The sequence below is a fragment of the Cavia porcellus genome, unplaced genomic scaffold, assembly GCF_034190915.1.
Source record: "Cavia porcellus strain 051 isolate PalLab524CR breed Dunkin Hartley unplaced genomic scaffold, mCavPor4.1 scaffold_20, whole genome shotgun sequence".
In the NCBI taxonomy this organism is placed as follows: domain Eukaryota; kingdom Metazoa; phylum Chordata; class Mammalia; order Rodentia; family Caviidae; genus Cavia; species Cavia porcellus.
Window position 1 is genome coordinate 50,304,939 of NW_026947503.1, and position 144,179 is coordinate 50,449,117.

General features: G+C 37.4%; 2 protein-coding genes, 1 long non-coding RNA gene and 1 other non-coding gene across 7 annotated transcripts; 2 read left to right on the forward strand and 2 right to left on the reverse strand.

Moving 5' to 3' along the window:
- Positions 1-4,735: 4,735 nt before the first annotated feature.
- On the reverse strand, positions 4,736-41,942 carry Dsg4 (desmoglein 4). 2 transcript variants are annotated; one of them, XM_063231805.1, is made up of 16 exons: positions 41,672-41,942; positions 32,063-32,098; positions 30,211-30,342; positions 28,297-28,452; positions 27,822-27,966; positions 25,765-25,931; positions 25,078-25,212; positions 24,109-24,294; positions 17,735-18,006; positions 16,107-16,246; positions 13,714-13,932; positions 11,786-12,091; positions 9,969-10,108; positions 9,761-9,824; positions 8,657-8,874; positions 4,736-6,801 (listed from the first exon to the last, which is right to left on the reverse strand). In XM_063231805.1, the coding sequence occupies exons 1-16, from the start codon at positions 41,717-41,719 to the stop codon at positions 6,034-6,036; spliced, it is 3,132 nt and encodes a 1,043-aa protein (XP_063087875.1). In that variant the 5' UTR covers positions 41,720-41,942; the 3' UTR covers positions 4,736-6,033. The 2 variants fall into 2 exon arrangements, with proteins under 2 accessions (XP_063087875.1, XP_063087876.1); XM_063231806.1 differs by lacking the exon at positions 41,672-41,942 and adding an exon at positions 32,288-32,423.
- LOC134471800 (uncharacterized) lies at positions 32,612-38,578 on the forward strand. Of its 3 annotated transcripts, none has more exons than XR_010041460.1 (4): positions 32,612-32,851; positions 33,675-33,803; positions 33,927-34,135; positions 36,400-38,578. It is a non-coding gene; the product is annotated as an uncharacterized LOC134471800 (long non-coding RNA). The 3 variants fall into 3 exon arrangements; XR_010041461.1 differs by having other exon boundaries at positions 33,927-34,087; XR_010041459.1 differs by lacking the exon at positions 33,927-34,135.
- Positions 41,943-51,370: 9,428 nt separating the features above from the next.
- Positions 51,371-85,762, reverse strand: Dsg1 (desmoglein 1). Its single transcript, XM_003474101.4, has 15 exons — positions 85,302-85,762; positions 76,644-76,679; positions 76,271-76,402; positions 74,594-74,749; positions 72,917-73,061; positions 71,539-71,705; positions 69,956-70,090; positions 69,471-69,656; positions 67,123-67,382; positions 65,571-65,710; positions 63,997-64,308; positions 61,246-61,397; positions 60,921-60,981; positions 58,531-58,739; positions 51,371-56,105 (listed from the first exon to the last, which is right to left on the reverse strand). The coding sequence occupies exons 1-15, from the start codon at positions 85,344-85,346 to the stop codon at positions 55,092-55,094; spliced, it is 3,150 nt and encodes a 1,049-aa protein (XP_003474149.2). The 5' UTR covers positions 85,347-85,762; the 3' UTR covers positions 51,371-55,091.
- A 14,524-nt stretch (positions 85,763-100,286) lies between these two features.
- On the forward strand, positions 100,287-100,423 carry LOC111758105 (small nucleolar RNA SNORA2/SNORA34 family). The gene has a single exon (XR_002792338.1). It is a non-coding gene; the product is annotated as a small nucleolar RNA SNORA2/SNORA34 family (small nucleolar RNA).
- Positions 100,424-144,179: the final 43,756 nt, after the last annotated feature.

The window sequence follows — 144,179 nt, forward strand, 5'->3', positions numbered from 1 at the left end:
TTAACAATTGAGAAATATTTATGATTAAAAGCAAATAAAGTTTATTCTGGCCTTAATCCTGGCAACACTATTTTGCCCCCTGCTGTATGATATTTTTGTAATTGTTACAGAACTTATATGTAAGAAACACATTTAAAAAATACAAACTATACATATTAAATACAAATTTATGCTAAAAAATACAATACATATAAAAAATTGCAAAATAGTGCTATAGTGAAAGGCAATCTTTTTGTTCTTTTTTTGACCCAGGGTCTCACTATATAATTCAGGCTGGCCTTGAACTCACAGCGAACCTCTTTCCTCAGACTCTTGGATGCTGGAATTATAGGTGTGGACTGCCACGCCCAGTTCTGGCAAGTAATCTTAATATGAATGGGTTCTGTTATTGATTTTATAATTTAATTGTGACATTCTTCTAAAATATCCAATGTAGAATATCACAACATAAAAGCTAATGACACAGGTTAATGCTAGAGTTGTGAAGGTCTCAAACTTATTAATCTATAAATTCAGTCTAATTTGAATTCTAATAAAAACTCTTCATTTCTTAAAACTTGAGTCTAGCAGAAGTGTCAAATAATTTAAAAAACAGTAAAGGATGGTGACTTTCCCCAGCAGTTATCAAAACAAACTGAAAAACATATACTATGGCTTCCATAAAAGAATTATTGGCACCTATGACAGTAGATCAATGCAAGAGAAGAGAGACTAATATCTGTGTATATGTGGTAACATAATATTTATTTAGTGATTCTTTCTTTGGTTTAGTCAATTTACATTCACTAAGTATCTGATTCTGTTTAATTGGCAGGTAATATGAAGTAATCATAATTCCTACTAGAGTATTAACCATAAATTGATAATTAAAGCAAGTCTTAAGAACAGTGAATGGAAATTAAATGAATATTCTTGTTGGGAGGGAAATTTGGGAACACTCTACAAAAATTATTTTTCTATATCCTTTGATATGGCACTCCCTCTTAAGAGCCTAATAGAAATGTTTCAGCTTTCTGTGTATGTAATAGATATGCAAATATTCACATAGCATATTTATAATATCAAAAGATGGAATCGATCATTTTTTGTAATTAGGTGATGGTAAAAATGTGTGGTACAAATTTATGAATACTATGTAAATTTTTGAAAAAAAATGAGGTATGTCTATGTCCCGACAGAATGATATTCACAATATGAAAAAAAAAACCAAGAAGAGTATGATAGCAAAAATTCAGTAATCAAACTGGCGTCAATTTGACATTATTAGACTTCCTTTTCTGCCAACTCTAAGAGAAGCAAATCTGCTATCGTTGCTCTACAAACCGGCTTTTTTTTGATATCTGTGCTTGATCCTAATTATCAGTTTTGCCTCCTCTTCATTTAGTTTTAAGATCTTCAAAGGGCTACATTTCCTAGATTCACTCTATAACTTTGCAGTTTCTTTTATTCATCTATACCATAATTTCCCTCAGAAAGTGTGAGGAGTTCTGCACATAACTTTTTAAAAGTACTTTTTCATTTCTCTCATGAAGTAACTGTCACTGTGAATAATGTATGCACATGCATCATCTCCCATCATTCCCTAAGTGTGACATTTACACAGGGTTTGGAAGATGATCCCAAAGGCTGCTCTCTAGATGCAAACCCGCTGAGCTGAGGACTCTTGCTTTTAGCGGCTTGAGAGAACTAGGCTGTATTGTCCTGAATTGAACAGGTGCAGACATATACTAGATGTTCTACTAACACTGGAGATAAAAAAAAGGAGCCAAGCGCTGCCTTTGTTCTCAGGTTGCTGATGGACCAGCAAAGAGAGGAAAAGCAGCTGTCCATGACTGAAGGGAACAAGGAAAGAGAGTTAACCAAGCGAGCAGGTTGGGGCAGGAAGAAATGTCAAACCACACTCCTGAGAAAGGGCAAGACTTGAAGTGAGCGTTGAGAGGTGAGTAAGAGAAAGCTAAACAGATAAAGGGAATGGTTTCCAGATTAAGAACAAGGGTGGTGCAGAGTGACAGAAGTATAAGAAGCCACGCCTTGGTTTACAAACTACAAATAAGTCATAATATGGACCTCACTTGAAGTCATAGAAAAGGTCAAGGGCATTCAATGAGCAAGTAGTTTGGCTAATTTACACAATGCTTCATTGGTTTTAGGAAAACCAGCACTAACCTATCCAGCTTAGTGGGGATCTAAAGACCTCCTAGGCTTAGAATGCTGGTGAGTCAGATCCTGGCAATTACAGAAACAAATACAGGATTCTCTGCCTCGGTGGTACGTGATGAGGGTGTGTGTGTGTTTTGGTGTTCAGCAGCGCGTGAGGATGCTAGAAAACCATCTCATAACACAGGACCTGGACATTAATGGTACAAACATTTCACTGGTTCCATTGCCATTTTCCAACCAAGTGAAATCCAGCTTCCTAGTAAGATCCAAGATCTTTCACCTCTTTCACCTATTCTCACGTGTCTTCCAGAACTGAATCAATAGAATTGGGTGAGAATGAAGTCTTTGGAGTTGGGAAGTCCTTGGTTTGTTTTTAACTCTTCTATTCACTGATGCTGTAATGTGAAGGTTACAATTTCTCTTAGCTGTAGCATCTTTATTTGTGATATGAGTATAAACCATGCTTTACTGGTGTTTTGAGAATTGAGTAATTAGTACAATGCTGATAATTTAAAAATGACTATGAAATAATTTATTATTTCTAAAATTAATTTGACTACTTAATAGACTTGGGATAGAGCTTGTGTTTTGGCTTTTATATTTTTGTATTCCTTGTCAGACAAAACTCTAGTTGCCTAACCCAGATTTTACCATCAAATAGAGCTACCTCATTTCCTTAATTGAAATTAATTAGTCTTTCATTATTTCCACAGAAATTGGTTTGGCTGGCACAGAAATCATAGTTAATTTTGTTGAATTTATAATTTAGCTCTATAATTACAATGTCTAGAACAATTTCTGATGCTTATTCAATTGATTTGTTATTTTGTAATGAACATTCACAAGTAAAGCAATGATGCTATGGAGATACTTTATCATTACTAAACAAATTAGTTATTCTGAATTTCAATTTGCAAATTAATCTATGTCATGGTACTTACAGTGATAAAGACAATAATCATCTAGTAAAAATGAGAGTAATTTTCTGAATGTATATCTGGATTTGTGCAAAGCAGTACTCACACCAAATATAAAATGGAATATTTCTCTCGTCACCTACTTTTTAAATTATTATTTATTTATTGGCACTGGAGATCAAACTCATCACCTTGAGCGTTTCAGACAAGCGCTTGAGCCACTGAGCTAAATCCCTAGCCCTTATCACCTACTTAATTAATTGAAGAAATGTATAAAATATCACATTTAGTAATATATTACAATCTGAAATATTTAATCCAAAAGAGAAAGTTTTTCTGAAATGACTTCTTTTGAATAAGTTCATAAATACTCTTATAAATATTTTCTTTTCCCTTCACCTAGGACTTTTCCAAAAGAGTCATTTATTCATTTAATAATGTTATCTCCTCAAGTAATTATGCAGGTCAGGCACTATAAGTCAAGCTATATGCTATAATATTTATTCATTAAATATCATTTCCCAGATCATTTTCAAACTTCAACAAAAACGATCTATCACGATTAGTCCCTAGATAAATCACTAAGCTTTGTTGTATGCAGTGAATGAGGAACTTGTCTTATGCTTATTTGGCCTGAGATGATATCTTCAGAGAAGCTGATCTGTGAAGTCCGAGTTACATGCAAACAATCTTGACCACCCTGGCTCAATGGGAGAGTTCCTCCTCACCCTGAATTGAGAAAATAAAATGGATCTGATCTTATGCTCCAGACAGTGTGGAGAAAGGAACCCATGAGAAGTGGGTGTACTGTTTTGTGTATTGATAAAGAGATAGAAGAAAAAAAGTTCAAAGAACCATTTTTAAAATCCTTCTTGTTAGTAATTTTCTCTCTTTAAAAAGATTTTAATCTATTGGTTAATGCTTAGTTCTCTTTTATTCTTTGCTTCTTAAGTGTCAGTGCATTCAAATGTAATATCAGTAGCACTTTATACTTAATTATTCACTAATTATTTAATACATTTTAGAATTATTGGTCTAATAGAATGCATATTTCTTTTCTTTTTTTCTTTTGGAACTGTGACCAAACTCACAACCTCATGCTTGCCAGGCAGATGCTTGTGTCACTGAACAATATCCTGGTCCTAGCACACAAACTTAAAGAGAGAAATGTCCATATCAGAATATGCTACAGAACTGAGTACATACAAAATGTTATGCGGCCAGGTGTTGATTGATTGTTAAATGGTCATGGAGCCAGTAGTGCTTGGTTACTTCATGGATTTGATCAAACTATAGATGAGTGGAATGTAGCAGAGTCTTTGATGTAACTAAAGTAAAGAATGATGATAGGACTTGGCAGTGAGTGCAATTTGGAAATTATAACAAAATATGTAAATAATTCTAGGTTTAAAATGTTTGTGCCATTCTATGCTTATAATTTGTCATTTTTAAAAGTGATATATTCTACTCTAATTAGGGATAGTGAAGACTATGCAATAGACAAAATTAAATTTTTTCCATTCTGATGAAGTTACAATATTGAAACACTGGCCAGGGTACCTGAGTAATAAGTCCAAAGCACAGCTAAGTGATTGTGGTCATTTAACCCCTTTATTTCCAGATTTTTTGTCAATAAAATGAGACAGTCAAGCAAGAGATTATGTGAGATGGCTCAAATTCCATCATGGTTTTATTCATAAAGGAACAAAAAACCCAAGAAGTACTATAATTATTTCTTTCCAAAAGGAAGGAGCCCTCAAAATAAATCTATCTCGTTTACATTGTCTTTCTAGTCACATTTTCGTTAATATTATGTAGTTTACACATTTTACAGAATCCAGTAAATGCATTTCCCAAATTTCTTTTTCTTGAGCCAGCTTCCTGCCTTCTAAAAATAAGCGACCTGTGCATGTGTTTCCATTTCATTCACTGGACATAAAAATAGTTTTATTAGAAAGAGAAATGCAACTTGGGAATGAGCTTACATAGTTTTGTAAGAATTTCAAGGCTACATCTCAGTTTTAAGACTAGAAATGAATGAAAAGCTCTACAAAACACTAATCATGTCCCTCTTCTTTACCTCTAATTCACAGAACCAAGACCAACATTCAGTAGCATTCTAAGTAAATAACTGTTGAATATATAAATAATTATAGATGTGCTTTTATCTTGTTGCCAAGTGTCAGCTCTATGACCCAGGTCAATAAAACATTAAACTCTGTTTCTTTTTTTATATAATCAGAAAATGTAGGGAAAATGCTAATATTTTTTCTCAGATCTGGTTTATTGTAGACTTGTCTTAAGTTTTCACAATTCTAATTTAATTTACAGCTACTTATATTAATCAAGAAGGTGCAAAAAAATCCATGTGTATTTTCTTGTCATGAGTCAATTCCAATTGGCAAACTGTTTTTTTATACCAAGCATGATCTATTGCTTAATATTGCCTATCTTGAGAAATGATGTGGAAAAAATAAATGATTTTAGATACATGCTTCATATTTCTTCTCAAGTTCCTTTCAGAAATGTACATCACATTCACTTCCTAAATCAAGACATTTTAGTAGAAATATTTCTTTAAAGAAAAACAGGGCCAGTGGATGCTGGTACGACCCCTTGCAACTCTCAAGAATATGGGCATCTTACTTTACAAGACTGTTCCTACAGAGGACTTAGGAACCATGAACTTGCAAAATGAACCATGGTTATTTGACAGTATCAAAGGATAGAAAATTTTCTTCAGTTATTTTTGCATATTATTTAAAATAAAAGGTTTAGCTAAAGTGCTTAGCCCCATTTACCCCTCCAATGAATCAAAGAGTCACATAAAACAGAATGTTTGAATGGTTTTTAACTGTTAAAATGTTAATGTAGTACATTATATGTCTTTGATGGACATGGTGGTGGTGACTATTAGGGTATAAGGTCTCCATCTAGAATACTGACCATAGAGCACTTACTGTGGGGAGTAATGTATGTTACTATATCGTGTTACTCTGTGACGAGGTGTCATTGGCGATGTAGAACCAATGGTCTGGCTTATGTGAATGTCTGGACTCACCATTCGTGTCACTTGAATTTCTGGCCCTACCAAAATACCACCACTCATCACAGGTCCCATACAAGCATCAGCCATGCCGACACTGTTCATGTCAGGCATCCCTGGGCTAGCCAATACTCTCTCAGCATAGTATACGTTGTGTGTGTTGGCTATCTCAGCAGGAACACAAATATTCCCTTGAACATCGTAGACAGGTGCCATGACTGTTTCAGTTACTACCACATTGGGTGGCAGCTGTGGGTCAAAAACAATGGTAGTGGGTTGGACACATGGCTCAGCAGTAGTGTAGGTCTCTGTCACTATGATGTCCCCATGAACAACTGGTTCCGTCTTTGCCATTTCTGCTTGGAATTCAGCCTCTGAGAGAGTCGTTCCTGAAGATTCGTTCACAAAGTAGTTAGGGCCCAGCAAAGGGAGGTCAGTACTGATAGGAATACAGGACTGATGCGAAGGAAACGGCTCGATTTCTGTGTCTAAGCAGATTTCTGCAAGGGTCCTAAATTTTGGATCTAAGGGTTCCATGTGACTTTCATCTAAGTCATCCACGATCCAACTGCAGCAACCAATGGAGCCCACAGGAGACCCTACTCCTTCGTGGTCGTAAACGAGTAAGCAGTCATTGGCTGGTCGGCCTTCATCTTCATCTGCATATGCATATGCCTTCTAAAATTAGGAGAAAAATAGGACATTACAAAAATTCACTTTCCATCAAAACAAAGATAAATGACAGCAATGCTTCAGAGACCTTGGCTCTAAAAAGATTTTATGGGCTACACAGAAAAAAATAGTACTTTGATGTATTATGAAATAACTGGAATTTTTTGGAGATTAATGTGCATTCATGGAGGAAAGAAAATGAAAACTAATGTGAATTTCTCTTATTTGAAAATGAATAAATGACCTTGTCTATATTTTATAAAGATTTTGAATCAGAGATAATGTTTATCTTTTGGTCTGAAAGTCCTCTGTTTCTGTGTGACCTAGAAATAATAAAATGTAATTAGTTATGTTCAAAATATTGACTTCAGGAGGGATGTTTGATCATTTTGGGAAAAAAACATGTTCACAGATGTAAATTTCTCTAAACTCAGAGGCTTATGCCAGAGTGTTTATGAAGTTTGATGCAACTTGAGTCAAGTCAGTTGGGATGATGCCAAGAAGGAAAACACCAGGATTACCTACCACGACTTTAAAATTATTTTTAAAGAAGCCCCTTTAACTAAAATCTCAGGTGGGAGCCAAATCTGGAGAGTAGAACGGGGGTGAGTGGAACCTCTGGGCTTGAAGGTGGACACAGACTTGCAGCAGGGCACAGACTTTCTCTTTCCCTCACCTTCCATGGTCCTTGAAAGGTTCTATGGACACTTACCGAGCAGAGGACCCTAAAGTCCCTGATCCAGTCTTGTATCATGATGAGATAATGAACATGATGAGATAAAGAATGGCCTGGAGAGAGCTGAATTGTATGCCTAGATCCCAAACCATTGCAGATGAAAACCTCACATCCAGTTGTCCCCTTTATACTCTATCATGCTGCTTTCCTCTGGTCTGCACCAGGTTCTAAATTCTACCTTGAGAAATCAGTGATTTTATATTTTGAAGGGAGTTATTTACGAATTTGGCGCTGACCGAATCCTCTGTTGTTTAGTACTTCAGGTGACAACAATAAGAGGATAATTGTGAATCACTGGCAAGCAGGTGCTGCTGCATAAGGTGGGGAAGAAGCCGGGGCACAATTGTGTAGGGATTTAACCCAGGACTCAGAGCTGTCCAGTCTCCCCAAATCACCCTGAATTCCAGAACTGATTTCAAGTGCAGCGCTAAAACCGTTTGAAAAAGCTCTCAGTTCCCATAGAGAAAGAAGAATGCATTTTTATTTTGTCTCACAATGCGCTGCTTATAATTGAAGGAACAAATGTCAAGGGTAATTTTGAAGTTAAGGCTAGAGTTCTTTTGGTACAGGTGTGATTTCTATAGGGGATTTCAAAAATGATTTTTATGTATTGTGCCCATTTGTTGAACAGACTGATGAGTTGGTATCAATTAGTCATTTAAATAATTGATAGTATTCATTATGTTCTGCAATAGAACTTTCAACTACTAATGTTAAGGTGTAGTTTACAATGGCAACGTCTTCATGTGGAATGGGGAGGATTTTACAAAGAGAGGATCGAGCACACATTGTCTGTCTTGGTCAGCATTCTTTGGCTTTGCTGCTGCTATGAGAGACACTGAGAAACCAGAAGGGAACCGAAGAGAGAAGAATGGAGAGAGGCAACAGAATCACGAGGGCTGCCAGCCTGCTTTTCTGTAGCATTAAAATGTAGTATGACAACAGAATCTGCTAGACTGCTGCTGCTTGCAATTTGCATTTTAAGAAGTGAAGCATTTTTTTTTTTATGTATATTGGGACAGGGTAAAGAATGAATGGAGTGTATATCTTGAAAAGCTATTGCCACCATTAATACTGTCACTGTCAGCCCCAGGTCTGGCTTGGGTGTGCAGGTGCATGCGTCACCTCAGAGAAGTAGCTGTCCAGGAAGGCCACGTTCAGTCCGGGGTCCGCAAACTCCCTCAGGGTGCCCATGGTGGAGCTCCTCTTCCTTGAGGCCCCCGCTGCCGCTCCCCCGGTTGCCAGGCCCTCTGCTGTCACCATGGCAGTGGCAGTGTTGAGCTCCACTCCAGACACACCTCCTTCAACAGTCCCTCCACCCGCATAGGTGTTGGTATAGATTTCTGCAAAGAGAGGAGAGCCCTGTAATCTTGCACATGCACAGTAGGCTCTGAAAAGCCTGGCAAAATGATACATGAATTACCCCAGAATCTCCAGGCTTGAAGACAGAATTGAAGTAATAGATGCACCAGGAGCTGGCAAGGGGGCGCAGGCTCTCCCCTCAGGCATGGACTCCTGCTGGCGAGCGGCCCAATCCACCACCAGTGACTACCAGCGTCTCCCTGTGAAAGCCTTAATCCTCCATGCTGTGGTTTTGCATGGACAGCACTTGGTCTGTGCCAGGCACTATTTTTTTTTTTTTTTTTTTGTCTTTTTATCGGTACCGGGGATCAAACTCAGGACTGCCTGCTTGCAAGGCAGGCGCTTATGCCGCTGAGCTAAATCCCCAGCCCCACCAGGCACTATTTTAATGCATGTTTTATAGCATAGTATACATGCATGCAGTGTGTGCGTGTGCATACACATGAATAATGCATGATGTATACTAATACTTATAGATGGCAATACGATAGGTACAGCTGTGTATATTTGTTTTTTCCTCACAGCAATGCTTTGAAGTAGGCACTAAACCTGATTTCAAAGAGAAGAAATAGGCTCAGAGAGTCTAGGCCTCACCCAGAGACTTCCTATGAAAGTAGCAGAGGGGGAGTTAACCCATGCAGTTTGGTTTCAGAGGCTTCTCTGTAAACGCTGAATTGTACTTCATAGATTGAACTTTAAGATTAAAAAATAAAGTGCCTGTGTCACATATGCCACTTTGTCTCTTACTATATTATCCTTTACTAAGTTTGACAGGTATTCTTTTTCTAAATAAGGTACTTGTACAAGAGATTGGTCTGATTAAATGATTTTGCATACTTTAAAAACACAGATTTGGTGTTTACTGACCAGATGAATCAATACGATCCTGGGTATTAGAGGCTGTCGTGGGTCCGCATATGTGCGACACATCCTGAAAAGAAAACAGATTTTTTCATGGTAAATGTTTCACATTCAACACTTTTACGCTGTTCAGTTTAGTGTGTTGTGTCATTGGCAAGAGACACTCTGTTTCCATGGAAAACTTCTGCTTTCCTGGAAGTGAAAGATTGCTCACCCTGTCCTCCGGACGGGCCCCTTCTATTCTCCAGGGCTGCATCACCCCTTCGCCTCCCTCGGGTACTGGAGCAAACCTGGTCCCCAGGCCTTCTGGCTGTCGTCGTTTGCAGCAACACAAGAGCAGCAAGAGTGGCGACACTGCCCAAGAGAGTGGTGAAGAAGAGTCAGCATCCGTCCCTCAAGTTAGAAAGTCAACGAATGCCTCATTGCCCGTGACCTCCATGCAGCCGCTCTACCTCCTCTGGTTCTGTCACAATGAGGACAGGTCATGCACCATGGTGGCACAGCTCTAACAAAGGCACCACTTAACAAATGGAATCCTTTTAGAACACGGCAAATATAACTACCGTATGCATTAAGTTTGCTTCAAGCTGCCGTTGAAAGTCATAATTTGAATCCCTTTGGGTTCAAACTAAGGTTTGGACTTAGTTCTCTCACTGTCCATATCACACTGCTCTCCTCCCGTAGGACAGACAAGTGACACTGTTCACGGGACGGTTTCCCTAGTATTTGTAATGAGTCTCACAGTGCTCTTGCTTTTGTTGCCTGAGTCGGGAAGGATGATGACACTCTTAGTATTAGCTTGCTGAAAACAGAGCTAATCCTGGATTTTTAACTCTTGGTCCCAGAAGGCTTAAGCCTGCCCTGGCTTGTGATGCTCTTCAAGTTACTACTCAGGCATGGATACTTTTAAAGACCTCAAGGTGACTCTGAGAACCACTGATGGAAAGGTTAGTTGCCACCTCCACTCGGTTGCTCTAGAATCATATTCTGGGAAAATGTCTCTAATATAATTCTGAGAATCATTCACTTTTTTTGTACATTCTTGCAAACTCGTGATTGTTTTAAGAAAGAAAACCTGCCTGATGTCAGTTTTTTAGTACTTTGAGATTGTAGCATTTTAATTTGTGCCATCTGTAAACACAGGTTAAGCACACAGTTTGATGAGTTTAAACTTTTCACATTTTAGAAGACTGTATTTGATTCCCATGAAATCTAACTATTGTAGGGGCACCTTAAAACACATGAAATATCTTTCTTCTGAGGGCCTATATGTTTTTCAAAAGACACATGGAGAGGAAAATCTCTCTGAAAGTTTTCCTTGGGGATCTTGGCATTCCTGTAACTATGCTCTTAATTCAGACAGAGTTGATGAGTAAATTTCTTTTGCTAAACTCACCCTTATCCTATGACATACAGCAAGCAGGCCACCTGAGTTCCAGGTCCTCACTGCTTTGTCCTTGCCTGTGGCCCACAATGTCTACTGTGTCATGAATATTATGCACCTGAATGCTGGTCCCATCCTAACTTAGTCTCTCTGCTTCCTGAGTGCGGAGCCTTTCTGTCCAGCTCGCTTGCTTGGTTTGGTTTTGGTTTTGGTGCTGGGGTATGCATTCTGCTACTGGTATGCTCTCTACCTCCTTAGCACCTTTCCTGTTTGCTTCGGAGTTTCTTTTTTCCTGATGGTCTTTCAAATTTTGCCATGTACATCATTCTTCTAAGAAAAGTCTCAGCTCTCACACTCAGCTCAAAATCCACTCCCTGATGACACTCCCATTGCAGGATTAATTTTCTGTTTTTCTACATTACACTTAGTGATTCTCACGTTTCTCAACCCACAGTAATATTCGATGTTAGGTATTATTATTGAATAAGTACTTTTCCAAAAGGTCCTATTTACTTCCAAAGGCACCCAAAAATTGCTATATACACTAAAATAAAGAGCCACATCAACCTGATCTAAGCATCCTAGAGATCCTAGAAAGCCCTACTTTGAAAGCTGGCTGAAAAAGGATGACTTAATTCAGTACTTACAAAGCAGTAGTAAGAGGCCCATAACGATCATGCCGATCCCCGTCGATCCGAGCCCAGAATTTGAATCCGTAACTCCGGGATCAGTGACAAACCCATTCATGTCATCAGTAACCGAGCTGACGCCCCCGTTATAGACGCCCGTGGTACTCCACTGCCAGCACATGTGGTTGCTGTCACAGTCGCAGGCATTTAACTGCACAATCTGTGGCAGTTCGCATTGTCTGTTATAGCTGTCCTTCACGAGGATGGGGACTTGGTAAAGCTGCTCTGACAAAGTCTGCTCGGTCATCAGGATGGCAGCAGTGCCTGAAAGGGAAGAGAGGAAATAGATGGTAACACTGCTTAATAGACAAGACTGAGACCCTGGGGCTTTTATGCCCTTGACCATAGAGCACCATGTCTCTTAATTTTCATTTAGCATTTATTGTTCAAGCCAGGTGTGGTGGTATATGCCTATAACCCTAGTACTTGGGAGGCTGAGGCAGGAGGGTCACCATGAGTTTGAGGCCAGTCTGGGCTACATAGTGAGTTCGAGGCCAATCTGAACTACGTAGTGAGAACTTGTCTCAAAAAAACCCCAAAACAGACAGATAAACAAACAAACAAAAAAAACCCAACAACATCAACAACAAAAGCCCCCCAAAATAGAATTTACTGTTGAATACTGCTGCCTGCTAGGCTGTTACTTCTACATCCAGGAGGGACTTTTGTTTATTTCCAGACCAACAGTACTCAATGTATCATATGCACTGAATAAATTTTTGTCTAACAATGAATACTATTGAACTAAAAGAAAATACTTAGGTTTATCAACAAAAGTAGATTTTAGTGGAATTGCTTTAATGTGATCAGGTTTTTAAAATATAAAACTGGTTTTATTAAAAAAAACTAGTCAGTTTTTAAAAAGCAAGTCACCTAATTTCCTCCTTAGATCAACTCTTTATTAATGGCATTTTCCCTGATATCATTTAGGGCCTTACATTCTTTGAATTCTGTAAATGAAGCCTGGTGGCCTCAGAGAGGTGGGAAATATTTCCTTTCTTCTGAGGCTCTGCAGTCTGACCCCCACCTCAGTACCCCACAAAAAGTCCTATTGACACAGTGAATGTGGGATGAGACACTATCTCAGGTCTCCTCATGGCCTCCTTTTCTTCTATGCATTTAATATTTTAGGAGAAAGAATTCAAGGTAGATTAAATGTTGGGTTGCTGGAAATTTACTTTCATTTTTTAAAAAAATCATTGTCAGGCATTGATTTTTGCATAGCTGTCAGCACACACACACATACTGTTTTGAAACCTGCTTTTCCCTTTTCATTTTTGGTTTATGCATTTGTATTTAAATATTTTGCACACTTGTCATTTTAATGGTTGTGTGGTAGCCTGTCCTAATGATGCATATCACAGTTTGAACAATCATTCTAATATTGGACAATTCAGATTTAAAATTTTACCCTTACAAATAAGTCTGATTCAGTAGCTCTATAGAAGCAATGTCATTGATCTTGTATGCCCCCAAATAAGTAGAATGTGTGTAAATGTTTCCACGGGATACCTGAGTTTCACAGATCTGTGTGTGACTTGCCCGAAACTATTCAGAATAGAGAACTGTGATGTGATAAGTTAGAGTTTTGTCTGTTTCAAATGATCAGGTATTGATTTACTGCCTATATATACTAACATAACAACTAAACTGACATAAATGATTCATGACTGCAGTAGGAATGAATATTTTGATTCTGTTTCAGTCTAAAAAATCCCCCCAATATCCTAATCTCTTCAGGAAGTCCTTTCTTGTCCCGGTTAATGTGAACATGGCAGAACTTACGGGAAATGAGGCAGGAAGTGTTATCCAGTGACTTGGCTGATCAGTTGGACATGGTTTTGCTTTTGGATATAAAGCATGGGGGGCAGGAACATTCCACTCACCATTTATGGATCTGATATCCCACACGGGAGTTGTTTCTGGTGACTGGTCAAGCACACAGAAGGTGAAGGGAGACCCGTAGGAAGAGTCGCTGACATAGATGAGGACTGATGGAGAGTTAGTGCAGACGATATTTCTTTCTGAGTAAATGACTGGACAGTAATCCTTGGCATCAACAACCTCAATACATATGGTTCCTGTAGCGGTCTTCTCAGAGCCGTCTGAAAGTAAAGCAGCACAGCTACATAGAGGGGAAAGGTGCCGGGAGAAAGTCCTCCCTCTACAGTCCATGACAGTGCACAGTGTGCAGCACCAGAGTGACTGACTCGTGGGCATGCAGGACTCTGCCTCCCTCGGCCAGCTGTGGCCTTTGTGTGCTTCATTCCAGGCACACTGGCTTCTCCTGAGCCTTTTTGAAACGTGTTTTTCCTTAAGTCAAAACTCTTGGGCATTCTGTTCACCGGGTCTCAGTAAATTAACTCCTGAGCAGCAGACAGGATGAGCCTCCATTCAGGATGCTATCCGGCCTATGTCTGCCGAAAAGCTACAACTGAATCAAGTAATTACTTGGGAACTTTTTCCTTTCTGTTTTTGTTGATTTTATTCCATATTACTTATTTCTAAAATAGTATTTCTGAAAACAAATATAAATCTATTAGATTTTCCTTCTCTAACCTATTGGAGACCAATTTTTGGTAGTAGAATTTATTAGAAAAAGTAGAGGCTAAGTATTAGGATTCTGGGATTATGTTTTGTGATTGTGATAGTGAATATATATATATATATATATATATATTTAAAATCTTGAAGTGAAGTGGCATTTTCTCATTCGTAACTAGAGCATTGGCATCTCTATGGCATTTTACGAGATCATTTTCTGAAAAGTTAATAATGTTCTTTTAAAGCTTTTTGTGTGTGTGCCTCAGTAGCAGTTGCCACCAAGTTAATCAAACAATAATAAACCAACAGATCTGCCCATAAATCTGCTACATGTCATTGTACAGCCTGTTCTTATGACTATTCAGGACTGGACTTGCTGGGCTAGTGTGTCTATGCACTGAATCTCTCACTAGAGAGACATCAGACTATTCTAGAGGCTTTTCATTCATCTTTCTCTGATTCTTAAATGGCTTCATGATGTAACAACCAAAGTACAGCGTTTGCTTTCAAATATAGTTTGGTGTCCGTATTGCTCTGCCTTTCCCCTTGATAGTGACACAATTTGTTTCAAACAGAGCCCTTCAAACAATGTTTTTAGTTTTCTCCTGATATATTTTGGTTCACTTTCTCTCTTTTAATTCATTTTTTGTAGCAGTTTTTCAAGATTTTCACATATTGCCAATATGCAAATGTAATATGTAATCAGCATGGCTAGAATCCATTTTAGAAACAGGTCTTTTATTGGTAGTATATTTTTATGTAACTGACTAAGATAGGAAAAGTACCCTCAGGATAAAAAGATGTGACTCCATGGACTAATGGCTTAGGTTCATCATGATTTCTCTTTGAATCTGACTCTGCTCATTTATCTTTGTCTTTGTATGGCTACAGTAAAGGTCAGATACAAACTCAATGTAACTTATTTTATCTTGGACATGTATTGGGGACATCTCTCTTTTCCTTTCTTTCTGGTTGCTACCCTTTCTCTGTTTTGTTCTACAGCAGCTAGTTTCCTAGGCACTGTGCTGGAGAATCATTAACTATTGATAAATAAATAAGTTCACCAAGAAGAATGTGCAATAGATTTTCCCATATAAGAAATGACTCAAGTCCAATTCATTCAGTCAGAAGTGAGCTTCTGACTTTTATTTTGGATCTTGTGTTTGGAATAGCCTTACATCTTCCTGATCCATAAGATCTTATTATGAATGATATGTCTAACCAAGCAACACTCACACAGGTCTGTCATTGCAGCTCAGTTTTGGTGACACTAAAATCAGTCCACTGCTGTGGACACTGTCTCACTGCCAGGGGGTTCCACAGTGAACTCTGCACATCCTGTAACCCTCACCACTCTCCCGCAGGCAAACATTCCTAACATACTCTAAAGGTGAGATTAGCTTTACTCGACAGACGAGGTTATAAACAGAAACTAAAGTTTACCTTCAACTCTTCTGCCTTTTGGGGCAAGCCAGATACAATTCTTTCTTGGAAGTAAGTGAAATTTAAATTATAGTTTAGGTATAAATTATAAGTGTAACTAAATTTAGTTCTTGATCTAAGGTGCTTAGAATTTTCCTTAAGAAATGTTTACACAACTAAACTAATTTAGTTACACAACTAAATGTTACACAACTTAGCTACTCCAAATATGAAAACTAGAGTAAAACTATGTATAATGCTTAAAATGTAATAGCACAAAATTTATTAACATATTGAAAGGATATTTTCTTACCATCTATAGCCAGGATCTGTGCTTTGTATATCCCATTGGTAAAGTATTTTGACTTCTTATCAAATTCCCTAGAAAATTGTATCTCACCAGTCCTTGAATCAACTTTTAACCAGTTGCCTGCATCGTGCCCTATGATATACCTGTTTTTAAATAAATAAGTTCACAGTTACACTTGTAAGAAAATTACTACTTTGAAACCACACAAGAGCTGCAATGTGATCAACTTTAGATGTTGGGTTTATGTGCTCTACAGTGTCAGTTCTTTTGGCTTAAAGGGGTAGTGGGGGAGGTGGTTCTATATGCATTCATGAATCTGCCAAAATAAAATCCCATTAGTCTATATAATTAGTCTATATAATTGATACACACTAACAAAACATGAAAAAATAAATAAAATTCCTGTTAATTCTTTCTCCTACACTGTCAGTGAAAATTCCATATTAAATATATTAATGCACATGTTTAGAACAGTTTTGAAAGTTATCACTTATACTCTTATAGTTCTTAGTATTTACTAATAAAATGTATGAGTTTATTTCAGATCTACCCATTGCATCACAGTAATATCAGATATATTTTACTATCAAAACCAAAGATTATTTACACATTTGTGTATGTGGTGTATTTGGTGAGTCTGCTGTAGAGTTAGGGCACGTTTCAATTGCTGGCCTATTCAAAGGCTTGAGATTCCTCTGCTGGTTTCTCTATTTGGGACCAGTTTCAATAATGGGTTAAAGTGCTTGACTTAACTAGAAGATTTGGTTCTCTGTATCAGGCACAATTTCCAATCTTTAATTCATTTATTTGATACTTATTTCCTTTTCTTTTTTTTCTTTACCAAAAATCAAACTCAGAACCTTGTGCTTGCCAGGCAGGTTCTGAGCTAAATCCCTGGACCCTTCTTTTTCCCCATGCCTAACAATTTCACGATTTTTCTAGAATCTCTCAACTTGTTAACTGATTAAATAGTTAACATCAGTAGACTTTCTTTGTTCAAAAAAATATTGGGAGGAGGAAAGGAGACAGAGATAGTAAGGATGTAGAGAAGGCTTACTTCCTGTAAATTATTTCCAGAATGTTCTAATAGTCTTAATTCATGTAAGGTCTATATATCTAGTATTCTTTATATCTGCCTTTCTGTTTCTCCTGTTCTGACTCTCTTTATCTTATGAAAATTCTGAAACACTTATGTTTTAGTTTCTTCCATTGTTTTCCCCTCTTACATTAGGCAGAGCGTTGAAATTAATCTCTAAGTCATAAATACCCACAAGTTTTTAAGGAAACAAGCAGTGACTCATTTTTATGGTGTGCTATCTTATACATCATGGCCTAATCAGCTCTATCCCAGGGTAGTAAATCCACCCCCAAAGACCCAAGACACTCTCAGAATAACTTAGGTAGTTCTTTGATCTTACAATGTCCTCTGGACACTACAACTCATATAATTAGCCAGAGCTTTTATACCCTCTAAAACACTCAAAATTCTAAAAAATTTTTATATTTTATGATAATCTTATGAAAAAATCAAGAAGAACAAAATAAAATTCTGACTTATGCTAGCACAAACAACATGTGTTAACACTGGCCTGAACTGTGCCATGCTTACACGAACACATTATGTCCAGTACCTGACATTCGTTGCAGGACTTCCTGTATCCAAATCTATGGCGGTGTACGTGCCGAGCACACGACTCGATGAGGACTGTCCTGTCAGTCCCTCTCGTACACTGAAAGTCTTGGAACTTGGATGAAACATGGGTCCTTCTCTGACATTAATAACCTGAATTCTCACAGGAGTTGGGTGCATCCGGAATTGAGAAGCAACTGAGTGGTGAAATTCAGCTTGGTTTTTTACTCCAATACTAAGGAGAACATTGGGCATTTTTTCATAATCCAACATCTGAAATGATGGAAAGTGAAAGACTGAATCAGCAAAGGATTATTTGATAGAATCAAGAGGTGGTAACCAAGCCACATATTAGAATAAAGTACAGGAGTTATGCAAGGTAGATTTTGAATTAAAAAAAATTTAGTTATCACTTCATTAGATATTTTAGATATTTACCGTCACTGTCATGGCATAATCAGGTACATAGATCATTTAAGCCCACAACTTTAAATTGTAATCACATTTTGAAGTTTTAAATTTATTTTACTTTATTTTTTTGTCTTTCTGAGACAGGGTCTCTCTATGCAGCTCAGGCTGGCCTTGAGCTCACTTTGTAGCCTAGGCTGGTGTCGAACTCGCAATGGTCCTCCTGCCTCAGCCTCCCGAGTGCTGGGATTATAGGCATGAACCACCACGCCTGGTTAAGTTTTAAATTTCTTATATAAGAAATTCTAAACAGAACGATGTTTCCTTTCAAACTATTTATGAAAAATTTAAAAAAAATTAGAATTGATAAAAAAGTTAACAATTCAGTGAATAACTAAATAGGACCCTGATTCCTTTTCAGAATTCAAATCTGAGAATCTCTCAAAAGTATTAGCAGCAGAATAAAAGAGCCAATATACAAGATGTTATTAAACATGTAATTATCTTTTTAAATGATGCAAACAAATCATGATTATTATAGCCAGCCGTACACTATAATTGCATTGGGTCTGAAGGACAAGAATCCTTTACAGTGGTCATTCACACAAGTCACTACCACACCCTAAGCCAAGTCACCTTTGAACTGGGCTTCCTGGAGAAAAGATGAATGGAATCTTTTGACTCACAGTGAGTAATGTCGCAACATGAAAAGTCACAAGTGAAAATATCATTGTATCAAAGGGAGTGCTGGCTAATTGTGTCTGGACGTATCTCTTGCAACACATCTGCCAATGTCAGAGGTCAAAATATCAGAGCCCTCAGGGAAATTTAATAACATCATTAGTAGTTTGTTAGATTTTTAGAGTTAAATTTTTCAGAAAAGTTTTAAAAAGTTAGAAATACTTACAGCAATTCATTAGGTTTTTGTTTGGGATGACTCGGTATGCCTCACTTGAATTTTACCTAAAATCTGAAGGTTTGGGATACTGATTGTTTTTAATACATGTTTTCACAAATGACCCCATGATATCTAGTCCACTGGTCTACACCATGAACCAGGTCCCATGATACTTAGCACAGAGGTGAATATAAATTTACATGAATCTTCATCCCAAAAAAACCTCAATTTTTACTTTCTTGGATATCGTGTTAGCTTTAAACAAATGAAATATTTGCAAAATCTATCTCAAAGGAGAAATCTCTTGGGGGATTTTCTTATGGATAAACACAAACACACTTATTTATCATGTGATCAAGTTCATTACTATGTGTCTAAAAGTATACACACAGTTACAGAAGTTCACAGACTTTTGGGACAGTAAATTGGCAGAGGGATAATACTACTTCCAGTAGATTGATAACAAAAAACAAAGTAGGGGAAAGACAGAAAGTTACATTAGTTGTTTGCCAGTAAAAGCTTCTTATCCAGGATTTTCTGTGTCCACAGGTCTGCTATTTGCAAGAAGTTAATATAAACAGTGTTTTACTCACAGTCTCTTCATGGACCAAATGGAGGGGCTGGAAAAACTTGTTCTCTGGCAGTTAAGACACAGCTGAACAACAACTTAATGAGGACATGGAGGCATATGTTAGAGTGGTGATCCAGGGCAGGGCTCTGGGAGATAACCCTTCCAGAAACGGATTAGGCTTCTGGCAGTGTTCCTGCTACAGTAAAATTTAACTTGAAAGCTCAGCTGTTAGATTTTCATACCTAGCTTTTGATTGCTTGACTTTATTTTTTGTCCAGTGTGACAGGGGGATCCTGATATATTCAGGAGGGCCTGATAAATTTTAGACCTATGTATGGAAGAGGACGGAAATTGGAAATCTCTAACCAAAACCTGTACGTAGCAGTTTTATCGTGGCAGGGGACTGAGGGAATGGCTGTGTATCTGGTGGAATGCACATGACCTGCTTTCCAGGAAGGGAGACTAGACGAGGCCTTTGGGCACACACAGGTGGGGAAGGTTTTAGAGGTACACGGGCTCCAGCAGAAAATCTCAGGGCACCAGCTTTTTCCTGTGACCTATTTATTGACTCAGACATGGTAGTTATACAGGACTTTGGGATCAGAGCGGCCTGGTGGGATCTTGTCTTTGTAATTTCTCTCTAGATGAATGAAGACAAGTTAGCTTTCCTCTTTGGTTTTGTTTCACTTTGTGTAGAAAGCATGTCACTGTATTTTCTTTCCAGAGTTGACAATTAAGTGAGGCAAAACAGAAAATATGCCACTTTAGCCAGTGGCTAGTAATGTAATTGATTAATAATGTTTAGTTAAAATTATTAGAGTACAGACAACCTATATTTTTTAGAATTCCATTTGGGCAGTGTTTTGCTTTTCTTTTCAGTGTTGAAGTCAAAGCGTGCACACACATACATACACATGTATATACTGGGTCGGCTGCTGGAGATTGAAAAATATTAGTTTGAGTTGATTATGTACAAAGTTCTTACTACTATTTCAGTAGTTTGAGAAACATACCAAGAGCAAAAAACAGTTATGTATTATTAGATATTATGCTTACAAAGTCAACACTCAAAACTCAATAGCATTCTTGTACACAAATTATAAACTCACTGAGAGATAAATTAAAGAATAGCATCTTTTAAAATAGCACCCTCAAAAAAGAGATACTTCTTTGAAGGAAGTAAAAAACCTTTACACAGAAAACTACAATAATCTGGAAAAGGAGGTCAAAGAGGATACCAGAAAATGGAAAGATGTTCCTTCTTCTTGAGTAGGAAGAACCAATATAGTGAAAACAGGCACACTTCAAAAATTCCTATACAGATATAATGCATCTCAATCAAAATACTAATAGCATATTTTACAGAATTAGAGAAAACATTCCTAAAATTCATCTGGAACCAAAAGAAACCTAGAATAGCAAGAGCAATTCTGGGCAACAAAGGCAAAACAGGGACATCACAATCCCTGATTTAAAATTATACTACAAAGCCACTAGGGCCGGGGACATAGCTCCACTGCAAGGTCCTGAGTTAGATTTCTGGTACCAAAACCCCCAAAAATAAAAAACAAAAACAACACTCCTCCCCCCACATACAAAGCTACTGTGGTAAAAACACCATGATACTGGCAAAAATGGATCAATGGAACAGATTAGAAGATGCAGAAACAACTGCAGACACACTCAGCAATATTATCTTTGACAAAGGAGCCAAACAGCCTCACTAGAAGGAAGATAGCCTCTTTTTGCTGGAAAAACTGGCTTTCTACATGCTGAAGATTAGAACTAGATCCATATCTTTCATGTACTAAACTAAAATTGAAATAGATCAAAGATCTAAATATTACAACACAGACACTAAATCTGCTGGAAGATAGTAATCGGTAGAACTCTTAAAGACATTTAATGTAGGAAAAGACTTTATGAACAAACCCTGGCCATACAGGAATTGTCACAAAGAATCAACAACTGGGATCTCATCTTATTAAAAAGCTTTTGTACACCAAATGAAATCACCAATGGCGAAGAGACAACCCACAGGGTGGGAAAAATTTTTGCCAGCTGTTCCTCAGATGAGGGACTCATGTCTAAAATACATAAAGAACTCAAGAAAATCATATCCCCAAATTTAAAGGCCCATTCCAAAAATGGACACCTAAAATGAATAGATACTTCTCAGATTAAGAAGAAAAAATGACAGATAAATATACGAAAAAACGTTCAGCATTCTGGTCATTCAAGAGATGCAAATTAAAACAACACTGAGATTACATTTCACTCTAGAAAGAATGATTATTTTCAAGAAATCAACTAATAAGACATGCTGGAGTGGTTGTGGGGAAAAAGGAACCCTTCTCCATTGTTGGTGGTATTGCAGACTGATGCGACCATTCTGGAATTCAGCAGGAAGATTCCTCAAACTAGGCGTAGAGGTCCCATATGACCCAGCTATTTTCCTTCTGTGTATCTTTCCAAAAGAATTAAAAGCATCATACCACAGTGATACCTGTGTTTATAGTTTGTAGTAGCTAACTCCTGGAAATAGCCCAAATGCCCATCAACTGATGAATGGATAAAGATGTGTTTTTCTCTTCTCTCTTTCTTTCTCCTTCTTCTTCTTCTTCTTCTTCTTCTTCTTCTTCTTCTTCTTCTTCTTCTTCTTCTTCTTCTTCTTCTTCTTCTTCTTCTTCTTCTTTTCAGGATCTCACTATGTAGTGCAGACTGGCCTTGAACTTGCTCAAATATCCCAGACTGGCCTTAAACTCATGGTGATCCTCCTGCCTCAGTCTCTTGAGTGCTGGGATTACAGACATGTGCCACCATGCCCAGCTAACATCGATTTTTTTAATACAATGAAGTACTGCTTTGTTATAAAGAAGAATAAAACTGACTCATTTCTAGCTGAATGAATATACCCTGAGACCATACTCTTAAATGAAATAAATTGGACAAACATGTTTAAGTATTGCATTGTTTCTCTGCTGTGAGAAACTGAAAGTATAAATAAAGACAAAAGATATATAGATACTGGAAAATGGGAAGAAAATGTTCAGATGATAAAGGGAACAAGGGAGCGGGGAGGAAGGAGGGAAAGAAGGCACAAGGGGGAAAAAAGAATAGAAGAGAAAAATGGAAGCAAAGGTTTTGTAAACAAGGAGGGGAAGAGGGGTTGAAGGGAAGATGGGGAATGGGGAAAAAGAACTCTCTAAGATGAATGTTATCTTTATGTACATCTAAAATGTACCAATGAAAAAGATTAAAAAAATAGATACCATGCAAAGTCAGTGATTAAGATGATAAGAGACATTAAGAATTGCTTACCCTGATTTATATTTTTAATCACAATGCCAGGTTTAACAAAATTCTGATTTTTGGAACTATTCAAAAACTGATGTGGTAAATGACCTCTTGTTCTTTTATTCCTATCTATTTTTATTTGGCAGGGGTTTCATATTGGTTCAGTTGCTTCCTTTATTATTGCTATTGTCTCTGATTAGATTCTTAGTACCTTGGGATTTGATTAGTATAATAATTATTTTCATAATTTTAATCTTCCAGAGTTGAGTGCAAAATGTTATTTCTGTTTAAGACAATATCCCAAAGCATTTCTTGGTATATAATTCAGTGTTGGAAAACTTTTTTGGTGTTTTGAGGCTGGGTCTCACTATGTAGTTCAGGCCGCCCTTGAACTGACTGTGGAAGCCAGGCTGGCCTTGAAGTCTTGGTGATCCTCCTGTCTCAGCCTCCCCAGTGCTGATGCAGATTGCAGATCTGCATCATGACATTTGGCTTTCCTCATTATATGAGTACTAATTTGAATCTTACTGGATTGTGATTTTAAATGTGTAAGTTCTTAGATTTTATTGTCTGTGAAGTAAAATAATAGAGTGGTTTAAGCAAAATTAATGTACAGTGCAAAGTCAAATCCTACAGTTTAGCATTCAGAGTTCTCAGAATAACAGCTCTAACTGGACATCTCATTTTGTCCTGTGTGAATACCCACCAGGCCCTGAATGTGCTTGTGTTTTCTCTATATTAGCAACCTCAGATATAAAACACTCCCTAAGCCACATTCCTGCAGAAGAACTTTTCAGGTGAATAGAAAGATCTCGCCTTGTTTGATCTCATTCATTATTTTATATTTTACCCATTTAGAAATCACAGTCTGTTAATAAAGCACCTGATCACTATTTATGATGTTGTTCACTCTCTTGCATTATGTAATTTGAGGTGCTTGCTTTATCTTCTCAACTAGATATTGGGCACCAGGAGAACAAAATAGCCTTTTATTTTTTGTTTTGTTTTGTTTTATAGTAAATATTATATTCCTGGGCCGAAAGGCTCAGATTGACACAGCAGCCTACTTAGAACTACTTGTTAATAAGCAGTGAGGCAGAATATATTTCTATGTGTCATTTAAAGCTTCTTTGGAAAAAATTATTACAAAATGTACAGTAGTTACCATGAAATACAAAGAAAGTGTTCAAAAGTATTGTACCTTTATGACCTTCAAAATGCCTTCATTCGTTTGTGAGTCTGTTTCAATATCAAACCAGTTTCCATCATTTCCAGAGAGGATTGTGTATTTTGCCAACCAATTATCAGTACCCTCTTCATCAAGATCAATTGCTTGTAATCGTAACAGTTCTGAACTCAAACAGTTCTCTTTGATACTTGCTGAGTACTGCAATAAAATAGGTCAGTTTCATAATCTGAATTTTCAAAAGAATAAAGGCATCAACACATAGTTATCAAATGGGAACAAGCTAAATGATTTTTTATCCCATTATTAATGGCATACTTCTAATCAGAAATACAAGAATTAAATGACTTTAAAACTAATTTTCATATATAGCATGAAAAATGTAGCTTAAACTGCCATTTTTGTTTCACTTTTTCCTGATTATTTTTAATTTGTCTCACTCTTTTCGGTAAGGAATCACACTTTTTTCAGTAAAGGGCCGGCTAGTTAATACATTAGGCTTCATGGGTAAGAACATCAGTGTTACGGCTTCTTGTCTCTGCTTTTGCACTAAACAGCAGCCATAGACAGCATGAAAAGGAATGATCAACAAGATATATGGTTATCAAAATAAGTGGCAGTCCAGACTTGGCCCTTTTATGTTGGACTTTATATTTCTTTATGCACAAAGACAAAAATGAAACTTGATACTATTTGGAATTCTGGTAGAATTAATTTAGTCAGTCATGAAGCAAATACAAATATATTTCTATTGTCATATTATTCCTAGAGTTATGCTAACAAATTCCCACATTTCTGTGAGTAAATTTTATGGCGTCGATAGCTCTTGCTTTCATAGAGAACTTTCCTTGGAATGGTGACATATATTTATTTCCCAGGTTTATACAACAAAGCTAAGCCATTCACCCTCCAGGCTCACAAACTATCAGGAAGCAACCCAAGTAGCTACACTTACAAAAGAGAATCACAAGGGTAACAACTTACTGAAGTTTTTTCTAAGACAGGGAAATTATCGTTGACATCTAAGACCTTGATTCTGCAGTCGCACTCGGAGGACAGCCCGTCGGCAGCTCCGTCGCGGTCTGAACCCCTCACGAGCAGGTTGTACATACTGTGTTGCTTCATTGGAATGGAAAAGAGTTGTAGGACTTAGGTTTTGTCTTAAACAGAACCCCGCTACTAAGGCCACTACTTGTCTTTACTTTTATATGCATGTCAAATAAAATCTACATAATTGATCTTTAATTTTCATTAAAAATGAGTGGAACAGTTTTTCTTTTCTCCTTCACATTGGAATAAAGCACACATGGCTCACTGCTTCTTTGTTTTCAACACTGATTTTTTTATTGGTACTATTTAGATATACATAATTATCACATTCATCATAGGGAACTTGTACCTGTATGTAATATATCTTAGTTTCTCTTTTTCTTCCCCATTCTCCTCCCCTTCCTTCACCCCCTCTTCCATCTTTATTTACAAAGATTTGTTTCCATTTTATCATTTTTTTCTCTCATTTCTTTCTTTTCCCATCCTTCCCATCATCTCCCTTTCCTTTTGAACAGTTGCTTCCTATTTCACAGTATTGTATGTTTTGGTTCTTATTTACACTTTCAGTTTCTCACACCAGAGAAGCAATGAGATATTTCATTCATTCACAGAAAGCTTTACCTCTCTGTCAAGGAAGTTGGACATCGTGCGGACTTCTCCGGTGTACCTGTTCACCATGAACATTGGCACACCTGCAGGCTCCTGAGAGAGGATCTTGTAGGCAATTTTAGAATTCAGATGATTGTCTTCATCTGCATCAGTGGCACTGAGCTTTACCACCAGGGCATCTAGAGATGAAGACAGGGTGGGGAATGATTGGCATGGTTAGGATTAATGCATCAAATCTCTAGGCATAAAAAGAAAGAGTAGTTGACTTTTTCTTGAATCATTTCGTTCATATTTTCTATGCAAGTATGCTAGTGCAATTCTCACATATACCAGTGATTATCAAAACAAAGTGAGTTGCTTCTATGAATCTCTTTGTATTTATAAAATATTTGCACTCATTAAATGATTAAATGGAAAACTAGTAGCAAAATATAGTGGTCTTTAATATATAATAAAAGTCCAGTAGCCTACTTAAAGGAAAAAAAGTGATGGTATCAGCTTTCTTTTTGTCATGGTTTTGTGAAGTTACTTTAAAATGCTTAATTAAGCAAGATTGTAGTTCAGTTAAAGACAACGTTGCAACTATTTATCGAGCTCCTATACTTTTAGCTGTCATCTAGAAAGAGATAATTATTATGGTTGCACTATAAGGTAGTAGCACTTTGTTAAGCATTCAAAATGTGTAATTATTGAAGAGAAGATTTGATCATAGGAATCTAAGCAGTTCTTAATTACTTATAGCGACACAACCAGGTATCCCGGCCAATCCAGAAGCCATCAGTCTACCCGACAGAGTTTTCCGGAGTCAGTGGGTTCTAGATGTTCTTTTCTTTCCTGGCCTCAAAATGAAAAACTCAGAGCTTCCTTGAATAGAAAGATCCAGGATTGAAGGCTTCACAGTCTCTGCTGAGGTGCTCTGCAGCCCTTTCTTCAGAAACTGTTCTCCTTTGAGAAAGCATTCAGATTCACCAATCAGAGGATCTGAACTTGATGGGTGGCATCTTCTCTTCCTTCATCACGATTGTGCTGAGTGAGGCACAGCAGCAGCAGCAGTGTGACAAAGGAGGCTGCAGTCTCCTCTCCGTGCGCCCTCATGTTACATGGCCGTCCCTTGGCCTTCCTTCTAAAGTTTACTGTTCCTATATTTCTCTTGACGATGTACGTAGAGGTATGTTGGCAGGCATAGATTTGAAAGGAGAGGGAATATTAGAAGACTGGAGGGAAAAGAGGCAGATGGCATGGAGAAAAGAAAGGGAAGAGTGACATCAGAAAAACAGAAAAGTAAGAGGGAAAGAGTTCAGCTAGGTGTGGTAGTGATCATTTGCAATCCCAGCACTTGGGAGGTTGAGGCAGGAGGATCCTTGTGAGGCCAACCTGGGCTGCACAATGAGACCCTGTGTCAAAAAGAAAGAAAGATAGAGAAAGAAAAAAGAGAGAGAGAGACAGAGAGAGAGAGAGAGACAGAGAGACACACAGAGAGAGACAGAGAGACAGAGAGACACACAGAAAGAGAGAGAGAGAGAGAGAAAGAAAGAAGAAAGAAAAAGGAATTGCAAGAGAACTATTATAAAGGGAAAAAGCAGGAGGAATTAGACTTGGAAATGAAATGAATCAGGATGAAAAGAAACAAATACACCAGAGCTCGGGGCTCAGGGTGTTACTTTCTGCATAGACTGTAGCTTGTTGGTCGCTGTGGTGTGTGATGCATCTGTACCCAGCGGGGTTCAGCCACAGATTTTGAGGAATACACAAGAACAGAACCTTTTCAAACATTCATGGTTTCTTCTGCTGCTTACTCGTTTGTATTAAATTAATGACTAATCCTGTGATCTCTGATGCCAAGCACCTGCCAAATTGCAAGCATAAAAATCTACAAATCAGAGGACATTTAGCATCTTAGACATATTCCTATCCTATCTGAGTAAATAGTTAAAATTTGTGAGACTCTTTCAAAGTGCTACTTTGCTTTTCCCCCCTGATCTTTAAATGACCAGTATTACATTCTTCTAAAACCTTTGCCCAGAGGAAGTGGAGGTAGTGGACGCAGAGAAGGGTGTCTTCCTACTTACTGGCTTCGCTGTTCTCCTCGATGGCGGCAGTGTAGACACTCTGGGTGAAGACAGGGGGATTATCATTTATGTCCATGACTTTGACCCTGAGCTCTAGAGGACTCTCTAGATCTTCCCCCCGTGAGTTCAGCGCACGGCAGTAGATCTGTGGAAAGTCAGAAAAAGTCTTGCCTTTCTCCAACAAAGGAAATTAGGTTTGAAAGTACAGGAAGAACAAAGTGAAAAAGTGATTTTCTCTTGAATTTGCACTGGATTATCATGCAGTAATTTAACGTGATCAAGGCATTTGGTCACCTGAAGCTGTAACACACAGGAGAATCCCAAACAGTAAACATATTTTTACCCTTTTCTCCTCCTTTCTATTTGTTCCAGTTTTCTGGGTTTTATCAAAAGGAAGCCACAGTCCTGAAATCTTTTTTTTTTTAAAGAGAAGAAAAACAGGATGAATAAATCCAAACACACTGCTGTGACCTACCAGAAAGAGCGGAGTTGTCTCTCTGTCCACCACCGAGGTGATGTTGATTTCCCCAGTCCGTGAATTAATGGTGAACACGCCGTAGGGTGGCCGATCGATCCCCGGCCCGGAGATGCGGTAGGTGATTTTCTGGCTCGCTTCGCAGTCTGAGCGAATCTGCAAGAAAAATGGTTAGGATCTGATCTTGCATAGAGCTGATCATGAACTGGAATAAAAAGGCAATTGGAATCACAAAAAAGAGAAATCACAGAAAGAAAGGAAATCACAGATAGAGAGGCTTTGGTTTGAAATATAGCACCCTGGCTTAGTCCTGTGACACCCTGCAACAGTGACCTGCTCCAGGTTTGTGGCAGGACAGCACTGTCACATGTACACAGCCTTTACATGGGCAGCATGAGGTCACCTAATATGGTCCTCGTCCAAGGCGTATGTGCAAACTCGCACACATATGGTGGCCCCAGATTGGCTGTTATTAACAGTACATGGCTCAGTTCTCTTTGTTTGCATATAGTCTGACAAAAGAAATCAGAGCCTTTAATCCTTTTTTAAAATTTGTGTTATGGTAATAAATACCCTGCTTAAACTTGAGTTTGAGACTCAGTCGAACTGATAACTATATTAAGAAAATTAGAAGGGAAATAGTGTTTAGAGATGGAAAAAATTTCTAATGCATCACTATTCTGCCAAATACATGATATATAATACATAATATCACTATGTGTTAGTTATAATATGTGGAATATTGCAGCACTACGAGTTAAAAACCAAGGTCTTCACACTGAGCTACCTTCTCAGCCTATTTATTTGCTCATATTTTGATTTAAAGGCCTTGTAAAGTTGTTAAATTGCTCAGGTAGACCCTGAATTTGCAGTCCTCCTGCCTCTACCCTTAGAGTGCTGGCCTAGGCATGGGTCACCATGCTTAGTTTCTGTCTGATAGATTTCATAACCAATATGCTGCCACATGGGTTTCGTTTTGATGACTTTGTATCTATTGCTCATTCACATATTAAAGATGAATGCACCTGGTAAAAATATTAGGACTTGTCACCCCAGCATCTACCAAGAATTAAAGTCAGCTGAAAATACAATTTCAGTTAGCTCAGGTCTTGTCTAAAGAGTCTTTTTTACGTATAGAAGAAAATTCTCCAGAGTGCAAATAAAAAAAGGGATATGCCCATAAAAGTCTAACTATACACTAAGTGAAAATCATACTTTAAAAGCATCTTTCCACTTTGAGAAGTTCTGAGAAAACACAAGGTTCTTTGCTCGAGGTGAGGTTCTATCTGTACCCTCCCTGCTGAGGCTTACTCTGCTTTTGCTGTCAGTGTGTAAGGAGGGGATCAGGGCAGATCTTCCTGTTGTTGGTTTTTACAGTGGTCCAGGCCAAGATGCTCAGAAACAGAAAGTTAAACTGCTACGTGGATCGCAAATTTCACAGATCAATTCATCACACAGTCTCATCATAACTTTCCTTCCTCATTGGCATCCAGGAGTTGTGAAGGTCTTTCCATACCCTCCTAACTGTGAATTTAGAGACTAGTGCCAACTTTCAACACCACCCCTACTTTCTTGAGTTAATCAAGTACGGTGGTAAACCCATGACTATTTGAAGAGTTAGTCTTCTGATTGCCATCAGTTTCCTATGGCATATACATGCAGTGATGAGCAGACTGCAAACAAATAGCCAAAGCCCACTGGCACACTCAAGTCAAGTTGCTTCCTAGGATTACTTGCTAAGGATGCTGTTAGCAAGCATCATTGCTCTGTGTCAGCTACCAGCAAGTGACTACTTTCCAAAACCCATATGGGACAGCGGGGACTTCCCATCCTTGCAGTATGTCAGTTTTCCTGCTGGCCACGCATTTGTTATCAGTGCAGGACCCTCTGTGCTGTTTGGGCTTTGCCCCTTACCCTGGCGATTGGATTTCTCTTTGAGTTGTCCTCTCCTTCCCGACAGGCCGCGGCAAACTTGATCCATTCCCTCTTCTGTCTTCTGACGGTTTGCCATGTTGTAGTGCCGTTTTCAATGTCTAATTCTTTCACCTTAAGCAAGGATACTGCACATTCTTACAGTGTTAGAAAACTTGCACTTACTACAGATACTGATTTAACATTGCGAGGTGCACCCAGAAGAAACAATGGTGCTGAATTTGAGGAACAGAGGAACTTTTTATTAATTCTCAATCCTGAGTAAACACAGCTTGCCCAGTGCTGATTGCTACTGTACTGGAATCACCTCTAAAGCTCTAATCAGATGGATTCCACTAGCTCTGTGCGGTGTGTGCAATGTGTAATAATTCATGGTACATGGTAGCTATTCTTTACTCCATGCAGAAGCCTGGTTCACCTCACCTTTCCTGTGCTTGGACAGGATTTACTGTCGATGGAGCTAAAGGTTGCTACTCCTCTGTGTGAGAATGTCTCACCCTAAATCTAAGTTGTGCTTAGGGAAGGAAGTTTTCTCTTCTGATGATAAGGGCACCACTGTGGGTAGGAAACCAAACGTATTATTGCAAAATTAGAAGACTATTGTGATGTGGCACTGCTCGTATGTCCTATGGACATTTCTATGGCTTCTTCTTCTATTTTTGTTTTTTGAGACAGGATTCCACTGTGCAGTTCAGGCTGGCCTTGAACTTACTTTGTAACCCAGGCTGACCTCAAAATTCCTCCTGCCTCAGCCTCTCAAGCGCTGAAATTACAGGCATATACCACTCTGGCTTCTTGATGCGGCATATTTATGTCTCTCGTTGCTAAGTATATCCCTTTGTGGCCTTCTGTTGTTGGTTGTGGATACTAAACAATTTTATATTACTAAAGATTTTCAAAATGCTACTACGTACATAAACATATGTGTATATACGTGCAAACATTATATATTTATTTTTGAAAGTACTAATATCTTTGTAGAGATACACATGATTATATGTTTACTCAAGGTAAGGTTTTATTTAATTGCTACTTTCGGGTAGGGAAGTTCCATGTGCGTGAAGCTTACTTCACGAAGCAATGCCTTTATGCCTTTCATTTTAATACAACTTCCCAGAATGTATTATATGTTTCCTATTTTGCCATAAGAAATTAGAAATGTAATTTTGTTTTCTCCAATGACTTGAGTTGATCAAAATAAAAATTTCACTGCCATTATAAAATTAAGCACCATAAAGGACATCAGTCTTATTTCCTGTGTCCTTCTCTAAAAGCCAGCAGATTTCCTGTTGGTTTATTTAATTGAAATTATGTGTTTTTAAGTTTTGTATCTTTCCTTTACTCATAGACTAGTTTCTTATAGATATGTCTAAAAAAATTCCTTCCTTAAAGTGTTTCTTTTCTACTTTTATTTTGATAGAAGTTGGAAAACTCTTTTTTATGTTTTGAGACAGGGTCTTTCATGTAGTTCAGGTAACCTGAGCTCACCATGTGCCCCAGACTGGCCTCAGATCCACTGTGATTCTCCTGTCTCAGCCTCTCAAGTATTGTGATGACAGATGTACACCACCAGACTGCATAGACTGGGAAACATTTAAATAAGCTACTATCCTAGTTTTATGAGTGAGAGTTACAGAGATACTGACTTGCCCAAGCCCTGATCTTAAAGTATAAAAATTTGAGAAGGAGGGGTTTTACTATTGCTATTTCAGCTTGATTTATATCCTTCCCCTTAACTTTTACCTGGATGATTATGTTTTCAAATATTCTAATGTTTAATGCATGCTGTTCTCTTTTAATTTTAAGTAGCGAAAATAGTTTTATTATACATTACCTCAACGATAAATTCACTGTTTACTTCCAGCACCACCTGTTAGAAAAGGCACAGTGTTAGCATACATTCACATAATCTACAAAACCAGCATCACAGCAGCATTGGCAATATTCTTTTATGAACTTAAATATGCATTTAGTTAAAAATGTAAAATTGACATGAATAATAGAAAATGAATAGGTAGGCTTTCGACCCTCAAAAAACTTTTACATTTTTAATACTTACTTTAATTTTTATTTGTATTAGTATATGTGTGCAGTACATCATCATTACACTCTTTGTGGAGGCTTTTAAAGCTTCAGAGAAGACAAACGTGACTTTCTGCAGCAAGGCAGTTAGGACACCTGCTTCAACAGAGACACACGTGGGCGGGGGGCGGGGAAGCGCAGGGAACTCTGCTTGTCAGGGTGGAGCTCAGCCAGGCCTCTGAGGAGAGCTGGGACTTCAAAAGGTTCTGTGGGTGCAGCTGATTTAATAAGAGGAGTTGATGGAGACTTTTCAGCTGGCGTGAAACAAGAACACAGGTGTAAGGGCACAAAATTTCGGAGGGTGCTGCAGATCTGGTGCAATTAGCGGCCCGGGGGAGAGGCACCGTGAGAGACGAGGTCAGACAGTCAGTGTAGGGCTAGACTGGAAGCGCTTTCCACCCCAGGCTAGGCTGTTTGGACTTCTTTGGATAGAAAACGAAGTGACGAAATCATGGTCTGTAAAACATGTCATTTATATGAAGGGAGGATGACAAGAGAAAGCACTTGAAGTGGAGACATCAAAGAATTAGCACTTGCTTAGGTAAGATATAGCCAGCACATGAACCTGGGTGTAGGAGGGGCCGTGGAGCAGGGCAGAGAAGTCACCAGAGGGGTGCTGAGAGGGTTCCTGGACTGAGGGGTTTGGGGAAGGAGAGCCGATGATTGCAGGGATCTAGCTCATCATTCGGGGTACAGGGAGTACTGTTAACAGAAAGGAAATGCAGCTGGAGACCATGATGGAGGGACATTGATGGCTTACATCTGTTCTATTTACCTTCAGCATCTGTCTAATATCTAGGATAGAAAATCGGAAAAAGTGCGTTTTTCCAAAACAGTATTATTTGAAGTTGAAGAAACTGAGGGCACTCAGTGAAACAGGACCGAGCAGATAAGGGAAGCCAGCACAGAACAGAATCTCGTGGGAGTACTTACTTTTGTGAAAGGAACAGAAGGGAGAAGTCTACATACAGAGAGGGTGGCCAGGCTAAGATCGTGCTCATAGGATGCAGTGTGGGTGAGAGCAGATTCTTAGTGCAGGGGTGAGGAGGAGGGCTGGTAAAGAAACAGAATTTGGGAATGGAAAGAGATTAGCTAGGAAAGTAGCAAGAAGTATTCAGAAAGGAGGCAGAATAAGTGAGTGTTGAGTTAGGTGAAGGAGGAATAGCGAGTGCTTGGTGTATTATGGGAAGGTCAGAAAAATGGGAGCTGAGAAGGTCAGTGCTAACTTGTGCAAATCACACAGTTCAAACTGCAGAAATCAGGAAATGAGTTATTAAGAGAGAAATACAAGCGATTTTGTGCTTTGTTTTTTTGCTCTCAGTGATTACTGTGGTAAAGAGTTCCATGTCAATTAATTCCTACAGACATATGCGTTGGTAGCCGCCTTGTACCTCGCTTGGGGCTGGTGTTTCATGCTGCTCAGTGGGACACAGAGTGACTGAGCACCAGTATGCTGGTAGCATGTCCTACAGCGGCCCCCGAAGCTGACCTTGGTGAGTGCCAACCTGGTGAGCTTTATTAATATGAATCTCCCTGCCCTCGCCCTCGCGTTCACACTTGTCTCTCTTTTCCTCCTCTGCTCCTTCTTCCTCTCTCCTCTTTGATGTTCTCTCCAGTTTTTCCTTTCCCCCTTGTGGACCTTGTCTCAGGCCTGAAGGGCACAGTAGTGTCATTACGTTGTCCCTCCCTCCACGTTGGTGAGCACAAGCAGAGCCGGGTGACCTCAGAGATGTAATCCACCCATGAGTGTCATTTGAACTTGAAACAAGAAGTGATGGTGAGTCCTAGCAGGCTTCTGATCATAACTGCGTTGGAGATGGGGCAGGTAATTTTTACTCTGTAGAGGAACACATTCCCTCCCCGGTTTCTGCCTGCTCACAGCAAGCCTGCGAAGTTATATCGGGAGCCACTGATGGAGTATTAAAATAGCAGCAGAGAAGGGGCCCAAGTCACTACTCTACTGATAATTCTTAGCCAAACTTTTCTGTATTTGTTTGAATTTTAGCCGCCTATAATTATGCTCTGTGCTCTGAGAAGATACTGATGTTTCTATTAATACTCCTAATGTTAAAAATGAAATGTTAAAAAAATCTGAAAAAAAAAGGCATGCTTCCTCAAATCTTTCTGCATTGACAGCTAAAATTTGTCATGAGATCGAAAGTTTGCAAAGGATGACATTTAAAACTAATGCAAGTGTTGGCTGATATATTAAAATACAATTGTCTAATCACTTTTAAATGTAGCAGATACAATCTAAATGCCATTGTCATTTGTTGCCTAGTGTCATTTATCAGAAAAAAAGTACAAAATGAAGTTCTTTACAAGTTGGAATTTATTTCACTTTCATTCTCCTTGCATTCCTGTATTCGAGTTCCATCAATGAACCAATGGATTGGGTTAGCTTTACAATTACACAAAGCAGCAAATAATGTTCATAGTGAACACTACAGAAATTATGGAAATTTTGATGCATTGTATTTAAATATAGAAAGTAGAAATGGATTGAAAATGTAAAGAGATGGAATTTTAAAACAATAATTTGTGAATAAATACCACTCAGAATTTAAAGTCTCAGCACCAATTCTGTTTTTGTTTGGCTTATTTCCATGAGGACTATAGTCCTTAAAGGATGTTTATATTTATAGATGATATTGGAAGATTTTTAAAATTGGTGTCCTTAAGTTTTTCTTATTCTGAATTAAGTGACCCAAATCTGCAAAGTAATTTAGCCTTTAAATGAATTTTAAAGGGCTTATCAGTGATTAGTATGTCTTCTTTTAATTTCGTGGAAAACAAATAATTGAAAACAAATATAAGTGGCAAAAAGATTTCAGAGTTTAAGAGTCAGTTCTCTTTCTTTTAATACTGATAGTGTATTTTGAATTATCTTTTATTTTGGTGAGCCAGATAGTTTTACAATCAGTTGCAGTGCTATTTAGCAATATTGCCATGGGTGTGAGTAGGATTTTTTTAAAAGAAGGATTTAGGAGAGGAGAGTCTGTTTGGTTTAACTGGATGCTCAGGTAGGTTGATTTAAAGAAGAATGCCTATCATTCTGTCTGTCTGTCTATCTATCCATCTATCAAATATCATCTATTTCTCATCTACCACTAAGCTGAGGATCTGAAAATTGGTGGCTTTAAAACTCTGTGCATTGACACTCTTTGAATGCTCCAGCATTTCACTGAAATATGTTCCTCAGTTCAAGACAATCATTGGAATAGTAGTTAAGCAGATGCAAGTTTCTTAAATTGATGTGCATTTAAACACAAATTCTTAGGCTTAAAGTACCACTTGGCTCCATTAAAAGCAATATCCTTGTAAAGCAATATGGTTAAGAGACAACTTGCTTAGACGTGAAGGCAGACGAGACAAGTGTGGGTCTGGGTTCTGTCCTTTACCAGCAGTGTGACTTGGGACACATCCCCCAGCCCGATTCTTCAAGCTCTGATCCAAATAGAACTACAGTGTGGAAGGGAGGGCTTGATTCTCCAATGGTTGGTGCATCTGCGATAGGAAGCGCAGTGGAGTTTTCTCCTGCTTTAGAGTGTGCATTTGTAGTATTCCCTGTCATATAAAACCACTAATCGATCATTTTTAAAGACTTGAAATTAGCCACACAAACCATACTTGTCTTTACTTCAAAGAGATGAAAAAGTATTTTAAATTCTTTTGACCTGGCTCTTGTCCTGACTACAGAGCCAATTCAGCCGACATATAAGAACTAGACAAAGTAGCTCTAAGAATCCTTGACTGTAACAACCTCCTTCTATCCTTTCACTGGCTCCGATGTTTCCTTTCTAGGCCAGGGAAGGTGCAGTACTGGACCCAGGGAAGGGTTGTCACTTAACGGGACTTGTGCTATGCCTGGTGGAGGCCTCTGCGGTACACTTCCTGCTCCCTGTTTCCTGCTTAGCTGGCTTTCCTGGTGAGGGCAACGTAGCCAAGCCCCCCAAGTCCTGTTATTGTAAATGCAGGTCTCCTTGAAGGAACCAGCTGGTTTTACACTGGAGGCTTGGAAAGAGGTCCTGAGCACTGTCTGTGGGCTCCTCACTTTCCAGGAATCATCTGTGAATTGATCTTTTGCAGGAAACATGAAATGACATTGCGCTCCCAAAATATATGAAGTAGCACAATTTCAAAAATCCCGAACTATAAAGCTACCTGGACAACTCCTGGAGACACCATTTGCCTGTGAATGTCACCTGTTTAGAGCACAAATGGGTCTGACCTTGCACTCCGATATCGATTGTCCTGAGAGCCTGCCTGGAAGGCACCCATGCAGAGTGGAGTTGGCTGAATAGTCATCGCCAGTGCAGAAACCAGAAAGGGATTTGGAGGTACCTGCTGTCGATGAAGAAAATGATCTGGGCAGATATGCATTAACCTAAAGGCAGTGTAATTCTGAGAACCTCCTCGATGAGAGGGTATTTTGTCATTTCTTTTTCTGTGGGAGTCCTTAGAATAAACTGCATAGAATAAATCTGAACAGAACCTTTGCAGGCTATGTGAGAAAGACAATGTGAAAAGAAAATAAGAAAATAAACATGCACATTTGCTTACTTCATGTCTAGGTAGAGCTATGTGTTAGAAGATGGAGAAGCAGATAAAGGACAAAAAATATACCAGAATGTATGAGACAGTGTAAAAGAAATTGTGGGCCCAAAGTGGGAAGGGAGTTGATTCTGGTACTTTTGAAAGGTTTCAGATCTGGACTGTCTCAATGATGGATTGTCTGACCCATGTCTCTCCTGAACATTTGAAAAAAAAATGTTAAATGAAAATACTTCTGTATATCTTGCAGGGATTTTGTTGACACTGTTTTCTTAGTTTACGGTAGTAGATGGATAATATGACAGACTTTACTCCAGAGAACCAACTCCTGTTTTTCTCAGTTCAAAGTACTCATGTTCATTTTGAAGAGCATTAACCACATTAATGTTATGCATAACCATGGGTGGAAAATACGGTGAATGACTTGGTAAGAAATGTAAGTTAGAAACTAAACTCCTTTATTAATAGAAAAATTTGATAGGTTAAAAAAATGGGACAAACCAAGTTTTCTGTATGTAAGACAAGTCCTGAGTTATTATGATAGTTATATTTCAAAAGGAATAATAGAATATGCATATGCAACTCAGCAAATTGAAGAAAATTTTCTAGCTTTGTTTTCTTTTCTAATGCTGCTAGAGAGAATAGAATGGCTTCATATACAATAGGTGGAACCTCAGTTGTTACCTGAGCTCAATGCAGTATTAGCAGACACATGGATACTTTACAACCTGACTGTATTTGGTAGCTACTGAGCATGAATTCCTTATATACTGAGTGTATATGGAAGCTTTATCTCTGTGACTTATCTTTTTGAAGTCAGTTTTGAACTCATTTGCATACCTAGGACCAACTTATTAATAAGCAGTTACCTCTTGAATAATGCTCATAAAAATTATTGAGTAAAATAGTTGGCATCTTCCTAGGGATCCAATAGGGATGCCAAGTTCAAGCCTAATTATAACACTTTTGTTTGTAATTGAAGGTGTATCAAGTAATGGCATTTTAGTTTGCAAGCCATGTAATTTTCTGTGTAGAAAGGAAGGGCAAATGTTTCCCATGCAGGTAATATGGGAGGCCTTCTCCGGTCTCTCTCCTCACACACCCTGTCATCAAAGCTGCTCTGGTGACTGAGTGGGGAATTCCACTGTGGACCCACTTGGGAAACAGGAAGTGGCGCTGTGCCTCGGTCAACATGGCTCCCCTGCCCAGTGAGAAGCCCCCCTGGTCCGGAGGTGCCAGCAAGGGTACGCCAAGCCAGGCTTCGAGGGATCAGAATTCTTCTAAAACAGAGGAGCATCTTTAAAAAGCTGTCCCAAGGCCGTGAGCTATTTCTAGGGTAGGATTTTATCTTGCAGTGCTGCGGGTTCATATAATGGAACAAACTACAAAGTTATAATTTGTAGTATAGTCAGAATGTTAGCCACCTCTTGGGATATAAATCTTGTTACATGAAATTTCTGCCATGGGCTTTATAGCATTTTGAAGCCAAAAATATGTATTTGTCTATTTCACTTAAAATATGTATACTTTTATATCTGTACTTCATACTTATATAATATATATCATAAAATGTATTAAACATATTTACACAAAAATTCCAAATATAAATATAGCTTTGTCTATTTGCCTTAATACATGACATACATTTATATATTAATACATATTGCATATTTTATACTTATTCAATATATTAAATATATATGTAAATTGCTTGGCTGCATATGTGTATGTAAAAGTAACAGAGGTAACGTTAGTTTCCATGTCATTAGCGTCCACCTGTGATTACATAGTTTCTGTAATAAGTGCTACTACACCAATCATTATCACTTTATCTAATATATAACATCTATTATATTTACTAGAAATAAAAATCAAATCAGATAATGTGCCTTGTATCGTTATATTTCTAGAAATCTGCCTGTTGAAATAAACAAAGCCAAATATCTTTGCTATTTTTCAGAATTATATTGTTTTGTGTGAGAACTAAATTGAAAACAGGCTAGGTTACTTCTGAATACGTTTTTAAATTGCAGTGACTGTTTCCAGTTTACAGTGATAATATCTATATGCTTAATCCTTGACTTTTTTTTTTTGAGACAGGGTTTTCCTGCACAGTCCAGGCTGGCCTTGAACTCATTATGTAGCCCAGGCTGGCCTTGAACTCCCAGCAGTCCTCCTGCCTCAGCCTTCTGAGTGCTGGAATTACAGGTGTGTGCTATCACGCCCAGCCTCCCTTATCTTATTATTTTTTTAAACTAAGAATCAAAATAATTAACTGAAGGGTTTATATTTCTTATGTAGCATGAATAAGTCACCTTGGTGGGCAAAACTTTTTATCTGATCAGTGGCTTTTTAAGGATCTTATTAACTCAATGAAATATAGGTCTCATTAAGCTAATAACTGTTCTGTCTCCAGTAATTCTTCCCCAGTAAAATGTAAACAACCCATAGCATTATCTAAATTTCTAGATTCTCCAGCCAAATTTATGCAAATGATACCCAGGAGCCAGACAGGAGCTTCCTTTACATGAGTATTAAGTAGTGATAATTAGAAAAATCACAGTTTCTACAGTGGAAGAGACTGAGTGATGTGTCTCATCACAAATTCTCCAGGGGGTACAATAAAACCCCTAGGGCCACTTCCAAGGGGAGCGGTGACTCAAGCCCGAGACAGCTGAGTCTTGGCTGAGTGTCCATGGGACTTCCTTTCCTCCTGCGGCTTACAGCAGAAGTATGTAATGAGCACATGGAGGAAGGAGAACTTGCCAGCGGACTTCTGATACAATGAAACACCCTATTGAAACCTGGAGTCTGGGCTACCTTTTATTGGTTAACACCGTCAAAACTTTGTTTAAAGTACGCTGTGGTTGAGTGGTGTCTGACACAACGTCCTGGTGAGTCTCCGAGAGGTGGTCACACCCTCATCAGTGCACGCTGCCATGATGCCCCGAGAAGCTTTGATTTCCTTGATGAAAAGGGGACAGAGTTCAAATGCAGGCGATTAAAGACCAGGAGGCGGACCTATTTGTCTACAGTATCCGCATCAGCAGCACTTTCAACTTTTCTGGCATTTGTCTCAATCTTGAAATATGCTGGAAGTGATGACTCTTTACTTCCTGGATGTTACTAATTATTGCCCTAGCTCCCGGTCTTATTAATTGTCCTCTTAAAGGGTCTATTAGAAATGCCTGAGAACCTGTGTCTAGCAAAATTACCATGAAATATCAAAAATAAATTCTTCAGTGTCAGTGGGAAGTGGGGAAAAGCTAAGTAATCAAAACCCCTAAGATTAATACTACCAGAAGGAGGGCCTGAGAACCTTCTGAAGTGCTCTTTTAAGATCAAGGAGAAGACAGATTAACTCTTTAATTAAATAATATTATCATAAAACATGCCTATGCAGAAAGCAATAGGAGGTAAAATTCACTGTTTATAAGTTGTTTCTAAATAGTTACCCATGCAGTTTTCTTTGCAGGGAAAAAAAAAAGTTTATTGAGAAAAACACAGACATCCTACTGGAGAAGTATAACAAGAAGCATATACTGGTATCTTACCAGTTCTATTAGAGATCAAGTCTTTAATTATATTTCCTGCCTCTTTCTTTAGGAGCTTTTTAATTTGGTAAATAAAAGAGCATTATTATAACAGGACATCACACTTCTTTTTGGTATTTTTTTGGTTTATATAAAAAATTTGGTCCTGTTGAATAACCTAGCTCTTAAAGTTGGAAAAGGCTTTGGCAGTGTGGAGCTCCCGCACGGCTCTTGAATTTATAGCTACTTAAACTCTAGAAGAATAACTCTCACTGCCCCAGCCCTGCTGTTCTCCTTTAGAACTCCTGTTCCGATGGGTTGGTGCCATGCTACTTGCTTGAGGGCAGCATGGACATCATTTTCCAATGTTAGGTCATAGCACTCCTGGGAATACTCTGGGGAGAATTACATGTGTGTTGTCTTGATTTGCTTGGAAAAAATGTGTATACTCTCCTAACAATCTTTTTTATCTTTAAAAAAATTTTAAGTGTATTTTCACTGATTTCTTCTGTCATCTTATCATCAGTGCACTTAGTCTAAGCTAATCCAAACTAGCCATGATTAATTCTTGAAATAAGCTCTTCTAATTGAATTTGCAATAGTTTGAATTGATCAACCAGATCTTAATCCCTCCAAGGATGTAGAAATAGAAGCTACTGCCTTGCTTTTTTCAAGGGTCATAATTTGAACTTGTGTACTGCAAGGTTGAAAGAAAATAATATAAACCCCAAATTCTGTGCTTGCTTTATGGGATGTATCACTTCTTTCTTGCACTATGGAGTGTTTTAATAATATGATTTAAGTATTTCATCATTAGAGCAAGGTAATTTTGATATAGTTGACATCTGTCTGCCTTCAAAGAAACCCACAGGGAAAACTGTTTAAAAAATGGGCTTGACAACTTGCCTCCAAATTTCAGGCCCATTTGCACTGGGAATTTTTACAACAATCTGCTTGATTTAGGTATAAAATGATGGAACCAGAATTTTATTTCCAATATGAACTTCAGAATTAACCTTGCATTTTATCTGAATTAAGTGTGTCTCTGAGACTGTGTCTAATTCAATTACATTTGTACTTGGTTGATCTATGTTATTTGGTTCCTGCAAGCACCAGGATGTTTTGAAATCAGTGGTGGCTGAACTCCTAGACAACTTTTTGCAGAATGAGGATTAAAAATGGAACAAGTCCCGTACAGAAAACCTGATAGTGAACAAAAGGTACAAGACCTCAAAGCCGGCATTTCCTCCCCCAAGCCTTTAAATTCTACTTACCATTAGAACGACCAGGAGGCAAATGTTTCTGAAAAGGAGCCAATCCATTGCTTTGAGTATCCCTTGCACACGACACTGCGGAGATTCAACTTTAGTCCTGGTCTTCTCGGCCTTGAATTAGGCTGTGCAGGAAGGTTTCTTGTGGATGCCGTGTTAGGAAGGCATCAGTGGTGACTCTGCTGCTCTCTGGGCCGAGGGCTGAAGATATTCTCTAATGACTCTGTTTCCCCACCCCAAACTCCTGGGCTCATCTGGAAGGCTGGCATTGTTTGGGCTCTGGGTAAGAGCATAGACACACCTTCATTCTTATTGCAATGAAACCCTTTGTTGGACACCAAAGAAAAATCTTACAGAGTGAGGGCAAGATTTACAGGGAAGATACCCAATGAATAATAAATTACTCACAACATGAAAAATAATTAAAATGCTAGGGCCTATCATCAGGCTGAATAAAATTAGAAGGCTGCTTCTTACTGCCAACATTGTAAAAGCAAAATTACATATACTGACAACACATACACACACACGTCCACTACAGAATGAACCTCGGGGAACGACACTTTCAGCAGAGGGCATCGTGAAAGGGTGGCAGACCGAATGGGTTGCATAGAGGGAAGGAAACAATAACGAATTCTCTTATTTAGCCAACTCCTGGTTCCCTTTCAAACAAGTTCTATAGTTGAACTATGATCTCAATTTTAAAGATGTTCTGGAATAGCATGGTTAAATTGAAGAAAACTCCAATGTAACCAGTTCCAGTGTATTTGTTGCCAAATTTGACACCTTTCACCTGAACATATAATTGAACCTCTGTGATACTGTATTTGTGGAATTGTTTTAAAATAACAACAGAGTTTCTTCATACCTCATGGCATTTTCAGTGATTAACAAAATCTGTAACATGACTGAGAGACACATTTTAAACCACCACAAATGTTTACTAAGGAGAAGCTACACTTGGAAACTTGAAAATTGAAGAAAAACAGAAAGCCAGTACGGCATCTGGATATTTTTGATATACTTTTCCTTTTTAAGTTTCTCTTTTCCTCGTTGTTTGTATGGGTTTTGGATCGGGTGCAAAGTATCCTCATGAGAAATTGCAGGTTGGCTGAAGCATCAACAAACATTAAAAGAAAATGCAGTTAAATGTTCTCTAATTGCTAACCCAGGTCTGTTGGAGAATTTCAAAGGAAGGCTGCTGCTTTCCTGCCCAGCACTGTAATTCAGAGACAAGGCGGACTCTAGAGACGGAATGCATGCTAAGTGGCACTTGGTCTCTTGAGAAACTTAGCTGGACATTTTTGGAAGCAAAGGAAAGATTCTAGACAATTAGAGGGCTGGCATTGTTTCCTAAAATGAAGAAAAATGGATTATAAGTTGGGGATATTTATGAGAAAGAGGAAAGGAAATTTTATTTAGGCACTGGAGAAGAATGGTTGGTACATTAAGGCAATGTGTGAACAGAGCTGTATGAGATGCCAAACTCTTAAATTTGGAAATATCTGCTAAATTAACATACATACCGCACACATTTGCTATTTGAGATACTTCTTCAGGTAGTCCCCAAGGTTATTCAAAGTAGTATGGCTTAGCAGGAGAGAATTTTGGTTTTGGGGGGTACCTGGCATCAAACTCAGGACCTTATGCTTGCCAGGCAGGTCCTGTGCCACCTGAGCTAAATTCCTGGTCTCTCAAGAGAGAATTTTAAAGAAAGATTTCTAATCAGAGTCCTAACTGCAGTGTCTCAACAAATATCTCTGGAAAGACATAAAAAGTTGATTTGAAATTGGCAGTAGTTTGTATTGGTTTCAGTGATTTCAACAGTAGAACTAGTACTTGGGCTGACACTGATTTGGTGACAGAGAATCTAGAATGCTAATGTAGCTTACATTCACTGAGTGAATTGTTAACTTACTGTTCATTGTGTGCTAGCTCGTCCTTTAAACAATTAGGAAAAGTTATGCTCAAGGAAATAATTATTTAAACAAATTATTTTGTAACATTTTTATATCCGACTAAACGTTCATCATTTTTTGTTTTCATGATTTTTCCAGCAGGCGTTGGAGGGGGAAGTTTGAGATGCAACGGTTGTATTTATCATAGAAAATTTGTCTTTTACGTGTGTGTCAAACCAGCATGCAGTTTTTCCTGCTCATGAGTTGTACCTTCTGTAATAGTGCTGGTGTTCTGTGGGGCTGAGGGATATGGAGAGAAGTTCTCCTTGTTTCTCAGTGGATAGAAAGCTTATATCTGAGACCATTTTCTGAAGGTGACAGCCACTGTTAAATGCCCTGTTATCTTGTTTTAAAGCCTCGTGTCATTTTTATTGCTTGGTTTGGTTTGGTTTTATTCTGTTTTGTCTGGTTTGATTTTGTTATCATCTGCAGACAGGATTCAGCAGACACCCTGCTCTTTCTATGACAATTCTCTCCCTTGGAAGCTAGTGAAGGTTGCCCAAGAAGCACATTAACGCCTTCCAAGGATGGGACCTCCAGTGACCTCACGTCTCCCCCTCTTACAAGTATTGGCTCCTCTGTGCCACTGCACTGGGATCTCACTTGCAGCACATCAGCCTCTGGATGGCACACTCAAGTCATATCCACTCTGTGGCAAGCAATGTAAAAAATTCTGTAACAACCAAGAAATGACCACCTGCTAGCCCGTCATCTAATTTGTACTTATTCTTTAGGAAAGTTGTGGGCATGATCTTGACATACAATCCTAGCAACAAAGCTTGGTCAGGATTCTGAGCTCAAGTAGGTATTGAACAGCTACTTCTGTTTCTCTTGAGTACCTCCAGTCATTCTGGAAATAGCAGGGAATATTAATACCTAAAGATACCATATGGAGATTGTATAACCCAATCTCATCTCCCTTCTCTTTAATCCTTGTTATAGCTGTACCCCAGGGAGGCCAAAAGGAAGGTAGGAATGTCACCTCCTGCTTCACAGTCCATTTATACAAATACCAAGCTGCTTTCCAGTATTATCTACAATGCAAAGGCAAAATAGTTGATGACTAAATGTTATTAGTTAAATTTTTTCCCATATTTTAAACATTGCTGGACAATTGCGACAGGTAGTTATTGTTTATATAAAAATTCTCATAAGAGAATATTGCTGAACAACTGAGTTAAATAGTTGTTTATATAAGAATTCTCATGGAAGAGAATTTTTAAAGTAGGTTCTTCTTACTATTAATCTTTGATAGCCAAGCAGGAACATTTCATTTGCTCAGGTAAAACTATACCTTGAACTTCAGGGATGCTCTAAATATTTAATTACTGTTTTTCTCCTGTAATATGGTCCCAAATAGCAGAATATTTTCATTCCACACATCACAGCCATCTAGAACACAGTGATAACTTTGACTTTTGTATTTTTCAAAGTTACACCATAGCTAATTTAATATGTGCCAGTACACATTCTCTTTGAAAAAAAGAAATGTAATCTACATAGGCAAAGGTACGGACATTTTAGGGCAAAGTTTTCCATCAAATTTTCATAGTATAGGCCTACTGTCAGGTATTACGGAAGTAGTAAAGCATATTTCTTAAAGGCAGGTGTTAGAGGAGAGGAAATGCAAAAATATTTACGGTCCTAAACTATGTTTGTCAAATGTAGTGCAGTAGTTTCTAGAGGTGACACAAACAGAAAGGTTTTCATTAGTCTGGGCCTGGGGGAACGGACTAAAGGTAAACAGGCTTGTCTTAGTTTTGACCTAGCATATTTGCTGTGTATACATGTCTGATGGTTCGTCGACAGCCCTGAAGATAAACATCCTGTCCCTCATTAAAACCAATTTATGTGTGGCAACAAGGGACCAGCCAACCAGGCTATTTAGTGGGCATTCAAAGTCACAGCGATTAAACATCGGTTTCCAAAAGAGTTATGTTAATACCATGGCTTACACCCTAAAATCATATTCCACACTAACAGAGGCTCCTTGTTGATTCTGTCTGTGACGTCACATCGTTGGTGTGCAATGCCTTCCAAATACACGGACACCCAGTCACAGGACCTGCATTAAATTGTGCTACTACTTACATACTGATTACACACTGGATACACACTTACTTGGAAACTGTCATCCTAGTCTCTCTCCTGGCACCTGACTATGACAGTGGTGTCCCACCTCAGTGTGAAGATCGCTCAAGTGTCACTCTGGTTACTTTGAGGATACTGGCAAAGCCCTCCTGGGCAGAGTGGTACAATGGGGCAACTCAGATTCAGGAACTGGGCATCTCAGGTTGTTTGGGGAAGAAATCTTATTATAAGTTTAAAAGACAGACAGTGATTTTTGAAATGTATTTATTGGGTCAGTAGGTAGAAAACAGAGATTTCTTGGCTTTAGATTTACTGAACTGGAGTTTCTGAGGATGAGACCAAGAATTATTCATTCTCAGTGTGTTTTCCAGGTAATCCTGGGTTTCAGGAGGAAGGTCAGAGCTATCGGGATGGGTGATTTCCTGGCCTTGTGAAATGGGCATTTATAACGCAAGAAATAGAAACTTCTTACTCTGGTAAAGAAGGACATTTTCTTTTTGTGAAATCATTGTCTGTGAATGTGCGGAGGCCGCTGGGAGGTGTTGGTCCTTTCCATTTCTTCCTATGTGACCTGTTTATGTTGGTTTTCCATTTTTCTCTTGTGTTACTGATATTATTAATTTATAAGCTCACACGACTTAATTAGAGAAAATGAAGGTGACATCTTGGGGAGTTTGTCCTTCAACTTTCTCTTCCCTCCTGATCAGTGACATGAAGTTGTGTTCTATATGACTGTCTTCTGATTATTTTGTAGTTTTCTTACGTCTGTAAATTCTGAAGGATTGGGTTACTTTTAGAGACACCTCTACTCTTGCCTTATGGCATCTGGGCTCCTGAAACAGAATACCAGAAGTCGAATCGCTAATGAAAAATCAAAATTTATTTCTCTATTTCTGCAGCTGAGAAGTCCCAGGTGAACATTCCAGCAGGTTCAACACCTAGGAAGGGGCTGCCCTGAGTACGCAAAAGGCACCTTCTTGCTGTGTGCCTGTGAGGTGGAAGGGGTGATGAACTCTGGTAAGCCTAGTTTATCAAAGTAATTATCCTGTTCATGAGTGTTCTGCCCTATGACCTAATCAGCTCCTAAAATCCTCATCTTTTCATATCATCGCTTTGGGGAGAGCACAAGTATTCATACAATAGCAACTCAGATAGATCTGGAGAGATTATTCACTAGCTCTAGACCTTTCTAGTTTGGGCACAACTTCTTCAGTTGTAGCAGATGGGTGTTTGTATTAAGTGTGTGTTTGGGTGGAGGATTTGGTTATTGCTTTAAAATTCTTTTGAAGATGACTTTATTTTCTATTCTGAATATACTTACTATTTTTACTTGGTTTTATGGAGCCTAGTAGAGTAAAACTATCATGGCTTTGCTATCATTTATTGAAAATCTTCAATACCTTCATTTTTACTATTTTCAATTTTTATTGTTGTAAAAGCTACAATCTTTTTTTCAGCTTACCCCTAATTATAGATTCTAGCTTGTCAATAGTCAGACAATCATATTCTTACCAGAATGAAGAGTTAAAGTCTAAGAGCTGACTCAGTTTGTTTCTATGAGTAGGTTAATTTAGTTTGGGCATTACAATGGCTTCATCTATTTCCCTTCCTGGATTTTGGCAGATTAAAATTAGATATATTTTATAAGGAAATTACTTTATACTTGTCTCTTTGAATGATATTCTTTCAAAATTTCTCGAGCATTTATATCTTTAATTCATTTGCTGTTTACTAAAGATCATGAGACTAGATACAGATCTAAGGGTTTTTCCTATTTATTAATATATCATTTTTAATGATACTCATTAAATACGATTTTTCTTTCTTGTTTGTTACTGAGGTTTATCACACCTAATTCTTGACAACTTTCTACCGGTATTTGAAATTTTATTCTGTTTCCTTGTATAGTGGCCTTTGGCTCTGATGACTTTTAAAAGACATTATACAACTTGTAATAATGTAGTTCATCTTCCTTTCTTCACAAACAATAATATCACAGAAGGAAGGCTTCTAAGCCGTTAATGATAAGACTGTTGCAAAAGGAAGTCCAGCCAGAGTACTCGCAGGCTTTTTCCAAGGAGGACTGAGCTCCACTGGTATTGAGACCTGGTGTTTACCGCAGCAGACGGGGAGTCTCTCATTGCCAGGTCTCTGTTCCAGATTTCCTAGGGATCACATTAATCTTTGCTCTTAAATTGAAAGTACATTAGTTTTCTTGGTGATGATTTCTCAATGATCAAGCAAGATATGAATGTCTTCACTTACAGAGCATAATAACTCTCTGCATGGTGATGAGTGTAAAATTCATGTTCTCTCTGCAGGAGATGCCTTCTACTTGGCCAATCAAGGTAACTGTCCAAGTATTATTTATCGGTTATAAATGGAGAGCAAAGATGGTTAAATATTTAAAAATACTTTTCATTTAAGGCACAGGAGTATTTGTCAAAAGTCTTGCCTCATGGCATGAACTGTTTAATCTCCCCGTGAACAACATGTGAAAAGTTTCAGGATTTTTGCATATATTTGATTTCATTGGTAATCTTTTACGTATTGTTTTTTTATTTCTCAATCTCACAAAGTATTGGGAGCACATTTCTCCCAAAACTACTGTGGCTACCATGGCCTTGTGTGAATAAAATCACTATAATTTTGTTTCGTGTATCTTTTAAAATAAGCATGTCTTTTAAAATAAGGTGCGTGAACTCCTTTCAGAGACAAGGTGGATTTGTATGATGTCACTGGCAAATGTTGGGTTTACAAAAATGACAACCTTAGTGAACTGATAGCATTTATTTCTGACAGTAAAGAGATATCAGAACAATTACCTTTTCAGGTCACTACTGAAGTTGTATCAGTAAAGTCAAGTCATGCGTTATGGGAGACAGATTATACGTTTCAATACTCAATGGGAGGCAAGCATCTAATTAATACAAGCGATATAAAACCAAGAAGGTACAAATCAATGTCAAGGGAGGACCTGAAGGCATTCCTATTTTACATTCTTGTGCTTTGTTTATCCAGTCTATGACTGTATTGGTGGAATGACTCAGAACGCATTCTGATTTATTGGGGAAGTTCAAGAAAGTGGTGTCAACCGTGCAACTTCTGCAGTTTCTTGTAAGCGCTTTCGCCAGGGTGCTCAGAGACACTGAGAACTATCAGACCTTGAAGGAGTCCCTGCTGTATTTTGCTCCCACCGTTTCAGTCGCCTTCACCCACCCAAACAGTTAGTTCCCGCATTTCTACTTTCCAGGGTGCTAAAACTGCTTCACCCACATGTTCTGCTGGTGCACGGAATGACTGTCCTCAGAGGTGGCCCAGAGTCCTAGCTGGTGGCAGCTGGTGCATGTAGTACACTGCCGCCCTTGTGGCCGGGATGAGTATTAGAGTTCTAAAAAGCTTGGAAAACAGTTCTGCACATGGATTCCTCGCGGTGTATTCCCCAGTCAGACTGGGCTTCAGATGCCTGTGGCTTCAGCTTGGCAGTGTCGCCTTTCCTTGTTTCTCTCTCTCTCTTTTACCAGTGTTTGTTTATTTATTTATTTAGTCTTTGTGAGACAGGGTCTCGCTATGTGGTTCAGGCTGCCTTGGGCTCACTTTGTAGTGAACTTGCAATGATCTGCCTGCCTCAGCCTCCCAAGTGCTATTTATTTATTTTTTAACTTCCTTCAACATTGCCTTCAAATCTCATCTCTGGGTCTGCTTCTCAGTGAACCAGTATAACACAATAACCGAAATGAACGGAGAATGCCAGATCTGCAATTTATGAAGCAGGAATGTATATATTTTGAACTGCTATCTATTGAATTGAACAGAAAATGCTCTCTAGCTCTCTCTTCCTCTTTCTCATTCCCTTCTCTTTTCTTTTCTCTTCCTTCCTTCTTCCCCTCCCTCCAATGCCTCCTTCCCTCTCCCTTTTTCTCTTTTTTCCTTTTCTTTTTCTCTCTCTTTTTCTTCTCTTTTTCTGTCCTCTTTCTTTCTTTCTTCCTTTCTTTCCTTCCTTCCTTCCTTCCTTCCTTCCTTCCTTCCTTCCTTCCTTCCTTCCAGAGACTCCACAATTGAACTCGGGTCCTTTGCACTGAGCTATATCCCCAGTCCCTGTTTTTTATCTTGTATTTTGAGACAAACCTCGGTTCCAACTTGTGATCTTCTTGCCTCAGACTCCCAGAATGCTGGGATTATAGATGTGTGCTACCATCACCCGCTGAAAGTATTTTCATTTGAGCAAAATGCAGCAACTTGCATCCTGGGTCACATTAAGGTGAATTTTGGTAAGAGCAAGAGCTTGATATTCTGACCACTTTTGGCAAGTTGTGGAGGCAGAATCTCCTCTTCCTAAGATTTATATTAGAGGTTAAGGAAGAAGAGATATGACTGGAAAGTAGTCACAGATTGTGACACACCAAATCTACCAGCTTTTTTTGTCCAAATAGGAAAAGTGAGTATCTCATAGTCTGCAGGAATTTTCCTAGTTCAACTCAGTCACTAAGTACATGACTGGAAAATGGCATCATTTTCAAATTTTTTGATTCATTTAATAGCCTCCATTTGGACTTACTCTGCTTGATTTTTAAAAGAAGTTTATGATAAGATTAAAACTTAATGTGTGGCTCATGGACCTGTGTCCAGTTTCTTTCTCTGTGCTGCTCTGCTGATCTGCCTAGAAATTTTGTGTTGTTATTATCACCAAGCTGTTACGGCCCTACCCCTCACTTGGAGTCTTGCTATAGCCTTCTAACCAGTCTCCTTGATCCTGTGATTTCTTTCCATGAGTGTCAACACTTCAGGCAGAGAGCTATTTAAAAAATACAAACATGAAGCTGGGCATGGTGGCACATGCCTGTAATCCCAGCACTCAGGAGGCTGAGGTAGGAGAATCGTTGTGAGTTCTAGACCAACCTGGGCTACAAAGTGAGATCAAGCCCAGCCTGAATGGCATAGGGAGACCCTGTCTCAAAAAGACAAAATATACAAAAATACAAATACAAATGTGGCAGAGGACTGTTCACCCCACACTTCCCAGTGGATCTGCATGATGAGCAGAATTTTAGAGACTTACTATGACCTGCAACGCTAAATTCAGCCTCACACCCGGTTTCCTCTCAGACTCCTCTGTCCTGCTTCCCTTCCCTCTGCTTCCTCTCTCCCGACCCAGAAACCTCCCTGTTCTTTCTTGAATACACCTCTGCTGCAGGGGTCTCGTGTCCAGATAGCCACATGGCTTGCTTACAGATGGCATGATTTATAGAAAAGTAGAAAAGTCATTATAAAAGAAAAAGAATGGCTAGTATAGATAAATATTAAAAAGCTAAGAGTATGAAAGAAAAACAGCACCGGCACAATGTAAAGGTAAAGAACTAAAAACATGAAAGTTCAGTCTTTAAAAAGAAATCGCCTATCCATTTGCGCCAGGCTGACTAGCTGGTCAAGGGGGAAGCCCTGGCATGGCTACAGGACTCCACGCGGATGCCCTCAGGGAGTGAGAGGACAGGCGGAAGTGAGGAACAGGAGAATGAACACATATTAACATTGTGAAAAGAAAATAATGATCTCCTTCAATACGGAATGAAAATAATAAGGCGAGGTGAACGTCTAATTATTTCTTATAGTCTATAAACTCCCCCCACCTTGTAATTCAAAAAAAGATAATGGAGGCATCTCAAGCATTTTATTGCTGTAAACACAACTGTTTGGAAATACAAACCATCTTAAAATAGGCAACAAACGATCAAGCTAGAAACTGGCACCCAAAGAGTCCAAAACCTTCCATACTGACGCTCGAAGGAAAGCATCTTGTTTAAACATCACCAAAGATGAATAGTAGAGTTTAAAATGCTTGGAAAATAGGCAGCAAAAGAAAAATAAGTCAGACTAAGCACAGTTTAATCATAAAGTGTTTAGTAATTTAAATATAACTAAATGGAAGCTGGTGAATTAAAAAATAAATTATTCATTACAGGCTTTGTCTTAACACACTGAATGATCTAGATTTTGTGGAAACTATTACATGTTCTGGGGCAATACAGAGGAGGCCTTAAAAATGCCAGAAATATCCCCAAAGAGGTAAAATTGATTAAATATGTCTAGTTCTTTAAAAAAGTTTGGTTTGATTTTAAATGTATTTCCAAAATAGCCATGGTTATTTCTGCCACTGGTTATATCTTTAATCTCCTACAAAAGACAAAGAGTGTCACAAAGTGTTGTACCGTGGTGTGACTGGTGGACAATCAGATTTGCAGGACAATCAGATTTGTACAGGTAAAAGCGTCTACTTAATGTAAAAATGTAATTTGTGAAGACACAATTAAAATTTTGTAAGAACATTATATGGTGTGAAAACTACAGTACATGCTAAAATCTTTATGCATAAAGGTAGAACTGATATCCAGATGAAAGTATATAAATAACCCTAAAAAAGGTAGTTTTCTGTAAAATTTCAGTGCAAATACAGTTACATCAGTCCTTATGCATGGAATACGTATTAAGTAGCAGATGTATTTGAAATTCAATGTCAAAATAATTCAAAGTGGTGTTTTCATTGCATTAAATGGAACAATATTTGTGATACATTCCTTTTTGCCCCTGAGAATTATTTCTTTAGAAATTTGCCTGTATAAATATTGTCACTTACTTGCAAATCACATATGCATAGCATTAAATTGTTGTCTATTTCTTCTTCCTTTTGTTAAGAGGAAGTTGACCTAAGATTTAACTTGTAGTATGGAACTAAATTATAGCTATTTATTTATAAAACGATTTCCATGACTCTTCTAGGTCTATGGAATACTGCACATGGGTCAGAGTAAAGCATCTGAAGATAACAGCAGAGGCTACTCATTGAAAATATACCTTTAAATAAGTTTTAGAGTGTTTGGTGTCTTTTAAAAGTAATTTTAAAATTTAGGGCTAAACTAAACCTCACTGTCCAATCCTACAAAAAAAATTTTATTTGAAAGTGTCTTCCTAGAAATATGAATGATTAATTCTACCATTTAAAATTTGGATTTCCCATAGTTTTGTGAACTAAAGGTAGTGACTATGTTATTTGTTAGCCCTCAAAAGTATATCTAGAACTTTTCTGGTGTTTAAGAAAGGATTTACTCTGATACATCAGGATAAAACATATGTTTCTTGTGGTCAAATATCATTTCCTTTAAGTAATATTAAAAAATAATTAATAATTATTTGTATTCCTTTAGATTCCTGGACATAGTTATGCACAAGTATATTTCAATAAATTGCCTTTTGTTTATATTTCTGGAAAAATATTTCCCATTCTTAACACAATCCCTTAAATGGCAGAAAAAATAAAAGAAAGACTCCCTTTGAATGACTTTATTTACACCTCCGCATTTTAGCATATTACAGATTATTAAAATTTTACATATTCTACAGAGCTAAGGTAAGATGTATATTGGGATGTTTACCATATGAACCTTATCTACTGATATATGGAGAAAATTGGCTCTAGGTAAAGTAATTCATTTCCAGCCCTCTGTGACAAGCTTTGGAAGTTGAATATTGATTATTTAATCTCGTAACACCCTGGAAAATTTGAGTAGTTGTCTAGGAGAAATATCTTTTATAGTATGCAATTCACAACTCCAGGAGGAAGAACTGTTTTTTAATTTTATTTTGCTGTAGCCAGTCTTACTTTAGTAAACTTATATTAACAATGAATTTTAAGGCATAGGAAAAAAAACCCCAAACAACTCCTCTACCACACAATGGTAAATTTACCTATTTCTTAGAATGTGTTGTTTGTTTTAGAGATTTGTAACCAGTAAACATGATATAGCAAATACACAGAAATAACACATCATAAATAGTACATTACTACATTTTGAAGCTAGAAAAATGTATCATACCATATTATTTGGGAATTATCTATAAATCAGAACATTTATAAACCAAGAATTTATTGACAAATCAAATAAGGATTTTAAAATTTATGCTAGTGAAAAATTTAGTTAGGGGGTGAAAGAAATGGGTTTGTCTAGTATTATTTTATTCTTTCCAACACAGTATCATCAACTCTGTAAAAGGTTCGTGGCTGATCACTTCAAAATGGCAACAGAGGGTTGTTTAAAAAAAAGTACTGGGACCAGAGATACAGCTCAGTAGCACAGCACCCCTTGGTAAGCACAAGGTCCAGAGTTCGATTCCAGGTACAAAAAAAAAATAAAAGAAAATACTAAACTCACAGCTAATAATTAGTTCAATTACTGCTTTACTGAACAATTATTTTCTAACTTTCCCATTTAAAACAGTTTGCATGTTCTTTTTAGGATCCCCTTAAAAATCCCCCCTTATCTTAACCATGCTGCAAGCTTTCCCCCCCACAGCTCAGCTTGTATCATTTTAACTTGGGAGCTATGTAACAAATGAATAACACTTGCTTAAAACCTAGTCTGACAATGCAGTGTCTCTGCATCTGCTTAGCTGGGAGGTTGTTACCACTGGTGATGACAATCCTGTCACCTATGGCTTGACTCAGTCTGAGGAGTTTTCCTTTATTATAAATTTGCAACCACAGTGGTAAAGAGAAAAATGAGTGTGTTGTTTCAAAACCTCCCTGCGAAGCAATATTCTTCAAGATCACAGCTTCCATTAATCCTAAACTGGGGTCAGGAGAAACCTTGACTCTTAACGGAAGGCTCTCCTTGAGGTTCAAGATCTCACACTGCCAGTTTACCCTGAGCACATCTCATTCTGTTGGCTCGTTTCTAATGGGATTTTCTTTCTAGGGAGCCGTTCCTAACCTGACCTTTATTTCCTCTTATGCAGTTAAGGGCAGTCAAGGCAACAGGGCTTGGTGGCTGTAGACTTGATTAGGTAATCAGATTCTTCAGTGGTCAACCCTGTTCTGAATGTGTGGTTGGCATTCTATTTAATTATCCGTGAAATTGGTGGGCAGAATTTCATATTACATACAGCAATGTATTGCATGTTTGGTTATTTTTGAATATTGCCTGAGTTACGTGGCAAGTTACGGGAAAATGACGCCAATTGCCATGCTAAGGCAGTACTTTTATATGATCACATTTTATTTACTCCACATGCTGGCTATAAAACTACAGGCCACATAGACACAAAGAAGACCCAACAGACCACAAGGCACACAGAAACCATGCCTCAAGTTTTAGTCCCTTGTCATGAGGTCATTTATATTGCTCTAAGGAAACACTTTACAAATGTACAGAGAACTCTTCCCCCATGGCAATGTTCCCGTTTATTTTTCCCATTGTAGTTTCTCACAGCAGAGTGGAGCTCCTAGCACCTGGCTGTACATCATAAACTGTGTTATTAGATTTTGGGTGGTGGGAATTGGAATTCAAGCCATAATTACCACAAGCAAGAGCTCTGGATGCCAACTACTTGGTATACTGTACCGTACTGTACTTTGTGATTCGACTTCGAGTCGTGCCAGGGGAGGCAGACCCCATGGTGTGGGTAAAGTGATGGTCAGAGGAATTCCTCGTGTGGCTGATGGTGGCTGTGCCCCCCATGTTGCTGCTCAGGCCCCCACCTCCACCCAGTCCACCCAGCCCGATGCCACCACCACTTACACCAGCCCCACCCAGACCACTGCCCATGCCACCACTTATCCCAGCTGCTCCACTAATGCCACTAATCCCAGCACCAGAAACAACTCTCTCTGTCACAATCACATTGTGGGCATTGGATAAATCTGGGTGCATATTTAGACTGCCTATCATGCCAGAAGTTGGCTGGATGACTCTTTCTGTAACTACCACATTCGAAGACTCAATAGGAGTTGGGATAGTCAGAGTGGTGGGTAGACTCGAACCTGGCGCTATGACCCTCTCCGTCACTATAACATTTGAGCCGTCCCTCAGGTCAGGCATATCTAACATTCCATGCAAATCAGCGCCGGAGATCGGGCCCACCACCCTCTCCGTCACCACCACATTGGGTGCATGCAGGTTATCGTGAAGGTGGACAGAGGGCTTCAGCGTTCCAGAAGTGGTGTAGGACTCGGTTACAGTGACATTACCATAGCCCAGAGGGTCGGGAATAGGCAAAGGATGGTGCACACTGGGTCCCGAGGGGTAGGTACTCTCTGAAACGACCATGGTGGTGCCGACCTGCTGGGAGACTTGCGGAGGGTAGGTTGGTTCAGTGGTCTGAGGAGGCCAGGAGGGATCAGGGTCTGGATAACTTTCAGGTTCTTTGCCCAGGCTGATATCTGCCAACTTCTTAAATTTAGGCCCCAGGGTATCCAAGAAACCATCATCCAAGTCTTCACCAATGAAGCTACAGCACCCCACAGAGCCAGCGGGGGAGCCTGCACCTTCAATGTCATACACCAGCAAACAGTCATTGGACGGGCGCCCTTCTTCCTCATCGGCATAAGCAAATGCTTTCTGCATTTATAGAGGAAAGAGAAAATGGAATTACGAACACATGTTTAGTGGCAACACAACAGCTTTCATTTCTTTTAAGAGAATAACCAAAGAAGAATATATAAAATAAGATTCTAATACCTGTAAGACATGCTTTGAAACCATTTTATAATTACTCATAAGAATTTGATTAGAAGTCATTTTAATCGTAACCCTAATAATGCGTTTTGAGTTTTAAAATGCACTTTGTCTGGGAGTAGTGGCACATGCGTGTAATCCCAGCACTTGGGAGGCTGAGGCAGGAGGACTACCTCGGGTTCAAGGCCCGCCTAGGGTGCAAATGAGTTCAAGGGCAGCCTGTGTCACAAAGTGAGTTCAAGGCTAGTCTGAATTGCAGGGTGAGATCTTGTCTCAAAAAGACAAAAAAAAAAATTACTTTAGATGAACTTTTAAAAAAAATAGTGTACTTTGAACATAAAATCACATAGAAAAATAACCAAGTTGGAAGGAGGTATAAAAATATATGCACGAAAAAAAGTTAGGAAGCACATAAAAATGTTTTTAAAAGTTACAAGGAAGTATACAAAAATGTGTATTATTTTCAGTCTAAAAGTGTAGTTCATGAAATTCACTCAGCACTGTATTTTCTTTTCTTTGGATGGGAATGAATGTGATAGTTCCACGAAGGTTTATTTTAGTGTAGCTTTTCAACATCAATGCAGCAGGAAAAACTAACTTTGAATCTATGCCATTTTTGGATTCAGATCTGAAGGTGATTATAGACAATTTTAAAAAAATAGAATCTCTATCAATTCTATCCTGAAAAGCCACAGATGTGCACTTTCATGTTGCCTTTACAGGTCTCAGTGCTGGACTGCAAACTTTCAGGTTATCAGAAGCATCTAATAGCAAGTCAACGCACTATGCCATTAATTAAAAACATACATTCAGTCCTCGGTACTGGGCAGATACTCTGTTAGGAATGAGGCTATGCAGAAATAAGTAAAAGCAGATAAAATCATTCCCTCCTAGGACTACGTTTTAGTTGGACAAGACAGAGAATTCAGAAATATTTACATCAGAGAATGGTTGATACTGGAAAGGAAGAGAGGAGTGTGTGAAATTTGGTCTTTCAGGTAAGGAGGTGAAGGAAAGCGTTTTTGGAAAAATGATGTTGGATTGGCGATTGCAATGAGGTCACTGTGAGAGCGGTGTTCTGGAGAGTCTGGAGCAAGCACCGAAGCCTCCAGGCAGAATTCTTCTTCTCATGACACTGTATTCAGGGGCAGGGGCATGAACAGAAAGTGTTCACGTGTATTTCAGCACAAGTCTCACTGTTTTGTATTACTATTTGAAAGACTTTGACCAATATTTTATTTTAAAATATCAGCCACCCCCTAAAATGTCCAATGTGTGACTCACATTTCTTTGCTCTCTTTTGTTGGAATGAAGAGGAATTGCCTTAGGTTACATATGAATATATAAGTAACATAGATAAATAAAGCCTTCCTTTTTAAAAATAACTTTTCTTACGACATTAAAAAAAAAAGGCAAAAATGAGGGGCTGTGTATTGGACACATCTGGCAGGGAAATAAGTGAAGTATTTTGAGCCAGAATGCAGACGGGGAAGTGTATTTCCAGGCAGCATCAGAAACTGGAACTTGCTGGAGGTTGAGGACCATGTGATTGATAATCAGGAGTGATCGTGTCTCTAGCTGAGATGGTGAAGTTAATTCTTCTGCTATTTCTCTAGGCTTCACACCCTGTAACACCTGCAGGTTGTTTTAGAGTGTTCTGGAAGAGTCTTTTGAATGTTTTCTGTGTGCCTGGTACTGAGCTGAGTCCTGACTATGTAACATAGAGAATAAATGGACAAGACACTAAAAATGGTGGTAAACCTACAAGCCCACAGATTCTAGCGGTGATGAGTCTTATCCAATCAATACACAAGGGGTTACAAGAATATAGATAGGGACCTGGATGAGAGAGTTGATTGTAAAAACTGCAGAGAAGCAGAGACATTTGCACAGGGTCCTGACAGATGGGTAGGAATTTATGAGAGAGAGGATGGGACGCAGACCATTTGAGGAGGCACTCAGCATATGCAAAGACACGGAGGCGAACAGTGTGCTGTGAATAAGGCAAAATAGTTCAGCAAGCAGAATGGATGGGGAGGATTAAGTGGAGGTGAGGGGAGACATTTGTGAATAAATTTAGTTGTCATGTTGAGGATTTGGACTTCATGTTGTGGACAGAATAGAGCTGTGAGCCACTGACCATTTTTTTTTTAAAGGCAGAGTAAGGTAAAGGTTAGATCAGAGCTTTAGAAATATAATTCCCCAGCAATGTAGACTGTTGGGTGCAAAGGTTAGAGGTTGGGAATCAGAGGGTCCTGCCGAAGTCCCGGATGCGAGTTGTTAAAAGCCAGATAGATAGAAGCCTTACCTGACAGAAGTAGCTCTCCATGAAATTCATATTCAGACCTCCATCTCTGCATTCCCTCATAGAGTTTCTTCTTAACGTTCCGGAATATTCTTGGCACATCTCCGGTGCGGCTGATGTTTTTACTCCCTCCATTAGTTCAAAGCCTGTCGTTCTTTCTCCTCCTCCCAGGTCTTGCATTTCTCCGGCACAGTAGTCGTTTGTATAAACACCTGAAAGTGTTTGATCACATTAAATTTATTTTCTCTAGTGTTTTGTGAGCTAAAAACTAGCAACTTATTTATAGAGTTTCCTCATTCAGGTATGCATTTCTGAGCAAAGAAATAGAATGAAGATGACCCATAAAGAAGAAAGAGAAAACCTGACTGATATTGAGTTAAAAATAATTATTAATCAATTTGTTTCCTTGGTCATTATCTGCCGAGAAGCTTCTATGTGGTGCCCTGGAAGAGGGTGTTATCCAGCAGTCACAAAAATTTATGTTCTAAAGAGTTTGATTTCAAACTGAGGGAAGTTGAGGGGTAAAATACTCATTCAAAAGGTGAACGAGTGGCCTAAATAAGCCCAAATGTGTTATTGGACCTAGAGGGAGTCCAGAAGGTATGGGAACCAGAGGCTTTCAGAGAGGGAGCCTCCCTGAGCGGAAGTCTTTGGTTTGCTCTTGCCTGAGGGTGAGTGGAGGGTAAGCGGGTCAGGTGGCAGCTGGGAGCGTGGACATGACCCAGAACGGAGAGCATTCAACTTTGGGACAGCTGTCCCATGGCTTTGATGTTCTAAAGGTCTTGAGTTTGGGAACAGTGTATCTTTTTATATTTTAATGACTCTGGTGCCTTCTCTGAGGCTTTGCTGAAGGTTTAAGACTTAGTGCAGAATAACTGCGCAAGGATGCACTGATGGACTTGATGATTTGACATCTAGAGAACCGACTGGGCACCAACGAAAAGAGAGGATCTTCCAGTGGGTTCTGCGTTTGGGGTGAGGAGATTTTTTGTAAATGATTTACAAAAACGGATGGGTCAGGAGGAGAAACAGGTTGTAAGGGTAACGTTTCCAGTTCCTTGAATCACATTTTAGTTCTGTAAGTTATAAACATTTCTATGCCTGCTACAGTGATCAAAGTAGAAAAGTAATAACTATTAGTTTGCAAGTGACTAAGAATAAGGACGCGGTCCAGTGGAACAAGGGTAGGTAGGGGACGAAGAGGAAGGGAAGGGGAAATACGTGGGATGAAGACATGCCATGCACAGGGTCCTAATAACCTCAGTGAGTGTAAAGATTATCTGCCATAACATGAGCTGAGATTAATATCAAGAAGAATGAAAATCAGGATAGGAGAACTGGGGCCAGGGAGGAAGGCTGGAAGGAAGGCGAACGAGACTAAAAAATGAGGAGCCAGCCGTAGTATGTGCATGTGCTGTTCCCCAAGATGATTATAAACTGCATGTACTGCACATGTGTACTAGGAAAACAAAGTTTTAAAAAAGAAAAAGACTAGGAGAAAAAAGAGAATCAGTAACATTCGCCTTGCAACAGGTAATAGGGTATGACTATTTTCATGGACTTGAGAATTTAATTGTTCTTTTTATTATGGTGATAGCTATCCGCTTACTATGAGATTCTAATTGTTCTCTAGCTTTTGTCTATGAGCTGGTCTTGACTCTGATTTTGAGGCAAGTTGTATTTAGAGTCTTCCTGCTGTGTAAGCAGAATATCCACTATGTAGATTTTGATAATATTTCATGTATTGACCAAATTTTTTTAGGTCAACATTGATGCTGATTCTGAGAATTGATTCCTGGCATATGCCTGTAGTTCCAGCACTTGAGAGGCTGAGGCAGGAGAACTTCTGAGAGGTCAAGGCCAGCTTGGGTTATCTAGAGTGAGATCAAAGTTAATCTGAACTACATAAACAGTATCTGTTCCAAAAAAGAAAAAAATTGATGCATTTTTTTTGTCATAATAAGCAGCTAAAGTTTGATCCATTTTGAATTATTAAATAGTAGAAGGAGATTGTAGCCTCAATAACAGCACAGATCTATTTTAATTGATGGCACTTAAATTTTAATCAATCATATATGTAAGTATTTGAGTAAATGAAATTTTCTGTTAGATTAAAAAAAACCGTGACAAAATTGACCCACAGTTACAATTCAGTACTTTTATTTATAGAGGTCTTAAATATGTTATCTACTTACTGTCTGGTGATTGAAGATTTAAAAAGCATAGCACATAACAGTAGTACAGTAGGTTTTCTTTAATATAGAAATTAGTCACCGAAAAGGGAATTATATAAAAACTTTCAAAGTCATTTAAAAACAAACAAACAAACAAAAAAGGAAAAGCCTCCAAGAGTTGCTTCGTCATGATTTGAGCTGTTACAAAGCTTTTCTCACCTGAGCTGTCAATCATTGCACCACCGCCCGGTATTGATGGTATGCAGACCGAGTTTACATCCTAAAAGACAGGAAGCCACATTTTCCCACTTGTCATGAGTCTTTTCTCCTTACATCATACCTTTGCAGAATTACTGCAGATTTCCTAAATGCTTACGACGTTGGAAACCTCTGGAGTCTGTTTGAAACTTGACCCCCACTCAGCGAGCCTCCCCTGGGCTCCCCTCTAATTCTGAGGTCCTCCGGACTCCGCCCACCACCACCCTTAGCCAATCAGGAGCAGAGTAGGGGGACCGAGTCAGGCGGCCGCAGGCTCAGCACTTACGTGGCCGAAGCGGGGGTCTCCGGGGTCGGGCTGCGGTCCTTCCACGGCCCACGGGTGGATGGCTCCGTCCGAGCACTCGGGCACCGGCTCGAAGCCGGCGCCGCCCCCGGGGGCGCCCGAGCAGTCACAGCACAGCAGCAGGAAGGGGACCACTGCGGAGACAGGAGCCAGAGTCAGAGGGCCTGCCACCACAGTCTGCGGTGTCTTATTAGTTAGGTGCATGCATGTCATTTATGGTTTTCATTTCACATATTTTAAAACAGTTTCGAAATTACAATTTGAAATAAAAACTGCAAAGAAGACTGAAGAATAAGTTTTGAGTCATGCCAAGTCAGACCCATCGGTCCAGCTATCAATCTTTTTAAAAGTTATATTTTATGTGTTCTGAAATTTGAGCGGGGCTTCCCTCACACTTTTCACAGCGTGCAGTCCTAGCTCAAAAACGAATCCGGTCCGTAAGCTATGATCCATCTTGGTTTGTTAAGTGTCACACAAACCGGACTCGGGTGCTCGCTTTTTTCCTATCCTGAGATTCAGGGTGCATTTGGTGGCCTCGCTGCCGTCGAATAATTTTGAATTCTTAATAGAACTGCATTTGAGTTTAAAATTATTATGAAAATTCCAGAAAACAAACTATAATTGTCAGACACCAAAAGAGATGTGATATTGATAGTCAGTTTAATATTATATTAATGATCTATATAATATTGTAGTCAATTATTATATTGTCAATTTAATTTTTATGGTATTAAAATTATAGTATTAGTGTTGTATAGAGAATTATAAACAGATAAAACTTTCCCCTGTCATTTACTCAGGAAAGCAGTAAAGGTGAGAAAAAGAAAGCTGACATCAGCAAAATGTTTGATTCTTCTGTTTTCTCCTTCACGTCTTTTCTCATTTCTAGGCGCTCACACATGCTCGCCTTTATTTTAATGGTAAAATCTTATTCATGCATTGAGCAATTATTCTTGTTGAGGCTGATACTGTCCCCTACACAGATTCCTTTTCCTTGAGTTATTCTCACACAAATAGAAAATATCACACAATTTATCATGACTTTTTCTGTTAGTTTTCGCATTCATCTGTTTAAATACTCATTTTATTTATCCTTTTAATATCTTATTTAAACCATTCTTTTTGTAGAATATAATCTTGATAAATGTTTTTGAATTTATGTTTAAATGTCTTAAATTTAGTGGGGTTGACTTTAAAATCCACATGTAATTTTAAAATGTTTTACTAAGTGTACTACTCAAAGTTAGTCACCGACATGAAAACAAATTCAAAATTAAAATTAGATATTATTTATAGTTACAATGATCAGTACCTGATATTTAAATTACTTTCATAAAGTAATAAATTTTAGTTTTGTCATGTTGGTTGATAATCAGCACAGCTAACCAATAGGAAAATTATATATTGTCATATATATTTTATGTTACATTCTGTCCATTTCCTGGAATTTTTACATTTCTCTTGCCTTTGTTGATTTTGATGAAAATATTTTTGTTTTAAACTTGTTCTTCCTTTCATAGAACTTTTTCTGGTAATTATTTCAATTTTTCTGAGTCAATAAGCACTCCTATTAATATAGAAATTTCATGTTTGAAGTATATTTTAAAGGGAAAGAAACTCAGCTGTTATCAGCGTATCAGAATCTGTGGTTTAGGTTGATTGATACTGATTAAAATGTTCAGCAAGATGAGTTATTTAGTCAGAGAAAATATACTTGTCAAATTTAGCAACATGTCTATTTATAGCTGTTTATTAAAAGGAATGAAAAATTTAAAATGTGCTCTCAATTCATATTTTACTTGTTTTAATTAGATCTGTGAGGCATCTTCTGACACTAAGATTGTATGAAATTGTCATGGGGTCTTTGCATCAGTGGACTGCATCCGTGTTTCTGCCTGCTGGTTTCACAGCCCCCCTTCTCATTCCTCAGACCCTAGCGTTCCACTCATCTCCACTTCCGCATCATCCAAGCCAATGCGAGACACCGCGTGGAGGATCCACTGGATCCTTCCCCTGGGACCTACCTCTACTGCTTCATGTGTGGTACTTTTGTTCCCATCATCATAACAATTTTATGGGATACAAATAGAATTGTTTAATGGATGACAAAAGCAAGGCTCAAAAAGGCTTTCAGGTAATGAAGATTTTAAAAATGGGTTGCAGGCTGTGGTCTATTCTGATGCCTCCTTCTATTAAACTGCACAGTTTTAGGCAAACATCAGATCCCAGCCATATCCAGCCTCTGCTGATCATGCTGGTCTCAGATGTCGCCGCACAGTCAAGCAGGTCATTTCTTCTCTTCTCCTGGGAGGCTTTTACTACAGTACCTTGCTTTCTCATTTTAGACTTTTTTCTGTTCATCATGTGTTCCCTCTCTCTTGTCTATCAGGCTCTTTCTCATGTATTAAAACTCAATGTGGAGTTTGCTTTCTTTAAGCAGCCTTTTCTGATTGCTTCAGTAAGTTATCGCTGATTGTCTTCTTTCACAAAGAATTTGACTGTGCTTGTCATGGTGCTTCTCTCCCACTGTGAGATAGACTATGAACAAGGCTCTGCCCTGGCTGTCTGTCCGAGAAGGGAGCCTGCAGCTCCATTTTTTCATGTTGTAAACCCAGTACCAAGTGTAGAACTTTCTTCATAATTGCTCAAAATAACAATTTGCAAAATATATTTCATCAATGGATCAGAAAACTTATTTCTTCCACATATAAACAGAATTGTTAAAATACTTACACCCTAGGACTAGGAATCCCATGATGAGCAGTCCAATCCCAGCAGGACCAAAGTGCACATTATCTGAAAAAGTTCTTCCGTTCACATATGGTTCCCTGCCACCTCCTGTTGTTCTTCCTCCACTTAAGTCATTTGGAGTGCTGGTTTGTGCATATATGTCGGGAGTAGTAACATCTTCAGTGGTCTTCGTGCCATCGGAATGAGTACCCGTATTAGTATTGGTACTACCGTCTGTACTGCTCTGGGTTCCTGGCCCGCCAAAACCTTCAATATCAATGATAATTGTTCCGGTGCAAGTTCTATGAAGAGAATCTGTAACAAGGTACAAAGTGGAAGAAATATTTTATCCAATCGATGTAATAATTGCTGAATAATACAGAACTATTTTCATATTACCCCAGTACTTATTTGAATGTCTTTATTCCTGTCGATTCAGTAACTTCTTATAATCCCCCTTGTCTGTGACTCAGCTCTTTAAGTCCATCAATTATGTCAGTATAACTAACATTATTATTGTTAGGAGCATTATTTACTGGGTTATTTCTTTACATTTTAAGTAGTTGGACAGTACATATAATTTGAAAATTATAAGATGAAGCAAACTAAAACCTCAAAATAAACCTATTATAGCCAAGGACAACCAAGGATGACACCTTGTTGACTTGGAGGGCATAATATTTTATCCTTAATTAAAATTTCTAAGGATAATTTATTTATACTACATTGATAAAACCACATGACTCGTTCTATATATATTTTTACTTTGAAAATCATTCCTTCATGTTTTAATATGCTTTTCATTATCATAATTTCTGATAGCCACGTAACTTTATATCAGGAGAACCTTAACCATGGGGTATCTTCTCAATTACTTACTGGAATTTCTGGCAACATTTACTTATTGGAGGTAGTGCTGTACTTAGCATCTTAGTGCATTAAGCCTTTTATACTTAAGATGCTTCCTAGGATTATTCAAAGTGCAATTACTGAGTAAGAATATAGGGCTAGCTTGTTTAAGGTTATTGTGTTGGTGCTGCTGCATAGATGTGAGTTCAGCTGCCTGACTTTTCATTAATGTAACACTAGAACTCGGTGCATTGACTAATTTTTACTAAGAGTCTGCTTTTCTGAATTAAAAAAGAAACACTCTAAAGCATGTAACGACAGTGGCTTTAGACCCAATGGATATGGTATAAAATCCCGATGACCTTTCAGCTTTACTATAGTTATTTTTTTTAATTTTTATTATTATCATCACTTCCTTCTAAATTTATATTGTTCTGTTTAACAGATGACTGAAGTATTGACTAGTTCAATAACTTCTCTAAGGTTCTATAATAGTAAATGACGGCAAGATACCAATCCAGTCTCATTTCAGAGCTAATGGGTTTAGCCACTAAATTGTAATGTGTAATAGTATTAAAGATTTGAATTTATAATGCCAATATGATTACTTTTATAGGAAAAATTTTATTTAAAATGCAATAATAAAATGAAATAATGAAAATTTAAATTATGAATACATTTTTGTATAGCTTTGTCCAGAAGGAAAAGAAGTTAAATTGATATCTTACCATCTATAGATAAAATTGTTCCTTGGTATCTTCCTTTAAGCATTTGATACTGTTCCATGGTAACTCTGTTTCTCAAAGTGAGTACGCCTGTTCTTGAATCAACAGCCAGCAGGTCGGTTGGATTATCTCCCATAACATACCTGTATTTAAAAGAAAACTACAAATTAATGTCAACTATCTAAAAAAGACTTCTGAAATATAAAATATATCCCTCTAGTCAGTAGACATAAAACCTAGACATACTTTTTAATTAAATTAGAGAATTTCATTTTGAAGGTAGTACCAATTATATGCATCCACTCAGAAGCAGATAAAAGATTTAATTTAAGAGAAAAGAATGACCAAGCAACCATTTCTGATGGAATATTAGAAACGCGCATTTGGGTGGCAGAGTACTCTTTTTGTTTTCACTTGTATTTCCATTTGGTGACAGCAAAACTATCCTGGAGGGTCTAGACCCTGGGATTTTCTGGTCTGGACCAAGGATAAACCATTCTTTTATAGCAACAATAGCCACCACTAGGACAACAGAGAATTCTATGCCTTCATGACCTTGACCTGCATTCTCTTCCTGTATCTGCTCCTCCTTTCTATATGCGCAGTGACTTCCCAAGACTCTTTAAATTCCAGACTATGTGCTTGCCTGTGCCTTTATTCTATTTTCCTTTTCTCCTCATCTTTGACCTTGCTGTTTCTCTTCTCTTGTGCATACTTCTGAAGCAAACATGGTTAGGTAACTGTCTCAGGCTTTGTGCTAAGCCCAGGGAGCAGAAATTCTAGAAGAGCTGGGGTGTAAGTGAGGCTTCCCTGAGAGAACTCATTAACTGTGGGGTACAAAAAGGTCTGTTAACTGGTGATCCAGTGTGACAGCAGTGAGGACAAAAACACTCGCACTGGGTGAAGAGGCTGTGGAGAAAGAACTCCCATCGTTCTCACCGTTGATGATATCTTTGTCCCGTTGTTCGTGATTACAGTCACACGTGCAAATAAACACACACATGCCGATGCACACAGTGTTAAATCAAGGACAGATATGAGAATTTTTGAAATGGCATAGCCTCATTTTTCATTAATATAACTAGTTTTTCAACATAAAATTACTGACCAATATTTGGTGTTGATTAAAACAGAGAAAATAGCCAAGGTGAGCTAAATCTAGTCAATTTCAAGCTAAGCAATTTTGCAAAGATAAAATTGGTCCCATAAAATCTTCTCTGGCAGGGAGGTAGATCAGGGTCAGGGGTACAACATGGGGAAGACCCAGCACAAGGTCACCAGCTAACTGACCAATAAGACCAATAAGTTGTGCCAAAACTTTCTAGATACAATTTTCTAGTATTACATCATTACAGTTTCACATCTTACATCTTGCACAAAATTTTATGTTTAAAAAAAAGCACTGTAACAATTCAGCGGTCAATCCTTTTATGCAAATTGAATGATGGTTACAAAAATAATGGAAAATGTTTTAATTCAGATATGCAAACTTCCTGAAAACAACATTTGTGTTTAGGTTCAGTATGTGGTAAAAGTTGGAATCGATCACTCTTACCTAACTGTTGTTGAAGCTAAACCTGTATCCAGGTCAGTAGCTATAAACTCTCCCACTTTCTGATTCGCTTGCGTGTTACTTGTTACCACGTAAGTCTTTGAACCCGGGCGAAATACTGAGCCTTCAATTACATTTTTCACAGTCACAGAGACTACAGTAGCTGTGATTTTATATTGGGATATAATTGATTGATGAAATTCAGCTCTATTTCTAACACCAAAACTGAGTTGCAAATTCTTCACAGCTTCATAATCTAGGGGCTAGAAAAGAGCACAATAGTTTTAGTATTGAAAAACTCCAGAAGGATGAGTCTTTTCAGAATAGTAAAAAATAATTTCTTATACTTTTATAATGAATGATAAATACATAAAAACATTCAATTTATTACTTTTAAAATCTTCAATTCAATGTAATGCATGCAAACACAATATAAGAAGAAAAATATCCAGTGGCACTATATCTATTGTGGAAAAGTTTGAAGAAAATGTGGCTCATGAACTCTAATTGCCCAAGTTAAAAATTTAAAATAACCCAGATGGTCAAACTCATGAATTTTGTAGTACAAAGATAATTTATGTTAGCATTTATATTACATGTTTCAAAAAATGTGGCTCTACTTGTAACAAAGTATGGGTCAACTATTTTTGAGGTCTGATGATTTGACTAGTTTTATCCATAAAGAATTATTTGGAAGGAATTTTGCTTTTGTAATTGTGACTTTTCAAGTAAGTTGGATAATAGAATGTTATTATATATATAATTGAAGAAACCCTCATTTTCTTCAATATATTCTAGTAAAAAACCTCATTTTACATTATAAAATAATCAAGTGATGATTTTCATTATGAAAAGTGATATAAAAATCATAATTAAGAAAATTTACAAAACTATTCCCTCATGCACCAAATATAATTTTCTAAATATTCACTTGAAAGTAATTTAGATATGAATAGAGATTTACACATTGATCTCTCTCTCTTTTTTTATCTCTCTTATTTAGCTAAAATTTTGAATATTTATTCTAGTTTTTGGTTTTATTTATAATTTAAAGAATAGCTATGTTAGCATATATATATATGTGTATATATATATATATATATATATATATATATATACATTTCCAAAATATCTCTTTATATTTCTAACAAAGATTTGAATATATGACATTACGTCTGGGAGAACAATTACCATCCTATTGTACAGAGATACTGAGAGCTACTAGGTAAAATAAGTTTTAAAATAACACCATTATGTGGGATGAAATGGAGCAAGACCTAATTGCCCTAGTGATGAAAGAATGTGAATTTCATAGCTAGGAAGCCTAGATTCGAATGGTGGTTGTTCACTTATACACTATGATAATTTAAGCAATATACCACTCTCCTTGAGCCTGGATCTCTTTATTGCAATATAGGCATTACATAGCCTTATTTTTAGGGCTTCTGAGAGAGAGAAACTAAAATACCCGTGCACTGTTTGAGGTAAATGGAAGCTATCAGCCTGGTGACATGTCATGAAAATGAATGTGGCAAAAGACCACACATTTCTATGGGGACAGAATTCTTTAAAAGTCAGTTTCCCACAGCTATTATGAGAAAAAGAAAAAGAACTCAATGATGGATTACATTTTACTGTGAAGAACATATCTTATAAGCATTCTGTGTAACCCATAGACAGCTACTGTATATTTAAAGTATTAAGTCTGTGAGTCTACAGATTAGGGGGAAAGCTTTCTTGTCTGTTAGGAGTTAGCTATTTTTTCTCTGCACATCTCAGACATAATTCTTCTGTGGGTCAATGTGGTGAACCATTAGAACTCAATCTCTAATATATTCCTCTACTAAGCCGTGGTCAGTACCACAGTGAAAAGTGAATATGGTAATTCAACAAATATAATAATTTAACTTTAATTATAGAAAAACATACTGGAGGAATAAACAACTTTCAAATATTCTTAGTGCATGAAATTGACATATAATGCTGACACACATTTTTAAAATTTGCTTTAAAATACTCCTAAAACATTAATCTCAGTGATTAATCCTACTTTATTCTAAGCATAAAATAAGATTCATGTTCAAAATGTTTTCAATTTATATTATCTTTTGGAAATACTGTCCTGGTAAAAAGATTGAAATTAAAGTTCAATACCTGTTTTCCTGAAATTATATAAGCAGAAAGATTTCACTTAAAAAAAGTTTTATGGCATATGTAATTTTAAAATGTAGTAATATTTATTCTCTCACTCAATTGAGTTCTTAAAATGTTAATATAATTTTACTTTAAACTTAACATTTTGAAAAAAGATCAAAAACAAAGCTATAGTATTTGAGATAATTATAGCATACCTTAACAACTTTAAGAATTCCTACATTTGTTCTTTCATTCATTTCTATTTCAAACCAGTTGCCCTCATTTCCAGAGATGAAGAAAATTACTCCTATCCAGTTGGCTGTGAATTCTTCATCCAGATCAATTACTCTAAGTTGGAGCAAGTTTGAATTCAGAGTGTTTTCTTCAATAAATACGCGTTGCTGAAACCAGAAATTAAAAAGATAGAAAGAAAACAGTGGGACAGAAGAACCATATTAGGCTTTTACTGAAATGCGGAGTTATTTGCTATTTAGCAATGAAACCTGTGTTTATAATCTCACTTTTTATTGCTTAAATCCTTTTTTCTTTTTGCATAAACTAAAACCAAAAAATGTTTCTACATTTCCCTTGTACATTAGCAAATATAAAAAGTACATCAGCAGACGGAATTGTCTGTATAAATTTTAAAGTGTGATGAACTCAAAATTACTAACTTACACTTTCAAGAACAAATCCTTACCAGAGACGGCTCCAGGTAGGGGATGTTATCGTTGACGTCCAGGATTTTAATGTTGCATTCGCACTCTGCTGACATGCCATCTGCTCCGCCGTCTCGGTCTGAGCCTTTTACAGCAAGCGAATACTGGCCATATTGCTACAGAAACACATCATATACAGTGTCACGCCTGACACAGGCAACTTTACTCCATCCTATGCAAAATTCTCTTAAAACATGGGCTCAATATTTATACAAATCTATGACAGAGATAGGGTGACACATAGGGCTAGAAAAGTTTATAAAGTATGAAATGGATTTGAGTGACCAAAGAGACACTGTTTCACCGGAGGTTTATGGCACAAAAATTCCACACTTGATATAAGCTGGCCCCCAAGTGTACAAGAAAAATAGAGATGATAATTGGTTTGTATTTTGGGGAAGTGGAGAGTTGTGGCAATTGAGATATCGATGTTGTGTCTGTATTTTATTCTGTACAGTGGTGCTTACCTTTTTAAAAACGGGCAAAAGCTTTGGAGCCTTTTCTAGACTCATGCATAAGTGCATGCTTATTCAAAATTATAAGTGTAAATTTTGGGCATTCATACTTAGAGTCATCTTGAGATTGGTTTGTGCCCCCAGGGTTACCAATCATAGCAGAGTTCCTTTACTTCTGATAGCCTTCCTTTCTTGAAACTTTGGATATTAAAAGAATCCTACTGGTCTGCTTAAGAAAGTTTGAAAAAGCTAAATAATCATTTCTAATGGGAGCTCTCAGACAAGTGAAAAAGGATGTTAGCTAATTTAGAAGATGATCACATTTGGACCATTAAAAATATACAAATAATATGATTTGTCTAAACCTATGAGACATTAATAGAGGGCTTTCCATTTTTGAATGACTATACTAATTAAAATGAAATTTCAGTGAATATCAGTCAGAAAATAATTCATACTCTTAATGTGCACATAGGTTTTCTACCTTATATTTTAATGATTTTTTTTAAAAGAAGAAAACTAGGAATTTTTAAATCAAGAAATGAGGCTCCATAGTTTGATAGAAGTCATATAATACTAATTCTAATCTTTTAACAATCAGTTATCACATGTAAGTGAAAATTTGGTCTGGAAGTTGTTTATTTTTACTATCCAGTTTTCTGATTTTGTGATTCTTTTCTAAAAGTATGAGTAATTGGGTTGTCAGAATAATTTAAAAGGGAAGCAAAAAAAAAAACCTGCTGTCAAAAGAACTGTAAATAATCTTGGAGCATCTACCATGCTTATGTGTAATGTGATTCATTAAGATGGGGAAATAATACCAAGTATTTCTATGTTTATTTCCTCAAAAAACATATCTTTTTAAAAATGGAGTTTGGCTGTACCTTCTGCAGATTTTAACCTGTGTTTTCACAGTATAGTTTTCTTAATTTAAAACAACTCCTATTCAACTGATTGAATGAAAGATGTAAGAATAAAATGTAACACTCTCATTTTCTCATTTAAAATACTTAATAATGTTTCGTGAAATGTCATATAATTAAAATTTTAAAACCTTGCTTTCAGAAGCAGTCACTCAAGTAAAGAACCTATTTAAAGAAGAAATTAACCTCTCTGTCTAGAAAATTATTCATTGTTCGGATTTCTCCCGTATTTCGGTTAATGATGAACATTGGTGCGTCAGAAGGTTCCTGTCTTATGATCTTGAAGGCGATTTTTGAATTCAAGTTGTTTGGTTCATCTGCATCAGTAGCATTAAGTTTCATCACCAGTGTATCTAGGAATCAAAGAAATTTATTGCATATGAATAATTTACATTTCTGTGAAATGTACAACATAACATACTACTTTTCCAACAGTGTGTTAAAGTGAGTTATATAGAGGTTGAGTACATATTATTGTTTTGTTTCAGGTGGTTCTTATTTAATTGTTGAGTACCTAGTAAATTTAAAGAAATATTTGTTTTGACCATGCACACTGGTGGTTTGGATGAAAGACACTGGAAAGCAAAAAAGTTGTCAGTATTCATTCATAAACTAGAATTCTTTTATACCCTCCAAAATGTTTTAAGTTTTTAACAAATGCACCAGGGCATATTATCTCCTCATCTTTCTCTTCTTCCTTCTTCTTTTCCCCTCTCTCCTTGTTTCTTTATTAAATCATATTTAAAAAGGGGAAAATGATGAATATTTTACATTTATTTGCTGCTAACAAAAGCACCTGACCGCAAAATAGACTGCATGGGGCTGATTTCTCTGAGTGACTGAATCCCTCCACCTCTTCCTGCTCCCTTCCCAGTCTTTAGTGACCATTGTCCTCTTCTGTTCTCTCTGCTTTCTACAGATGACTGAGGCCAGGTGGTCTGTGTCTCTCTGTGGCTGGTTTCCCTTAACATAATGACCTCTGAGAAGTTCAGTAAGGGGCACCAAAAATTCAGAGTGAGTGAGTTAGATCTGGTTCTATTTTAGCATAGTAGGATTATTGATTAAAACAATCTATGATATATTTCAAAATAAGAACAGATGAGCATGATTAGTATGATTAATGGTTCATGAAGTGAACACATTCATTCTGATTTATCACACATCATATACACACATTGAATTGCCGTGGGTACTTCATAAGGACATATGAATATTATCTGTCAACTAGGTTAATTGAAATTCACATGATCAGATGTGGGTGGAACTGGTCTTTAACACAGCTAGGCTGGAAGACTAAATTCTCCATTTATGTGGATGTCACTGCTGTGCAAAGCTGAGAAGTGTCTGAGCCATGTGAGTCACTCATCACCCTTGTTTTTGTGCGTGGCAGATTGCAGCTACTTCCGTAGTTGAAGGGTCAGCCTTTCTGAGTGTAGTGCTTTCCCACGGATTGCCTTTAACATGCAGTGTTTACTGTGACAGAGTTTCGTCTATATTTGCCTGTCTGTTAAGATTGATCTTGAGGCCAATATATTCTTGTCTAACTAGTAAAATAGCTACTTACTTGCATTGGAATTTTCTTCTATTTGTCCTACAAATGTAGACATGGAAAACACTGGGGGGTTATCATTGATATCCAAAACCCGGACTCTGAGCTCAAGAGGCCTCTCTAAATCTTGTCCAAGTGAATTCAGAGCCCGGCAAACGATCTAAAAGAGAAAAGAATGATTATTTGGTGAAATATGTATTTATTAAGTTTTACTTTTGGTAAGTTTTTTGTTAGGAGAGAAATAATACATATTATTATTTTCTATTAGAATATATGTACAAATAATAGTTACAATCAGTAAGAAGGAACCATGAACACAGAACGATTTTTTAAATGGGCAACATGATAATCTGTTAATAGGAAGGACTCTAATTTTGTAGAATATAATGATTGAAGTAAACCTTGGAAGAGAATTTCAACAGATGGCAAAGGGATTCTTATCAGGAAAGAAGTCAAATGGTGTAAATGCTGTATTTGAAAACAGAAATAAGTGTTAGGCAGGAGTGGTGAGAGTATGGAAGAAAGGGTCCTGTGGAAATTGAAAGAAATGCAGGATTCTTAAACTAGGTGGTGCCTATGTGGGTGTTTATTATCATTAATTTGAAGTGTGTATAAGTATCAGGTGTACTGTTTAACATGTATTATTGATTTTGCATAAAAATGCTATGCTTTAAGAAAAGCTGATAGATTGACTTGCTGATTTGGAGAGATTGTAGGGAACATCGAGGAATACAAGATAGAACTGTAGATAAAAGGAATTAAAAGCCAAGGAATTAAGGTAGTCCCAGGAATGAGACGTCTGAGCAAAAGCAGCAAATGCATCTTACTATTTGAAGGTGTTTTGGGATAGGGATGGTTTGGGTTTTAATAGACGAGATTACAAGATCAAAGAAGGGATTTTTATTCCTTTTGTTTTTCTTTTAAACATTAAGAAGTGTTGGCCACCATGATGGATGGAAATGGAAGCAGTCAATAGGATAAGCAGAAGAGAGATGATAAAACAAAGCTGATGGAATAAGATTCTTAAAGAAACGAGTAATTAAGGAACAGTGGGAATGCCTTGAGATAAGCTGTGTAAAAAACTGAATATGCTTCTGGACCGAATAATAACACTTCCGGGGGAGGGAGTGTTATGGGAATTTGTGATAGGTGGCCTCAGTCTTTTTAGTGAAGTACTGAGTCAGCTGCTTGAAGGTAAATGTAGTCGAGGATTGGAAGGAAAAGTGTGTTTAAGCTGTGTGACAGTTCCTATAAAGAACAGACTGAGATGCAGTGAAGGACGGATGCATTTCTCAGGTTCATTTAGAGCTCAGGTGAACTCAAGCAATGCAGAGTTATAATAATGTGTGTTCGCTCAGAAAAGAATTCTTTTGTAGTTTCAGAATCATTGCTAGGTATCAGAGATCAAAGAAACCAACATTTTCAACTGAAAAAAAATTAAAAACTAAGAACTGGCTACTTGTTTTTCAAACAAGTATGCTGGTTTCCTATGAGGACTAACTAGAAACTGGCATTCTTGCTTACACCTCTGAAAAAATATTCTTTTCTTTCTTAATTTTCTTTACACCTATCAGGACGCTCCTACACTGACACAACCAAAAACATCTAATATTATGACTCATGAAATCAATAAAGTGAGATATGAGTTTAAGATTTTCCAACACCATATGTGGTATCCTGTAACCTACTTACAATGAAATAAGGAGTGACTTCTCGATCAACTATAGATGTTATATTAATTTCACCAGTTTTTTGATTAATAACAAAGATTCCATAAGGCGGCTGATCAATTCCTACTCCAGAGATGCGATATGTGACTTGTTGGTTTGCAGCACAATCTGAATGAATCTGCAGAAAGAACATAGTGGAAATATTACAGAGCAGAAACAAAGAACCCTACATTTTATAGATAACAAGTATGATTCTCGAAAATTGTTCAATATGCTGACCTTTGGGAAACATTGAAAATAAAGCATTATTTTGTTACATGTATATAATAATTATACCATTTTCAATAGCAACTGTACAAAAAGTACAGTATTACTGGTACCTGGCAATATAATAAAATAAATTCAATTTCTATTTATCACAAACAATAAAAATGTAAGCAATCACCATAACAAATCTAAGTCTGTGCAGTCATAATTCATTCAACATTTATAATTTGATTTTTTGTTCAGCCACCTCTCATTTTAATATTTCACGACTGTTCAGAGTTAAGATGCTTGAACTTATAGCCCGTCTTTTTTTTTTCATACAGGTTTGTACATCTCTTTTATAGAATCTCAGTGTCATTTTTGTATAGTACACTTTACACAGTACTATAATTTTTGCTGATTGTACTGTATAGGACTTATTTTATGTTCTGTAATACATTACAGTATTGCATGTAAGAATTATGCAAATGAAAGAAAAATCATCAAATTGGAGTTTTTTTTTTTTTTTTTTTTGTCTTTTTCCTTTTTATCGGTACCAGGGATTGAACTCACGACTGCCTGTTTGCAAGGCAGGCACTTATACCACTGAGCTAAATCCCCAGCCCTGACTATCTCTTTTTGTTCTGAGTTTTGTAATGTGCATACTATATATGATTACTTATTTAGCCAACCAATTCATTTGATGACTGGGTTGAAGGAATGGAACTTGCTTGATCTTGAGATTCAAATTCTTGAAAAGTATGAAGTGTTACAACAAAGTTGTAAGTGAATTTATGTACATAACCAGTTATTTGGCTTTATGTAGACATTTTTAATTCTGAAAATAGGGATGATGTATTAGCAGAAAAGGAAAGAGTTCAGGTCACCTTTCTTGAAAGAAAATATTATATGACTAAGCAAATCTTAATGGGGAATCTCTATATATCCACGTGAATCTTTGTGTTTGTGTTCATAATTATTATATATGTATCTGTGTGTGTATGTGTGTGTTTGTAGAGGAATATAGGAAAAATAAAAAAGACAGCATGAAAGAGGCATACTGTGAATATTCCTAAGTAAGCACAAAGTAAGTTCAATCTTAATACATTATAAAGCAGAAGTGGCACACCTTGAAATTCCTCTATGTACTCTGAGTGCTAAATTCATTCTTTAATTCACTGCTTTTTTATTTATTTATTAATTCTTTCATTTAGACCTCAGGGTGACATATGCTCATGCATATTAGTCTTGCCAGTGAGGTGAGTTGATGCTGAACTGTTTATCTGAATATAAAATTTATCTGTTTAGGCTCTTTTTTTTCATAACTTAACTCAGTATAGCTCTATATCATCACTTCCCAATGAGATCTGCTCACAAATGATTGCAAAGACTGGTTCTTTCAAACGTCAACTCATCCAGTTTGTCACACTCACGCTTTGGGGCTGTCACTTACTTTGGCAATTGGGTTTCTCTTTGAGTTGTCTTCACCTTCACGACAGGCTGCAGCGAACTTGATCCATTCCCGTTTTTGTCTTCTGGGTGAGTGCCACTTAATGGTGCCATTTTTAGTATTGTAATCTCTTACCTTGATAAGTAGGGTAAAGGAATATCATGTATTAATTTTATTTATAATTCATATTACAATGGGTGTTTTGGAGATATCAGAAAAAGAGGTTCTTTAACTGGGGAAATGGACAATTTCGATAGCCTTTTAACTTCAGCATTACATTAACTTTACTTACAAGAATCAGTTTTCTTTGTAAAACATGTTACTGCCGAATCATTATTTTTCTATGTCTGGAATAAATGGATTTGTTGTATATTACCTGGATTCGAAATTCGCTGTTAACTTCAGCCACGACCTATAAGAATAAGATGATCACAATAATTAATTTTTAATTGATTGCTTTGAAACTGATATTAAATCATTTAAAAATCAAACAACATTCTTGTGAGTTGTTAGAATTGTCAGTCTGAAGAACACGTAGATCTGGTTTACGTCTTAGACCTGATGAGAATGCTAAATTAAAAATTCTTTTTGTTTTTAAATTTTAATTTTTAATTCTTTTTCTTTTTCATTTGTAGCTTGTGCTGACATCCATAATCCTATGAGTAGTATATCTGAAGCTAGAACTCCAGGGTAATTAAGATAAGAAACTCAAATTCTCTTAACAAATTCTGCATCTGGAAAACTGGTACTCAAATGCTATTCGGTGGTTTCCATAATTTGGAAGCAGAATGCTGTAGCATTAGACTGTAGAGGTTCAGGACCTGAACAAGGACATGTGGAAGCAGAAAAAAATATTGGGAGCGAAGAAGGAATATAAAGCAGAAACTTTAATAAAGCTTCAAGATTGTTGTTCCTTCACATGCCAAAGTTAGATGGAAGATTTTCTAATACACACTAGCACAAGTGTGCTGGTCAAGCAGAGCTTTGCCTACCTTAAGTTGGCCTTCATCTTCATAAATGACTTGTAGTGAAGCATAAGGATAATTTAAATTATTTTTCTTTGAAAACCATGGGCATTTTTAAAAACACAGACATTAATAGGAAGCCCAATGTCTCCATATAAAATGTGTATTTTAAAAACTAAGAGTGGATTAGAAGGCTAATTTGAACTTATTAATATTTTAAATTTCAGAATCTATTTACAAAGTATATATATTTAGATTTACTTTTTCCCAATTAAGATATATTCAATTGCTACTCAACTATTTTTCACAATCAAACTTTATTTGCATCCCTAATACAAGGAAATTATGTGCATTAAAAATACCAATAACATAGGGGCTGGGGATTTAGCCCAGTGGCATAAGCGCCTGCCTTGTAAGCAGGCAGTCATGAGTTCGATCCCCGGTACCGATAAAAAGGAAAAAGACAAAAAAAAAAAAAAAAAAAAAAACCCAATAACAGTAGTTTTTAAATACAGTAAATCACTTTTTATAGTGGGTTTCCATTTTACCCTTAAAGAAAATATGACATTTTAGTCTTTACATATTTTTTTTAAATTTTCATGACTGCTCATTGAAAGAACCATGCATTTATGGCTAATGTTGCTGTATAGAGAAAATTATTTAGTCATGATATAACATTAATCATTATAAGTATCACTTATAATTCACTGATAATAACAATATTTTTAGAAAAATATGTACATTTAATTTTGATAACACACTACTAGCATCTCCATTTTATTTTGTAAAATTATATGTGTATATATATATATATATATATATATATATATGGGGTTTTATTATTTTTTTGTCTTTTTTGTTTTTATCGGTACCAAGGATTGAACTTACGACCGCACACTTGCAAGGAAGGCGCTTATGCCGGTGAGCTAAATCCCCAGCCCCTATAGATGTATTTTTGCAATGTATTATTATTTCTCTTTTACAAATGAAGAAATTGAAATTTGGATATTAATTTATGGCTACATATAGTCTCCCAATTTCAACTTATGTTTGTGTTCTGGCTTATTCTCAAGGAAATTACTAAGTAAAATATACTATGGAGAAAGCATATTATGCCTGTCAGAACTAAAAGAAATTCTGGTTTTAAGTTAATTTCACATTAGCATTGTGCTTACGATGGTTACAGCAGTAATACCAGGGGAGAAGGGCGTTAACTGGCACAGATAGTGTCCAGGTAACTGCAGTGTTACCTGTGGAGTGGTCTCCAGTGCAGAAGGAAAGGATATTCATGCAAATGCTCAGCACTTCCCCTCTGTGTGGTCTGTGGGTGTGGGACAGGGATGAGACGAGCCCTCATTCTTCCATTTGAAAGTCATGTTTTCATAGCACCCTATACATCTGTTACTTGTGCACTTCTCTTCCTGCAGTGAGGTGTCAGTACCTGCTGTTGGCTTTGGATCACTAGGCCAGATGACTAAGAAGTCTTTCAGACTTTACGAAGCTGGGTCATTCTTTTTCCCGTGAGAGGAGATTTAGGCAAGAGACCAAGTAGGTTTCACCATAATGTCAGACTCTCAGTTGGATGAGTAATTAAAAAACTGCCTCATCTGCTTAAACATGTGGCTAGTTGACCTAAGCTTATTTTCTTTTGCTCAGGATCCAGAGCAAACTCAGACACAAACCTTCAAATGTGAAATGAAATTAAAAGGTTACAGGGTAGAATAAGAAAACTTTTAACATGTTTTCTGAATTCTCTGAGCCTTGGTTTGCTCCATTGTAACATGGATTAGACTAACATATACAAAGTCGCTTTCAGTTCAGGCACCAAATCCTTGTGTGCCGTAGGACGACACTGAAGTATTGTGATCATAGGAAAGGCATGTGAAAATTGTGGGTTTAAAAGATTGCTTGGACAGTGGTTGGTAGGAGTGGTGGGAAGAAGCAGTGATTATAGGCTGAGAGTATCAAGTCTTCTGTATCAAGTCAAGCTGGAGGTGAGAAGGAGTTAAACCAAAGCACAGGCTATGGGAACCACGGGAAAGCCCAAGGGTGACACTGGATGGGTGACCGAACAGGAGTTAACACTAAACAGGGTGAGGCCGTCAGGAGGGAAAGGAAATCTCAGGTGATGACTGCTTTGGAACAAGGCAGTGGCTGTATTTAGATTAGAGCACATTGAATTCTAGATGCTGAAGAAATGCCGGAGAGAAACTAAGCCGTCGGAAACAAGCATGTGGATTTGAGATACATCTGCTCAGGGAAGGCTACTAGGGGTGGAAACCACGGAAAACGTAAAGTTCCTAAAGCAGGGGATGGTAGCAAAGAAACAGCCTGCGGCTGACGGCCACAGCTCAGGAATTCCTACATTTGTAGGACAGGAAATACATATAACAAAGACAGAAGCCACAGCAGGGGGTGGGGGGGGGACTAGATGAAGATGGACGAAGCATTTCCTGAAAAGGATTAGAGAATAAAAAGAGGGGCAAAGAGTGTCATCTTCAAGAAACTGATGATGAAAGGAAACAGAAACACAGAAGGACAGGATTAGAAGCGGGTATTAAGGAAATTTTGTGAAAGAGGAAGATCTGTTGATTTTTGAAAGTTGACTATTTTGATTGAAAGGAAAGAGATTCAAAAAGAAGATAGTAGAGGTGCTGATGGGAGAAGCAGAGGGAAAAGGAAGAAATGAAAGGACTTGAAAGAGAGCAAAGAACAAGCAAAGGGAGGAGATTACAGGACACTGGTTGGGAAAGAAAGTTGAAGGACATTGTTCTGAGTGACCTGGATCCTCCTGCTACAGTAAGGGTGAGGCCATTTTCTGACGGGGGAGTGGTTTGAGTTCAGAAACAATGTGCTAGGGAGGCTGCAGTGGAGGTTTTCCTAGTGAAGAGTAGGAGGCAGTGAAGCCCAATGCGTATCACCTCTTTTGCCTACTGACTTCGGGCACTGGGGCAGCCACTTGGCCAATCTGCACCTCAGTTTCCTCATCTGTATATGACACCAAAACCCTTGGTCAACCTGGAATTCTGTGAAGCAGTGAATAACTCACCTGAAGTGAATCTTCAAAGATTTCTTCCTCTCAACTCAATTTAAGAGCCGATCCATTTATTTATTTTATTAAAGCCCGAGGATGCAAAAGTGAGTGCTAATTTAGCGATTCACTGATTGCAGTTAATTCTAGCAATTTTCAATATTGGGGTTTATTTTGTTTATAATAAAAATATACTGGTGGGAGTAATTTATATGTGGAAAATCTATTTGATCTAATATGTGAAGTAGTCACGATTTGCTAAATATTAAATTCCAACGTACTTGTTAACTGTTATATAAGTCACAAGGATGCACTTACAACAAAAGTAAAATACAACTTTTTTTTTCCTTAAACTTTCTCTATTGTCTTTCTTTCCTACTGCTCTGACATAAGCTATCAGTCTGGGATGGCAATAATCCAGTGGCCTGATTTCTCATATTTATTCATTGATTTGATAAATCCATATTGTTTATATATTACACAGATCCAGGATCTCATTAAGATTTTTTGAAGGGCCAACTCTAAAAATACTATGGTGAGTTTTAGAGGAAATGTCCAGTAAATGCAGTACTATATTACAAAAGTGTTAAGAAAATCTGACGTGATTATTTCCATGTTAACGCCTTGACAATTTTTAGGAGTGTGTATGGGAAGAGAAATATAAACCATGCCCAAATTCCCTACTGATTCCTGCTGATTAGAGACTTGTTGAGCAATCTTGCCCGATGCAAGGTGCTATGCGGACCCAAAGATGAATCAGACACAGACCCTGCCTTCAAATAACTTCCAGTCAAGTAGTTTTGTAAGCAATGGGCAGCTATTAATTTGGGGAGATACGGTTTCTCCTTAAACAAGTGTAAGAGGCTGCGCTGTGCTCTTGTAGACCAATACAGAGCACAGATCAGCTGCCAATAACGTTTAGAACTATCTGACCTGTCTAAGTCATTAAAGAAGTCTGAGTGCCAAGCACAACTTGCCAGGGTGGCATGACCCAGGGCTCGGGCAGGGCGTTGCTCAGCTGAGGCAGCAAAAGAAATGAGTACAACGCCTCACAGAGCAGGCTTCCTCCTCCTCGGTGAGACGGTTCCTGTCAGGACACAGGGCTTCTCCTCGGCAGGGCTCTGGTGAACGCGGAGTGGAGACTTTCCTGTTACTATTTAAACTCTATGGCTGGCAGAAGTTTATACTGTGTGCAACTCCAGTCAATTAAGTGGTGAGGAATTTATATTCCCTATGTTTGTGAAGGTAAAAGAAGCCACTGACCCCAAATCTGCCTTGAAAATAATAGAACTTTAAAATACCATGTAAATGGAAATGATTTTGATTATAGTTTGTAAGTTTCATAAATAGGGGGATAAAAATCCTATTTCCATGTTCTAAAAAATACTTTGCTGAAATACTAATGTCTGTATTGCATATCACTATAACATGTGCATAAGAAAGCATAGACTCGTCTCTGGGTGGTCTTCTCTTTGGTCTGTACCAGGGTTCTTTTGATTTAGCAGGCAGTGAACGCTGTGAAGCGAACTTAAAATGTCTGGTTCAAATGAACTGATGGACAATAAGAAAATAAACATTATTTTTCAGGGCATTTTAGCCTGAAATACTTGAAAAACTGCTCATAACAGAGTTTCAATCAAGTTCAAATTATAGAGTTTTGTTAATCAGGTAGAGGGTTTTTTTAAAATTAAAAGTATTAACTTGTAGAAAAAGTAGAAAGTAGTAGGAGAAAATGAAAAAATCAGATCATTTGTGCTATCAGATAAAAATAGTTTTATCTGTTCTTTGAGCTTGAGCAGTTTGCCTTTATAGAAAAAGAGCTCACCTGCCCAGCACTGGTGGAGCACATGTATAATCCCAGCACTCCAGGAGGCAGAGGCAGGCGGGCTGCAAATTCATGTCTAGCCTGGGCAATTTAGCAACTTAGTGAGACCTCTCTCAAAAAGAGAAAAAAATAAAATAAAGAAGGTTTGGGGATGTAGCTCAGTCCAAAGGGCCTAGATTGACTCTGTACTGAAAAAACAGGCGTATTTCAGAATATATACATGTTTATAGAGTAATTGGACTTGGCAACATTGGAAGTAATTTTCAGAAATCATTAGAACTCTAGAAATTCTACTGGTTCTGTTTTGCTTTCCCACAGTGACCATGGCCTTCATTTTGCCATTATTATAACCTTCCACACAGAGTTCTTACAGTTGGTGCACAGGTAACATTCTCTGGTGAAAAGAAAATCCGGTCTAACCTATCCCCCCACACACACTTTATACTTTATACGTTGACATTTAGAAAGGCAGAAAGAAAGACAGACAGACAGACAGAAAGAAAGAAAGAAAGAAAGAAAGAAAGAAAGAAAGAAAGAAAGAAAGAAAGAAAGAAAGATTGATTGGTTTAGTCTTGCAGTGTTACAGCAGGTGTGAGTTATTGTCTCTGCAGAAGACTTGTCTGAGAAATGCCAGTGTTCATGTGGCAATCTTGGCCTCTTTAGGAGTAACTCTGCTTTTTGTTTCTGTTTTGTTTTCTTTCACTTGCTGTACTGAGGATTAAACCCAGGGAACTTTACCACTGAGCTACATCCAGAGGACTTTTTATTTTGAGACAAGGTCTTGCTAAATTACCTAGGCTGGGCTTGAACCTCCTGTCTCAGGCTCCAGATTGATAAGTTAGGTATTTGCCATCGCATCCAACTCCTCCACTTCATGTTTCTGATCTAACTCTTACTCTGAACCAGGTATAAAGCTTTGACATATTTAAGCAGATCTCACAATATGCTGTGAGCAGTAGTTACCCTGTTCTCACATGCTTTGCCTTAAAGCTCCTATGAGTTTTTCAACTATATTCCTAACATGAACTTTTATTTATCCACTTTGAGCAGAGAAGAATACAATTTCTTCTATATTTGATTTATTTTTATTTTACCCAGAACACTCTTTCCAAAAACAGAAAGTACTGTGAGAATACGTGATTTTGGTAAAGTGATAGATTTTATTGAAAAATGACTAATTAGAAAGTAGCTGTTTAAAGGAGTTTTTTAGGGTGTAACTCACCAGAAATAATCATGTAAATTAGGAAATAAATCAAATATAGAAAGAAGAACATTTTCTCTTTCTTTCTTCTTTTTTTTTTAATAAAAGCAAACATTCATACTAAGAGTAGAAGAAAGAAAATTGTAAGAGTTTGCTGCAGTCATAGGTGTCTTTAGGGAAAAATATTTTCAAACAAAACATAGATATTTAACTCCAAAGGACAGCCACCAAAACTGCCTGGTAGAATCTACAGTAAAAATAAAAAATAAATTCTTGTAACATTTTACAAAAATTTATGATATCAATGTGAAAATAAAACTTCTAAGTTCATTATATTTTTTAAAGGAATAATTTTCACAAGCCATATTAGAAACTTGCAGTTAATTCCACAGAAAAATAAAATACGGTCAAACACTCCCTGTTCTTCTAAAATCAGTCCACAAACAAATAAAAAAGGTATCCTAGATTAGAAAATCAAATACAAGTACGCAGAACACTCTTTCCAAAAACAGAAAGCACTGTGAGAATACGTGATTTTGGTAAAGTGATAGATTTTATTGAAAAACGACTAATTAGAAAGTAGCTGTTTAAAGGAGTTTTATAGGGTGTAATTCATCAGAAATAATCATGTAAATTAGGAAATAAATCAAATATAGATTCAGTGAAATTTAGTATACAAGTATTTGACAGAACTTTCATAAATTGAAACTAGACAATCATCTTCAAGGAATCAAAATTATAAATAAAGTATTCAAAAGTATTAAAATAAAGTATTAACTAAAATAAAAATTAAAGTACTCTATTGTATGGTAATACACAATGTTCCTATGGGTCACATATTGTATGATGCTCACTGATCCCTGCCATGACTCAAGTTATGACATCAACTAATCTTATAAGACTACCAAAATGTCCACGGAATAGAGTAAGCATAGAAGGCAAGATTAGAACTAAAGCCATCATGGTACTGATGCTCATTAGTAAATGGTTTTGATCCCTCTCCGTTAATCATACCACGAATGAAAGACCTACCTTGTTATACAGACCCAACATTCCAGCTCAGAACTCAAGCAAGTAGAGACAGATATACACCACGTTTACTTGGCATTTACCTGGCACAAACTTCTCTGGGTTACATGAACTTTACTGTGAGAGAGACTCTGACTTTAACCTTTTTGCCAAATGTGAAATTGATATAAAATATGGATATTGCTCTTTATATTTGTCACCTCTGAGAAAACTGGTAACATGAAAGAGGACATTAGTAAGCATTTTGCTACACTGTCTGACCACCAACTGTAAACCTGTCCTAATAAAGTGACCACTGACTTTCCAGTCATTTACTGACAGTGATGGCTATGTTTATTCCTTAATTGCCACCATTTCTCTCCTGACTGTGTTATTTATAAATCTCCTATATTGTCATTTTTTAAATAAAAATATTATTTTAAATCAAATTATCATTCTGCAACCTGAGGCTTTTGTTATTAGTAGCAGGGACTCTACAGCACTAAAATAGTGAGATCGCTCAGAGTGTCGAGACATTCACAGATTGCTGATTTTAATTTACATGGATCCTGTTTTCATCTTTTAGTAATTATAGTGACCCTGCTACTGAAGATACCAAAAGAATAGCAAAGGGCTTAAATTGAGTATCGGGACACAGTTGTAACATTTAGTATAAAAGTCTACCTGCACATGAGCATCTGAAATAGGTAGCTAAAGAGTGAGAGAAATGTCCCCGGTTTAATATTTTCTCAGCATGACTTAGCAGCAACTTCGATGTCAGGTTTATGATATGGTGAGTGGCACGGATGTGGTTAATATGATCTGGAGTCTTCAATTAACGCGAGAAACACTATTTAAAAATCTACTTCATAAAATCACCTGGTCATTAGCATAAACTTTTAATGGGTTTAGGTTAGAAGTACCACTAAATAACATTGTCTACAAAGTTCTCACTTGCTTGGATGAGGCTGAGTCTGCAGGAATCCCCCGCAGGGTCCACTTACCAGGCAGAGGAGCAGGGCAGCTGCTGTGAAGGGTTGCCACTCCATCGCCGTGGTGGCGTCCCTGACATCCAAGACTAAGGGAGCTTTGTTTGTTCTTCTTGGTTCTTTTTCTTTTCTCCCACTCAGTTGGCGTCTGATTAAAATGATTTCCCAGTAGATGTTCTTACTTGCAGGCTTTGAGGTGTTTCTGCCTTCCTCTGAGAGAAGGACTGAGGTACGTATAACCAGTCTGGATCCCCACCCTAAAAACTTGGGCTGGTCTCCCTGAAATGCTTGACAAGATCATCATTGCTCCCAGGTAAAAGCTCAGGGACACACCCTTCTTCCAGCTGAAAGCAGCTTTCCATGGGCTGAGGAAGATTCACGGCTCTGCTGAAGGTTTTCAGTGGCAGGCACTTCAACTGACCAAAATACAGTTATGCAATTTACAGGGGCTTCTCATACTGAGCTTTATTTACGAGTTGTGTAACTCTTCACATGTTAAAAAGGGAGGGAGAGTTTGGGTGCTCATGTAATTCAGAAGATAATCTGGCTCAAGTTCAAGCCAAATCTTCAAAACATGACAGAAAATTATAAGATTTCTATTTTAGTAGATGTTAGGAAGGATCTTGTTATTTTCTAAGAGACAAAAAATTTGCTAATGTTGAGATTGAGGAGTTTTTTTTTTTTTTGAAAGCTGAATTCACTCAAGCAAGTCTATTGTTCTTATAATTATTCTTCTACATAAGTCAGAATTCCCTCTAAGTGACTAGCCTGACTCTCACAGAAGTCTCCATTTTCTCCCTAAATGAATATTTTCTCTCCTCAATTATTTTCTCCTTTAAAAAGAACTCCCATCCTTTTCCAACTTGGTCACACAAAGAATATTTAATCACTAGAGTAGATCCAAAGTAAGCAGTTAAAACCACCAATGAAACCCTGCTAACGATTTTACAAATGACGTGCAGCACCTGAAATATTAATGGAGTCTCTGAAAGCTGCTCTTCAGGTGAGGTGGGTTAAAAGTCAGCGCTGATTCCCAAGCACAGAGCCAAGAATCCACATAGTGAGCCAATTAGAACATAGGGAGCGCGCGGAGGAAGAGGCTGCCCACACATGCACATGGAAGGCTGCGTGTAGCCCCGAGGCTTCTGAGAACAGTGACCCTTACACGTATTGTTGGCGTGTCTTCCCCTCACCTGGCGACACGAACATTATGAGTAGCAGAAAGCCTATAGGTGCTGGATGCCTGCACAGTTGGAAACGCCAGTCTGGAACAACAGAGCTAACTGGTGAGATGTTGACCATGGTCAAAGGGTGCTGAAAGTGTCCCAGAAAGGGAGAAAGTGGCTCTGAGGGTCAGGCCGACTGCAGGATGCTGTTTTACGGCAGATGTGGTGAAGGATGACAGGGGTTTGAAATGTCATGTCTCGCAGGGTAGAGCAGAAGGCTGCCTGGGTTTGCTTGCAACGAATAAAAATTATAAGGGTTGATTTATGCAAATAAACAAAAGAAAAGGAGATAGGCAAGTTTCTCATTAGTCAAGTAAAACAGAATGTGAGCGTGGACCTATGACTTAGGCCGAGCCGTACATGAGTAGAAGGATCATCTGAACATGAGTGACAGGAGAGTCTACTCTCGTGGCCTTCTAGTGGCAAGTGAGTGCTCTACCCTCCTTGGATTCTGGCCATGGTCCTGTGGTTGCACCTGGGTTCTCTTCACCCACTGAATTACCCTTCCTGAAGCCCAACCCTCACCCTACCCCTAACTTAATGCCCTGCTCCAGTAATGCCAACCAGCTAGAGAGATCTGCAGGGCAGCTTTCTGGAGAGGGTGCGTGGTAGAATCCCAACACTGCCATGCTGTGGCAGTCCTGATGGTCACGTGGTAGCCAGGGACATTAAGCACAGCGAGAGAGGGAAATCACCAAACACTATCCTTTCTTTTTCTCTTCCCCTGTCATTCTTCTTCTTACTCATTTTGGAGTCCTAGGCACAGGGCTGTCCAGTAGAAAACTCTGTGCAACCCCTAGTCTCCATCTGTGCCGTCCAAGATGGTAACCCCGGCCACATGTGACTCCTGAGCATCTGACTTACAACTAATAAGGCGGAGGAACTGAACTTTTAACTTTTGTTGAGTTAACATCCATTTAAATAAGTATATGTGGCCAGTGGCTCCCCGATGGCCAGTTCAGAGAGGTGGAAACATCATTGCTTTTGTTATTGTCTGTCTTACTCAGTTGCCTCTGATTTTTGAAACTGCAACTCCATTTACCTGAATCTACTTTATTTCTTTTCTTAACGCTACCTTCGGGCCAGTTTCTAATGAACAGCTTTGGAAATCCTTGTCTTTGTGTAATCCTCTTATCTCAGTGGACTCCATTTGTTTTTTCAGACTCCTTACTGACCCTCTTCCCTACCTGTGCGTTAAAATACTTCAAGACCCCGGCCACACGAACCCACACGTCTTACTCACATTTTTTCAGTTTTGTCTTGCAGTTGGCTGGTCTCTGAGCTCACACCGCACTGTGGCACAATAGGCCACCCTTGCCGCTATTTTAGTGTGGCCTCCACGCAGCCATTTCCTGTCTCTGTTCTCAGCATTGGTTAGGATGTATACCACTCCGCCCCACCAACGGTTGTTATTTGGTGGAGATCTGATGAAATCTGGGGTCATTTTTCTGTTGGAATTTCCCTAGTTAGCTGACAAGGTTTCCAGCATGATCAAAATTCTCCTGAGAAGATTTTCCTCTCTCTGTTAAGGCACTGCCAACTCTAGAATGTCAATCCAGACTTTGCATTTCCAAATTTGTTTCTAGCTAGAAAAGCTGCAACATTTTTTTTTGAATGTAGAAAACAGTGAAAAATTTTACTGACCTAGAATTTTTTAAGCCTAATTAAAGGAACTGACTGTTGTAATCAACATCATTGTGGGATACTCATAATATGGACTCATACTTTGCAGAAACCTTTTGGAATACATGGTTTTATCTTATATGTGAAACTCTGGCTTCATATATATGTCAAAATTATTCTAATTAGTCCTATCAATTGTTTCTAAAAATATATGAAAGAGGCAAATAAATCTTAAAAATGGAAAATAAATCGAGGTAAGTATATTAAGGATAGGACAAGTGCTATAAACTTTATTATGTCATTTTTAGAAATATTTGCTTAATTATGTAGGGACTAAATCTCACCACAACACAAACTTTTTGTTATGGTGATTCAGCAGTACAATAAAGGAAATCAATATAGCAAAGTGTTAAGAACTCTTAAGTCTAAATGCTAGTGTATGTTGCTCTCTGTTTGTTTTTGTTGGAAAATTTGATAATAAAATAAAGATAATGGACTAAAGTAAGAATTTTAAAATTATGGCCATGGCCCAAGTCTGGCTTACTGTCTGGTTTTTGTTTTGTTTTACTTTTTAAAATTGAAACACAATGTACTCATATGCTTGTATGTTGTCTGTGGCTATAAAACCAGAGCTGAATAGTGTGACAAACATTGTGTGGCCTGCAAAGCTTAAAGTAAGTCCTTATGAGGCTCTTTACAGAGGACTGTCATCTGCCCCTGGACTGGATAATAGATTGTAGGCTGTAGTGCAAAACAGAACTCATTAGGAGATTAGGTGACTTTTTAGGAAATCCCCACCACATTGTTCTGAAAGATGTGAATCAAAGTTGTGATGACTGCAAGTAACCAGAAATATTAATGCTGAAGATTGCAATTTTTTGAATTTTTGCATGAAATTCATGTATGTTACCTAGAAAAATTCAAAGGAACAAGAATTCGAAGGAACAGTTTTAATGTGCTGTTGTCATGGGTGTTCTGAAGCTGGCACACTAGACTTTAAAGGGTTAAAGAAATTAATGATGAAATGATGTTTTTATAATCAAATTGTGTTTTTAGTTTGAAGACTTTATAATGCCTAGCCAACGGTATTTCTTCCTTTCTGTTAAATGAGATCTAAGAAAAATCTTAATTTTTAAAGTAAGTTTTTGGATGATCATTCCATAGCATCGCATGTTTATGTATTTATGTACAAGGAACACTTATGAGCAGAGAAATATCTTAAATGATTTTGAAAACCTTACACTTCCTTAAAACTTATATACTTTTAATAAAGTAGGAATGGAAACCAGCATGAGGTATTATTGCTTGAGCTGTCGCAGAATAAAAACTGATGATTCTGATTAAGCATCCTCGCACACTGTGTTCATCACTGTGCGAGGTGGTGTCCAGTACCCAGAATTCTCTGCCTGCCAGGTTGCTCCATTGCCGCCACAGAGCGGAAGTATTATGACATGCAGCTGAAAGCCTGCGCTCCTCACACCCTCTGTGTTTGCTCCTGCCCCGGCGTGGTATTTGAATTCCGTGCGCAAGTTCAGTCTCTCTTCTTCCTGCATGGGTTCAGTTCCACGGCGCTTTCCTTTAGCTTACTGTGTGCCTGGAGCTATACCAGGTTCTGGGGTTAGGGACATGGGCACAGAGTGGTCCTTACTGTAAAGTGGCTCCAGCATAGCCGAGATGAGGCAGCGGGGTTTTTTTCTTTTTCCAACTTGCTAAAGCGAAGTATGTGTAAGATGTTTTGGGAGACCCTGGCCCAGTTTTGTGGGAAGCAGCACCCGAGAAATCTCCTGTTCTGCTTGGTATAATTTTTGATAAAATAGACCTGATTGCTAACATGCTTGGTTTCTTCCTTTCTCTTTAACTCAGTTCTTCATTTTATACTTTACATTTTGCATCTTCTTTTGTCTCAACTTGGCTTTTGCACCTTTTTTTCTGCTAGTGTTGATCATCTTCAGGGTTCCTTTAGCTTGCACTGCTGTGCTATAATTCTAATTGCACTTTTTGCTGCAAGTTTTTTTTTTTTTATCCATTTTGTATTCCCTTTCCAGAACAGTTCTGAAAAGTTTTTTACCTTAAAAACAGCTCCTCTGAAGAAAGTGCAATATATCCTCCCAGTTCCAAATGTTTTAGTATTGCAATTCTTTGATGACAAATTTATGTTTGCAAGTTATTTACTGGGTGTGGTGAAAATGAACTCCATCAGCTTCCACAGTCTTAACAAATTTTGCCATTAATTTGCTTTCTTTTTCTTTCTCTCCCCCTGTCTGCCTCCACAGCATTCTTCTCTGCTTGGGATTGAACACAGGGCTTTGTTGTTGTTGTTGTTGTTGTTACTGAGCTGCATCAACAACCCATTTCTCATTTCTTCTTTTTAGGCAAGGTATCTCTACATTGCTAAGTTCACCAGGGTGGTCTCAAACTTGAGCTCTTCCTGCCTCGGCCTTCTAGAGTGCTAGGATTACAGGTGTGTGCCAGCATGCCTAACTTGCCTTTCATTTGTGAGTACCCTGTTTTTGACAGGATTGATGTCAATGTGGTCCAGCAGTAACTGAGATTTGTTCAGAATATTTTCCATGTAGGGGCATGTAGATAGTCCATTGGAAAGTGGACAGGTTCCTCCACCATTTTTAGAAATCATTGTTGCTTGTGGTTTTAAGTGATTAGTCCTTTCAATATTTCTTGAACCCTACTAGGCATTGTGATGGTTGCTGAGAGAGACAAAAATGGGTAATAGAAATTCCGGTCTTTGAGAAGGCTGGGATCTTGCCTGGATGTCAAAAGGTGATGGGACTCATCTCTATCACATAGCACACTGCTGTATGCGCTGCAAGAAAGCCCTGTTGTGTTTTATGAGTCCTACAAAAGGAAAATAATTTTCTTATTCAGAGGATTGGTGAACTCTTCACAGAAGGTAGATTTTGAAATTTTTAGAATGACTACATTTGCAACAAATGGAGATGCAGGTGGGAAAGGAGACAGAAAAAAAAAAAAATACATGTTTTGCCAGCACCAAAGGGAGCCATGCAAAATATGAGAGTAATGTTTGTGAGAGACAGCAGGGTTGATGGGTCAAGGGACATACAACAGGGCCAGAACATGGAGCACTTTCAGTATTCGATGGCAGATGAAGAGTCACTATGGGCTTTCGAGCAAGGTACCCTCCTTGTCAAAGTTGTGCTATGTGGCTTGTTCTTGAAGCCCTGTGATAAACAGAAGAGAAACATTAGAGAAAGAAAGGTGTACTTAGAGGCAACCGTGAGAGCTTAGGTAGTGAACCTGGCAAATATGATTTTGGTGGGAAGGGAAGTGTGACAGATGCATGATACGGTAAAAACAGGACAGACGGCAGATGCAGTGGGCATGGAGGAAAACATAAGATAATGTGAGTTTAGGGGAAACTCTTTTACACTTAAGTGCAAAGGGAAGAGAATGGAGCTTTTCATAGACATTTTTGGCATTTAGTTTGCTCATGTTTTATTTTCTTCCTTTTCTACTTAATAAATTCAAAACATCACCAGGTTTACCATATTAGCATTTAGCCACATTAGCCATATCTCTCTATGTATATTTTAAATTAGTTTTGTTTCTGTGGAATAATTGAAAGTGAGTTGGAACATCATGTCGCTTTATCTCTAAACACTATAATTGAGACTTGCTACTTGATCATACCTTTATTGTCTCTGAGGCAAAAAGTAGAACAAAGAATAATGATGTTAACAAGTTACGAAACATTGAATGAAAACAAATGCATGTTTTGTCTTCTTTAGAGAAGACTGCACCTAATAAATATAGAGAAAAATAGAAGTAGAAAGTTTTGGTACTGCATCCTGCCACATAATGACTGATTCAGTTAAAGACCATCAATGAGTGTTCATAGTGTTGAATGAAGTTTTGTGGGGAAACCAGAAATTTACATGGGCTCAAAGTGTTACAGTATTTTATCAACTATTAATACCACTCTCCCTAATAGGGTAAACTGACAGTATGCACCTCTTTTCATTATGCAAGGGAAGCTATACAATGGTACACAGAAGCTATTCTTTCCCAAAATATTTAACCTGAACCTTCAAATGAAAAAGCAACCAGAAAAATCTGTTCTGGAACATTCTATTAAAAATTACCTAGAGTTTTCTAAAATGTCAAAGTTCTGATACGCAAAATATAGTAGGGGACAGTACTGGATTAAAAGAGAATAAAGAAACATGAAACCTAACCGCAATGTGTACCTGTGGTTGGATCATGGTACATTCTGTAGCAGAAAATATTGTTTTGTAGGAAAATTATCAATTTTGACTTTAAGAATTTTACATACTAGAATGTATTATGGATTTATTATTCATTTTCTAAACATTTTTAGCATCAAATATGCACAAAATAAAATGCAGAAGAAATATTATACATTACTGATAAAATAATTTCAAGACAAAATTTTTTAAAGAGAATCAATGTAAGTTGCAATCCATGGTGAAGGCAAATTCCTGGTGAGCATTTCTGAATCCAGTAAAATAGCAGCATGTGTTCAAAGAGAATAATTTATATCTTTGATCATTATGGTATTACATTATGGTATTAAAAATATGATCCTGAAAACAAACAGCAAAAACATCGAACTGCATCACAATGAACTGGATGATATGATTATAGTCACTAGTATAATTGCTGGAGTTTGAAATAATATATTGACATATTTTAGGGAGGGGGCACATTAAAAGGATAAGTCATGACCAATTGGAATCCTCTTGCAAAATGTAAGGTAGTTTAATGATACCAAAATCTATTATAGTAGTTAACCATTGTAACAACTCAAATTAAAGAATAAATTACATAAGTATTTTAAAAAGCTTGAAATAATTCATCATTTGTTTGTTTGTCTTTTTGTTGGTGGTGCTGAGAATTGAACTCAGAGCAGTGAGCAAATTAGGCAAGCATTCTGCCGCTGAGGTGTGTCCTTCATCCCTGTCAGTATCATCTGTCTTTAAATGAAAGATTGAAGTACAAATAAACTCAATGGCTACTAATGTAATAAAATTTTTGTATCATACAAAAGTCTGTATCATACTTGGCACTAAAGAGATAAACACATTCTTATTGGAGTGAGGAAAAAAAACTCACTTCTGTATGACTCAGTATTTTCTGGAAATAATGCCATCGAAAAAGTGTTATAAGGAGTCAAAATTGTGGTTATTTAGAGATCATATATTTTTCTACATGAAAATTCTAAGAGAATCAAATTTATTATTGAAAACAACCTAAAAATTTTCAGGCAGCTAAGTGCTCAATTAATAAGCACAATTCAGTAGTCTAAATAATTTCTAGTAAATGAGGAGAATGAAGAAAAATAACCTCCTTAAAGTTGTAACTATAACTGTAAAGTAGCCAATAAAGAAATTGAGAAGAAATATGTAGAGCCTGCATGAAAAAATGTAAAATTTTCCTTAGGAACATACAGAAGACATGAGTAATAGAGAGCGAGATACCTTGTTTTTATACAAGAAGATGTAATATCATACAGACATACAAAATTTTTTGGCATGAAATTTGAGAAAGTTATTTCATATCTCATATGGAATGACATATAATCAAGAATAGAAATGAAATGTCTGGAAAAGCACATAATGAGTGAACTCAAACCTAATGATGTGCTAACCATTAGAATATTGTAATAATTAAGACAATTTGGAATTGGAAACTAACTTTAAAAGACAATGAAATAGAACTAGGATTTCGGGAATAGATTTAATGTATATGTTCAGAAAAGATCTCAAGTCTAGAAAGAAAATGGCTTTATAAATCACTGAGAAAAATAACATAATTCAAAAGATGATGTTGACACATTATAGTTAGACACTTAGAACAAAATTAACCTATTCCTTATATTAAAAAATCCTGTGGATAAAATATTTAACCCATTAAAAGGAAATCCATTGTAGAAGAAAATAACTTAGTCAAAATTTTAAATATCTTGAAGTAAGAAATATCTACTAAATCTAGAACTTGAAAATTAAAAGAATTGATACATTTTATTTTAATTTTTTTGAGACAGGGTCTTGCTAAAGTTTTGGCTGACTTTGAACTCACCGCACAGCCTTGAACTCTTGCCAATCCTCCTGCCTCAGCTTTCCAAGTTCTGGGACTACAAATATGTACCACCACACCTGGCCTAAGGATTGATAAATTTCATCAACATAAAAATGAAGACATACATGGTAAGTAAGTATAAGCAAAAAAAAAAAAAAAAAGGTAAACTAGAAAAATATTTCTTACTTGTGAAACAAATAACAGTCTACTTTATAATATACAATGAGCTCTTTTAAATCTATAAAGTTGGTGATCCAAAAAGAGGCAAAAGGCATGGATAGGTTGATCATTTAAAAATAACAACAAAATGGCTAGTAGATAAAAACCATGGTCAGCCTCAGGAGCAACCTCAAAAATCCCTGAGCAACCTCAGGAGCAACCACAAAGCAAGCAAAACATGTTTCACCGCCAGATTGGCATTTGATAACAGAAATATTAGATAATGCTTATTGGAGAGAAAGTTGGAAAACAAGCAATCATCTCTTTGGAAGTGTAAGTTGATACAGTATTTTGGAATAGCAATTTGGTGATAGGTAATAAAAGTTTGAATGGACACACCCTTCGATACAACATTTTCTATGTTTTGAATTTAATCCAAGATATACTGATTAAAATATATATAGATGAAAAATTACATGCGAGGATGTTCTTTGGGTTACTATTGTAAGAGTGAAAGGTTGATAACATTCCAGATGTCCAGCTGAACAGAACTGGCTAACTAAACTGGGGTAATTTGTATAGGGGAATAAAAAATGATGTATTTCTATATGCTGATAGAGAAATACAAACTGTAGTATGTGTGAAAACCAAACTAATGTGCACAACATTAAACACTTTTGTATAAAAGTAAAAATATTTTGTGTGTGCATATTTTTATATATGCATGGAAAATGTCTAGAAATATTCACATAAGTCTATAAGACAAGTACTTACATATTTAATTTAAATCCTCCTGATCTGCTTCTATAGTTTAGCAATAGTAGGCCTTTATTTTGTTATAAGAAATGACAACGTTTTAAGCTTCATACTTGTCACATTATTGTGTTATAGATAATAGTACTGGCCAACAGATTAGATAGTGTTAAGCGTTCATCTGATGACAAAGAAAGGAATATTAGAGACATGTATATAACAGTTGTCAGTTTAAAGGTGTTAATCAAATTGCACTAATGGAGGAAATCATTTGTAGAAAGAATAAAGAAAATGGTATAAAAGTACTGAAGGATAAACTTTCATGATTACTTTTGCTTTTAAAAATGAAGCAGAAGTGGCAAACAAGTGATAAAACCAGTTCCAGCCTGTGTGACTTAAATCAAAGGCAGAGCTTCAAGATTAAAAGTTTCCCGAATAGTCCTAAAGACAGGAGAAAACTCAGGAGAGCACAAACATTTTCTTGATTTTCTTCCCCACTTTCTGGTTCTTACTTTTCTATTTCTTTGCTGCCATGTTCTTCTTTAACTATCTGTTCAATGTACTTGTCTTATAAAACTTTATTCTCTACCTTATTTCTTTTCTGTAGTTTCTTCTGGAGTGATGTCATGCAATAATAGTATTGATAGATTTAGTCACTTAGAGATTGTATTTTCTCCAAACTTTGAACATGCCATCTAAATTCTTACTTGGTATTTCTTTGGAAGTTTCAAAATGCAATTTAAAGTCAATGTACTGAAAACTCAAGCTTTCATCTTTACCAGAGTACACTTCCCAGACAGTAAGACCAGCTATCTTCTAATCGTGTGAGACAGAAACCCAAGACTATTATCTAAGTCTGTCTCTTATTTTTCCATTACAAAGATCTACGGATTTGACGTTTAAAATGTCTCTCAGCTTCATTATTTTTTCTCCATCTTGAACACCTCTGCCCACCCAAGTAATTATCGTCCCTCTCTACTATCACTGTTGCAGGGCTCTGCCCCTTCTGGCCAGCTCACAGTCTGAGTATGTCAGAGGTCAGCAATTATTTTGAAGAGAAAGGTTGAGTACATTAACCTGTTTAAAATATTTTTTAATGACCTGGAGGATAAAGGTGAACGATTGTCCTTAGTCTGGGCTATAGGATCCTGAATTATCTCATGAAGACCCAACTTTTCAGGCTCATCTTGTACTATATTCCATCCAAAGGATGCTCTCTCAGCCCTGAACTACTCCTCCTTTGCAGTTACTATATTTGCAAGTTTATGTTTATTTGTGTGATTGTTTACTTTCCACTGTTATCACCAAACTGTTATGGAACGATGTTATTTTGGTCAAAATTATATTCTAGAGACGTAGCATATGACTTTGTCCAACAAATATTTTTGAATAAATGGATATATGAACTAAAGCCAAATGGAGTTTCAAATATGAAGGATGTATATTTCAAACTTTGTTGACAGATTTGAGAGGGTGAAAAATACGAGGGGGCAGCCATCAAATCTGAAAATAGATTCTTTCTGATGAATTTCAGATGCACCATGACTCATATGAAGGTTAGTATTGGCAAGAATACTCAAAGCATCTGATTATATGGTGTCTTCTGGAAAGTGAAGGAAATGAAAGCTAGGTCTAATAAGTGATTAATTCTGGATAAATGCAGTATATATTGGCATAAGAATCAATGGGACAAAAAGAGTGAGGTTTCTAGAGGGACAGTAGATTGTGGCCTAAAAATCTTCGTATTAGATTTTACTTGGTTAAAGTGGAATGATTTCATAAGGTATAGGATGTGGCCATGGGGACAGGTGTTAACGATGGCATGATTTGTGCTGTGGCCCTGCATATATGTCCTGGGAAGTTAAAAGGTCCTTGAGAAACATGTCTCCTTCTGTCTTCTTTAGCATGAGGTTCCAGCATATGTGAGATAAAATGTTAAATTAAATTACAATATCACTTTTAAGATTCTTCCACCTTAGTTCTAACACTATGTCCCTTGACTCTGTCTCACAGTTACTTCCACATCATTATTTCTTGAATGAAGTACGGGAATTATTTGTACTTGTTGAAGCACCCATTTCTTCTTCACTTTAAGTCACTCAAGCAGTGAGATTGTGTGTGTGTGCATGTATGTGTGTGTGTGATTTTTTTTCTATTGTTGGTGACTTCAAGAATTTAAGTAGCAGTCAGTGAGCATCTAATTAATTTTGGCAATTATGACAAAAGTTACATTAAGAAACCAGGTTTTAAAACATGCGTCTGGTAGTTGGGAGGGTTTTTCAACTCAAGCTACTGCAAACATCATCAAAATCCCATGATATAATCAGGCAGGCGCTATGAAATGCTGATGACTAACCTCTGGTAGCACACATCCAAGCAGTCAAACTTGTATATTATGAGTCATAGAATTGTAGACTTACAGCCAGTGTGATGAACACCCAGAAAAATCTACATACATCAGAGATATTAAAAGAGAATACATGTAGTGGTAATACCTAATTCTATCAGGAATCTTGGATCAAGTTAGTTTGAGGAGTAATAAGTTGAACTAACTCAAACTAATATCAAGGATTAATTGCAAGATCTTGACAAATCTTTTACCAAAGAATATTTACTTTTCTATAGAAGTATAAATTTGATAGTAATGAATGTCCCACTTAGTAAATTACATAGAAAATTATTTTAGAAAATGTACTTAAAATGTGGATTCTGAGGTCACATATTATGTTATTAAATCCACATTTCAAGAGACAGGGACCAAGAAACTATATTTATAGTAAGGAACTGAGAAGTAATTAGGAAGTACCATCAATTTGAAAGATATGGTTAGGAATGATCTTATAGTCAGTGGGAGGAATTAATCTTGATGATAGCAGTATTTCAAATCCTAGAGTATCCTTTCATGGTCTTTACTATAGCAGGGATAGCCAAATGGCTCTTCTGCTCTTGCCTTCAGCAATCTTAGCCCCATTCAATCCAAACTTCATTATGAGTCCTGAAGATCATGGGGACATTGTCTTGAGAGCACAGATAGTGATCGTCACCAAGTGGGCATGAGAGGTTGCCAGTGGCTGAGCATCCTCAGCGGAAGCTACCAGGGGGTGAAAGAGTTTTCCCCACTGACCCTGAAGCAGAATGCATCAACCTCTTTACTAAGTATGCAGTGTGCTGTTATGTGAGTCTATAAGAAGATAAGTGATATGTGTGGTTTATTACAACTTGTTGGGGAAAGTCCATGTAGGTAAAAATGGATTAAAATGTTCTATGGCAATATCTGTAACAGAAGTTTGTATAAAATTCTGTAAGTGGAAACAAAGAGAAAAAACAGAGAAAAAACTGCGTTAGAGGTGAGATGAGTCTCCATAGTCTTAGCTGGGTTTGTGTGGGAGGTGGGGGGCCTCTGCCGATGGGGGAGCGTGCGAGGAGGGAAACACAGGTGGAGCTGGAGTTACGGGGAGCCAAAGCCTCTGGAGCTGGAAGAGGCAGGACCAGGCAAGCAGCTGTTCCTGGGGTGGGCCTTGCTGAAACAGGCCCTGCCTTCTTTGTTCCTGTGGGAGCTCCAGGTGAGCAACCTCCTCCAGCCCCAGAGTGGGTTGTCAAGGGCCTCCCAGGCCTGGTGTTCCTAGTGGGCTGTCGTCCTCCCTGGGACACACCCTGGCAGGTGGCTGTGCCACCATTACCTACTTGCTAATGCCAGCCCACATCAGAGTTATTTTCCTGAACACTGAGATCTACTTTCCTGGTGCGTGTACAACAGTTGGTCTGTGTGGCTCATGTGTGAGGCATCTTCTTAGGATGATAAACTTCTCGTCAGCACAAGTTGGGAAACAGCACGGATGGGAAAGTTTCATATCCATTTTATTTATACAACCATGACCCCAAAACCACACTCTTAAATACTAGGTATTCTTTTCCAAGAGTTTCCTTAATGATTTATCAGTGTTGTCTGTTATGTTTCTTCTTTCTAGAGGACGCTCATAGCCTGGAGCGGGGAAGGGGGAGACGGTGTGTTTGTACTGGTGTATATATGTGTGTGTTGGTGTGTTATGTGTTTGCCATCAACTCTGCACAATATATTAAAGATCTCATTTTTCTGGTTGGTCTTGTTTGTTTGTTTATTGTCAAGAGTTTGGAACTTGAAAAAAAATTCCAGGGTACTAGATGACCTATTGTGAAATCTTTGCATCTTTCTTCCTAAGTGTGGGAAGACAGTTGTTTTGGTCACTGGAGGAGACCTTACCTATAAAGCTCTGCTTGGGTCAAGGTTTCCATCTGCCAAGATCCTTGGGGAGAAGCAATTTGAATTTCAGGGGTTTCCTTTCCTTTGAAAAGAAACTCTCTTTCCTGTGAGGTAAATGGCAAAAGAAAGACCACACCCTAAGGCATGGGTGAGATGCCACCTGCTCCTTAGACCCCAGCAAATACTCACTTGAGTTAAGAATAATCACTCATTGTTATGTACAGAAAAGATCTTAACAGCAGGATGTAATCATTTATTCATGTATCAAATAGTCACACAGTGAGTTCTTATTTAGTGTACAATGCTATGCTAGGTACTAAGGACCCAAGATATCCTTCAGAAAAAAGAACTGATGTTTTATGGAGTAAAATGAAAGTATTAGTTTTTACATTTGCATTATTTATTATCTATAGGTCAGAGGAACTCAAATTTTAACCAGGAAACTCAGTGGGCTCTAATTACTCCAGGAAGCCTCTGATATATTTATTTATCATTATTGACTAAGTGATTGGTAGATCCAAATTTATATATCCTTCATTAATTATTTAGAATGAAAAAGTTACTAAACACTTCCAAATAGTCAAACTTAGAAATATTCACAAAAGTGTGCTATTTATAAAATATAATAAATCAAACTATAAATTAAATTGATTAATTACAACCTTAGTCTTTAAATATTTTCTTGACAAACATCAGTAGGAGTATATAAAGACATAAATATAAGGTATATAATATTTAAAAGGGGAATTTCCTACTCTAAAAATAGAAACCATTTGAGAACATTTAAGCTATGAACATGAAAGGGTATAAGATAGCATTTATAACCAATAGCAATTCATCAATATGGTTTTTATTATTTCAAAAATATTTGAAGCACTTACAAGTAGTTGCTGTACCTACTAACTATTGTATAAAAAGTTGATAATGGCCTTGAATCAAGGCCAGCAGTTTTCTAAAGCTGTTGCTTTCAAGCTGGAGCCTAAAGTGCTGTCTTTCTATGATCTGTGGGCCACTTCAGAGCTTCAGCAATGTAATGTTCAATTCATTAGAAAAAAAACAACTCATCCCTGGTGAGCCTGCTAATGTGGGCCTGGAGGAGAGCAAGCCACACACTCAAGTGAGTCCACAGGCCAGGAGTGGTGGAGCCCACATCTCCCAGTGAGCCTGCTACCCCAATCCCTGAGGACAGGAAGCCACACCTGGGGTCCTGCCACCATTAGGAGAACATCAATGAGCAGCTGCCTTGCACCTCTCCACCATCCCAGGAACCTTGGACTGGAGGACCCCGGTTCCTCACCCAACCCCCTGCACAAAGGGATAGGCAGCCAATGTGGGAAACACCTAAGTGTTTTTTTTTGTCTTTTTCATTTTTTTTTTTTTAATTGGTACTGAGGATCGAACTCACGACTGCCTGCTTGCAAGGCAGGTGCTTATGCTGCTGAGCTAAATCCTCAGCCCCTGGAACACCTAAGATTTAGCAATTGGCTGATTTGGTGGAACACAGGAAAATGTCAAGACCAAGGAGCAGGGTGTATAGTCTGAGACCTCCAGCCCACCCAGAACAAGTCCAGAAAATATAGACACAAAAGAAATTAGAAGTTACACACCTGAAATTTCTGAAATGATAACAATTGAATTTAAAAAATTGACTTAAACAGTAAACCCTAAGAGACCCTACTAGAAGATGAATGGACTTTCTTTTACTGCCTAGCTATGTATTTGTCCTTTTGCTGCCTAAATATATATAGTGATACCTCCCGTAGTGATACCATAAGCACATTTACCTCACTTGAGGCTTATGATGCATGTACATGTTGAATTGGAAGAAAACTTGTGCAATTCAGGAAGGCTTTGCCTACTGTTCTATGTTCACTGTAATCTTATTATCCTACTAGCTACCACATTTGCTTTATATGGGTATTACTATTATTTTGCTAAATTAATAGGTCTAGTTAATGGAAGGTCTCAGTAAGAACTCGTTAAACTTGTTTCATTTTTCTGAGTAGGTGTTCCCTATAAACGTAACTTCACATTGTGTTTGCTATTTTTCTGTACCAACTTATGTTACTCACATAGAACTTAATTTTGAAGGCAAAGCATTTCAAATACTTTAAGACACAGAAACCGTAAGAAGATAAACTAATTTTTTAAAAGTACTGCAGTATTTATGATATTGCAGATGAGTTTTCTTGATAATATTGGAGAAAGTTGTGGTTGACGTTTATAAGGTTTTACTATCATTCATTTTAAAATGTTACACCTTAAACGAAGTTGCTATAACTCTTGAGTGTCAGAGTTCTCTTCTAGAAGATGAGGCAGCTTCTAGTTCTGACACTTTGTGATGCTAGGAAAGAAATATATCTGTCATTAGAATAATTTCTTCTAAATTTAAGAGAAAGGGAATTTTGAGATTGTGTTAAGAAAAATTGCAATTTGTTCTTAGTGTAATGTAGAATTCCCTGATGATTTTTGGTATGGTAAAGCTTTGTATCCTATAGGATATCAAATGTTATTTTTATGTACTTTGGTGATCACACACACATTCCATGCAGTTTTAGAGGAAATAATTCTCAGTTTTGAGTAGAACTGTTGTTTTTATTTACAGTTGCTTCTTTACAAAAGACAGTAAGTTGAAAAACATACTCCCAGGCATTCCTGAGATGAACCAAAAGAAGTTGCATTATTTTCATAGGTATGAAAAAAAAATGGAAACTTCAGCCAGCAATTGAAATATCAGACCAATAATCAAAATGTAGGCTCCAAGGTTTGTTGATTTTGTACGTAGGAGCAAAAGTAGGTCTTTCTTCAGTTTGCTGATACTTCTGATTTGAAGATTGCTTAAATAGTGGCACATAGGTTATCATTTTTGTGGGGCTTTTAATATTGCTACTCCATTTGTAGATACACTAGGATATTAGTTTACATTGAGTATTCTATTTATATTGATCTATGCTAAGATCTATATTGTAATTTGCTAAAAGTAACTAGAAAGAATGTATTATTAAAAGCAATTTGTTGCATTAAAATAGTTTACATCACTACAAAATTTTAAAAAATTCTGTTTCCCCCTGTAAATTTTATCCTGAAAGTAAAAAATGAGATTATTATAAAGTAAGTGGATGGAACCAAAATTATTTTGATCATAAAAACTTATGAAAACCCTTGTTACCCATAAATAGCACTGTACCTGATTTTGTGACTATAACCCTACATGATGTTATCAAGTTATAAATTTCTTGTATAGAGGGAAGTCATGAAATGTGTCAGCCTGGGTCCCAACTTTGGTCCAACCATTTATATAAAGCTGGAAAAGTTATTTAAGCTCTATGCACCTCAGTTTCTTACTGGTAAATAGGGCTGGTCAGTACTTACCTCCCACTGAGGAGATTTACAAGAGGTAGTATATTTGTTAGGAATAAAGTTGCGTTGAATAAGTGTTAGCTATTATTTTATCATAGAAATATACATAATTTTTGCAGTTTTAATTTTTGTCATTTTCAAGTGTGTGACTGAATTAATGTAAATCGATTTTGTATGACATAGTTGCTAAACCTAGTTCTTTCCTGTGTTATATCGAATAATTTATATTTTCTCCAGGGTATGTGGGTCTTTAACCCACATACTTTGAATGATACTTCTCGTGAAGAGTTATGGTAAGGATAAAACAAAATAAAACCCCAAAACAAACCTTATTGGAAGTGACTGTCAAAGAATCCATTTCTCCCCAAGGCCTCCCCAAGAGCTTTGAGGCTGCTCAGTTTTTTTCCTCTTCTAGTGAACAGTAAGCAGGCAGACTAGCTCCCGGGGTGGGCAGTGAAGATACAGGCCTAACTATCTCAGGGTGGAGACGCGGCTAGGGGCAGAGAGGGTGGGTGGAGAGGCGTAGCAGGGTGGCGCTGGAGAACTCACAGAACAAGCTGCAGCCTGTGCTCAGATGCTAGGCTGAGCTGTTCCAAGGCTGTGGAGACTTCGCTGAGCTTGGGCTTGTGTGGTTCTTGAAGGATGGGACGAGGTTGAGGGAAGAGAGAAAAGCGTGTTTAAGAATATTAAAATTTACGTGGAATGAGAGGCAGTTCTTAAGATATCGCTGCTGAAACTTGGTAGGGGAAAGAAAGAATAGATCAGGCCTGGGGAAATAGCCTAAAAGATTGAGGGCAAGGCTAAAATTAAAAGTTGACACTAATCGAATAAAAATTGTAGACGCCTTATGACTCATGGTATTTTAGGCAGTGTTCCTTCAGTCGGTGAGGAGCTGAACTCCACAATGGTCAAGTGGCACTGCTGTTCATAGTGCACACCAGATCCAGCGTATGAGAATTAAAAATTGTTACTGCAAGAGTAAAGTCCTCAGTTGAGTTTCCGTAGATGATGATGGAGGTGCTTTCAGCTAATTATAGTGTTCTTAATGAATTGAAGGAAAGGGAAGGGTAATGGTGGGTTTCTCAGTGTGATTTATTTAGGGACTTCTTTAAGGAGATGCTCAATCACCCTCCGCCCCAAACTAGCCACATGTGAGAGTCATCTACTTACTAAAACAAACAGAGGAGATGCAATAAAGGATGTCTGCAGAGAACCTAGTGAGTAAGTTTTGATCCTTTTAATTATAGCTGATCTTTCAGCAGAAAAGAACCTCATCAGATCATTCACAAGTCAGGCTCTCAAATCCTTCCTCTCTCCAGGATAGTTTTTGGAGGGGCAGGTAATCTCGTAATGACTCAGAAGCAAGAGTCAACCATGCCAGCACACCAAAGCTTCATGTGTGAGGATGCGCATCTATTTACCCTGTTAGATCAGTTATTTAGATGTGTAGATTAATTGAAGGACATTTGAATATGTTTCCTAGATCAGAAAAGTAAGAAGCTACATATACAGGATGACTGAGAACAGAGCTCTGCAGATGGCCATAGGGTCTCTGGGGAGCTGAGACTAAGGCTGGAGGCCTAGCCTTGAAATATCCTTTTAGTATGTCCTTCTCTGTATTGAGAGTGACAGATGCAGGTCTTAGTCATTAGGATGATATCCCAACATGCATATCAGATGATTTTTCCTGACTTGCTGGGAAGAACAAGTGTTCCCATGCCCATTTTCATTATAATACCTAGCACGTTCTGCTATGAGATTACTGCTTAAGTGTCTGCTTTTACTATATACATATATTTGTGATGCTGGAGAGCACAACCAGGGTCTCCTGTGACCTACACTGTCTCTGCCTACATTGTATTGCACACACATTTCCTAGTGCCAGGGCTCCTACAGCTAGGGCTCCTGAACATTCAGTGTGTGACTGACTGGAAGAGAAAAGAGAAGTAACTCAAAGATTGGTATGCCCTAAATTATTGCCTAAATTTTGTTGTTGTTGTTGTGATTCAATTTTTTTTTATTTAAGGAGAAAAAGGAAAAAAAAAAGCAGAAAAAGGGTACAAGTTATACAGAATTTCAGAAAAAAAATAAACAGTAGGAAATCACTAGTTAATGGATTACATATTGTCATCTTAGAAATATTTGTTCAAGTTACAAGATTAAAGCATATAAAGTGGACATTCAAACAGTGAGACTGCAAACAGTTCTATTCAATGATCCAACAAAATTCAGTAATATTGTCTATCTTATACAGTTAAATTTACATGCAGTTATACCATTTAGAGCACTTTCTTTTCCTCTCTTTTGTACAATGACTATTACACATTTTGGGTTTTATTGCTCCCACAATTCTTATTGCTTTTTTTTGGAAGAGAGTAAAACCAAATGTGACTTAACAGAACAGGATTGGTTAAATCAAAAGGGTGGACACAATAGATAATGTAGAAACATAATACAAAGTGATCAACAATGGTTACCATAGTGCCTCCCACTATCTCAAATAGAGTTGCCTATATCATCAGTTATAATAAAATTGAACAAAACAGTAAAGAACGAAACCAACAAGACCAAAACATTGGAGACATTACTGGTCTTCAAAAGTAGATAATAGTCAACCAGGATGGGTGTCATAATGAATCCCACTATCTTCACAGCTGTTGCCTAAACTTTTGAACCTGGTACTATCAAGCAAAGCAGAATAGAGGAACATCAGTCAAAACAAGATGGTGAGAGCAATACAGGGCTTCAAATCAAGTTAATAGAATATCAAAGTGGGTTACTATAATATGTCCTGCTTTTTTAAAATTTATTTTTCCTTTAATTAAAAGGATAAAAATAAAAAAGTAAATAATAAAATGGAGATTGAGGACATAACAACTAAACAGTGCAGATCAATACATAACCATTTAAGCAAATTAGTGTTTCACCACAAAATAATCCCGACATAAAAGTAGTTACCATATTGTCTCTTTCCTTGAAATCTTTGAGTATAACTTCGTATACTATAGCATCAAATATATCAACACAATGTATAACCATTCAAGAGAATGACAGTATTACAGAGTATTTAGAATCAACTAACAGATAATGAACTATGGTTTCTGTATAATCTCCTTGTCTATAAAAGTTTTTGTTTATACTATCACATATAATAAAATCCAATAAGATACAACATGTTAAGACCTATGGAGACAGAAGAACAAAAGCTTGATGGGACTTCAAAATAAGATGATACCAAATCAGCACTACCTATTAAGACGTCATTTTCTCCAAAATAGCTGTTCCTATCATCCAATCTTCTCTGCCTCATTTCTCTTGAACTCTTTTTCTGTCATTAGTTGTCAGCTTATCTTCTTCATTTTGTTTTCTGCTCCATTCATTGTGGCCTCTCTGCCACTATTTCTGGATTCTTCGTATTTTTCTTTTTTAGAATATCCTGCAATATTCTCTGTAGAGTTGAATTGGTGGTGGCATATTCCCCTAGTTCCTCTTTATCCTGAAAGCACCTTGTTTTTCCATCAATTTCCAGGGATAGTTGTGCAGGATATCTCAGTCTTGGCTGGAGGTTATTATCTTTCAAAGCTTGAATTATTTCCCCCCACGCTCTTCGTGATTTGATGGTGTGTGCCGAGAAGTCTGCTGTAATTCTGATGGGTGTTCCCTTGTACATGATCTGTTTCTTGTCTCTGACAGCTTTTAATATTCTATTCTTATATTATTATTTCTGGAATTTTGATTATTATATGCCTGGGTGTAGCTCTATTTGGGTTGTAGGTAGCTGAGGTCCTGTATGCCTCATATATCTGAGTATCTTTACTTTTTGCTAAATTAGGGAAATTCTCTTGGATTATTTCTGTGAATAGCTTTTGTAGTCCATTTGTTTGTGTCCCCACTTCTTCTCTTATATTCTTAATTCTTAAGTTATAGATCCTCTTATCATCTTCTAGTTTTTGTATTGTTGCTGTTTGTTTTTTTGTTATTTTTAAGAAGTTTTTCATTTCATGCTCCCATATTACAAATCTGCCCTCCAGTTCAGATAATCTGCCCTTAGTTTCTTTCAAGCTGTTATGCCAGTTTTCGATAGAGTGTTTAGTTTCCTGGTAATCTCTTTGAACCTGCTTCACGTATTCTACGTGTTCTCTATTTTCTCCATCAAATAATTCTCCCCTCTTTTTCTGTTCTTCCATTCCAGCATCTGCTTTTTCTTGGGTGGTGCTTAGCATTTCTCTGACTATTCTGCTTATGTCTTGCTTCAGGTCATTAATTAACTTCATTCCTGAACTCGTCTATGAGACTCTGGAGATAGCCTTTTATGTCTATTGGTGGCGTGTTTGCTATTGCCTGTTTCTCAGGATTGGGGGCTGAGGAGCCTTTCTTATTGCTCCTTCTTCCCATATTCTTTGTTCCTTATATATGCAAGCATATATAGGAGGCCTAGCTTCCTTCCCTGTGGGCCACAGTTTGACTGAATTGCGCCAGCTAGATGTTCCTGCCCACCACAGCACACCAGGGAGTTACGAACCAGGCAGTCTATGTGGGGCCCGCCCCTCCAGGTCAACCTACCAAAAGGCTTCACTGCTAGGGTGCACCTCCAGGCACTGGGACCTGGGTTGTGCTAGCCTACTGCGTCTCAGCCAGCAGCGTCACGTAGGCTAGGCACTGCTCACCAATCCCGCTTGAGAGGGGAATATGTGACTGAAGTCACTATAGCTCCCTGTTCCAGCAAGTCTGCCTGGTCCCAGAATGTCCTCTGTTGGCACCTTCTAGACCATGGGAGAGTCCCAGTTTCCCTCACTCACTGGAGGTCGATGCACAGCTCCCCGCCCGCCCAGCTCTTAACTCCATTCACCGATTCCTGTTCTCAGTGCTTTCACACGTCTCTCTCCCTGCCGAGCCGATTCAGATGCAGCTGTGGCAGCAGGAAACCCAAATCGCAGCTTTCAATGGCGTGGGCTCCAGCTTCCACACTCAGGCTTTATCTGTTCCTGTTATAGCATCAGGATTGCATTCCCAGTTGGTATCTCTCAGCCCAGTTCATTCTTGGGTCAGCAGGGTATATCTCCTCTTGATTAGGATTCCTCCCTCTACACCATTTGTGGATTCTAAGCTGGGTCTCAGAGAGAGTCTGTGTAGCTATTGCCATGTTCCAGAAGTCTCGTGATTCAATTTTATAACATTTAATTTTAGGTTTGAGTTGATTTTATAAGGATATCTAACTAATCAGGCATTTGATTTTAAATAGAGATAAATTTTAAAAAAACAAGATTTTTTTCTTTGCCTTGTAATTGAAAGCCTTTGGGGAGTATCTTATTGAAAATAAATGCTTGCTAAATGCCTAACAGAAGAATATATTTTTTTAAAAAGAATATATTCATCACTTTCAAGAGTAGGTTGTGCCTATCTTCAATTAGCATTTTACTTTGATTTTTATCAAATACATCTAAATAGGATTATGATTGAATGATGTAGAGAATCAGACTTATGGATGTTTCTTTCCAGAATCTTCTAGAAGAACTGCTAGTTCTTTATTCATTGTACATGTGGTGTGGGGATACTGCTCCTGTCCTGATACAGTGTTGAGAATATAAGGAGAATGCCTATCTGAAAATGGTTCTAACAGCAGGAACACAACAATGAGTCAGAAATGTTTGTATGTGGGAGGAAGGGAAAAGAAGGGGAGTGAAGGAAGGAGAAGAGAAACAATATGAAGAAAGAGATAAACAATTGGCCAACTATTGATGGTGAAACTGGATTTCCTGGCTCCAAGTTAAATAAGTCCTGAGTTTCTTTTATTATTCTGACCCAATAAATTTGATATAAACTAATTTTAGTTTTTTTGTGCTAATTTGGGTTGTGTCCTGACCAAAATTTCCTAACTAGTAGGCCTAAGAATTCAAGATAGAGTCGGGAATCTTGTTGCCTATATACTGACAGCCAAAACATAAGGAAATGGGAAGTTTCTTTCAGGTTATAAAATAGTCAGGAAAGTAAAATGAGCAGCATTTGCTTTTGCCATTTTGGCCTTTCCCTCATTAATTTTCCATAAAATATTTCAACTGAACTTATGCTCACTGCCACATGCACATACACACTCACATGTATGGATGTGGAAGCATGGATTGGAAAAAAGGAAGAGAAAATCAAAGTGAAGAATCTTCTAAAACTTTGTCTACTTACAAGTGGTAAAATGTAAATGTACATTGTAAATTCACACAACTCTAAATATAAGAAGGAACAGTGTGCACATAATGTAAAAATATAACGGGTACTTGGACACTTTTAAAATACACGTTTGGGACAGTTAAAGGAAGTAGTACTAAAGACTCTTGCACTGTAAAGAAACTCTCCCATCATTTCAACCCATTCTACAGTAGAACTTTTCAGAAAGAAATTATTCCCAAGAGATGAGGTAGGGCTAGATATTTAACTTGCTAAAAATATTTAAATAAAGTTATTAACCATAAATTGATACTGATAAACATCAGATTGGAAATTTTTTGTGTAATCATTGTTAAGCTTTTAGAAAATGTTGTCTAGGCCCTTGATGTAAGTTAACTTAGTACTCTATAGAAGTTATTGCAACTCCCAGTGACGCTGTTAGATTTAGCCACAGAGGCTAAAATTGTAGAGATGAAGTTGTATGGGAAAAGAAAACTGATGTTCTTTATAAAATACCTGACTGACAGTCTCCAAGCCAGAACTGGTATAAAATACGTAAAAACTATTTATTGAATGAATGAGATAGTGTAGCTGGCATTCAAGTCAAATTATATGAGACTCTAAAGCCCTTGTGAGTTCCTGGATGCCTTAGTAATGCCAGGCTCTGACTTGAACAGAAGTGAGTTAGGGAAAAAGTTGTACTCTGGCTGCTGTCTCTGAAAGATGCCTTGTGAAACTTTAACAAGAAAGGCTAGCATGAACCTTCAACCAAATAGACATCATACTCAAAAGCAATGTACACAAAGAACGATAAGGACAAAAATGAAGAAAAAACCTTGACACTCCTGCCGCCCTTACGTTTACCTATCCACCGAATAATAAAATATTTTTTAAAACTTTGATAAATAATGGTGTTCATGTGGTACCAGTGTAAAAATCATACTCCACCCAATTCTGAATTTTATAATTCTTATTACCTCTAAAATTTGGTCACATCCAGTTTCGTTGACGCAGCTGGATTATAATTACTTTCAAATAGCAAAATCAAGTCCTTTTTACCCTTCGAGGTAATCCAAGTGGTGTTATCTACAAAAGAAGGCAAAGTAAAAGATAAAAGATTAAAAAAAAATCACTTATGTTTTCTGAACCATATATTCAAGGAATGTGAAATAGCAAGTGGGCCTAGTGGATAATGATTTAAAACTTTTATTGCATATAAAATCTCACAGCTTTGTAGTATGGTACAAAGTCTACAGAGAGGCCACAGAGATGTTGTAGTAGTGAACAGATAATATGCCATTCATATTGTATGCTTATCAGAAGCCAGACCTATTTTTGATTGAAGAAATGACTCAAGACTGTTGTTTCTTCTATGAAAAGTTGTATTTTGACTTTGCAATAATATCAGAAATCAAACAGCAATTGCATGAGAAAGAAAAGAACAGAAATATTCACAATGAATATTTGTCTACTTTCAGACTGTTCAAAGTTTATTGATGTTTTCAGGTCTATTTGAATATATAAAATGTAATTCTAAGATTATAGATTCTCCCAATGAGAATCATAAAAATTATTCATATTGGAAGGTAGACAAAAGTCAATAAACTATGTTTATTCAATTTTAGAGCATTAAAGTCTATAAAGGAGAATTATTCTTATATCTATTCATTCAACAGATGTTTGTTAGTATCCATTGTGGGCTTGGCACCGTGTTAAATGCATGGCAAGTAAGTAAAATCCCTGTGGCACTGGAGCTTATAGGCTAGTAAAAGGACTTAGACAAGGACAATAAAATGATATTTAAGATATATGACATGCAATGTAACATTGAGTACCGTGGAAAAAAATCAGAGTGAGGAAGGAGAATTGGAGACAGTGATGATTTGCCATAGTCAGATAGAGTGATCAGGGCAATGCATACTGAGCAGGTGATGTTTTGTGGGTATTTTTTATTATTTTAGTTTATTGGTACCTGTGTACCATAATCTTTATGTTCTTTGTGGGAAGTCAGTATATGCACATAATGCATTGTAGTTCCTTTTTTCTTTTTTTTTTTTTTTTTTTTTTTTGTCTTTTTCTTTTTCATCGGTACCGGGGATCAAACTCACGACTGCCTGCTTGCAAGGCAGGCGCTTATGCCGCTGAGCTAAATCCCCAGCCCCCGTAGTTCCTTTTTTCATGCCCTTTCCCTTCTTTCCCTCCCCTTTCCACTCACCCTTTAATCCCCCCACCACTTTTAGGGGTACATTTGCAGATGATTTTTAAGCACAGATTTAAGGGTTATTCATGCAGGTATCAGAGAAATGAAGATCTTGGCTGGGGGAAGCATCCAACACAAATACTTTGTGTCAGAAATATCTCAAATAGGATATAGAGGAAAGACATAGTATCAGAAAACTAAAAGTGGGCAAATGATATGGAGCTTTTTTAAAGGCATCGTAAAGAATTTGCCTTTCAAACTGAGTATGGTAAGGGTGGGAGATGTAATTCAGCGGCACAGCACTGCCTGGCAAGCACGCAAGCACAAGGTCCTGGGTTCGATTCTTAGTACAAAGAGAGAGAGAGAACGAACAACCTGAGCATGATAGAATAGAGCCGATTTTAAACAGACAATGTGATTTAGCTTTCACTTTTCAAAGGATTCTTATTACAATATGAAAAGTACTCTAGAGGGAGGTTTAAAAATGACAGACACATCTTGTAGGAGGCTATCAAAATAATCCAAGTGTAAGCTCTTTGTTACTAATATTAGGATTATGACAGTGAAGCAGAAGGATATTTTCTTGGATAAATTTTTGAAGTAGAACCAAGAGGATTCTCAAGAGACTGTATGTGGTGCATGGAAGAATGACAGGAGCCAAAGATAGCAAGACTTACTGGCCTGAATGACTGGGATAGAGTTATATTTTATGGCAATGGGGGAACCTATGGATGCTGTGGCTTGAGAGCAGAATGACTGTGATGATGAGGCAATTAATTGAAAATGTTCAGTTTTAAGTGTTCATCAGATAGACATCTAAGAGGAGATGCTTAATACATAGATGGATAAATGTATTCAGAGCTGGGAAACAGGCCTGGATGTAGAAATCTGGCGGTCATTGGTTTGCAGGCTGTAAGAGGATGTGCTCACCAGAGTGCAGCAAGAAAGGAGAGAATCAAGGGTTGAAACGTGGAAATTCAAAACTGAGAGCTCAGGAAAGAGAGGCAGAGACAACAAAAATACCTAGCAAGGAGGAATATAAAGAAGAGAAAATAGGAGCAGACTCAAGTGATCAAAAGGTTTCAAAGCCAACCAACTAAATTACATGAGCTGATTGATTATACTGAATAACTTCATGTTGTAGGAAAGGTCAGAAATAGACCATTAGTTAGATGTACTTTCCGAGAAATTGCAGGAGGGAAAGCCTGATTGAAATGGGTTTAAGAGCGATGGGAGGAGAGGAATGAGTGTGAACAACTCCTGCCAGGAATTTAGCTAAAACTAAAACAAAAGACAGAAATTCAGAGGGAAAAACAGATTTACTTATTTGGTGTACTTGAAAAAAAATTAGGGCAGGAGAAGTGAGAGTATGTTTGTATACTGATGGGAACAACCTAGGAGACAGAAAGCTGATAAAAAATACGGCTTTTTTTTTTGAGTCCATTGAGGACTGACTTAGAGGGAATGCATTTTGATCATGTTAGGAGAGACTGAAGATAAATATTAGCAATTTTCCTTACCGTGTCACAGGTAAGACTAGAACATACTAGCCTAAGGAGTTATTTGAAGATATCGTCTGATATTTGAAATTATTAATGCCAATAATAATGTGTCAGATGGTCATAGGGCATATTTAGTACTGGAGTAATGATGAGTGACACTCAGGCATAGGTTTTCAGGAGTTTACCATAGCAGAGCAGCTGAGTATGTGGAGCCTAAACCAGGCCAGCTGAATCGTGCCTTTACCGTAGCACTGATCAGCTGTGTGGCCTTGGGCAGTCATTTAAACCTTCTCTGCTTACGGCTGCATATCTTTAAAATGAGGTAAAATAACAGTGTACACCTGGTGTGTGCATTGTGAGAAGTCAGCTAATAGAAATTTGAAATGCCTTATCCGTAGTAGTAAGGGGTATTTACAGCTATTGATCAGCTATTACTAGTCCAGTGTTACATACGCACATTTAACCGAGATAAGATAGGAGTCCCAAGTCAGCACTGAAGCGTTTTCGTTTGACTTAGACATTATAAGGCAGTGGTGACGAATCTGTGGTACAGGTGGCACAGAGCCCTCTCTGTCTGCAAGTGAGCTAAGTTGCCCCGGCATGGCCATGTTATTTTTTCTAAACTAAAACTTCAATATTTGGTTTAATTATAGCAATGGCACTTTGCAAATGCAAAAAATAAGTGGGTTGTGGGTTGTAGTTTGAGCATTTGGTCTCTAAAAAGTTTCGCTGTCACTCTTAAAAGGGATCCCAGAATCTTCACAGAAGCCACATTTGGGTGGATTTTGCAGGGTGCATCACACTTGGCCAGGTAGAGTAAAGCTAGTTAGATCCAGTGGAAGCGAAGGCTGAGATCCTAACAGTTTCTGGTGTGCTGGAGAGCAGGAGAGGAAAAGGTTAGGCTGGGGGTGACCCCTGGGGACAGAGCTGCTGTTGGCTGCCTGAGGCTGAGTTCGGACTGGCTCCTGCAAACTGGGAGCTGCTGCATTGTTCAAACATGAGTTAGCTCAGGGAGCTGTAAACCAAGGGTCAGCAGGGCATGACCCCGTGCCTCAGGAACCCAGCACCTTAAACTCGAAACTGGTCGTGCTTCCCTAATTTCAGCGCCATCACCAGCCTTCCAACTGCATTTTATTCCTCAGCACTTTTACTCCTTTCTGTCGCCTTCAATTTTTTACTTTTGACCCACCTGCCCTGTACAGAACCCCACTGAACCTAAGGCGTTTGCACTGAACTACATCCCCAGACATACATCTATGTCTATCATCTGTCTATCTATCTCCCTACCTATCTACCTACCATACATCAACCTACCATCTATCTATCTATTTATTTTTAAAGAGAGTCTCCTAAGTCACTAAGTTACTCAGGCTAAGCTCAAATATACAGTCCTCTTGCCTGAGACCCTCACAGTGCTAAGATTACAGGCTGGGGCCACCAACCCTGGCGCTGCCTTTCTATACTCTCTTTTCCGTGTCCTCTGTTTGACTGCATCTTCTGACCATTGCAGCCAGTCTGGGCTGAGCTTCAGAGTCTTGGCTGCCCCTCCAGACAGCAGCACATCCTCTACCACAGGCTCCAAGCTCTCTCTGGACTTCCCCTGGCACAGCAGTGATCTATTCCTTTCTTTTCTTTTTTGTCTTTTTCTTTCTCTCCCTTCCTTCCTTCCTTCCTTCCTTCCTTCCTTCCTTCCTTCCTTCCTTCCTTCCTTCTTTTCTTTCTTTCTTTCTTTCTTTCTTTCTTTCTTTCTTTCTTTCTTTCTTTCTTTCTTTCTTTCTTTCTTTCTTTCTGGTTTAACCTACAAAGCAAAAACTAAACAAACCATCAAAGAGTAAAACAAAAACCCTTTAAACTCTGGGAGTTTGTAGTAAGCTATCATAAATACTGAAAATGGCTAAGTCAGTGAGCTAACAATTTCTCCTCCTTTAGAATAAAAGTGATCAGAGAATCAGGAGGGATGTTGAGAGTTGACCAATAAAATTCAGAAACTCTTTTCCAGAGTTGTTTCCAAAAGGCAATCCTGGGAAATCACCTTACATTCTCTGGATTAATTTTATTATTATTTTTATTTAGAGAAAAAAACAAAACATGAAAAGGGTAGAAATAATACAGAATTTCAAAAAAAATAACAGCAAGAAATCACTAGTTGATAAATTACATATTGTTATCTTAGAAGCAGTTGTTCAAGCATACACATTTCTCAGATGAACATATACAAATGGCAAATAAATATATGAAGAAATGTTCACCATCACTGGTCATTCGAGAAATGCAAATTAAAGCAGCATTGAGATCTTATCTCGCTCCAGAAAGAATGGCTGCCATCAAGAAATCAACTTGTAACAAATGTTGGTGGGACTGTGGGGAAAAAGGAGCTCTCTTCCACTGTTGGTGGGACTGTTGATTGGATTAATTATTGAATATTATAAACTTTGATTAAGTGCTTTGAGAGAGAGGATTTAAAAGCTCATTATAATAAAGCCTCCAACTGGGACATGAATGTACATTTGTGAAGTCTAAACTAAACGGGATTCTCTCAATTACAATAGAAAATAATGTTTGAACCAGAGAATTTCTGATAGAGATGAAATCCACCGGTGCCTGTTAGGATGTATCAACCTAGACATCTTATGTGTTATCATTGTCATGCTTTGAGGGCATCCAGTTCCCTGGAGATCAAAGCAACATGAAGCTTCCCCCAGGATGCTCTCCATCCCTGTCCTTATCCTCTGCCTTGGCTTACACCAATACCAGGCAGAAAGTACCTGCTCTGCCCAACAGAGTGCCACCTGTACCCATTTCTGGCATAGGCGCTGTCCACTCCCACAGATGACTTGGACACAGTGTTACAATCATTAAGAACATACACAAAACCCCTATGCCTCTTCATTCTGGACTGTGTTTCTGTAAGTTTATTGTTTAGTATATGCCCTGCTCATCTGCTGTTCTCTCTCTCCCTCTTCACTCATGCTCTCCTCCTCTTCTCTCTCTCTCTCTCACTCTCTCTCTTAAATGTAAGCTCCTAGAAGAAAAGAGAGGGGTCTACAGCCTTTCCCATTGTAAGTTAAGTGTCCAAAGAAAGAAGAAAAGAGTTCTGCAGATTAAGTACATGAAAAGTTCTATGTGAATGTGCTTGCTGATTGTTTCCTGAATAAATGATAACCCTAAAAGAATAAAAGAAATGCAAGGAGCAATTTGGACAGTTTGTTGTGTATTGAAAAATGCAGCTAGAAGCAGCCTTGGTTTAAGGACATTAGAATTGAATGAGCACGTGTCCTTTTTTAATCAACAGTTGGCTTTAAATAAAGGGAGGAAATAAGAGAAGAAAGGGGAATGTGGTTAAGGAAATGGGAATCTTTTCTGTGTTTTCAAAGTGATCCCAGAGATTCATTTCCTAACGTGGTGTGGGGAATGAGATCTGCAGAAATGAGCTTGGCTTCTTGTGTTCTGTGAGAAAACCAAAAAACAAACAAACAAACTACACAAAGTGACCTAGCTTGCTGGAAATCTTGGGGTTGCCCAAGGAAGGTCAAAGATTTATTTTAACTGACTAAAGTTATAAAAGAGGTGAAATCCTCAGAAAATAAGAGGTCAGATAAGGTTTTTATTTTTTCAAACCAAAAAGTAATGGTTGGTAAGTGTCACCGAACCATTTGCTCTGCAAAGCAAGACTGTGCACCTGTTCTAGACTTGAAAAGAATACAAATAGTACAGTCACTGGTGCTACATGTTTCAGCTTGGGTCACAATTCCTGTAACATGAAAGGAAGACATTCATTTTCAGGGGAAAAATTAAATTCAAATTTCTGTGTGTGTTATGTCCATAGACATTACAGATTTCGCTTAGCTCTTGTTGCTCTCGGTACGCTTTATTACATCCTGCCTCTGAAGTCCTTCTCTCCCGAGCTACATGGTAGGGCTGTCATCACTGCTATTTTTGAAAAGTGTTCGTGATCCTCCAGTGGAGGGCTGTGCCAGCTGTCTCTGCAGAAGCCACTGCGGGGACAAGAGGACTGTCTGGTTTGTCACCTTGGAAAGTCACAGAAGGACTTCCTGGCTGCAGCTTTGGAAGAGCCAGAGGCTTTGAGCGCTGCCTTAAAGGTTGGTTGTGTAGCTCAGTGGTAGAGCATTTGCCTGGCATGAATGGGCTCTGGGTTCAGTTCCTAGCACTGCAACAAGACACTCTTGTTTTTGTACAAATAGCTTTCTGTCTTACTCTAGAATGTTGGCTTAGCTCATGGGTACTTTCCACTTTTCCTTTTTTTTATTTTTCTTTTTGATCACTCAGCCTCTGCTGTTCACCTAAAGCAAACAGATCCTTGATAGGGGAAATCCGGCCAAGGCTCTCTGGTCAGTTCACACACTCCACCCAAGGCCAAAATAGTAACTGATCCTGACTTTCATATTCAGAAAGCAATATACCATGCAAGGCCTCTGAGCTATGATAAAGTCAGGATTATTTTTTTTTTAAACTGGAGCACTAATATTTCCTTTAGAAGAAGAAAGAGCTAATGGAAAGACCTGTCATTTTCAATGGCATGAAAGATGATAATATCAAGAGAAGAATATGGTTTTTGCAAGGGAAGAGATTAAAAACGGAATTGGACCAAAAAAATTACCATTTGCTTTATAACACAACCGTTTCATGCAGGAAATCATATCAATGGGCTTCAAAAACCTAGTAATAAAGACTGCTCATTTCAGAATGTTATTTTTAGGAGAAAAAAAAAAGCACAACCAGTTCTCATATTCTTTTATGTGCAAATTGCTTTGTTGACTCAATCAACAAACAGATCTTCCTTTAAACACACACACACACACACACACACACACACACACACACACCCCAAGCTAAAACTGCTGATTCAGCGACGCAGCTCACCAGAGGAGTTACTCTCTGACTGTGTTTTTAGCTGGGCGTGGAAAGATAATTTTCCCTGCTGGCTGGGGAACTTGGCGGGGAGCCACAGTGAACACCCATAGGCACACAAAATAATTAGGAGACTCACTCTGAATCAGTTGGTTCCCATGAATAGGCTGAGACTTATTAATCTGTCGTGATTGAAATTGCTCAAAATATACACTTGCAAATGGAAAAAGAAGTGGTAAAGCAGAGTTAACACACCGTTTAAGGATTCTGAGCACAGAAGAATATTCACAAGAAATACAACTGATTCATGCTTTCACTTTTAAACTAATCATGAAAAGAGGGGGAAAATATTAGTGTTATGATTTCTGCCTCGTAAACCTGACTTTGTGAAAGCATAGCTATTGTTCTAGAAAATTAGATCTACTCAATACTGAAAAGTTGGTTAGTCCTTTTTTGTTCCCTCTCGACTTGTTTCAGTTTTAATTTGTAAACAAAGTCCAGTAAAACAACCGGATGAAGTAGTTTTCTTTGAAAAGCTAAAAATTACTTGTAGTTGAAAATATAACTTTTTTTGCAACTTTTATAGACTTGAAGATTGCTATAAAGCAGTGGAGCATGTAGTAAATTTTTGTTTACAATGTAGTTCCTTTAAAGCTGGGACCAATATAAATTCTTACAGGTGATAGTGTGTTACGTACATGGGACTTTCATTTCCAACAGTTTGATGGGTAGGTCATATCCTATCTATCAAATTGTTGGTACAATTACAAATAACTCTGGAAAAAAAAGTACAACTCAAGGGTTGTTATTTAATTCACAAGTGCAGCTAGTTACAAGTGTTTCTACCCATAATTCTTAAAGTCTTAGGGTATTATTCTCACTAATAGCAGAAGTCAATACTGAAAAGTTGATGTGATTATAACATAATTGTGAGTTATTTTTCTTGTAATAACCTGTACTTGCAGTCACCTTGAAAATACTTTGTGTGGAAAATGGAAACAAAAACACTGGAATTTTGCCTTTTAGAGAAAAGTTTTGCTGTCTTGAATTCATTTTCAGAATTTTATATTTCTTAACTGTATACAAAGTAATGTCTTGGATTTAAAATTCTGTAAAATAATCTAACTGTGTTCCATACTCAAAATTTGGCAGATAAATAAATTATTTTTAAGTTTTGACTACAGATTCCTAGAGCTTTCCTACTGGAAAACATTGTTGGGGGGGAGATGAAAAGAGCCCCGCTCTTGTATCAAGCAATGCACACACTGTTTAAAATAAACTCAGTATCATTTTTCTTATGGAAAGTATGACAGCCACCAACTAATATCCACTTATTTTACAGTATTACTGTATTTATAACAAAAATAATTTAGAAGAATTTTGAACTTCTTGGACCATATGCTGCAAATGAATGACCATGTTGTCTTAAAATTCTGTTTTAACCTAGCAGAGTATTACTGTCAGTATTTAGGTATACTTTATATAACTTTATATTTTCAATAATATTATACTTCAGTTTTTCATTTTTTAATAAAATGTATTGTTTCCTGAAAAGAAAATATAATATTAATGCCAATTTTGAGTACAATGTTCTTTTAGTCAAGCTGGTCAATATTTTATCTATTTACCTTACATTTATATATATATGTTTGCTTGGTTATTTCAATATTATATAAACCATTTTACATTTTAATAATTTTATTAAATGTAGTTTTGCAGTTTGAAATATGTTGTCATATTTGGCCATATTTTATCAGAAGTCTTTAAACTGTTTAATTAAGCCATTATATTTGTGATTTCTGAACTTTTCCCCCTCTTGATTTTGTTTTGTTATTATAAGTTTTATATTAACATCATGAATCTGTCTTTTGGAAAAAATGGTTTCTTAAGGATAATTTTCTCTTTTTCCCACTACCTCACAGAAGATAGTATTAAAATAAATATTTTATTATTTTCTTCAAGCCTTCGAGTGGTACAGTAATTTTCTGAAGAAAGAGGATCTATACTGTTGATTCTTATGTTCTATGCTGCTAGTATGTGTGCTTAATAAAAACTGAGCAAATAAATGAGATAGCTTCAAAAATGAAATATGCTGTGAATTTTTTCATTCTTGTTGAAATATACTGGTTCTGAAAGCACTTCAGAATTTACAGTTTCATAGTGTCTTGTTGGGTCAATTTCATCAGAAGATAAATAGCATTATCAATGAAAATATTTTTGGTACTCATATGGGTATAATGGTTTATCTCAAGGTTGTTATAACTTATCTTTGAATAGAAGCAGAGAAAAATATTCTCTGAGTACTTTTAGGATCCTAATTTTAAAATATTTTTCTTAACCACTTTTGTAATTTTATATTTGTTTTATATTTGTTTAGCCTTTTTTTGTTTTTTGTCTTTTTCCTTTTTATCGGTACCAGGGATCAAACTCACGACTGCCTGCTTTCAAGGCAGGCACTTAATGCCGCTGAGCTAAATCCCCAGCCCCTTGTTTAGCATTTTTATTTAAAATATATTTTCTATTAATATCTTTAACCCTATTTGGGTTAAAGTATTTGGAGTCAATGATTTTTTAAAAGTACGTAAAATGCATTGTTACATCATGAAAGCCATTACCTGATAATAATACTATTTAAAATAATTTAAAATTCGGCCTAGTTTAGGTATAATTACATTTAATGATACTTTAGCAAATCACTGCTAAAATTTTGAAAGAAGTTACTATAATTGAAGATTCTAACATTACAGTATAAAGTAAATTTATGAAATGAGAAATTTTAAACGTCATGCTGTGCTCCCTAGACTGTGGCTATGTGGACCCAGAAATGTCATTTCCCGGAGTGTTGCTGGCCCATCTGCGTTCGCCGACTTACGAGTTCATCCATTCCCTCATTCACATTGGACTGCCAGCCAGATATTGTGATCACCGGTGCTTACGGTGCCCACATTTCTACATCCGTTTGACGTCACCTCCTTCATATACCTTTCTCTAATCTCTTAGTTTACTGAAACAAAAAACACTTTTCTATCCCCCTAGGGGTTTAGGACTTGTATTGTCCTCTTCAGCTAAAGTTCCTTCTCATCTTTTTCTTTGAAAGTGCTACCCAGTTTTAACAACTGGCTCATTTTGTGCTCTTTCCATAAATTTCCCAACTGCCATGGTCTGAATGCATTTCTCTCACTTGTGTATTGTGGATAACTTTGTTTTCCCCCTATTTGAAAGTTACATCCTAATAAGTTGTCATGGTCAAGGGCCTATTCTGAAATCAGACTTTCTAATTTTTGAATCACATTTCAGCGTCACGCTAATAGAATTGTGGCACGGCTGAAAAGATAAGAAGTATGAAATATAAATGACCTTTATTTTAAGAATGCAGGGAGAGACCCCAACCTCCTGGAGTCTGGCATTTCCGGGGTCTGGGAATCTCTCTGTTGGACTCCTGGAGTGGGGACACACAAGTAGCTTAGATTGGGGGTGGTGCCTGAGGGGCATTAGTGATGCGCAGGTATCTCATTGGTATTCATTTCGTGCCAGAGGCAAATTCCTAGGGGATTTTGCCTGTGCTTTAATCTTCCTTGGGGAAGATAGAGCCACAGGTAAATTCCTAGGGGTGGGGAAGATAAAGCTCCTTGGTTGTGCCAGGCTTTACCGGCTACAGTGTCCTGTCTGGGCCAAAATCCTTTCATACGCTAACCTGGGCAACTTTCTCTGCATCCTCCTGCCTCAGTTTACTCATTTATGACAAGGGACAACAGTAGAGCCCATTCATGCATTTCCTGAAATGGTAAAGTGGAATCGTATATTTGAAGTGAATAAACACTCAAAGAATGCCAGTTATCATTAGCTGCTGAAAAATACATTATTAATCTTTATATTCCTGACAATTGTCATAGTAAATATCATGTAATAAAAATTTAATTGAGTTTTACCCTAGAACAAGTTTTCTAATGAGTTCATTCCTTAGTCTTGCATAAAAAAAAACTAAAGTGTTTGTATAAACTTTTCCTTTTTTTCAATTCTGGGGATTAAACCCAGAGCCTTTGTACTAGGCTGTATCTCCAGCCCATTTAAAACATTCTATTTTGAAGCAGGGTGTCAGTAGGATGCTAAATTGCCTCTACTGAGCTTGTTCCTGTAATTCTATTTAAGCTTCCCAGAGTACAAGAATTGCAAGCATGTATCACCACTTCCAGCTTGAATAAACTTCTAAAAGAGTAACAGACAGCTCAAAAAAAAAAAAAAAAAAAAAAAAGAAAAGAAAAATATGACATTAGTTGAAAATATATATATTTTTAAGACTGAGGGGTTTGTTTGATTTAATAAACTGTGGAATTGATTATCCATCTGTTTTTCATAGCTTTTGTTGATGAGCAAAATTGGCTTGTTGTGTAGATTTTTTTGAGTAAATATATTTCATGTGGGATGTCAGACCCAAATATGTCGCTTACATATCTGTTAGAATATGTTAGAATTACTAGAGTACAGCTCTAGACCTCTGTGGTCACCTATCAGAAAGGCAAAAAAGTAAAAGAAGGGAAATTCCCAGGGTTGTTATAAATGCAGAGCAATTGTAACTTGCATGCATGTGAGTAGAAACTGGTCAAAACTCTTAAGGAATTTACTTGCCCTGTTTTCTTAGTCTTTTTTGTGGTGTTTTAAAAAACTACGTGAGACTGGATAATTTATAAAGCACAGAGAATTAGTTTGCATAGCTTGGGGGGCTGCAATGCCCAAGTTCAAAGGTCTCTACCTGGCATCAGAATTGGAGGTTGTGCTACTCCAAGGTGGAGGATGGAAGGCAACAGAAGAGCAGAGGGCTGGTGCCTGCAAGCTGGCCTTTTGCAGCCAATCTCTTCAAGCAGTAACACACGCACTCCAGCCATAACAACCTTAAACTTCCCTGGTAGCCTAACTAGCTGTCACATGTCCCATCTCTCCATACTGCCGCTTTGGGGAATCAAGTTTTCAATGCATGCTGTTTGGGAGAAAGCATCAGCAGATGCTGTTCACAAAGACACAGGAATCTATACATGCTCTATGCTTAGCAAGTCCGTACCTATGAGGAGTGAATGAAAATAAGCACTGAAAGATGCACCTGAAAATATCCTAGCAGTACTATGCATAATATCCTCAAATCAGAAACTCTCAAAAGCCCATCAGTAATAGAATGGATAGTATATTGTAACAAATTCAAATAATGGAGTATTACAAGACAGTGACAATAATCAAAGCCCACCAACCCTTAATACTGCATGTGTTGAGCCATCTAGATATAATACTAACAAGAAGGAACTAAACACAGAAAAGAACACAGGGCATTACTTCATTGTAAACAGCGTAAACAGATTACAGCCAAAAGACAAAAACAAAGGCAAAACTATGCTGTTAGAATTCAGCTTGTAGTTACACTGGAAGTACTGGTGATAGAGAATCTTTTATAATCCTATAAACTGTGATCAGCATTCTGGTTACAATGATATAGTTACTGGTAGATCATTCACTGAGGCATAAGACCATGAGAGGTACACTTTTACATACTTATATTTTAAGTCAACCTAAAAGTAGTTACACTTCGAAACGTCCCTTAGGAATCTGAGTAGACTTTCTTATAAATTTGCTTTTATAAAGAATTTTTTCCAAACTCCTTGTAGACTGCTAAAGGGCAGTAAGCTAGCAAAATATATTTCAAGGTCCTCGAGCCTCAAATCTTTCATTTCCTGGGTCCAAGGTACCTGCATTACTTTTTGTATTTTTGGTTTGAAAGTTAATTTTAAGGCTGCCTCCCTAGATTTTCAAGAAAAACAAACAGTTCTTCCTTAAACTTCAGTGACAGAGAACCTGAGGGTAAGTCCCAGTGTTTCTGCCTCTTGTTGTGTTAGAGGATTTCATGGACATAGATTGTTTTGACACCATGGGAACATTTGAAGAGGCCAAGCACGCTGGAATGCACATGAAAAAATTAAAAATGACTGTATCTATCTACTAGTTGTGGAAACTTGAGCGTTTGTGTTACACCTTTGCGTTCTCATTGCCGACACAAAAGTCCCAGAGAAGCCCCACTCTATAGAAACTGGGCAGAGGCTGCAGGTGCCACGTTTTTGTGCAATCAGGACTATTCTGTTGTACTTGTGGGCAAAGGCGGAGGGAAGAGCACTCCAGGCGGCTCTGTACACCCTCTCTCTGTTCACTTTGGCGAAAACGTGCATGAATGCTTTGTTGAAAGAGGGACCAGGAAACAAGTGAATATATCTCAAGTGCAAACCTGAAATTTTGTGGGTGACTGAATCCTGAATACTGCACCTAAGTTCTTGTCTGCCAACTTCAGTGGAGCAGCAGAAATGAGCTTGATGCTATACACGAGTCACTTATTATCACACCCCATGAGATTAGGGAGAGTTTAAAAAGCAACTGGTGTCAGCTCTGCTTTCAGTGGTGATTAAGGTCTATATTTCTTGCTCTCTCAGGCTTGATGTGAAAATCTTGCTGGCAGGAATCAGTGTCTGAGCTTGCTAGGTGCATGGCAGAGCGTTTCCTGACGGCTCCTTTTCTCTGTTGTCCAACCCTTCTCCACCTGGCAGGTGACCTTGGACCTGCCTACCTTCTCCTCGTGGAAGTCTTACAGTTTCTTTCTCCATGCTGCCTGCCAAATGGATTTCTCCTTCTGCCTTCAATCAGCAAGATTTACTTTTCTGGCGTTTAGCTCCTTGCTGTCTCCTGCCTTTGTTCTTCTCCGCCATTCCCTAAGTATTTTTGTTTTTTGCCAACTTTGTTTGAATCTTCCTCTGAAGCAAAGATTAATTACTTGTATGAAACTTCCACTGTTTCTTGTATTCCAGCTTTCATGTTTCTCTTCTTTCAAGTTCACTCTTCAGGCAACTATGCCTGTTTCTCTCTCTTTTTTTTTTTAATATATCTCTCTAATTCTGCTATATCATTCCTAGTTAAGCACCTCAGTGGCCAGTATAGCTCTTTCAGACTTTTTTTTAAATCTTCTCTTCCTCTAGCTCTACTTAGCAAAATATAGAACAGGGCCGGCCAGGTTTTCTATCTAAATATCCTCACTTAATTACATAACATGCATCCATGTTTGAGGTACTTGGTCTCTAATATTACCTGAGGAATTTGCACAAATGTTTTAAGACTTTTTAAATTAATAATTTCTGATATAAAAAGTCAGATTTATTGGATGGGCATATTGAAGATTTTTGGTTTTTAACTCAATGATATATAACATAAAACTTTTCTGGTCTGCACGCTGTTTTTCCTGTCGTCAGCAGAATGAATCATGGCTCTGATCACCACCCAGCCACATTTACAATCACCCAGAAGCATCGAAACTACTGCTGTCCTGTGACCTTGAGTTCTGGTTTTTATGCTTTTAGTCTATTTTTCTTATATCTTCTCTGCAAAATCACAAATATTCATCTGGCTCAGAGTCACAACCTACAGAGGGAAAAATCAGAAGCAGAAAAGAAAGGAAGGCAGAACAAGGGTATGCAAAAGAGTGACACGAAGAAATGGAAAGAAGGAAAATGTGACAAGGTGATAGAGCCACAGAGGAAAATTCTGTCTGGAGAAAGTCCTAAAGGAAAAGTCATGCAGAGACAGTGTGTGTCGCCTTTTAGGTCTGTGTCTCTTGCCTTGCATGGTCATCAAGTGCTTACCTGGCCTCCAAGTTACCATCTGCAATAAGCCCTATGTCCTGACGCAAAAGACTTACTTATTTTTCAAAAACAAAACAAAACAAAACAAAAACAACAAAAAAAAAAAAAAAAAAAAAAAAACCCCACCTGATTATGTGGCAATCTAATGTAGTTTCCTATGGTATTGGATGGGCACTGAAATTTAGGTAGAAGGTTATTCAGCAGCATTCCAGAATTTAGATGTTTACCCAGTTTCCAAGCATGGAATACTGAACAGTGATTTGATGAATGGGGAAAAATGATAAGATTCAAAGGCACTCTGTTGAAAAATGGTACAGTAAACGTTTGATGCCTCCACCCACTGAGAAGATACTGGTGTGTGTGTGCGGGGGGTGGGGGATTTGGGTACAACCTGATTGAAGATAGATGGAAAGATCAGTATACAACATAATTCTTACTAATCAAATGACTGCTTCTGTGGCACCTAGGTGAGAAAGGCAGACCCATTTTTAAGGAGACTGAGCTCTGATGGGGCGTGTAATCAGGCCTGGCAGTGATCCTTACAGTCATGATAACTTACTCATTTTTCCCAAAGAGTCTGATTCACAAAGTATAGATGAGAAAAATTACCTTTTAAAAATAAAATGGCCGGGAGTGGCTAGCTATTTGAAATAAAACAAAACAAAAGTAACAGTCACATTATCTGTATAGATAATTCCAAAAGTGCATTACAAACTTGGATTGTACTGGCAGACAGAATAGGATTTTATCAGATGACAGAAAAATATATGAGTCTTTATTTAAATGTGAAGCACTTAAAGATGCAAGGTTTAAATTAAGATTTATCTTCTGATTTATAGGCATTTCATCCATAGTTTCAAGAATCATCATCATCATTATTTTAAAAATTAATTTTACTGGTAAATTTTAGATATGCATAATGATACAATTCAATTTTCTTCATTATGTCAAGAAACATAGAATGAACTGGCATTAGAATTATTTTCCTCTAAAGATAATTCAAAGTACATATTGATAGAAAAGATGCCAGTTGCCATCTCATTTAAATAAATGACATTCATTAGTAAGAAAATTGACATAATCATGAGGGAATCAAATGAAATTGTCACAGGTATCAAAGTGCTTGACAAAGATATTTGGGCTTTTAGTTGTGTGTATGTAGGTATAGCCTGTACTTGAGGAGTCTTCAGAATGTGGTCATTTTGTCGCATACCACTCCATTGTTCTCACAGTGAACATGGGCCTTTAATGTTTCTAGGCACTTTTACTAACAACTGTAGCAGCTTTACAAATAAGAGCAGCTTGCTCAAGGGTTGAGGACAGATTTGCTTAGGATGCTGCCACCTTCAGGAAATTTTATCTGGAGATAATTGGTATCTATTGCATTGGAGAATACATTCCTGTTTAAGGAGCATTAAAAATTCTCTACTCGAATTATGACTTTTGGAAGCAATACACATAGATAGTGTGTGCCTCTAGCCAGTCTCCCCAAGGAAAAGCTGGTGCGTCACAGTCAAAATGCTGACCTCGATATAATCCAGGTCCACATTTCCATCATCACAAACTGCCCTTATAACTCTCACATCTACAATAAGATTTGACAAACCCTAATCTGTTACCTGAAAGGATTTTGTACCCTGGTTGGGAAGCTGCAGCAGTGGGAGGCTGGGAGGCGGAACCAAGAGGCCCTATCTTGAGGTCACCTTTCCAGCTCCTAAGCAATTTACCTGTGGTACAAAATGAATTCCAATGGGCTACCAGTGCATCAGTAATGCCCCTTAGACACCACCCCAAACCTAAGCTACATGGATGCCCCCACACCACGTGTCGCATGGAGAGAATGCCAGACCCCAGAGGTCATGGAATCTCTCTCCACATTCTTAAAATAAAGGCCACTTTTATTTCATACTTCTTATCTTTTTAGCCGCGCCGAAAATTCTATCACATTACCTACCCCCACTTCTTTTTATAATGTAAAAATATTATTTAAATGGGGATCATAAACTAAAATTAGGACTTTTCTTCATTATAACAGAGAGGTGGATAGTATTGTTGCTATTAAAATTTTTATTTTAGCCAACATTCGAAATGGGTTGTTATTCCAGTAAGAAAAAATACTTTAATAAAGATATGATGTGAATTTTATGTTTTAAAATATTACACCCAAATTGGCAAAATACATAAAACAATGCAAGTGATTTGGCAAATGACTAATTTTCTTACCTAAAAGGGATTAATTGACAAAGGAGTTTACTTATAATTATTATGTATTTAGTTATGTTTCTATTGACTATTATATGTAATTTTGTAAGGTGCATGTAAGAAAATTATTTTCTATTCTGAAAAGCATTTATATTCTACACTGGATTTATCATTGATTATTTTGAAAGTTTTTCAAGGTCATGGCTTATTAAAAACTAAATCTTGGCAAGCCTAAAAATTTAAAGAATTTTGGAATTGAAATGAACTTCTCAAATTTTTGGATTCTTATCATACCCTGACAACTAATATCATAATTAGAAGCCATTTATGAACCAATTTCTGCATAGCAACCCTTATATTTATGCTTTTATGGAGAGAACTGTTTCTTTCAAACACACACATACTCAGATAAAGGACATTAGCTTATCAGAGTTTTTACACAAGTAACATATGTTTATTTTAACCACTAAAGTGTGTAAACTTAGGCTTTTGTTCCTACAGGACCTCTAAATCCCCCTCTATCCCTCTTCTCTCTGAGTACGATGGAATGAGCCAGTATTTATCTTTGCACTTTCCATAATTGGAAAACTTTGAAGTCCTGATATTTGTCAACTTGCTGAATGAAAAGATTTGTACCATTTGTTGTTTAAATGTGTGTTTCTCTGCTTTTAATGAAGTTAAGAATTTTGGATATTTTTATTGACTCTGCAGGTTTTGTGTGTGTGTGTGTGTGTGTGTGTGTACATTGTATCCTGTGATTGTGCAGTTACAGGCAGCTTTTGTGATTTTGATTAGGAATGGTATCACTTTCTGAGCCCAAGTGTGCTCCTTCCTACTTTTTTATGAAGTTGCTGAGATATTTACATGAAAATTACAGTAAAAAACCACTATGATCAGACTCCACTACTTGGTAAACATATGAAGCCCAAACTGATGTGTCAGAATTACCATATTTTTACTCCAGGTATTAAGATCTCTTTTATTAGAATTATTTCTTCAACACATTGCTGTTCTATGGTTTGAGTATTTATTTGAGGACTACCAACATCTACATTCATTCAGATCATTGCAGAAAAGTGTATTGTTTTGTTATCTTGTTTTGGACAAAGTCTACAGCTAACCTTGAAAGTTTACTTGATTATATTTATTTAAGGCTTGTCCCTGTTTAACTTGGGCAATTGTCCTTTGTGTTGCTACTTCAGAAAGACAGAACATACAAACATTCACAAACACACATGCACACGCACACGCACACATGCACACAAACACATGCACAGACCCAGGCATGCACACATGTGTCCTTCCCCTAGTTGTAGAGGCAGGATTTTTGAGACAACGTGAAAGTTTTAATTCTTACTTTAAGTCTTTTTTAATGACCATGTCAAGTAAGTAAAACACCCAGTGACTTCCTTTAGTTAAACATTAAGTTGAGTGTGAGGGGTCAGCCCTGATAAGAGAAGAATGTGGATCTGTTTCACAGAGTGAGAAATGTGAAGGAGCTGTAGTTTGCTTTGTAAACAGTAAAGGAGCATGTAGAAAATCAGAGACCCACACTAAGACACATTTGCTTCCAACAATCTTCCATTTAGATTTATTTATTCTCAAATTCCTAAAAGGCCAGCTTTAAAAAAAAATGAGCAGATATTAAAAATTGTTTAACACACAAATGTATTCATCCTTTTAAATTGTTTGATGAGGCTTTAAGCATTCTCATAAAAATTTGTTTTAGGGTTATGGATTTAACCCTAAATTACAGATGTCTCACATTGCTCTTTCCTCATGCCAGTAGAAATACCCTGCATAAAGGACATGATCTCCCATCCTCCTGTCCCCTGGCCCTGAGCATGAAGAGCCATCCCTTTTAACTCTTAAGAATTATCTTAAGGACATGTTGTAAAATCTGAGACCTGAGTATCTCTAAAAGCCTAAGAAACTCACAGATACTTATAAAGGCCCAAGCACTCCTTGTCTGAGAAATCTCTTAAGCTGATGGGCCTGTTTGAGGCTTTCTGTTCCTCAGTCTCTGCAGAAACCGACAGAAGGCAGAAGTCTGGCTGCTCACTTTTGTTGCAAACCCCTGGTTTTAAGGGAGAATGAGGTCATGCTTTATTTTGAGGCTTTTGGGTCCAGAAAATATTCTCAAAACAAGTCTCAGTACCAACATGTATATTGGAGGGAACATTTGGATATTATTTTGTTCTAGAAACTGTCCTAGAATTTTGGGGACACATTTTAGAGGACTCAATAAATAAACTTATTTGAATGAATAAAATTTAAACCTAAGTGTTTTCATCAATGGTCCATAAAAAAACAATAGGTAGTATGCTTTAGAATATCACATAACATGATAAGATGTGTTAGAAAAATTCAGTCTCATGGCCAAACTTCCCCATTCATGATTCCCACATCCCAGGGGAAAGTCAGTTTTTCAAAGCTGTTTTTTTCTGGGATTTCTTCCATAAATGTTTTACATTGGCTTCTCTTCAGGTGAACTCTGTGATGAAATCTACTAGATTGTTCTTATGGAAGAAAAGAATATTATTTGGCTCTCTTTAAGATAAAAAAAAAATGGAACAATCTCTATATCACGTAGATATTTCTCAACTCATTCTTCTCATTCATCAATCCCATCATTTTTTGATAAGACAGATTTGTTGCTACATATAAAATTGTTCACAGCTGTGACCAAACATAATTTCTACATTTTCCATTTCTCTTGGAGTTAGCAATTGTCCTGTTGCTTGTATTTCTATGTATGTTTCAGTAAGTCACTGTTATAAAAGCTACTACAGAACTCTGAAAGCTTCAGTGATCACTCACTCAGGACTGTAACTGGTTTGCTAGTTGTTTTTTAAACTTCCTTTTGGAGTGTTCTATCTCCCAGCAACAGTGGTGCGGGTGCTGTCCTGAGTCTCGAGACAACATTCTTACATTTACTGTTTTCTGCCAATCTCTCCCTTGTTCATTTCTTGCGCCCCAGATTTCATGATTTCTGCATTCTTGATTTAGTCCCTTACTTTGAAAGAGTAACTGTTGAGAAAACATTGCAAATAACATTTTTGAGACTTGCATATGTAAAAATGTTTTTATTTTACTCACACTTAACTGTACCAGTAGATATCAAATTCTATATTTGAAGTTAGCTTTCCTCGGAGCAGTATATATTTCTCCATTATTTTTGAGCTTTCAAGGTTGCTGTTGAATATCTTGCCATTTAGTGGAATTTTATAAACAATTATATATATTTGTGTTAAATTTCCAATATTTAGCCCTCTATTATGCTACATTAATTTCTTGTTCCTTCCAATCTTTTCTGCTTGCTGAAGCACACCTGAGTATTTTTTAGGGCCCAGATAGAGGGAATCATAGATAGCATACTTTGAAAAGGAAATAAATGAGTCAATGAAGTTTCAGAAAACATACAGAAAACTCTGGAGTTACAAAAGAGCTTTACAATTATTCAATTTATTTCTTTATGTCTTCAAATTTTAAGATGGTGGCCTACAATCTATACGAAGTGTTCTTTAGTTCTGTATGTATGTCATTAAAATTTTCTGAAGTTCCAATTCTTTAAAGACTAGTGACAAACTAACATGATATAGAAAGAGTTCCATTGTAAAATCTTTATTATGTTTAACTATGAAACACAATTTTCAATGTGTATCTCCAGCATTTACATTATATCCTTCAGTTTTACCCTTATACTTTAAAATTATTCATGTATTCAGCTAGCTTAAATCCCATATGCATTAGATTGATCCAGAGAGATACAGCTTCTGGTAGGCCTACCAATTTTCACCAATAATTCGAATGCATGGTTTATGAAACTTTGGTTTTATTTCACTTAATTTTGAACAATGAAGAAGCTGAGTGAGATGAATTGTAGAAAATTCTTTTTATAAGAAATTCTTTGCCCAAAGGAATTCGATTGTGAGAAAATGATTGAGATACTAGAGTAAATATGCCTAAAATCTATATAAAAGGCCTCAAGGACTGGAGTTAAATGCAGAAGGAAGAAGGTGGAGAGTCAATGTTTGGATGGGGAAGTACCCTGTCTGCCATTTCTCACAGCCAAGGAATGTCTCCCTTTTACTTGAGGTTAGGTTGCTTTCTGAACAGGAAACCTGGAGAGTCTCTAGGGGTACAACCCCCATACTCAAAACAGGGTCCAACAAGTGCTAACATTCAGAATGGCAAGGACTTGGTCCTTTTCCTCCTTTAGCACAGCTATGTTGGCTGCAGGGATTACTTACCAAAGATGCACAAACAGATACTTCTCTTTTGTGAGGAACTGACCATCTCTCTCCCTACAAAATATACACTGATACTGAGAAATGGGAGTACTTAAACTTAATCCTAGCTAGCGTACTCAACAACAAATTTTGTAAATTAATGATCCTTGTCCATGCGTACCATACTGCTGTTCAGCTTTTCACTGTCTCATTCTCAAACACAAATGACATCAAACTTCTCAGTGATCCTGAAATCTAGGAAACAGAAGAGACATGCTTTTAATACTTAATAATTATGAAGCATGAGTCGTGTTTTTAGCCAAACTATCAGTTTTCCAGAAGGATGGAATAGACATTTTCAGAGCATCAGTGTCTGATGCTAACTTTTTAGTAAGTTAGCAGAGAATGATCTCATCAAAATGAGAACTAATCTAATAAACATGCCACCAAACCTGAATCAGGAGATTCAAGACAGAGGGAAGAAAATGGTCTGGATGCCAGTGAAAGGAAGATTCAAGATGACAGCTAACTGAGAGAGTCCATCAGATCAGACAATGACAGAGAACTATAGAAAATTTGTATCCAAGAAGAATTATAGGATACTGATATGTTTGAATAACTTGCATTTTTTCCTAGAGAGTCCAGGAATGATAGGTACATGCAAATCTAAATAAGCAAACAGAGAAAGCTCTACAAACTTCAGATTCAATATATGAGCCTGTGTCTGAGTTGGCTAACTGTAATGTATCCACTGAAAGGTTGGTTTAAATTGGAACAGTGCAGACTGGAAAAGTAGCTTAGCTATACAGCACTTGCCTAGCATACATAGGACTCAGGATTTGATGCCTAGTACAGAAAATACATCTTGGAAACTGTTCTTTTGAGTTTACAAGTACTGTCAATTTTTAAAGGCAACAATTCATATTCCTCCTTCCTTTCAAGATCATATGTTTAATATTCTTTATACCTGAATATTTTTCTTAAATATATTTGATTCACTCACTATTAAATCATTCAAGTTTTTGTTCGAGCATCATTTCTTTGTTTTATCTGTGGAAAAATGCTCCCTGTCATCTCTTTATGTTAATTTCCTCTGCTTTATTTTCTTTTGGGGAAATAAAAAATCCTGAAGTTACACCACCTGTTTTAGTGGCCTATACTGTTCTAAGCCCTAGAATGTTTTCTAACATGTGCTAAGTGCTCAGCAAAAGTGTGAGGCTAGAGAACCCAATGGATAGTAAATTTCTGCGGGTGCAGACTGTCTTGTGTATTATTGTATCTTTAAGAGGCTATGGGTATAGATATTGGGTGTAAGTCTATTAGTTTTTGAGTGGATAAATAACTAAAATCAAGGCTAAGGTTTTTCTTAACATTTTTAATAAAAACACAACATTTGAAGACGTCCCACAGTGAAATGTCTTTTTTTTTTCCTCCTTTTTCTCTTTTCTTCTTCTTCTTTTTTTTTTTAGTAGAACTCAAGATGAATGATTCAACATATTCTTCTCTCCTCCATGGCTACCAGCTCTGAAGATCTGTGCTTTCTTCACCCAAGCAAGTAAATCTAGGACAGTGTGATTCTTGACCTAGTTAAAAAGCATGATTCTTGACGTAGTCACGGTCAAAGTCAATTCATTGTCACTTGGGAGTTTTACCCCTAGCAGGCACTCTGGTTTTGCTCCCTAGTTTATCAAAATTTAGAAAAAAGAGAGAAATAATTTTGTATATGATATGTGAATAATACAATTAGGATTCTGTTGTTTTCTTGAGGCTGTATGAGGAGAAGCGAATACTTACAGAATCGAGCCATGCTCTGAAAACATAGTTAGCAAGCACAGACAAGCTCTGCAGAACATAGCTGGTTGTGTAACAGTGTAATGGGGTGGTGGTGGTGATAGTGTTGGCATTCTGACTTCTCTGTCTATAAATGCTCCATAATAAGTCAATTTTATATTTCTCCTGGGGAAACACTTTCACTGGGCTTCTTCTTAAAAGCATTTATAGAACATGTGCTTTAGAAATCACAAGAAAGGAAAAAGAATCCAAAGTCAAGGTCAAAGAAACCCTGACAAATATCATACTTGTTCTAATGTTTTTAAAAAACAAAGGTGTGTTCTGGGAGTTCCACTTCTGATCTGCAGTATTGGCAAGTCAAGGGATTCACTGCCCTTAAGCTGAAGACGAGATGAGCTCTAACCTGCCTCCGTGAACCTTACCTGTGGAGTCCCGTTTTGGGGCTCAGTTAAACTGGGGATCAGTGGAAATGTGCTCTGAAACAGAGAGGAGTCCCAGAAATCTCAGTGAGAGAGAGAGGGAGAGAGAGAGAGTGGGAGAGAGAGAGAGAGAGAGAGAGAGAGAGAGAAGAGACAGAGTCAGAGACAGAGTCAGAGACAGAGACAGAGACAGAGACAGAGACAGAGAGAGAACGCAGGCTTTTGGACAAATTAACCAGAAGGGTGATTCATTTCTGTCTTATCATTTTGATGCCAATCTGGGGATCCAATTTTAACCAGGACTCAGCAAAAGGCCATCTTTGGTTTATTGGTGAGATAGTTGGACAACTGAGCTACAAGAGCCTGAACAAGTCCTGCTTGAGGGTGACTTTGTGTCCATATGGACAACACATGAGGACCATGTGGAGAGATGGAGACCGTGGAAGAAGGAAGGGACTCTACCATTCTGTGCCTGAGAAGTAGATCACCTTTGTGTGCCCTGAGCACATAGTGAAAGGAGCCTGTAAGGAGCCCCAGTCCGGCCCTAAAAGCATTTGGAGAAGCACTGCCAGAATGAAAGAGGGCAAAGCCATCAGCTGAGTTCAAGTTCTTTGCTCTGCTCTCCTCCCTTCCTTTATTTATCCCCAGCAGGAGTACAAACATCCTCTCAAGATGAAGGATGTCAGAGAGGAAACCAAGCTCATGCATACACCATGCTGTCAACTAGGTTTTGACATGGGCACTATTCATATAGTGTGTACCAGGGAAAGGGGAGTCTTTTTGATGAATGGTGTTGGCAAAACCAGATATCCTTATGCAAAATAGTAAAATAGAATCCTACATAAAGGTCAACTAAAAATGAGTTAAAGGAAAACATAAGATCTAAAAGCATAAAGCTGGTAGAAAACAGAGGAAAAAACTGTGACAGTGGTATTGGCCAGATGGACCCAGCTGGTGGCCCACAGATGGATAATCCTGGCTCACCTGTGCTTCAGGGGGAATTGTCATGGATCACATATAAAATATATGTATATTAAACATATAACTAGCAAAACCTCCATTCTTTTTAATCTTTTTATTATAACGTGTGTCAATCTGTGGGCAACAAGTTAACAATAATTGGATTTCTTTGTTTGTTTGTTTATTTGTTTTTTGAACTTTACACTGAAAGTACAGGCAATAAAATAAAAACAAAGCAGTGGGACTACCTCGGACACTAAAATGCTCCTACACAGTAAAAGAAATGAGTAAGAAAATAAAAAGATAACCTATGGGTTGGGGGGAAATGTTTGCAGCCATAGATCTAATTATGATACATAAAATGTATACAGAATTCCCATAATGCCAAGCAGCAAAGCAAATAACATATTTAAAAATCTGCCAAAGGCCTAACAAGACATTTCTTAAAGAAGGCATAGATGGCTATGAAGTATATCAAAAGTATTCAGTGTCATCAAGAAAATGACCATCACAATCACAGTGAAAGTGTCAACTTATGCCCGTAAAAATGGCTTTCCCCAAAAAAGAAGTGTTGGTGAGAATGAGGAGGAGAAGGAACACCTACCTGCTGTTGATGTAATAGGCCTTGGTACAGCCACTATGGAAAACAGGATGGAATTTCCTTGAGAAATTAAAAATAAAACTACCACATGGCATAGCAATCATACTACTCAGCATATGTCCAGAGAAAATAACATAATATTGGTATGTCAAAGCCACCTGTACTGCCATGTTTATTGCTGCATTATTCACAACAGCAAAGATACAGAAATAAATGAAATATCAATAGAAGGATGACTTAAAAATGATGCATGTTATGTGTCACACAGGAGAAGAATGAAACACTTTTTAGCCTCGAAAAAGCAGGGATTTCTGCCATTTTCCATAGCATGGATGAATGAACTTCAAGACATTATGCCAGAGGAAGTAAACTAGATGCAGGGAAACAAATGCTGTATTTCTTAATTTTGTGTGAATCAAAAGGCTAAAATAATTGGCCTCATAGAAATAAGAAGAATGGTGGTTACAATTCACTTGTTCTCTATTTTCTGTGATGTTTTTATTTTATTTTTATTATTATGTTAATTATACATATTCAAGGGAACAGTGAGATAACTCCATGCACATTTATAATGCACACTGATCAAACCAACTCCTTAGCATTGCTGTGTATTTTAGATCTGTTGAGTTATTCATAAAATCTGTAATATATTTTTGTGAACTATCGTCCCATTACTGTGTTGTAAGACACTATAGTTTATTATTTCTGTGCAGCTCATGCTTTGGTACTTACCACACAACCTTCCTCTACCCACCTCTTCTTTATATTGTATAACTTAGTTTATTGTCTTAGAAATCTGTGAATATAAGAGTGAATAAAAAGTTCAGGGGGACGGGGCCACACCTGTGTCATGTAGAAGGATGGCAGGATGATAACCATTGAATATATTTTAAAGAAAAGGTGGGGTGTCAAAACTTAAAATGGTATTGTGATTAAACCTCAGACACCCAAACACTTAATTTTTCTGTACATAATCACTTGACTGTTTTAAAGGAATGGCTGGAAATAACTAATTTAACAATAAATTACCATTCTAGAAAAGTTATTTAATATCCCTTACTGAATAGCGATATTTCAAGTATTGACTTTACATATTTTCTAAATTTATAAGCAAGATACACAGGAAAGCACGCCCAGACATACGTGAAGGTACCTTGTGATTTTGTCTGACAGCTGCCTAACTCAGGCTAGTGGAACATGAAGATGCTTCTTGATAAAGCAACACACCAAAAAACTTTATGAAAGAGCGATATATTGTCACTGTTAACACAAGGAAGTCATTATTCGAACATAAATTGAATGTGTTTGTTCAGAAAAGCAAGGTTGCACAAGATATTCTCTACCAGGTTAGGAAAAGGAAAGGAGAAAATGAGTTATCTTTAGGTTGCTCTCTTCCTCATGTACCATGTCCAGTAGACCGCCCAGAGAGTCAACTGGATGCTGAGCCTCCATCTCAACCATCCCCACCCTTGTCCATGATCTCATTGCTTAACCCTAAGATTTCTCAGTGTAGTCCTTTAGGGGGTCTTCTGGTTTTTACTATTAAACTTCTATGATCTATTTTCATTATAGCAATCAGAGTGACCTTCCAAAAAATCAACCAAAGCACACATGCACACCATTTTAAACATTCCAACAAAAGCAAGTAGCAGAAATACGTACATCTGTAAATCCTCATGTTGCCCAGCCTCTACCTAATGGTCTGACTTCATGTCACTCTCCCTATCATCTGCTGCTGTCCAGCCACCTCACTGTCAATGCAAGAGGTCAGCTGGCTTTCTCTCCTTGAGATTACCTTTCAGATGCCTCCTATTCAGAGAGGCCTGCCCTGACCATTCAATCCAGAGCCTCCAAGTCACATCAACACAGCATCCTATTTCACTTCTCTGCAGACAACTCATTTCCATCTGCTATTATGTCATATATTTATTGGAAGGTGCAAAAAAATAGACTGCACAGTAGCCCCTCTTATCTCTGTTTCCTGATACGCACACCTTCACAAGGTCTCCCCCCCTCAGAGATGGGCAGGACCATGGACCTGCTTCTAATTGCAGAACATAGAAAAGTGGTGGTCTTTTCTGTTCACAGATAGGAGAGAGAATATGGCACAAGTGATGGGGTGTCACTCCTATTCCTGGGGTCCGTTATGAAAGACCCCATCCTGTCGGTCTGCTTGCTCTAGACACTTTCTCTTCATGAGATTGGAAGAGGCAATCTGCCAGGTAGTGAGAGGCCCTTATGGACGGGGCCACAAGACAAGCGATTGTGGATGACTTCTGTCAGCTGATCAAAACCTCAGGTTTCACATCTGAAGAGGCAAAATACTGCTGACAACCATGTGAACCCATGTCTCAGGTGAGAATTGCCACATCACCCACACCTTGATGGGGAGCTTATGAGGCCCTAGAGGATCCACTTAAGCCACTTGAGGACTTCTGACCCATAGAATCTTTGGTATGATAAATGTGTGTTGTTTTGAGTTGTTAAATTTGCAGCATTTTGTTACATAACAGAAAAATATTATGCACACTTATTGTCTCTATCTCACCTGTCAGACTACACTAGAGTGTTAAGAATACCTGCTACTCAATGTTTAATACACATTTATGGAAGGACTAAAGAACAGTCACATCGGAGATATTTAAATGACAGATTCTCAGCATAATTCAATATATGAAGATTGGAAGCACATCAGTGGGTCAATGGAGAGGGCACACAGTACATATCACAGTGGCAAGGATGGGCCATGGACTCCAGAACACTTTGATTGCAACACCAAGTTTGACTACAAGCAAGTCATTCTACCTCTGAAGTTCGTTCTTTCATTCCTTAAATTACAAAAATAATATGAAATAGGTAATGGGGAGAGATCACATAAGATGGTATTTCATATCTCAAACATCAATATCATAGACACTCAAGGAACTGGTGATAAGATCGGATTCTACCGTCTTTGTTTTCAATTTTTCTGAAATTGAAGTAGACGTTGTAAGTATCACGAGCCCAAGAAATTTTCTTTCTTTTTTCTTTTTAAATTTTATTTAAGGAGAAAAAGAAAAAAAGAACAGAAGAAGGGTACAAGTTATACAGACTTTCAGAAGAAATAAACATTAGGAAATCACTAGTTAATACATTATATATTGTCATCTTAGAAATAGTTGTTCAAGTTACAAAATTAAAGCATATAAAGTGGGCATTCAAACAGTGAGACTGCAAACAGTTCTGTGCAATGATCCAACAAAAGCTCAGTAATATGGTTATCTATTTTATACACTTAAATATACATGCAGTTATATCCTTTAGAGCACTTTCTTTTCCTCTCTTTTGTACAATGACAATTACAGATTTTGGGTTTTATTACTCCCACAGTTCTTATTACTTTTCTTGAAGAGAATAAAACCAAATGTAACATAACAAAACAGAGTCAGTGAAATCAAAAGGAGGACATAACACATAATGTAAAAACAAAATACAACGTGATCAACAATGGTTACCATAATGCCTCTTGCTATCTTAAAAAGAATTGCTTATATCATCAGTTATAATAAAATTGAACAAAACAGTAAAGAACAAAACCAATAAAACCAAAAGATTGGAGACATTAAAGGACTTCAAAGGAAGATAATAGTCAAACCAAAATGGGCATCATAATGAATCTTATTGTCTTCACAGTTGTTGCCTATACTCTTGAACTTGGTACTATCAAGTAAACCAGAATAGAGGAAAATCAGTCAAAACAAGATGGTGAGAGCAATACAGGGCTTCAAATCAAGTTAATAGAAAATCAAAGTGGGTTACTATTATATATCCTACTATTTTTTATTAATTTTTCCCTTAATTAAAAAGATAAAAATAAAAAAGTAAATAATAAAAAAAGGAGATTGAGATAAAAGAGGACATAACAACAAAACAGCATAGGTCAAAACATAACCATTTAAACAAAATAGTGTTTCAATCCAAGATATCCTGACGTAAAAGTAGGTACCATAATGTCTCTTTCCTTGAAATCTTTGAGTATAACTTCGTATACTGTAGCATCAAACATATTAAGACAATGTAGAATCATTCAAGAGAATGACAGTATTCCAGGGTATTTAGAACCAACTAACAGAAAATGAACAATGGTTTCTGTATTATCCCCTTGTCTATAAAAGTTTTTGTTTATATTATCATATATAATAAAATCCAATCAGATACAACACGTTAAGACTGATGGAGACAGAAGAACAAAAGCTTGAATGGACTTCAAAACAAGAGAATATTAAATCAGCACTACCTATTATGATGTCTTGTTTTCTCCAAAATAGATGTTCCTACCATCCAACTTTCTCTGCCTCATTTCTGTTGAGCTCTTTTTCTGTCATTAGTTGTCAGTTTCTCATCTTCATTTCGTTTTCTGCTCCATTCATTGTGGCCTCTCTGCCACTGTTTCTGGAATCTTGGTATTTTTCTTTTTTAGAATGTCCTGCAGTATTCTCTGTAGAGTTGAATTGGTGGTTGCAAATTCCCCTAGTTCCTCTTTATCCTGGAAGCACCTTGTTTTTCCATCAATTTCTAGGGACAGTTGTGCAGGATATATCAATCTTGGCTGGAGGTTATTATCTTTCAAAGCTTGAATTAATTTCCCCCACACTCTTCGTGATTTGATGGTTTGTACTGAGAAGTCTACTATAATTCTGATGGGTGTTCCCTTGTAAGTGATCTATTGCTTGTCTCTGATGGCTTTTAATATTCTGTTCTTATATTGGATTTCTGGAATTTTGATTATTATAAGGGTGTAGTTCTGTTTGGGTTGTAGGTGGCTGGAGTCTTATTTGCCTTATACATCTGAGTATCTTTCTCCTGGATTATTTCTGTGAATAGCTTTTATAGTTCATTTGTTTGTGTCCCTACTTCTTTTTTTATGTTCTTAATTCTTAAGTTATAGATCCTCTTATCATCTTCTAGCCTTTGTATTATTGCTGTTTGTTTCCTTGTTATTTTTATGAAGTTTTTCTTTTCATGCTCCCACATTGCAAATCTGTCCTCCAGTTCAGATAATCTATCCTTAGTTTCTTTCAAGCTGTTATGCCAGCTTTCCATAGAGTTTTTAGTTTCTTGGTAATCTCTTTGAACCTGCTTCATGTATTCTAAGTTTTCTCTATTTTCTCCATCAAACAATTCTCCCCTTTTTTTCTGTTTTTCCATTCCACCATCTGTTTTTTCTTGGGTGGTGCTTAGCATTTCTCTAACTATTCTACTTATATCTTGCTTTACTTCGTTAAATACTTCATTTTTTAACTCGTCTATGAGGCTCCGGAGATATCATTTTATGTCTATTGGTGCTGTGTCTGATATTGCATGTTTTCTGTCCTCATTCTCCTTTGCATCTACCTTTCCTGGATCAGTGTTCTCAGGATTGGGGACTGAGGACCCTTTCTTGTTGCCTTCTCTTCTCATATTTTTTGATCCTTCCATAGAGGCATATATAGGAGGTCCAGTTTCTTTCTTTGTTAGTTACAGTTTGTTTGAATCGTGCTGGCTAGATGTTCCCATCCACTGCAGTGTACTAGGGAGACACAGACCTGGGCATCCTATGCTGGGCCCACCCCTCCAGACCAGCTTGCTGAAGGCTTCACTGCTAGGGTGCGCCATCAGGTGCTGGGACCTGGTTTGGGTGAGCCTACTGGGTCTTAGTCGGCAGCATCACCCAGGCCAAGCGCTCCCCACCAATCCTGCTTGAGAGGGGAATATACGACTAAAATTACTGCAGCATCCTGTTCCGGTAGTCTGCCCGGTCCCAGAATGTCCTCTATTGGAGCTTCCTAGTCTATGGAAGGGTCCCCATTCCTCTCACTCACCGTAGGTCAATGCAGAGCAATGTCAGTCCTGCTCTCAACTCTGTTCGCCGATTCCCACTCTCAGAGCTTTTGAGTCTCTGTCCCTGCTGAGCTGATTCAGATGCAGCAACAGCAGCAGGAAATTCAAACCACAGTTTCCAGAGGCATGGGTTCCAGCTTCAGCACTGAGATTTTATCTGTTCTGGTTATAGCTCTGGGATTGCATTTCCAGTTGGTTTCTCTCAGCTTAGTTCATTCCTGGGTCAGCAGGGTATACCTCCTCTTGCTTAGGACTTCTCACACTGCACCATTCCTGGATTCTAAGCTAGCTATCTCAGAGAGCCTCCATAATGGCTGTTATCTATCTGCCATGTTCTCCCGGAAGTCGAAATTTTCAACACTAACTCAACAAGGGCTTTTTGGAATAAAAGAAAAGGAAGTCAGATTTGATATAAAGAGGAAGGACAGAAAATACTTTTGCCATGTCAAGTTGTCTTTTAGAAAGGCAAGAAACAAAAATCACAAACAATTAAAATTAAATTGTTTTAAAATAAAATACAGTGTCTTAAAATCTATTCTAAAATAACTTAATTCAGATCTCATCACCTAGTAAGTGTTGTAACTCCCCCCAAAAAAGGCCCCTGAGATGAAAAACAGGGCAAGATGATGTTTTTTAAAAGAAGTGCTTTTATTTTAGCTGGCCCAGTGACACAGTGCAGATGGAATTTGCAAAGCTGTGCAACTGAGTTAGAGTTTTGACTGATTTTTATAGTTCATTTATGATTAGCTCATTGATCATTAAGTACATAGTGATGAGAAACAGAAACAAGGTGGGCCTTTGTTCCCCTTTGCTTGAGGTCAGAGGCATTTCACAGTGGGTGGTTAGCCAATTCATAGCCCTTGGTCTGCCAATTCCAGAAACATTTGTCTCTCATAAAGGGAACAATGGTTGACACAGCATCATTTGTCTCTTACAAGGGGAACAGAGATTGACACAGCAAACAGGTTACTGGGGTGCGGCAAACAAACGCATACAGAATAGCATGATGACGTGGTCAGTTAATCTATAACTGTGTGGTTGGTGCTTGATTACTAAGGTAACAAGCTCAGCACAGAATGACAATACTGCTATTAACTATCCTTTTAATTAACTATTTTTGTTAATAACTCTTTTAATTAACTATTTTAATTTTTCAGCATCTTAATATAACAGTAAGCACACTATCTGGTACCTAAAAAGCATCGTTTGGGCAATTCAAAGACATTCAGTAGTCTGCTTTCTCTCAGAGCACTCTTTCCTGCCCTTTCCTTCCCTTCACATCATGGAGAGTCACATTTCTTTGATCCTGGCTTGTGGGGCAGTGTGGCCAAGGAGAGGTACTTGTGGAATATTCCAAAAATGGAAGTAGGGGAGATGTGAGGCTATTTTTCTTTATCTTTTGGATACCAGGGCATCTTTAGGAGAAGCCACATCTCCTTAGTTTCCCACAAGACTTAGTCTCTATCCATGATCTTAGCTCCACAAGGTGTCTCCTATCATGGTTCCAACTCTTCTCAGCTTCTGGGCCCTAGAAACATTACTTCCTGATGGCCCCTCTGGCCTTGAGAGATAGAGCCACTGCCTACTGCTGTATCATTAGGGCACCCAACTTTCTTATTACTTTAGATTTCATTGAGATACTAAGAGTGTGCCTTGCAAGCATGCAGTCGTGAGTTCCATCCCCGGTACCGATAAAAAAAAAAAAAAAAGAAAGAAAGAAAGAAAAAAGAGATACTAAGAGTGGTTTCTAGTGGTTTGAGTACCCTATAACACTTGACATTATAGTGTACTCAAATTTTCAATATAAAATTCAAAACTAAAATTCAAATAATCTTCAAACTCTGGGAACTGGAGAGTAGCTTGGTGGTAGAGCACTTAGCTAGCATAGGAAAGGTCCTGGGTTAGATCTCCAGCAACACACAGACACACACACACACACACACACACACACACACACACACACACAGAGTCACAGCCCTTTTGCTTTTAATAACTCAAGATGATGCCATAAAAAATTTCAAAGACAGAAATAATGAATGTGTTTTATGCAACTATCTGATAAGTAAGAATGTGGCATGACTAAATAGCATTTATTAAGCAAAAATATCTGAGACTCTCAGGAATGAGCATTTAAAAATCATCTATCAATAGATGAAAGGATGAAGAAAATGTGGTCTTACACACAAGTAGTACTTCACTATAAAGAAGGAAATATATGGGTCATTCATAGAAAATGGGTGCAAATTAGACCATAATGTTAAGAGAAATAAAATCAGACACACAAACTTCAATATTGCATGGTTTCTCTGATGTGAAAAACCTACAATAAAAATAAATTAAAGAAAAAAATAAAACATGGTAGGAAACAGGGAACTTGATGTTTTGCAAATGGGGAGGGGACCAGAGATGGAGGGAAGCAGGGATCAGGGAGGGGAAGATTGAGCAAGAAGAATTAAGATGGATTATGTGCATGTATCAAGTCCCCTTGATGAATGCAATCGTTATGTACTGTGAACATGTACTAAGAAAAACAAAAACTGAAAAATAGTGTTGATACCGTAGCATTATTAACATTATTTAATGACATTATTAAATTATAATACTATACGATTAACATTATTATAGTATGATTGATACTATAGCATTGAATATTTCAGAAGAAAAATGCGCATTACTTGTCCTTCCTCTCCTTAATATGACTAATTAGGTTTATATACAAATATATCAGGTAAATTACTTCAGTATGTTCATATTGCAAAAGTGAACAATCACTATCCACTGTTGTACACCTGCACACCTCCTCTGGCACCTTTGCATTGAGCTACAATCCCCAGTCTTTTTATTTGTTTTTTATTTTGAGACAGGGTCTCACTACGTTGCTAAATTGTCCCCGGTGAGGCTTGAACTTGAGATCCTCCTGCCTCAGCCTTCCTGAGTGCTGGGATTAAACGCATGGACCACATACCTGGCTCAAATGTCTCTTCTTTGAGCAAACATAA

Bases quoted from the DNA above. Each gene is read 5' to 3' on its own strand.
- Dsg1 (XM_003474101.4), bottom strand. From the start codon at position 85,346: ATGGAGTGGCAACCCTTCACAGCAGCTGCCCTGCTCCTCTGCCTG. The intron at 73,062-74,593 runs GTAAGTAGGTTA...TTTCTCTTTTAG, and splicing joins AAGTCACTCCTTATTTCATT to ATCGTTTGCCGGGCTCTGAA. The intron at 64,309-65,570 runs GTAAGATATCAA...ACCTTGTTACAG, and splicing joins AACAATTTTATCTATAGATG to ATTCTCTTCATAGAACTTGC.
- Dsg4 (XM_063231805.1), bottom strand. From the start codon at position 41,719: ATGGATTGGCTCCTTTTCAGAAACATTTGCCTCCTGGTCGTTCTAATG. The intron at 25,932-27,821 runs GTAAGTAGGAAG...CTTCATCTCTAG, and splicing joins CGAGGAGAACAGCGAAGCCA to ATGCCCTGGTGGTAAAGCTC. The intron at 13,933-16,106 runs GTAAGAAAATAT...CTTTACTTTCAG, and splicing joins ACAGATCCTGGCTATAGATG to ACGGCTCTGAGAAGACCGCT.